The following is a 144179-nucleotide window of genomic DNA, read 5'->3' as shown; positions in this document are numbered from 1 at the left end:
TCAAAGCCAAGCTTAAAGACTATAACATTTCTATAATTATCAAAAACAACATTTGGGTCCTTTACCTGTAACATGCAACAGCACGTATATCACACACAGCAATTTTCAACCGAGTCGCCATTAACCACGTGATTGGTATACAGGTCAGGTTGCTTAATAACCCTGCCAGTCACCTACAGGCCCGACTCAGTATCGCATGCTGGTGTACACACATGCATTGATGGACTGCACAGCACATCAGGACCTTCACAAAACCAGACTTTACTCCATTGCTGCACGCGGAATAATTAAGAGAGTGGTCCATTCCTAAAGTGTCACAGTTGCATACAAGATATGAGGATATGAGGCAGTCCAGATCGATGACACCATATTTAGATTCAAAGCTTTCGTGACTGCAGGAATTAGTATTTGGTTCTGTCGGTAAAGTCACGTAAAATAAATTAAATAATAATAGAATACGACGTTTCGATTGCAACAAAATCAATCATCATCAGGTGAAGTAATTCCCCGATGTGTTATTGCTGTGCTGAAAACAATTTTAATTCCAATCCACAATCTAGAGTGCACGGCCATGTCCTACAGTAACAGTACAAACAAGACTGTAAAACCGCATGTGTTACATGCGGGATGATTTGTACTTCCCACCAAAGTAAGCTTGTCAACTATTACTCCTCGCAGACACTATAATGTAATGTTCAGAGTAAGAGCTCACCACTGTAAGTCTGGCCCCAGCGCAGAACTTGAACACTCTGAGAAAATGGTGGCTGGAAGTCTCCACTGCTACTCTATGCTTCTTCTCTTCTGCCCCGACCGACTCTGTCCAGCTCCCAGCACGACTCCCCTTCTTGCTCTGACGCTCCCCTATTTATCCCCCTCCTCATTCATTCTCAATTAATTAGTTGGCGTCCCCCCTAATTCCCGCGTCCCTGGCCCCCGCTGCCACCTGTCTCCATTCCCAGACTTGGAGGCGCCACCTTGTACTCAACAACAACAACCATCCAATCACTGCCCAGCACCATAATTGCCCAACGGGCCGTCTCCGACTCACTTTTGAGACGCTCCATTCTGGGTCCATTCAAGTGTCAACTGTAGAACATCTGAGGCAATGCAAGCAGCGTCTCCACCACCATCTTCACTACATGCCCAAAGGTATATTGAACATAGGCCATAACCTAGGGCTGGATGGAGACCAACTATCTTAACCTGGCTTAAATTGAAAGGTTTGTTTTTTTTATCTCGTGTTGGGATCAACATGGCTTTTTAGACTGTGGGAAATTTCAGACACCAAGGTCACTCATTCTGAAGAGTCATCAAACGTTGATATTGTTGAGGTAAAGGTAATCAGAGGGAAGATGATTAAAATTCCCTCCAAGATGTGTTGTATTGATTTTTTGTTTGCATCTCTGCCTCTCATTGCAAATGAGACATGGGACCACCTGGTAATAAACAAAATGTCTGTGTATCATTAAGTGGACATATCAAGCTACCTAAAATGACCTCCGTTACTGATTTAAAAAAAAAGTAGAATAGGCTGTGATATGTTGGATGAAAGTGATGACTCCGCACCTGTAATGCCATTGCACAGGGGGAGAGAAGGCTGTGACACCACCCAGTGTAAAGTTGTTTCACAGATGTCTCAGTAGTTTCACACATGTCCAGTAGATGTTAGGTCCGCACTGGTACATGTTACTCTATCCCGTTTAATACTTAATTTTTATATCACTAACAGATAGGTAAAAATACATCGACAGACGAGCTTTAAGATAAATGCCCAAGGTGAAATAGATTATCCTCACCTGGCATCATCAAGAACGCGTGACAAGTTACTCAATTGTTGCGATTCAGGGCCACGATTAGAATTAGGAATCGGTTCTTGTGTTGTCTTATTCTTGGTTCTAAATTTGGATTTCAACCGAGCAATGTGACAGTTCTTGGAGTCGTGAGAGGGGGTGAACCATTGCAGGCATCACCAGTAACATCAGCTGACGAGGCTAACGCGCCTGGATAAGGGGACTTGAGTGAAATAAAAAAATGTCTGAAAGTGCTGTTTTTAACAAAAGTTACTGTGACACATTGAACTAGAACAGTGGTTCTCAACCTTTTGCTTTGTCGTGTACATCTGACCAACTCTATCAACTGTATAGCCCTGTATACCCCTATCACTGTCTCTGTACCCCTACCAACCCTACCAGCTGTCAGTGTATGCCTACTAGCATATTGTAAACAAGCCAGATATTTTAGGATAAAACTTTGTACACTACAATTAATCACTAAAGTTGTATTACATTCAGATGTAATTAACGGCTAATTAATTAATAACAAATATGTTTACAGTTTAATATTTACATTTTAAGAATACTTTCAAAAATCGCTAACAGTACTGCAGTTTAAGCTCAGTAAACCATTACTGTGAAGCAGATGGGGAGGCCAAGACTAATATTTTTGATGGGCTTTAATCATGTGTGTACAGTATTCCCTCGTTATTCGTGACGGATACGTTCCGGAGATGCCCGCAACTGACAAGCTGACTTAATAAACGATTACACTAAACTTTTTTTTCTTTTACCAGGTACTAGACCAGGTGAGCTATCTAGGTTTTTTTTAATCAACCTGGCCACAAATGATAGCTCAACGAAGTGGTTTATCACGTAGAATGTTAAGCAGACAATTACTCTAAGCGTATGTTGATTCTAAATGTGGAGGGGAAAACCGGAGGACTTGGAGAAAAATCTACGGCACCACGGGGAGACAATGCAAGCTCCAAATAAACATGCGTCTGAGTTGGGATCGAACTCACAACCTCCTGTATAACAGGCGAGGCAGTTAACATCAGTGAAGACTTATAAATGATGCGTGAAGACTCATACATTTATTAAGACAGCAGCAAACTAAAAAAAGAGGCGGTTCGGGAAAAACGGGACAGGTGGCAACCCAAACCAGAATCACATTCGTCATCAATAAGTGGCCTTAAAAGGAAAAGAAATGCATTCGACAAACTGATCGCTTCATTTGTGAATAATAACATTTTTACTTCGCTATAAACAATGACACTGCCAATAAAAAGTATATTTTTTTACTCAAAAACGCGCTCGTTCCTGAAGGTTAAATAAATAAATAATGCGCGCGGGGCAGCTTAGTCACCGCCCCCTGACAATGACAGTGTGACGTAACACGCAGTGATTGGGTCACGTGGTGCGTTACAGACCACGGTTTCCTGGGAAACAACGGCAAACATTATGACGTCAGGTGTGCCGACTCGCCACGGGAGACGCAGCTGCTTTTTGCATCGAGACCCAATTCAATATCGGAGTTTGTTCGAAGACTTTTGAACAAAAATGGCAAAGTTTTATTGGAAGGCGTATGTGCTTTTCAGTCTCATCGCGAGATATAATATCAAAAGTGACCCGGATGGCCAGAAATATTCTGACCAACTTGGCATTTCTGTATTTTGATATGGAGGCTCTTTTCGAGTCCCACACAAAGCAGGGGCCGGAAACGATTGAGTTGGAAGAATATAAGTGGTTCATCATATGGCATGAATTAACAGAAAACATCGTAAACTTAGTGGATTTCGTGTGGACCAGTGACCCCGACATATCCTTCCAGTCCCTGTTCATCGTCGTCACCGTCTGCCAACTGTGGCGACTGATGCGCACTGAGGTAAGTGGAGCAGTACATTTGCTTTGCATTCACATACATAGATTTTGGCCTTCAAAGTAAATGTCTTCAAGATACTTATTCAAATGTGGAAGCGTAGGCTCAATGTAATCTAATGACGTTCTCTACAGCTTCCTCTAGTGCAGAGCCTTTTGCGAGTAATGGTGTGCTAGAAATTGCGATGCTGTGCATGTCAGAATACCCAACAAGAACGCAGGAAATGTTTCTTAATAATGGCAAGAAACATAGTAATGCGACTAAAGAAAACTTTTAATTAGTGCGTACTACCCGCTCTGATACATGGTTCAGAAGCACAATAATTAACTCGAAAAGGTAGAAAAAAAAGTTTGTGAAGAGACAAAAAGGGAAACACGTAGAATATAGAACAGAGAGGTTAAAGCTGTAACTCAAACCGCTAAGAAACGTTAAGTGGGGTTGGACAGAATACCTTGCTCGATACGAATAATGGCTGATGGCAAAGAAAAAGTGCAACCAAAGAATGGAGAGATGGAGCAATGAAGTCAGCTTGTGTGCAGGTGCTAGGAGGATTTGTATTTAATTTGAATATGTTCCCAAATCCACGTGTTCCTGCCTCAATGCAATTCCAAGGATGCATCTCTCCATGTCTCTCTGCGCACTTTTTATATTATTCAAAATAAATCATATTTGTTTTATGTGTAGGGGTGTCAGGGGAAGGATTCCCACCAATAGATGGGTTAGGGGGAGGGGTGATCGAGGTGATATAAGGAGAGAACGGGCGGGAAAGGGGGGCCTTTGGCGGGAACGGGATTGGGACGGCTGGCGACAGGTGTGAATGGAAGGAAAGGAATAAAGGACGAGACCCCTGCAATCTCGTGTCGGCTCCTCTCTACATTTGGTGGCAGCGGTGGGATCCTAATGGCTACAAAGAAGAATCCTCGCGGGAGGGAGCCGAGGGAGGAGGAAGCAGGGGCCGGGGATCCTTCACATCCTGGGCAACAAGGGGGCCTGCTGTCAGAAGCAGCAGAAGGGGGCCCGGATCGCCTGGAGGATCGCATGGAGGACCGCATGGCCCGCGTGGAGAGGGCGCTCCAGGAGCTCTTGCAGAGGCTCCCTATGGGGGGCCCGCCGGCGCCGGGACCCCCACCCCCACGCGTACTACGGGAGGAGAGGCCACGGGAACCGGACGCCGACCAGCCGGCCGGGCAGGAGCCGCAACCAACCTCGTCACGCCAGCCGCCGCCGCTCCCGCCAAAACCCCCAGGGCTAAACACCCAACACGGAGAGCAGGTGGCCGGACGGCCGCGTCGGCTGGGGCCCGTCGACAAGTTTGTGGCTGAGGAAGAAGATTGGGAGGAGTTTGTCCGCCGATTCGAGGCTGCCTTCCACGCTCTCGAGTGGACAGACGAAGAGGCCCTACGAGCGCTGCCATCTGTTCTGGGCAAAGAAGCACTCTCCTCTTACACCTCCCTTCCCTCGCACAGCAAGTCCACGCTACAGGCGGCCTACGAGGCTTTGGGGGAGATCTATTGCCCGGCGGAAGGAGCCTTTAAACGGTTCCAGGATCGCCAGCGAGGGGCTAAAGAATCCCCTTTAGCCTACAGGGGGGCGCTGCTCGTGTTGGCGAGGAGAGCTTTCCCTCGCCTGGCTGAAGAAGCGCTCGAGGACCTCGTGGTCGAGCACCTCATCGCCTACGCTTGCCGCGCCGGCGTTGTAATGCCCGTAGTGACGCCGGAAGAACGCACCTCGCTGTGGGCTGCCCGGACCATCCAAGCCCACGAGCAGGTCATGGGCCGGGCGCCACCCGTGGGCCCGGTGGCTGGCGCGGCGGGGGGGAACAGCCGAGCCGTTGCCGCGGCGCTACTTGGTCCAGCGACACTAACCGCCGAACCTGCACCGTCACCACAGGCTGCCGGTGGGGCATCTGGGGACGGACCGCCGACGTCTGAGACGGAGCCATCGCTGCGGGAGGTGTACGCGGCGATCCGGGGACTGGCGGAGCAGAGGGACCAGCCGCCGCGTCGCTGGCAGCCGCCTCTACAACATCGCGCCGAGCCCCCCCGACGCAACGCCCCGTGGGTCTGCCACCGTTGTGGTCGAGAGGGGCATGTGGCGAGGGGGTGCCGCACGGAGCCGGAGGCCGCCAACGTCACCTGGAACCTGCCGGGGCCGAACGCCGACAGGAGCCAGGCGAGTGACGCCGTCCCACCCGGCCTCTCGGTCGGGCCGGGTAATTACAATTCCGACGCCGCGAACTCACCGGGAGTCTCCTCGGGGTGGGCGCCGGTGGTGTCGTTTCCCGGTCCCCGCTGTTCTGGTCGGGGGAAGGGGATAGCGCCGGGGCCTGTGGTCGCATCGCGACCCGGAGTGGCGTCGCGAACGGACGTGACGTCGCGGCCGGAAGTGGTGTCGCGGATCGCGCCGGGAATTGCGCCGGGGCCGTGGACCGCGCCGGGAATCGCGCCGGGGCCAGGGACCGCGTCGGGGATCGCGCCGAGGCCGGGGACCGCGCCGGGAGTCACGCCGACGCCGGGAGGGACGTCGCGGACGGAGGTGACGTCGCGGGCGGAGGTGACGTCGCGGGCGGAAGTGACGTCGCGGCCGGCAGCGACGTCGATGCCGGGCGTGACGTCGCGGGCGGGCGGGGTTTCGCGGGCGGGCGTGACGTCGCGGGCGGGCGGGGTTTCGCGGGCGGGCGTGACGTCGCGGGCGGGCGGGGTTTCGCGGGCGGGCGTGACGTCGCGGGTGGGCGGGGTTTCGCGGGCGGGCGTGACGTCGCGGGCGGGCGTGGGTTCGCGGGCGGGCGTGACGTCACCGGCGGGCGTGACGTCGCCGGCGGGCGTGACGTCACCAGTTACCTGCAACGCCGGCGAGTTGCCAGGGGCAACGGCCCGGGGGCGGAGGCAGCCCACATGATTGACATTGCGCCCTGGAGCAATTCCACGACCCGCCTCACCACCGCTTTGCGACAGAGCGAGACGGAACCAGGGGGACCACGCCCCCGTGACAAAGGAAAGGGAGGGGCTCACGGGAAGGCCCACCCCCCAGTCCCCACCGCCCCCTACAATGGGGGGGCCCCCCCACACCACAAGGGGGGCCCATCCTACGTCACCTAGGGGGGGCAATTTGCACTACATAGAGAGCCCAGCCCGCAACCCAGGGGTAAGCCCACACTATGTAACAAGGGCGCGTTCACCCTGCTGTGACGCACTCCAAAGGGAGGAACCCCATCTTCAGTCCATCCACACCCATCCCCCATCATTTCACCATGCACCACAGGATAACGAGACGCCGCCTGGTCAGTGGCCGGACTCAGCCACACAATGGAGGAAGCTGGCAAGGCGGGTGGTAGCGGCCACGTCAGGAACCTCGGTCCTGGTCGGTGAAATCGCGGGAGTGTCGGCACGTATCTTGGTCGATACGGGGGCATCAGCCACGATCATCTCGAGCACCATGCATGAGATGCTGCCGGATAAAATCCGACCTTTAGTCCCCGTCAAGACAACGTTCATTGCAGCAAATGGAGGCAGCATGGGCTTCCTGGGCCAGGTTGAAGCCCCGATACAGATTGGGCAGCTTTCGGTAGCAGGACCCATCCTTGTCTCCGCAACGTTGCCCGTACCCTGCCTGTTGGGGACGGACTTTCTGAGGCGGATGCCAATGAAAATCGATCTGGCCAATGGGCGGGTGGAAGTCCAGGGAACGCATCTCCATTTCCTAAAGGCGGAGGGGGCCAGCCGGGGTGTACCCTACGTGCAGGCTCTGGTCAGTAAGTCTGTCTCCATTCCCCCGGCAGCCCAGATGCTGGTTCCGCTGCAATATCGGTCCCCCCTCGTGACAGCCCGACCAGACTCACCCATCCTGGTGTCTCCGGCGTCAGCGGCCATGGATCGTCATGCGCTGGTGGGGGCCGAAACTATTGTACAGAGGAACCAGCATCTGTTCATTCAGGTGCTGAACACCTCCGATAGAACAGCGACGGTGCAGGAGGGAACAGTTCTGGCCCACGTTAGTCCCTTGTCACTAGGAGCCCCAGGGACAGAGCCCGAGCTTGTAGGCAGCATCAGCCAGTCCGAGGACAGAGGGGCCAAATCGTGGATGGACCAGCTGGCGGGGCCTGAGCCGGGATTGCCGCCCGACCAGAAACAGCAGCTGCACTCGTTATTGCAGGAGTTCTCGGACGTGTTCAGCCGGGGACCGTTCGACCTAGGGCGCACAAATCTGTCACAGCACCACATCAACACGGGAGATGCCGCACCCCTGCGCCAAAACACATATAGAATGAGCCCAATGGAAAAAGGGCACATTCAACAAGCGGTGCAGGAGATGCTGCGGGCCGACATAATTTCTCCATCCTCGAGTCCCTGGGGGGCACCGGTGGTCCTAGTCAAGAAGTCAGATGGGTCACTGAGATTCTGTGTGGACTTCCGACGCCTCAATGCCGTCACGCTGGCCGACGCATATCCCCTACCACGTATCGACGACTCATTGGATGCACTGGCGGGAGCAAAATTTTTCAGTACGCTGGATTTGTTGTCCGGGTTCTGGCAGGTCCCACTAGACGCGGACTCCCGGCCTAAAACAGCATTCCGGACACCACAGGGCCTGTTCGAGTTCAACTGCCTGCCTATGGGCCTCCAGACGGCGCCGGCAACGTTCCAACGCATAATGGAGTTGGCCTTGGCAGGCCTCCAATGGGAAACGTGCCTCATCTACCTGGACGACGTCATTGTTTTCAGCCGATCATTCGAGGAACACATTGACCGATTGCGTCAGGTGTTCCTGCGGTTCCGGAACGCGAACTTGAAGCTCAAGCCGTCGAAGTGCCACCTTATGCAGTCGTCGGTACGCTACTTGGGCCACGTCGTCAGTGAGTCGGGAGTGGCTACAGACCCGGAAAAGACGGCCTGCGTGAGGGCCTGGGCTGTTCCCACAACGGTTCCGGAGGTACGCCGGTTTGTGGGTTTCGTTTCTTACTACCGCCGGTTTGTGCCCAACTTCGCAACCATTGCCAAGCCCTTGCACGTGTTGACGGCGAAGAACCAGAGGTTTTATTGGGGCCCTCTGGAGGAAGAGGCATTCCAGCAGCTGCGCTCACGTCTGACAGATGCACCACCATTGGCCTTTCCGGATTTTGGCCTCCCCTTTATCCTGGACACGGACGCCAGCGATGTGGGCATCGGCAGTGTTTTGTCGCAAGTCCAGCAGGGTCGCGAGGTGGTTATCGCCTATGGTAGTCGCGTGCTTTCATCAGCGGAGCAGCGCTACTGCGTCACACGTAGGGAACTCCTGGCAGTCGTTCACTTTGTGCAGCAATTCCGACCCTACCTGTATGGTCGCAAATTTACGGTCCGCACTGACCACGCGGCCTTGCAGTATTCGCTCCGCATCGACCAGCCTTCGGGCCAGCTGGCCAGATGGATAGAACGCCTGCAGGAGTACAGGTACCAAGTAGTGCATCGCAAAGGGACCAGACATGCCAACGCAGACGCATTGTCCCGACTGGTGCCCCAGGGCCCTTGTGCATGCACCACAGGCGGGGCACGCTGCAAGGTGGCGAGGCCGGAGGGGACGGTCATCGCTCCCGTACGCACGGCGGAGGGCGCACAGGGTGAGGTCCAGCTGACCGACCACGACCTGGGGCTGACCTTGGACGATTGGAGACGGCTACAGCTGGAGGAAGCCCCACTGCGAACACTACGCGCCTCAGCAGAGGCAGGGGGGGAGGAGTACATCGTATGGGAGGATCTCCTCATGCGATGGGACCCGACAGGGCGCCGGCGATGCCTGGTAGTTCCGGAGTCGCTGCGTCAACAATTGGTTATGGACGTACACGGCCGCCAGCTGCTGCACCTGGCAGGGCGGAAGACACTGCACACATTACAGGGTCGGTACTTTTGGCCAGGTATGACCGCTGACGTGCATCGATGGGTCGCTACCTGCGTCGAATGTGCGCGGCGAAAGCCGCCACCCCGGGTAAGCCGGGCGCCCCTACAGCCCATCACGGTGACCAGGGTCAACGAATTGGTTGCGTTGGACATCTTGGGACCGCTGCCGGTCACGCCACGGGGAAATAAATACCTGTTGGTCGGAGTCGAGTACTGCACGAGGTGGCCGATGGCGTGGGCCCTCCCGGACCAAACGGCACAGACCATCGCCGATGCCTTCGTGGGAGGCTATGTCCTTGATAAGGGGGCACCGGAGCGGTTGCTCACGGATCAGGGCAGGAAGTTCTCCTCACAGCTATTGAAGGACGTCTGCTCTATCCTGGGCACTAAAAAGGTCCGAACATCTCCATATCATCCCCAGACCGATGGGATGGTAGAGCGGCTTAACCGCACCATAGCGGCCATGCTGTCCCAAGTGGTGGACGAAAACCATTCCGACTGGGACCTCCACATTCCATCGGTCTTAGCGGCGTACAGGGTGGCCCCACACGCGGCGACGGGGTTCTCGCCGTTTTTCCTGATGTACGGACGGGATCCCGTTCCGCCTATTGAGGTGCAGCTGACGGACATTCCTGCAAGAGCCGACGCATGGCCGAAGGCACTAAAGACCTCCCTCATTTATTTGAGAGAGGCCCGCCAAGCAGCCGAGGCCGCATCGGCCGCGAGCCAAGAGAGTAATGTACGGATACGGGAGAGGACAGTGACAGCCAAGCCCTTTAAAGTCGGGGACCAGGCATGGCTACACTGTCCTCAGGTGCCGGTTGGCCTCTCACCAAAGCTGCACCGACCCTGGAAAGGGCCGGTCGAGGTCATCAAAGCACTCCGACCGCAGTGCGTCCAGGTCCAACTGGGTAAGCGACGATGGTTTGTACACCCCACCCGCCTTAAGCTATACATCTCTCCACCGTCATCTTCACCAACATCACCACCAACATCACTGCCAACATCATCATCATCCCTACCCAGGCCAAGGTCGCCGACCACCACGCGCCGACCGGCAGGGGGTTCGGTGCCCTGGGTTCCCTTGTCACCTACAGCACCCCATGTGAGGCCTGACGGAGCGGCGGCACGAGCGGGGGCCGGAGAGACAGCGGCGCCAGGCAAGGCGACACCGGCACCACCGAACCAGGGACCGCGACGAGAGGGCCTTCGAAGGAGGGGGCCGCCACGGTCATCTGCTGCCTGTGGATGTCCGGGCTGTTACGGGATGCTGGCTGGAGACCTGGGCAGGCCGCGCAATTGATTTGTTGTGTTATATTGCATTGTATGGTTGTGGGGGGGGGTAAGGGCTGTCGTCACTGTCAGTGGTGGGAGGCATGGGGAGACTTAAATGGTCCATGGGGGAGGCAGAACCGAGGACGGTTATTTTTTCTCCGGGGGGGGGGGGGTGATGTAGGGGTGTCAGGGGAAGGATTCCCACCAATAGATGGGTTAGGGGGAGGGGTGATCGAGGTAATATAAGGAGAGAACGGGCGGGAAAGGGGGGCCTTTGGCGGGAACGGGATTGGGACGGCTGGCGACAGGTGTGAATGGAAGGAAAGGAATAAAGGACGAGACCCCTGCAATCTCGTGTCGGCTCCTCTCTACATATGTATATTTGTTTGGCATCAACTATCATTGTGAGTCAAATGACTTGAAATATGTGAAACATTTTTACAGAGAGCATTGAAGAAAAAAATCATTAAAAAACGTGGCGAACATCAAAACATGGAAGAAGATAAAAAAGCATCTCACACCCCGGAAGCTCAGCCTTGCCGCACCACGAATTAATGATGCCTCCGTCCAAACCGGAGAGGCCACAACTCAGACCGCCAAGGCCGGTACCACGACCAGCGAGGCCGACGCCGCAACCTGCGACGCCGGCACCCCAACCGGCAAGGCTGACGCTGGCACCCCGACCGGCGAGGCCGACGCCGCAACCTACAACGCCGGCACCCCGACCGGCAAGGCCGACGCCGACATCACGACCTCCGACGCCGCGATTAGCGAGGCCGATGCCGCAACCTGCGACGCCGGCACCCCGACCGGCGAGGCCGACAACGACACCATGACCTGCAACGCTGACAACGCGACCTGTGATGCCGACATCACGACCTCCGACGCCGCGACCTGCGATGCCAACACCGCGACCTCCGACACCAATACCGCGACCTGTGAGGCCGTCGCCACAATCTGCGATGCCAACGCCGCAACCTGCGACGCCGACACCGCGACCTGCGATGCCGATTCCGCGACCTGCAATGACGACATCCCGACCTGCGATGCCGACACCACGACCTGCGACGCAGACACTGCGACTGGCGAGGCCGACACCTCGACCGGCAAAACCAAAACCCGGGTCGAAGAAATTGCCGCCATAAACAGGGAGGCCGACACCCTGACCATCAAGCTCGCTGACTTGAATATATTGGCCGAGACTCTTACCCGCGAGATCTCTGCCCTGGCCAGTGAGATCTCCACCCTAAACGGCGAAGATACTGACTAAACCAGCGAGGCTGTCCGTCAAAGACACGGGCCTTTTGCTGGATAACGAGAGTGGTTACCGTTCCCCAAGACTGACTCTACATAGAGACTCCATTCAGAACTTTTAAAGAGATGTGGAACCCTTGATGTTAGATAATAACCTGTGGTGGTGGATACCACAGGACAATGGTGTAAATAGTTATAAAAAAAATAATAAATTGTGTTCTAATATTTCATACTTGTTCGTTTTTTATCATAACATAATAGGTTTGACTCTCCAACATACCGGTGTGCTGTACTAGTGACGAATTGGCATGTTCTGTTTGTGTGTCAAACCCTACTAGTTGGCTGTGTCGGGTGGTGGCGGGTTTTAACGACGCATATTTACGCGATCTAACCCAAAAAACCTCTATTATGGATAATAGTCTTCTTCTGTATTTACCTCTGGCTCGCCTTAGATCAACCCATTGGTTATACAGTACATAAGGTCCAGGCATTTTTCTATTGAGAAAATGTTTAGCGGGGGTTCCCATTTGGGAATTATATGGGCTAAAACAGTGTAATGTCTATAATTGTACATGTATTATTTACCTCCTGTAGAGTCAATAGCCAGGTGGAAATTATGGTTTTTCGTGGGTACTTGAGCGTTGTGTCCAAAATAAGAGCCTTTATTTTGGACACAACGCTATTCGTAGGCCCGGGCTTCGGTTCTTGATGCTTGAACTTCGTCTTCTCTCCAACCGTCTCTTCCTCTTTTATATTCCTCCAGCCCCCTTTCTCAAAGGTTTGCTCACCCCATTTCCCTCTGCCAATCCTCGTTCTTCTTCTGTAATGGTTGTCAACCGTTACCTTGACCCTCTTTTCCCCACCTTTTACGTTTGAATCTCTCCACCAATCAGTTCAACTGTCTGGCCCTAATCAATCCTCCTTGAGGCCTCCCTGCACCAATCAGAGGCCTTTAACATACTTCCTGACTGTCCGTTTGCACACGTACCGTGTCAGGTAAGTGATATGTTGTTTGTCATCTTCACAATTTTATGTCACAAGGTTTTACAATATTAGGCGTTCAACATATTTAATAAAGAATATGTAAGCTGTTAACATTGCCACAAGGTTGTCCTGGTGGATCTAGTTTATCAGGATGTTTGTTCTATGTTTCATCTGTGAAAAAAAGATATTGTGAAAAAGAGCTTCATAGTTCATCGGATTCTTCCTCCAGTCTAAATATTTTAATTTTAAAATTTTTTACTGAAAAATATCTAAAAAGCCAATATAAGATGGCTTAAATAATGGGCTTTCTCATTAGATAAAACAATTACCTCCATATTTGCTTTCATTTCAATAATTTGCTGAAGCAGCATAAATACTATCTTCATGAAAAGCAGTTGGGCAACTCGGTGTGGTTCTCCTAGATAAATAAGCTCTGAAGTAAAATAACAAAAGCTGACAGTGTCAGACTTTAAACATTTCAGAGCCTCTGGCAATTACAATGAGATGAGTTAAAATAAAATTATTTATAATCCAGATTTCACTTCCAGACACCATATGCTGCATTAGGGTCAGAGCTCTGATGTGAAGGTTTAAGGCAAATTACACAATCAGCTGAAAAAGAATCCACTCGAATAAAATCATAACCTCTGCAAAAAATATATTTCAGCAAAAAGAGCATGCAGTAAAATGTGTTTTTTTATGATTACATTAAAATTAGGGTAATAGCTTAGAATTATTTCAAGAAATTAATGGCAATGCACTTTTGACAGCACATATTGGCACTGATACAAAAAATAGTCAGAGTAATGAAAATGCCAATTTTTTAAAATTTTACATAAGGTTATTAAAGTATTTTAAATTTGTGTTATTCTGAATAATTGCATTTTACTTCCTGGATTATTTTAAAATTAGAAATGTTGAAAGTGTTGTGCATAATGAATTTCATTACATGTCACAAAGACAGTTTCATCAATGGCAGTGAGATAAGGGTTCAATTATCCATGTTGGATCACACAAGAGGTATGTACAATATGCAAATTGGAATTAAAACCGTTTTCTGTCTGTTGTAGAACTGAAAATATGCTGAAACTGCAAGCAAGACAAACGTTACTGGTGATGGGTTAATCTAGTAAATGTATCAACACAAGGGTGTAAATACCACTTTCAAGCAATACATAAATCAAGATAACATAACTATTAACGTAATCTGAGCTTATCATTTCATCGGAAGGGGCATAATGAGTCCCCAAAATTGCACACACACACAATAACGACAATGAGGTGTGTTATCTTGGTGCTGGTGAAACCACTGCAGGAAATTACACGATCCTATGGTCGGGGCCTCCGTATGCCTCTCCTCGGCTTTCCTGGGTGGCTATTGTCCGAGATCGGAAAGCCAAGTGAGCCCTAATCGCATGGCACCCAGTGAATGACAGTCTAATGATTGCTAGCTTTAGACACACTCTAGATGATATGCTGTGGTATACGCACCAATGACAAAGTATCTGCCACAAACAAAGACCACTTCTACCAGTCTCTGGAAGTCACTAAACCTCACAAAACCATGGAACCTCATAATGTGCCTCTGAAATTTCTAAGCAGTCTGGTACTTCTAGAGATGGCCTCCAAACAAGATCGGCCCATATATTGTAGTGGTATCACCAATGACAACTCAGAAAAAATGGACACAGCATAGGTGGCTCTTGGTTATAGCGCCATGAGATTCATAGGCTTACCTAGTTTTCAAACGATGGCCACACACATAAATTATTCGACCATATACTCATGAACTCCAGATGGCAAGCTCTGAAATATTGCAGAGTTTACCAGAGCACGGAGTTCGACACAGATCATCACCTGGGTATTACAACTATCGGTATCAGACTTAAACGAATGTCCAGTAAGATATCGCCTCCAACCCCCCCGCTCAGCATGAAAAAAAAAATTCAGACCCTTCATTCAAACAGCAATTCAGTCACCATTAATAACCAATTGTTTGCCCTCTTCAATGAAGAGCTGACAGATTGAGACCGGTTTCGAGACTCTGTCAAGAAAACTACAAATACCTACCTTGGAACTCGTAGCAATATAAAAAAAAGAGTGGATCAGTGATTATTCATGGAGCCTAACTGACAATAAATGCAAAGCATGGCTAATAGGGTCTGATCAAGACTACAAGTACCTGATAATGCAATGCAAGAACTAGATCTAGAATGGCCACCAGAGGTGGGCAGATGTAAAGGCTTTTGCAGCAGAGAATGGCCAAGTCAATGATGCCTTTGCCAAATTCAGGCAGGTCTCGGGTGCCTACCACACAGTTTCCAGTCCAATCATGGAATCTAGTAGCCACCTGGTTAGCGATAGGAGGCAGAAACGAGCATGCTGGAAAGAATTCTACTCTCAGCTGCTAAATTGTTCTTTGTCACCTCCCTCTGCAGGGAAAAGTCTGATCTTATATTTCATCACCAGCTTTTTAAAACAAGAGCTTCATGCCTATTCCAACAATACCTCACTCGCTAAATCATCCTACATTGTTGGTAGCATTGCAATAGCCAAGGATATTCCCGAATCCTATTATCTACCATTAGTCGTCTTGTGAATAAGGATACAATTAAAATGTTCCCTCTTCCGCTGATTGCTGCACCACCATTCAGCTGTTTTTAGGCAAGCATTTCCACTATCCGTTTCCAATTCCTGTCCTCTGATTCCTCTTCATTTGATCTGCCCACCTCGCACTATAACAACTGCGGAACTCACCACTTTGATTGCTGATTCCCAAGCTACCTGTTGACCATTGGATCCCTTCCCCTCGATACGATTACAGGATAACTTTTCTGCATTGGGGCCCATTGTCATTGGCATCCGCAACAAGTTTCTTGAGACCAGTATGGTTTCCACCATTTTTAAGATGGCTGCAGTTCACCCCACTTTTGAAAAAGCCAGGTCTTAATCCTAAGCTTCCCAACAGCTCACATCAAATCTCCAACCTTCCTCATTTATCCATGATTTTGGAACGTACTATGGCCTCTCATTTCCACCAGCATTTGGCCTCTAATAACATATCCAACCTCTTTAAATCAGGATTCACGGCTGCACAACAGCACTTACTAGGATGATCAACAATTTATTAGATAGCGGATAAGGGGAAAACCAGTGTTCTAGTCCTGCTTGATGTCACCATTGATCATGGGGTCCTTCTTGAGGATTTTTGGTGCTCCCTTACGTGGTTTCGCTCTTATTTATAGACACACGTATTAAGTCCCAATGGATGTCTGTACATCTCCAATCAGACTGGTACAATAAGGTGTCCCACAAGGATCTGTACTTGGTCTCTCACTATTAAATGCCTGTATTGATCCTTTGGGCACTCTGCTACAACATTTGGGCGTATCTTATCACTCTTATGTTGATGTAATGCAAATTGATAGATGATTAGACTCTGACCCGACCATGCTGGCTGCTTCTGCACTGTCGGTGTCATTAAAATGATTGAACTCTTGGTCACAGCAAAATCTTATTTTATAAAATTCTGACAAAACTGATGCAATATTCATTGGCTCCCCTCTGCAGTTATCTAATATTGGTTTGCCAAGTTTGTCAATATATGGTAATTATAGTCTGCCAATCACAGGTCATAAATCTTGGTTTTGAATTTGACCAGTCCCTGTATTTTAAGGCACATGTATCTTGGGTGGTTATAACTTCATTCTTCCATCACATAATTATTACCCGGCTGCATCTATTCCTCCCACCTAATGACTTAGAGAGACTGGTCTATGCTTTTGTGTTTACCCAACTTGATTACTGCATTGCATTACTGCTCAGGATTCTGAATAAGGTGATGCGTAGATTCCAGCTTGTTCAGAATGCAACTGCTGGAGTGATTACGTGAATACCATTTCGTGAGCACATCACAACAATTTTCTTGTCTTTGCACTGGCTACCAGTCAAGTATCGAGTGGATTATAAGATCCTGCTGCTGACCTACAATGCTCTCAATGGGTTAGCCCCACAATATTTGCAGGAACTGATCCATTTTTAAACTTCAACGTTGTCCCTGAAATCCTCAAATCGCCTTCTTCAAGGTGGTTCGACTTTTGCCAGTGCAACTCCCAGATTATGGAATTCTTTGCCTTTGGTCACAAGATAATCAGAGTCGTTAGAGCTATTAAGTCTGTCTTGTAAACTGACCTCTTTAAATTGTCCTTTACCACCTGGTTCTGGCTGTTTACTCTGGCTCTGTTTATTTCCCGATTTCCATACACAGCACATTGGGATCTATGGATGAAATATGCCTTACAAATATAAATGATTATAACTCTGCCGAGACTGCACTCATCAAGATCATTGATGACATCTCAGCCTTTATCATCTTCGGTTCCATTGTCGCACTAGTTGGCCTCGACACTTTTGACACAATTTTTATTGAACACCTAGAATCTGTTTTATCCATTAGAGGCCCAGCTCTACAGTTGCTCGCGTTATACCTCTCTGACAAAAGGTCCTATGTCAAGGTATGCAAGTCCTAAATCCCGGTCGGTCATCACATCTACTGCAGGTGTCCCTCAGGAATCCCCTCCTGATCCACTACTTTTCTCAGTCTACATCTCCCCAATTGGTCATCTAAACTATAGCAACGGCATAAACTATCACACCTACGCTGATGACACTCAATAATACACCACTCTAACCTACACTCAGGGCCCCTCAATCTTGCAAATTGTATCTCAACCTTAAACCACTGATTTTGGTCAAATCACCGACTACTACATCCAGAAAAATTAAAAGCCCTTTCCCTAGACACAAGGTAACAGCTCACCTTGGCGTCGCTCCCTCAAAATCTACTCAAAAGCTGGCTCCATCATCAGTCTCTCAAATCACCTGAAAATCCTCAGTATCACCCTGTACTCGACATTCTCAATCGCCAACCATGTCCTTCACATAATAAAGACATCCAATCATCATTTCAGGGCCTCATGGCATATCTGCCCAATGTTGACCACAGCCACAGCAAACATTCTGGCTTGTAGAATTGTCAGCACTCATCTAAATTATTGGAAGCCGACATTAGAAAAACGCCTCAACAAACAATAGCAGCTACAAAACAACCCGTCTCGTGCTGCCCTTGACATTAGGTGCGGCCACATGTCTTCTGTGGCTTCGCTTAAAACCTGTCAACTGGCTCCCCATCAAATCAAAGATACAGTACAAAATTGCTATTCTGTGCCACTGAGCTCTCTTTCAATGTTTCCCACCATACCCCTCCATCGTTCTCACTCATTTGCCTATGAAAAACGACTGTGTCCTACACATCACGTCTAACTATTTGCTCATCATACCCAGTAGCGTACTGGCTGAGTGGAATTTCTCAGTAGCTGCCATCTGGAACTCTCTCCCACTGCATATTTTCTGTATCCAATCATCCATCTTCAAGCAGAAACTCAAGGCTCACCTGTTCAATCTCTCACTTGTTCAGGCTTTGACCTGTTTACTATTCAGGCTTGCTTATTAGAAACAGTGTAATTTGGCTCTATGCTAGTTCTTGATCGAACAATGTGTCTGATTCGTGAAATGTTCATGTATTATAAATTTCGTTGATTTATTTTTTTTTAAATTACTTAAGACCAATAATTTGGCAGAAAATGTACCAATCACCTGACGATTCATTCCTAAACGCCACTATTTTCTTCAGCAATTACGCATGATTTGTTGAATCGGCAAATATGAGCATGTATGTGAATTACTACAACTATTTTGAGCATCCTGCCTGAGGATCGCCACCTTATTGTGGTGGAGAGGTTTGAGTGTTCCAATGATTCCGAGAGCGAAGCTGTCGAGAGCCTCGTGCTCCTGATAGGGTAATTTAGGGGTGGCAAAGTCAAAGGGGAGCTTCTAGACCAGGGGTCGGCAACCTACGGCTCCGGAGCCGCATGCGGCTCTTTACGGGCTGCTTCTTGACGATATGTACGTATGTACATAGATGCATTGCGGCTCTTGAAATACTGAATTTTGTACCGAATTGGAAAGAAATGGCTCTTCTTGTTATTTTGGTTGCCGACCCCTGTTCTAGACTAAAAGCGATCCAATAAGTCCTCAACGGCAGAACAGGCAGAGACTGTGAGTCTCAATGGCTGTGAACGCGGACAAAGGCTGCAACGGGAAAAGTCATCGCGGCTCGCAATGCCACTGGACCCAGCCACTAACCCATCAAGATCATGTGGCTCCCACCCGCGCACCAGGGTCCCCGCGTAGATCAACTCCACGCGCAGGTTTTCATCAGGTTAGTGAAAAGTAAAGTACTGCTGTGAACCTGGAAGCCCTCAGTCAAGACTCTGCATGCAGGCGGTGGATGTGTGATGGTCATTGGACACCCGCACCGGGATAGAGGTGTCTTTCGGCAGCAACATCCACGGCTGAGCAGTCCTCTTTAGGGTGCCCTCTGCTCACCCTCAAATGGGGGAAGGGGCTAGAAAAGGTGCCCTCAACATAGGCTATCTCAAATTTCCTGGTTGGGAAGCCGTACCCAGCAGGGTCACCATACTTGCGGTCGAACAAATACAAAACTCAACTAAACGGACGAAAAGAAACAAAAATAATGATACATTTTGCCACCTGGAATGTAAGAACACTCATGGATAACAGTTTGCAGATGACTGTTGCGTGGTGGCTCACTCTGCGAAGGACCTCCAGACGACCCTCTATGTATTCAACTCTGCATATAGGAAACTTGGCTTAACCTTGAACATCACCAAAACCAAGGTACTTCACCAACCGCCATCCAAACAACCCCCCGACGATCTATGTCGATGGAGAAGCACTTGAATATGTGGAGTATTTCCCTTACCTTAGTAGTCATCTCTCCCAAGCGGCCACTGTCGACGAGGAGATCCAACAAAGAGTACAGTGCGTAAGCGCCGCCTTCTACAAACTGCAACAGCGCGTCTTCAATAACAAAGATCTGCACAGGACAACAAAACTCCTAGTTTACCGGGCCATTGTCATCCCATTGCTTCTAATTTAGCAATCTTTGGGAGAACGTTAATCAACCAGGCTATGCGTTAACTGTGTGTTAGCCGACTCTCTGCGTTGCATTACATTACACTCTCTAATTTTACTAAATTTGTTGTCAAACTTCCTAAATTTCTCCTTGCTTGTCTGTTCCACACTTAACTTCTAATTTAGCAATCTTTGGAAGAACGTTAATCAACCAGGCTATGCGTTAACTGTGTGTTAACCGACCCTCTGTGTTGCATTGCATTACACTTCTTAATTTTACGAAATTTGCTTTCTCAAACTTTCCATTTTCTTGCTCTAAACCAGTCTCTCCTCCGGCCACTGTGGTCCGGAATTCCACACTGCCTCCCTCCTTGTCCCCTCGTTTGTCTGCTGGTCCCCTCGCTTGTCCGCCTCTCCAGTCCTCTCTCTGCCCCGGCCCCTCCCCCCTCTCTCTATTTAAGGCCTCGGCACAGATTTGTTGTCCTTCTGTTTGTCTTGGTGTGTGTCTCGCTCAGTGTGTCTCTGCATGTGTGTCTGCCTATACTGTTTCAGTGTCTGTGTTTTATCATTCATTTTTATCATTACGTGCATCTAAAACGTGTATGCGAGTATTGTCTTGGGTGTAGGAGTGTGGTAAAAAAAAGTGTGTGCGTGTAAAGCATGTTAGTGCTGTTGAGCGTCTGAAAACCACGCACTTAATTGCGTTATGAGCGCGTAATATGCGTTGGAATTAATTCTATGTGCTTACTGGGTCTTTGTATTGATGAGCATGTTGGTGTGTCTTGTAGAATACTATGGGGTAAACCCTTTGTTTTGGGTCGCCAAGTGCAGCGTGGTGTACTATCCAGGTGCAGAGTATTGATACCTCAAATGTGATGGCTGGCCAGGCTACATGCCCGTCGAAACTTGCAGGTGTACTGCCAATTCAGTGTCCACTCATCACAGCTCAGTTCCAGTGGGACTAGCGATTCCGGGGTTACGTGACAGTTGCACCTGAAGTGTGTGAGAATACAGCATCATACTGAAACACCACTCCCTTTTTCAGCAGTCTACGTGTGTCGAACAAATATAAGACTTCATCCAACCTCTCAACCAAAGTGATATTAGCCACAGTTACAGCATCAAACGGCCTACCACATTTGCTGTTATCGCCATATTTTGGTTTCATTCTTTCATAACTTTCACTTATCTTTACACAATCAGGACACTCTAATGTGTCATACAAGGGTGGGGTCAACTTTAAGCACGTGATGTTTGACATCTAGTGGCACAATGTGAATAAAATGTTGCAATTGATTTCCAGGATCAAGCCGCATTCATCAGGCAATTTCCACTTAAATTACTGTGACATAGAGCATAGTCTCTTTACTTATTTAAATATACAAGTAGTATGTAAGTGACACTGCAGAGAGCTTGACTTACAATCAGAAGATTGCAAATTCAAATCCTGGTTGGAAATTGACTGAGTACACCATCCCTCCAGTGGTTGATGTGATTGATATACTTAGGCAGGCTGATCATGGGAAGCCACTGGCCTTTTATCCAATCTCGTGCATTGATTTTCTTCTGGGATTTTGTTGGTAAGGAATTCAGTGGCTGCTGCACTTCCGTTTGTATGTTTCTTCCTCCTAAGTTGTTCCAAATTGGTTGCTCTTTTTTGTCTTACCTTACCCTTTTTGCCCTTGTCAACTTGAATTTTTCTGATTGTCTGTAAAGTGTTTTGGGATTGAAGTAGTGGTTAAATGGAAATGTTTATATTTTGACCTTAATGAGCATCATGGGATGTGATTCAAGGGCACTGTACAATAGTGCTCATTAAAAGGTGATTTTCGTATAAGGCAATGGAGATAGTGGGAATACATTATTTTATAATTTTCTGCTGGCCCAAAAAAATTGTAAAAGGCTATAATGCTGTTGCAGGGTCTGCTTCTAGTATAGCTGCTTCACTCATCAAGGAAGGTCAAACAGGGCATTCCTTTTTAAAGATCCAATTTAAAATTGATGAGTCATCCACATGCATGTCAGTTGGAAATGCGAGTGTATGTAGATGTTGTACGTGAAATGAAGTGGTCATTTTGAGTATACGTAAATTCATTCTTAACTGGTAGTTACCCTTAATAAAAGAGATATAATAGAACTTGGTGTTAAATGATACCATTGTGATGTTGATAGAATATAATCTTATTTTTTGAATGCTCATTAAAATTCTGCCTTACGCAACATTGTATTCCAGGTTGTCACTATACTCTAATTCTACAAGAGAACCAAGCATGGGATTCAGCACCAATGGAATAACAACATGTGGTTGAAGCAGTGAACAGATCATTTCAAAATATAATGGGAAGCCACAGAATGTAATCCTGGATGGTGCATTTCAGTCAGTGTGAACATTTCAATCAAAACCCATGCAGTCTACTGGCGATCCAGCCCTGGTGTGCCTCATTTCCACTGTGTTATCTTGTCACGTTGTTGTCTCCTTTTGTCTCTTCTGCCACCACTTGTATTAACAGCAATCTTCTGAAGACTCGTGTTATTCCACCTGTTAACCTACATTTGCTATTCTGCTCACTTCAGCTGGCCGTGCGAATTTAGTTTCCTTGTTAACGTGTCACACAAATCACTTGTACTCCTTCCATACATGTCCTGTTGACTCATTGTCATACTCTGTATTTCCACCTTATTACAACATATATATTATACCAACATGTACAGTACCTTGTGTAATTGATATTCTGCAATTTATGAAGATTTTTTTTAATACTGCGGTTGCTATTACTGCCGAGGAGTGCGGTACAGTACTCCCACTTTCCAAGATATCTGGACAGGGTGGAAGAGTAGGCCAAAAATACCCTCTAATGCCCTTTCTCCAGAAGTGGGGTAAACAAGCAATACAAAAATTTACCTCTACTTAAATAAGTACAATTCTGATCAAACAATGCAGCCTTACATCACACTGGTGGGGGGTGAATAACATTTAAAATTCTGATACAAGCACACTTCAGATATAAACATTCTTCCCGATAGGAGTGCTTATAACCTCTTCATTTACGGGTATTTATTTTGCGAAATTCCATTATGTGTTTCGCAGTTTTAAGTTTCACGTCTTTTCCCTTCGAGTATTCGTGGATTGGCAACATCACATCATGGGGAATGGATAAGTTCACAGTACAGTCGTGGGTTGTGGCCTATATGTGCACTCCAGCCATTGTTTCAGTTGTGCCGTGATCCACATGCTGACGCTTATACAGTTCGAGTGTCATTGCCTTTCGTGTTATTTTTGCCTTGTTTTATTTGTATTCCGATCATGTTTATAAAGCGTCAAGCGAGTGGAGGACGTGAGAGCAAAAGAAAAAGGCAGAAACAATGAGTTTAGCTCAAAAAGTTACGTATTCATTTTGACTTCTCCAAAAACACCATCATCATCACCATCATCATAACACTCCCATAAGCATCCAAGGAAAATATACGTTCCAAATATTGCAGTATACTATATTTATATTTTGTTTTTTCTATGTTGTATTATTCGTCTTATTATCTATTTGCCAACGGCAAGCTCCCCTCTCATCCCCTCTCATGCTCAGCATACCCACACGCAAGAGTCCAGCCACAGGTCACCCCCATCCTAGGAACCGCACAAAGTGTTGATGTCCTCCAGGCAGTCAAAGCCCCATCAGCAGCAGCAGCACGGCTCACCAAAGGAGTCGCCTGACACGAGCGCGCCGAAGCGTCCTATGGGACGGCGAGGATGCCACGTGGTGTGTGGGCTACGATGCGGCCGAGCCACCAAAACTATTCCCAGTAGACGCGGGGGGAGGGGAGCGGCGCCTCCAAAACAAAATAAAGGTGTCGCGAAAATAATTCAAACAAGTAAAACTAAATAATAGTTGTGGGAAGAAGATAGGGAGGAGAGAAGGAGAGCGAGGTATGGGGAGGTAAGGGGCCGTCCACAAATGACGTCACGCGATTTTGGACGATTTTTGACCCCCCCCCTCGGCACACGGCGTCACAAAAAGTCAGACCCCCCCTCAAATATGACGTCACAAAGCTCTGCCCCCCCTCCAAACCATAAAACATGCTTCAAATCGCTTTAAACTATTGTCATTGCAGTGCGTATTTAATGTGGCGCTGCACTCTGATATTGTAGGAGAAAACATTTATTAAAAAGTCTATTTAATTAAGTAGAACGTTTTGTCTATATTTAAAGTTGCGCATTTTGATGTGAAGTCACATTTCTCAACCCCCCCCCTCATCACACATCGTCACAAATGTCTGACCCCCCCCCCCAGGTGCGTGACGTCATTTATGGACGTCCCCTTAAAGGGATGGCGATGGGAAAGTAGGGATTGAGCAGATGGCTGCTGCTGCCACCTTGATTACAGAGTTCCTGGAGTTCTTCTCTGACCCGCATTAGGAGTGCATCACCTCCAACCTCGTCTCTCCCACCACTGCCTTGTAGGAGTACAGTAGAATGCACTCGTGAGAACAATGAATGCGTCATATTTATTGATGGTATACACATTTTGGAAATCATATTTAACATCTGTATTATTATTAGCAGAATTACTGATACCCCTACGACGTCCTCATATATTACTCATACAAAATGAATAACTCTGTTGGGAATGCACCCCCATATATACAACGGGATAATGACCCATTTTAGCGCCGATTCGATTAGCGCTCACTTCTCCGGGAATGCATCTTGAATGCTAAGCCTGACTCGGTTTTTTTTTCCACTTCCCACCCTCATCAGAATTTGACCTGCATGTAAGGAGCATGTCTGCTTTGTGTGTGGTGTTAAGTTAATCTGTAAATGTTTCTTAGCTTTGATTTTATCCTGTCTTATGCAAGAATTCTGGAAATGCATTGGGAGTGAAATATCCCCACATTTTTTGTCACTAGATCTCGAATGCCCATATCCAATTATCTTGTTCTAACTGGGAGAAGGGCTGAGTGAGCGTGCCCGAATGAGCATGGCTGACCTTTAATTGGCGCTCAGCCTCATGCCGCAGTCATCACTGTATTTGTTTCCCAAGACACTTGTCACTTAGGCCATGCTCTATGCTTCGTCCTCCATACCAGTGCTATTTCTGCCACTATCAGGCCTGGAGAAGTAATAATACGTCTAGGAATATAACCATCCATTGTGCAAAAGCACCATTTATTTAGTTTTCCTTGTGAGTTCACGCCAGTCCTGAAGTGATGATATTTTGCACACATCGGCTTCCCATTTTACCTGCCTTGTAATCTTTGATCCTCATAGAATCTCATGCATACCCTCCATCTACAGTGGAGAAACTCGACACCTGGGCATGCACCACTACAACTATGCAATGGTTTGAGCCTGACTCAGTGAGGGACAGATGGTGTTATCTTGTCCCCCTAATTGTCAGAGCCTTCAGTATTCCATGTAGTGGTATATTACCCCCTCCAGTCTCTATCTCAAACTCATTCACAACCCATATATCCTCCACTGAGCCTAATCAACCAGCTGAGCCTACCAGCTCCAGCTCACCCCAGGTGGCGCCAAGCGAGTGCCCACCCCCTTTATCCTCATTGACCAAGCCTCCTGCTGAGAGTGCGATGCTCCCTGCCATCCCTGCTCCTGAGACTCAGCCCTGCGACATTTGCAAAGGTTCATTAATGGCCACAAACTCTGTGATCTCCGACAACTGTCAGGGCAAAATTTGCACAATCCTGGGTTCTGTCCTTTTGTCCATGTTTACCTTAGACATTTATTGTTTTTAAACATGATTAATCTCAATATTATTTATTTATCAAAATGCATTATTTGTGGTAGCATAAGTTGGTTTGTATGCATTGTTTAAAGTGATAAGTGAATTCAGCAGTTTCCCATCAGATACAGATACCACTCCTAAACTGACATCGTATGGCTTGCGCAAAAGCCTTTGTTATTTTGTATTCCTCTCCACCATTATTTTGCAATTATATTCCAATGCGCAATATCATTACCCTTTAATTCAACTGTAAATGACCAGGTAGGCACCACTTATCCAGGCAGACAACATTGAGATCACTTTTATTTCAGCACAATGTGGTTCATTCAGAACAATCTTGCTGTGAAGTGTCCTATATCATGATGAGTTTACAGAACTACTTCTAGGGTCCATATGAGGGATGGTTACAAAAAGGTCCATGCACTGACATAGGAAGGGTCTCCAGAAAACAGTAAGGGAATCTCTCATTTTGACATTGTAAAAAAACGTGGTGGCAGCTTCATTGGTGGCAAAAGAGATGCTATCACATTTATAAAACATCTGATGAAAATGAAAAATCAAGATGAAAATTATACCCTTTATATCCAGGTCAACATACATCACTTTTAAAAGATGGCATTTCACAGAAATACAGTGGAACACCTCTCATTCCCATTGAATTGAGGGGAGTGGTTCTTGATACGCGATTTCGCTGATAAGAGGAGTCGTTATCCTGTTATGCATACAAAAACACGGATAAGAGAATACATGTGGCATGGAACTCCTCTTGCATAACAAAAACGTGCACAATTGGAAGCGTTTCTTAACCTCTTGACACACATTATCCACGCACGTGAAGGGGGAGGAAGTGGAAGAGTGCAGAGATGCAGGGTAGCGTTGTGGATGGTACAGTATGTGCTTCAAGACAGCAGCAGTGTAGGCAGTAACCGCAGAAGATGGTTTGAGCAAAGACAACATCTTAACCATCGTTATCTAATATCTAAATTTTTCATCACAATCGTCATAACCAAGCATGAGTGCTGGTAAGCACGCACATGTGCGTGTAAGTACATGCACTTTGGAGATCAAGGGTTGCTATATTATGCAAATGTATAACACATCAATAGCTGCGACCTAGCAATGAAATGGAGGTAGAGCAACTGATTAAAATTCCCTCTCTGTTGACGTTTGAGTGTTATTGCCTTGCATGCGTAAACTTTCTCCCAGTTCTGTTTATTCCCATACCTAAAACAATCATAAAAGTGCAATTATTCAAAGAAGGATGCGCCTAAAAAGTATTGACACTCGGAAATGGCTTTACTGGATAAATCCCATCATATCTTCGGGGCTTTTTTGCCATTATCAAAGTATGTTTTTCCACAAGTACGTGTGGTTAATGCAGACTTGATTCCTTGTGTAATAAAAGACTCGGACGCTTCTCTCTGTCCTGTGTCCTTTATTTGGGTTCGATCTCTTTTCCCTCACGGCACTCCCCTATATACTCTCTGCTCTGCAGCCCCAGGCTGCTGTCGCTCACGTAGCCCAACTCCCTCCTAGCAGAACCGCTGCTGTCTCGTCGCGCAGACCCCCGCTGCCCAACTCCTCCCTTGCAGACCCGCTGCTCTCTGCAGCCTCCTCGCTGCTCCTGCTGCCCCGGGGTCGGTCACTGTTGGCCGACGGTGCCGATCCTCGTGGGCCGGGTGTGTGGCGATCTCGCCACACTCTCTCTCACCCTTCGCCCTGCGTGGCCTCACACTTTCCCAGTCTCCGATCACTCTCTCTTCCATCCCGCTGGCTGGCGCCGTCATGAGCCCCTCAGCCACCAGGCTGAGGCACGGCGACCACCCAACGCGGTCTCCACTCTTCACTCCCCCGACTGACCCAGATGTCTTCCTGTCTCCCCGCTATACCATCTCCCCCCACGTGACCCTGACTCCTCCCCCCATGACGTCATATTCGCCAAGCCGTTTACGCCCGCATTACACCACCCTCCCCCATAGAGAAAATTCCAGCCGTCCTCGGCTGAAACAGAACAAAATAATGCGGGCGACGGCATCACAACCAGGAGTCCCCCAGACACAACGGAGCTTATAACAACAACACAAGTAACGAAAGGGGAAGGATCAGGAACCGGAACAGAACAACAAGAATAATAATAGCACATAGCACAACAACGGCAACCGACACGCAAGAATGGCACACGCGCACAACCCAGAAATGTGGTGTCTTAGAGCGTGTCCATGTTGTTGTTCCATCCGCTCGGCTCAAGTCCAACATCAAAGAGCAAGTGGTAGAGCAGAATGACGAACGGGCGCTCAATTGCTCCTTCAAGTCCTCATCCAGCTAGCACACCAGGTAACACCCAGTGTGGCAGGCGCCGAAGATCTGTGACGAGAAGGAGAATCCAATCCCCTGAGGCACAGCACAACAACGCACATCCGCATGTCGTACACGACAGCCACCCGGCCCCAGGGTAGTGGAGATGATGTAATTCCGGCCCGCTTAAAAAAACCCCAATAATTACCCAAAATAAACGCGATGGATGCCCCAGTATTTACATTCTAACAACAATATTATTTACACGTGACAACAACAACAAAAAAAAATTTCTGCTCTTACCCACCAGCAGTCCTCCCTTGAGGACCAGCACAGACATCAGACGTACACAGCATGTACCCACGGTCACTCTCAACAAAACCCCTAATCGCACACCCTCGCGTGGAGAGAGCCACGCTCCCCAGCGGTAACGTTTAACTCGCCCTAACCCTCACCGTGGTCGTCAAACCACAGCAACATCCACTGATCGTACTCTCGGCTAGTGCAATTTCGGGGATGAGCAGCACTCGGCCATGCTCCTCCCTTACTATCCCATGAGCGATGGACACACACCAGCCTCTTATAGTCTGACGCTTTATAGCCAAGGGAAGATCAATCCCTCAACAAGGCCAGACACCAACGACCCCCCCCCACGGGGTAATGTTCTCTTATAGAGACAATAACGCCCTAACCCAAATCCCGTGAGCCCCCGGCACACCAGGTTCAGTCTGCCACCGCACAACTGAACCATGACTCCCCGAGCCATATGAGCACATGGCCCATTAGTTTGAGACATACCACGGAGGCTTCGCCTCCGGGCTGTCAGGTCAGCCATCAGCCATAGGCTGATGTGACCACAACTCGTGCATCACCCAATCAACAATGGCAAGCATAACAGATGGAATATTTGCCCCACCGAGGTTTTTCCCACGCGCTCAAAATGGCGGCCCCCTTCGCCAAGCGCGTTCGCGCAATATCTCGCGCGCACTCAAAATGGCGGCCCTTTGCGCAAAGCGCATCGTCGCCATACCCCGCGTGCGCGCAAAATGGCGGCCCAACGTGCAAACACGTGGCCAGTTTTCTCCGTGCGTGCACCCCAGCTTCCCTTTGCTGGGGGTCACAAAATGCATCCCCCGTCACGTTGTAACAACCCCACCAACGATAGACGCACAGCCCCCGCTTGCTGCGCACAGCAGTCATATCGGGGAATTTTTAACCAATATTTTACCAAAACACATTGGTTACACACACCAACTCGCAAAGCAACTCCTGGCTGCATGCAATCAACGGAATGAGCGACGCCACTTGGCGCCAATTTACGGTCCCATCACCATTAACATCTGAGCCACCCACAACGGCGTCATCGCGCACCCTCATCGCGCGCTCTCTCTCTCAAAAAGCGCAATTACCTATAATATACACGCAATATCGTGTGCATAAACATCCATACAACCAATTGTTTGGGTCCCCCTCGAATTTGTTACCACTTCCCAACAGGTACGCACAATTAATAACACTCCCAACCCCAATAGTCAACCAATGCATTGCACCCCGTAACCGTACAGAACGGTGTAAACAGCACATGCAGTAAGCATATCGCGATCACACGCGTACATTTAAGCACAATAGCAAGCCGATCTGCAGGCAACCAACACCATTAATCCAGTCGTAACATTGCAGCAACAACACAAATATTCTCTCTCTTGCAACCAACCACATCGCACGCAGCATCCTGCAGCACAATACACCACAAAAAAATATATTTTTCAATCAAGCCCATCGCACACGGTAACCCACGAGATGGCACAGCGCAGGATACCCGACACTCCCGAGTTAATAATTAACTTCGCCATCAAGATAACAACTCCACACCGCAGCGCACACACACAATTTGACACTCAGCAAGCACAGCAGACTCTCCGTCCATCCTCCACACACACACACACTAATTGACACCGAGCAACAAGCAGATAGCGCGTTCATCGTCAACACACACACATACACACAGCCCGAACCGCGCTCCGCACACTCGAGACATGAGAAAAATCGCCCCCCGGCCCTCGAAAGATGGATGAGGTGTGTGTTAAGGCCGGGTGCGTATCGTTACGACTCGCCCGGGGCTGCAGCAAGCAGAGGACAGCAGGGTGGTAACTTGAGACGCCTCACAGAACTCGAACGATGACTTGACTGCTCCGTTGTCTCGCACTCGAGCCAGGACGGGAGAGCTCCCGCCCCAGCAGCTGCAGCGTCGTCGTCCTCTCCTCGCAGCTCCTCCTCGCCAACAGCAGCTCACAGCAGGCTGCTCTCCCCGCGGCACCTCCAGATGGCAGCGCAAGGCTGCCTCACCGCCGCGATGTTGAAGATGGCGGCGTCTCCCCGCCGCGGTGAAGACAAGATGGCGGCTTCCCGCCGTTTCTCCCCTGCCACGCCCAAGATGGCGTCTTCGTGCCGCGTGGCAGATGGCGCTGGCAGCGCAGGCAAGGCGGAGTCCTGCGGCCCACCAACGTCTCCTCCCGACGCCGTCTTCGGCGTGACGAGATGGCACAACTGCGCCACCACGTTTTTCAGCGCCTCGAGTTGCTCCGCCATCTGACTCCATCTGAAATCCGCGTCCTTCGTTGCAGAAGGGTCCGCCGACGCGGCGACATCTTGGACCCCCGGACCCGCACTTGTCCCAGCACGCATCTCCTCCTCCATCGGAGTCAGGTCCACCGCTGGAGGAAGGTCGTCGTCGTCGGAAGATGAAGCAGATGCTGGAGACGGAACATTCTTTTTTTCTCAGTTGTTTTGCCATGCCGTTACACTTCCGACACCAGTGTAATAAAAGACTCGGACGCTTCTCTCTGTCCTGTGTCCTTTATTTGGGTTCGATCTCTTTTTCCTCACGGCACTCCCCTATATACTCTCTGCTCTGCAGCCCCAGGCTGCTGTCGCTCACGTAGCCCAACTCCCTCCTAGCAGACCCGCTGCTGTCTCGTCGCGCAGACCCCCGCTGCCCAACTCCTCCCTTGCAGACCCGCTGCTCTCTGCAGCCTCCTCGCTGCTCCTGCTGCCCCGGGGTCGGTCACCGTTGGCCGACGGTGCCGATCCTCGTGGGCCGGGTGTGTGGCGATCTCGCCACACTCTCTCTCACCCTGCGTGGCCTCACACTTTCCCAGTCTCCGATCACTCTCTCTTCCATCCCGCTGGCTGGCGCCGTCATGAGCCCCTCAGCCACCAGGCTGAGGCACGGCGACCACCCAACGCGGTCTCCACTCTTCACTCCCCCGACTGACCCAGATGTCTTCCTGTCTCCCCGCTATACCATCTCCCCCCACGTGACCCTGACTCCTCCCCCCATGACGTCATATCCGCCAAGCCGTTTACACCCGCATTACACTTGCAAAAGGTATATATTTGGTGTTTGAACATCTTAACACCTGTTTCCTTGCCAGAAAGGGTAAACCCCAAGGCCGTAATTATAATATATATTGGGGGGGACACATCCCCCCCAATATTCAAATATGCTCAAAATGTCCCCCCCAATGTTGCTATAAAATAGATTTCTGTTAATATGATTGTGGTTATGGTTGTATTTTATTCATTCATAATCTCTGCCATTACATACAATGAAACAAGAAAAGGTAATACATATATAAAACAGAGCAATGTAATACAATACACTATTATACATTATTGTAAAAAATAAATAAAAAGACCATCCTATGTGTAAGTGAATTTTTTTTATATTTTAGGCAGGAAATGGCAAGAAATTCGTTTTCAAATTTAGATTTATTTATTTTTTCTGGGGGGGAGACCCCCAGAGCCCCTTCAAGATTTGGTCCCCCCCAATGTTGACTCCATGGCTACGGCCTTGGTAAAACCTATTCTGAAATCCCATCACCATCGTCAACAGCAACATAATCTTCAGCAGCTACAGTTGGGTGTACTAGTGCATGCCTTTAATAAATAACTTTGGAGGAAAGAGATAATGTATCACTTAGATTTATCAAACTTCCAAACCTTCTAGACTGAGGTGATGACAGAAAGTAGGGATCCAAACATATCTCTGCAGACCTCTGTAATGGCCTGCTTTTTCCAGGTGCTCAAGTTCACCCCACATGCAACAACTGACTACAAGCAGAGAATATATCTCCTTCATCTGTCTCATGAAAATATAAGTAATCTTTACACAATCAATTTGGCCCACATCCTTGTGAGAGTGAATAATATCAGCAGAATTGATTCAGCACAAGCAAACTCTAGACCAGTTTTGACATACAGTGGTGAGCTGCCAGATGTTAAAGGAAAGATCCTTCCTTTTAAGATAAGAGTCCTCACCCAATCCAAAACCACGTGATATATATCTGAAAATAATATTGAATAATATTGTGGAGAATGTAAATAACAAGACTAAATAATTAGACAGTCTCCTTCATATGTGTCTCGCAACATACAAAATAAAAGTAGTTTTAGACAACACATCGGCCCCATTGCCTTCTAGGAGTGATAATTTAACCAGCATTGCTTCGGTAGAAAAAATGGTCCTTGCCTTTAACATCTGGCAGTTCACCAGCATTAATTCAAGCAAGCCTGACTGCTGATGAGACACATCTATATCTAAACCGGCTCAGAGTTTGATTGTACGAATTTGTGTAACTTTATATTACATCATTACAACAGTCAAGGACTTCCTAGTGCCAAGGGTTACTTGGTGAAAAGTTTTTAATATCTGGATGGTGATACGCAGACTTCGTACATTTTAAATACAGTACATGTTCTATTTTATATTTATAATGTATTATACATAAAATCTGTCGTTGATGTTACACATTTTATATTTTACATACAGTAAGAACAAAAATGTATGCATTTCGATTTAAAGCTTTCGTGACTGCAGGGATTCATCTTCTTGGTTCTTTCGGTAAAGTCACGTAGAAGGGAAATAATAAAATAATAAAAATGTAACATAATAAAAGAATATAATAAAATAATATTATAGAATTTTATAATGTTTTACTTTTTATTATTTTATTATTTCTCTTCTACGTGACTTTACCGAAAGAACCAAGAAGAAAAATATATGCAGTTTATTTTAACAAAAGTAATTTTAATAAATGTATGTGCATGCATACTTGGGTGGGCACCAGCCAGGAAGCCAAGCAGAAATACAGGCAGCAAACTTTTACCTAATATAATATGACAATTTTTTTTATCTCGGTTTAGCCAAATTAAGTACTGGAGAAAGACGTGCTGCTGGAAACCTATGCAGTAAAGTCTCAATTAGAATCGCAATTGCCAGTACTGCAGTGTGTTCACGAGTGGGAAATGTAACCAATAAAGATGCCTTAGGAGTGTATGTATATCTTCTCTCTGATATTCATTAAGATAATTATAACTGATAGATTTTTTTTCCTACTGTTCATTTATAGCTTTGAATTTATTCGGATTTTGACTCGGTGTGCAAACGTACCAGTTAAAATGATGCATGTGCAATGACCACCACGACTACATAATATATAGAATGACATAGGGCAGGTTTATTAGAACCTCAAGAATAACTTTAGCAAAATAATAAAATGTATCACGGCTATCACAGTAATCCATACATTTCAACACATAATACCATGTTCACACTTGGACACTATTTCAGAAATCTACATTGTCCCCATGTCCTCTTACGCCTTTGAATATTTCGCACCTTCTCCACTCCACATTCACCCACCACTCATCATACGTAACTGAACATTAAAACAAAAAAATAAGTGCTTATACAGTATCTTTAATTTACATTCAAAAACAAGTGCTTAAATAAGCAACTATAAGAAAATTATGTTGGTGATTTTGCTTTTATTAAAGGAAAACACACTTGTTTGGATTATTGGTATATGATGGAGCATCAGTGGTGTTATAGTGTGTCAGTGGTGTTATCACAATTTATTTTATAGATGAAATATTGTTTAAATATTTGTAAAATGTATCTATCATGATCTAGAAATGCCTTAATGTAACAATGTGATTATACATATTTTTGCATAAAAGTATATGTCTATGCTTCCTAACAACCAAGGTTGAAAGCAATAATGCAGTGGGTTTGTCTATCCCTCTCTAAAAGAGGGTCACAATCATTCTTGTAAAAGTTGTCCAATATAAAAAAAATTCGTGTAAAATGTTATTGCTATTAGGTATTTATCCTATAGAAAATCTAACAAAATTGATCAAAGGTTTGGCAAAAATTTGGCAATAAAAACCAGCATTAAAAATATTTGCCTTGCCAGTCAAGAAAATGGCAATGACATCATTTGTCACATGCACACCTTGCCTCTTTTTCTGAGTATGCCATTCCATATCGCATCAGCTCAAGCAGCTTCAAAAAAACATTATCACTAATTAAACACTTCCAAGGACAAACACATGCTGGAAAGCATTACATAATTCCTACATATGCATGCATTGTTTAAATTTTTAGGTAAATGTCAACCATTGAAAATTTACGTATTTTACATAAGGATTATTATTTTAACATGTATTTAAAATAACACTTCGACTGATTGAGTAATGGAAACTTGTATACTAATATTCATTTTTTAGTTACTGGTACATATCTGGGTTGAAACACCAATGAAAAAATGTGCCCTTTTATCTACATCAAATATAGCAACAACAAAAATATGATGAACTGTATTTTTAGTCTTGACTTAAAGCTTTCATGACAGCAGGAATTCATATTCTTGGGTTTTTCGGTAAAGTCATGTAGATAGGTTCAAAGAAAATAACAAAAAATAACAAAAAAAACGGATTCGATCGGAACACAAGCGTCGTAGTTTTTTGCTATTTTTGGTTATTTTCTTTGAACCTATCTACATGACTTTACTGAAAGACCCAAGAATATGTATTTTTAGTGTTTCTACAAAGAAGAGATAATTTTCTGAGATCCATTAAAGCAAAAGCACGTTTGCATAACTCTTTTCTCATTTCAAATATACGGCAATTATAGATTGGCCAACATTTAAAATGATATGAGTGATATTTTAAACATAGATGTAACATCACCACAAATATTGTGAGATTTGGAACATCTTTGTGTGCCAATATTTTGCACTATATCAAAAGAAGCTTCTTCGCATGAGCGCTTATGTTGACATCAGCTGTGTCGACTTTATTTTCTCCACCTCTGGAGCCTTTTCATATGGGAGTTATGTCGACACGCTTATGTCAATACAAATTGCCCTCATGTGAAAGACCCATATAAGGGAGTTCATTTCAAACATTAGGCCCGGGAGGGGAGCATGAACGATCCCCTCGATGGACAAGAGTTTGGATGTCGGTGTGATAAGAGGGATTATTGGCACACATGTCATGGAGAGGAAAGTAAACCAAGAAAATGGGGAGAAGTGGGTAGGGGCAAGACGAATATTTTAAAGACGCGTGATGGGATCTTGTAATGATTCTTATAATGAATCAGGAGCCAATGAGGGTAATGAAGCAATGTAAGCATGCGTAGAAGCGCAGAATTCTCAATAATCTGAAGCATGACAATAAAAAATTGAAAAACCATACAATAGATCCAGTAGTTGCAAATATCAAGACAAAATGAGTCAAAGGTATGGGATGTGTTTCAGCAGGAGACAGGTCAAAACGTGTCAGGTGCACAAGCTATTGTATAGATGCTCTTTGGTTCTTTCGGTAAAATCACGTAGGTATAAAATAAAATAAATTAAATCACGACGTTTCGATTGCAACACAAGCAATCATCATCAGGTGGGAAAACCACAGCAATATTTTTTTGCTGAAGTGGGAGAGAGTTGCCGTGGTAAGAGGTTATATAGGTAAGAAAGGGGGAGGAGCAAGGGGGGAGAGGGAGGGGTGGGGATGTTGGGTAGGGGGAGGGCGAGCGCTGCGTGGTGTAGTAGTACCTGGCAGATATGATAGACGATAACCACTACAAAGCAGTTAGGGTTTTACCTGGTTAATAGCATCCTTCTAATGAATTCTCTCTCCCACTTCAGCAAAATTTGCTGTGGTTTTCCCACCTGATGACGATTGCTTGCGTTGCAATCAAAACGTCGTGATTTAATGTATTTTTCTTCTTGGTTCTTTCGGTAAAGTCACGTAGAATGGAAATAATAAAATAATAAAAATAAAACATAATAAAATAATTCTCACGACGTTTCGGCCACAACGCAAGTAGCCGTCCTCAGGTGGAGAACAGGTCTGTCGAGGAGACAGAGTCTATCAGAGTCTGTCTCCTCGACAGACCTGTTCTCCACCTGTCAGAGACTGTCTCCTCGACAGACCTGTTCTCCACCTGAGGACGGCTACTTGCGTTGTGGCCGAAACGTCGTGAGAATTATTTTATTATGTTTATTTTTATTATTTTATTATTTCCATTCTACGTGACTTTACCGAAAGAACCAAGAAGACGAATCCCTGCAGTCACGAAAGCTTTAAATCGAAAATGAATGTATTTTATTTTATACTTATGTGACTTTACCGAAAGAACCAAAGAGTATGGATCCCTGCAGTCACGAAAACTTCAAATCTAGATTATTGTATAGATGGTCGGAGGTCCGACAAACTTTCAGCAGAAACAGTTTAATCTACAGAAGTCAAATCGTTGGAACATTTGATGTTCACACCATTGTTATAGCTAAAGGCTATCAAAGCAGACTTGCTATGTACCATAAATATATTCAGAAACTTCCACAGAAGGAGTGGTTTTTCTACGGTGTTTTTCAATTTTAGGAACTGGCAAGTAATGTTTCTAAATTGATAAATATTGACCATGATACCAGTACACATGGCCTACACCTTTTAATATAAAGTAACATGATCTTATCCATTGTGATATTGTGATATCCATTGTGAAGCAGACAGCACATACTTTTTGTTGAAATGACCTGCAGTATTAACCGGGGCTGCCGCAGGGCTCAAACCCTGAAACTCAGCAAAAAAGAGCAAATGCATAACTGCTACAAAAAATACTAGAAAATGTAAACAACTAAATTGTTTAAACTGGTATGCAATACAAAAATATATTGAATGTAATTTTACAAGGCAATGCCTTACAAATAATGGAAAATCAAATTTTAGATGTTTAAATAACATGAATGGTTCATTTAACAGTTATTTTGGAGAAAATCCATGAATATTAGATACACATAAAATGGATTTAGGGTTATGGAATTGCATATAACAATTTAAAACTGCTAAATTGCAGTATGGGAGACATCTAATATATTGATTGAAGTCATATTGTTTGGGGTTACCATTTGTAAGGTAGGGAATGAGAAGTGGGATCTCTTGGGGAATGTAAAGAAGCAAATATACATCGTGAACCTCATGTACTGGACGGTGCCGTGTATACAAAATTAAATAAAGCTTTTAATTTATTTAAATGTATCGGTTTAACACGTAGGCTTTCGCGACCAATATTGTTCATAATCTATTTAACAATTACATAAGCATAATATGAGTTTCAATATTTGTTTGCATCTACTTGAATTTAAACAAATTAAATGCATCTCTATTTAGAAAAGAGATTTAAAATAAATTTAAATGTCACCCCGAATTATTTGATTTGATTTTATATGCTTTTAGCATGAAAATTGTACATTCTATTTTAAAATAACTGAAAAACCGATTACTCTCATATTGACACAAATTGTTGAGTGTCACTTATGACTGTAACAATAATCACCATATCTCTACTCTCTGGTCGAGAGACATTCCACAGCAAATGCATGTCTAGGAACAAAATATCACCAAGGTCATGACAATTTTCATTTTTTTTAAAACAGCATAAGTCTTTCTGGCGCACAGTGATGAATCACTAAATTGCTTTTTTCCTCCTCAGTGTGGAGAATGCATTGTGAACCAGGGTGGCCCAAGGCCTCAGCATAAAATCCGTTATTGGCGAAAAAAATCACGAATGTCAAAGGGCTTTACATTTTTCTGAAAAGTATTTTCATGAAATAAATACATTACTGTACCAACAGAAAAATCAAACCAACACGTTTGAATCAATGGGTAACTCACATTTTAAAAAATGTATTTCATCACGTAAGAATTAATCCTTTTCCATAAAAACATATAATTGTCATGACAACGAATCCTGTGTAAAACTGATCATGTTTCCCATCAGCTAGGAAATGTGTGCGGGCCCAATCAAAATTTCAACTATGTGCATAATTATTACAGTGAATGAACGTTATTATTATTAATATCGGGATTCATTTGGTGTGCGAGTCTTATCTTACAGAATGCATTGTGTATCTTACCTCGCAGCTGTACTAGCACCAGTAGACTCAGGACAGCAGCAAATGCAAAATAATAGATTCATCATTATCAATTGTTGTTATTATTTTCATCATCATCATCATTGTCATCATCAGGCAGCAGGGTGACGCCATGAAAACACTTGTGCCTCACAGCAAGAAGGTTATAGATTTGATTCCAGACTAGGGTGCCTGTCGGTATGGAGTTTGTATGTTCTTCCCCAATTCTGCATGGGTTTCTTCTGGGTTCTCCGGTTGCCTCCAATAATAAACAGAACAATGTAACTGGTGATGGCCAAATATCCTAATTTACCTGCAAGTTACTGAAAATTCCCTGCAAAATAGTCAATTGGAATTACACATAGCAACATCGCCCCCAACTGCGAAGACTTGTCAGGACTCTCCTAAGCCTCTGATGCGTTCCTAGGTAAACAAGTATCATCACAATCATAATGAATATCTGTATCATGGGACCTCCTTTGCCAGTACCAAAATGAGAATAGGTTTTCCCCTTTTTTCTGGCAACAAAACAGGTGTTGAGATGTTAAAACACCAAACTGAAACCGTTTACAAGGAATCATGTCTGCATTAACCACAATACTTGTGCAAACAAAAAACATACTCTGATAATATATGCATTGTCTTTAAAACGGACTGGTCCACACCAGAGACAGCCTTCTTTTGAGCCTAGTCTCAAAACGGCGTTAGACCAGAGGACAACGCCTTTTGGCGTCCTCCTTTTGGCGTCCTCTGGTCTGTATGTTGAACTTATTTCGCACTGTACGTAGCCAACCTTGATAATCAGAGGTGTGGGGGACGGATAACAGATTAAACACAAAAATCAGTTTTAAAGAACTGGCTTCCTAATATCGGAAAAGCGTTCCAGACGGCCACAGAAGTGTATCTGAAAGTGCGTGATGCAGTGACCATCTTTCTTCGATGGTTAGCCAAAATCTGCTGCGAGGATGACCAGCGTTTGTATGATGGTATATCCTCCTTGACCAGATCAATAAGGTACTGTGGTTCATTTGTGGCAATCACTTTGTGTGTAATGAGTGCGACCTCAATGTTTTTGTTCAGCAACCGGAAGCCAACGCAGCTCAGTGAGCATCAGATGGACATGGTCGGATATTGCAGTACTCATCATGGATGTTGTACACACTGCAGCTTGCTAATGTTTTTAGCCAGACGTCCCATAGAGTAGTGATTTGCAATAATCAAGCCTCGTTGAAACTATTCTAAAAACGCCACCATGTTGGCTATGTCATAATTCAATTATGGCCAAACGTGTTGTCGAGCCCTGATATGAAAATTGCAGGATTTGACCATATTTTGCACGTGGTGATTTAACGACATATTCTGGTCGAGTATGGTGTCGAGGCTCTTTAGATGAGTAAAAAACGGAATCCGCAGGCTGAGACCGCCACACTTCATCCTCCCTCAAATGTGTTTTTCCCGAGTGCCAACCAGCAGAACCTATGATTTTCCTGGATTAAGCAGAATTTCGTTTCGTGCAAACCACACATGCTTGTGTGCAATCTTCGAGGTTGCAAAGGCTCTCAATATCTAACTTTGACTCTACTGCATTGTATAATTGTGCATCATCAACATATTGATGGAACTGGATGTCATACGATGAGATGCAATAGGAGAGACTTTGTTGAAAATAGTAAGCGCTCTAGGCACGACAATTGATGATTGTTCGTCACCCAGCTTGACGAACTGTGATCGACCATATAGATATGACTCAATCCAACCCAGTGCCGTACCCGATACACTGAACCTTGACATTAGTTGCCCGATGAGTATCTAATGGTCGATGGCGTCGAATGCGACTGAGAGATCAAGGTCAACGAACGCTATGGTGCACCAGTCGTCCATGATCTTGTAGAGGTCATCAGTGATTTTTAGTACACCCATCTCAGTGCTATGGAACTTCCGGTATGCCAAATGCAACGGGTTTAATCTGCCCATTGCAGTGACGTGGAGAAGTAACCACTTCGAACAAAGGTGCTGTATGACCTTTGAAATTACTCAGGTTTGAGATCGGACGATAGTTTGCAGGGTCACTATGGCTCAAGCCAACTTTTTGAGGAGTGGAGTAACCTGTGCCATTTTGAACCAGTCTGGGAAACAGCCCTCACTGAACAAAATATTTCCAGGTGGACAATCAGCAGTGCAATCACGTCTGAGCATGATTTGATAATCGACTTGTGGATGTAGTCGAGCAGCAATGTCTTATTTGACAGCCGTGTGATGAAAATCGACACTTCTGCCACCAACGTTGGTGCCAAGGTCTCGAGTTTTTAATTGGTTCCAGGTCGATCAAACTCAGATGGCAGAACAGGAGAAAACGTTGCCTTCAAGTTAGAAACTGCCAACTTGGTCATCACTATTATATTGGCGAATAACGTCGCAAGTACTGTGCAGAGACCAGTTTGACTAGTTGATGGGTGGTAGGAGTGCTGCAGACCCTTCACGGCGCATCACGTGTCAACTCATTGATGCGCAGAGCATTGAACGATCTGCGAGAATCAATAATGAGTTGGTTGGTAAAATTGAAAGTTCTGTAAGCGAGACGGACAGTCTCGAAACCAGTTTCTTCCAAGGACGTTCTTGCCTGCTCCGAGTTTGCTTCACAGTCATCGCCTCCAGTGACAGTGAGCTACTGCGCGCTTTACTCATTCTCTTTGTGCTTGTTCGGATGGGCACGAGTTCATCAAGAACAGCAGTGATGTCATTTTCTAAATGAGCTGAAAATTAATCAACCATTGATGCAGGATTTAGACATGCTGACGATGACCGGATCTTCTGATGGAAAGCAACATGGCCCAGTCATTTCCAGTCTTGCTATGATATCATTGTGACGGGTGGGCGAATAATCGGTAAGGCCACTTTGTACGTCACGAGACCGTGATCTGAAATACCCACGTTTTTTATAACATGTTATTCTTTAACCCAGCCATATCCTGTACATTTAAAACGTAGTAAAGGTGCAGCACCTGAAATGACTTGCTTCACTTGAGGAAGCTCAACAATCTAGAGCAGGGGTCGGCAACCACAATAACAAGAAGAGCCATTTCTTTCCAATTCGGTACAAAATTCAGTATTTCAAGAGCCGCAATGCATCTATGTACACGTACATATCGTCAAGAAGCAGCCCGTAAAGAGCCGCATGCGGCTCCGGAGCCGTAGGTTGCCGACCCCTGATCTAGAGGATATTTGGGCCTACTCTCTTATGCTAACCAGATGTCTTGTAAGAGGTGGGAGTGCTCACAATTTACCTTACCGCATGCAACCCGCGAATAAACTATCTGTGGTATTTGCATTTACTATACTGATGCGTGGACAAGGGTGAAAAATTTAGAAACTATTCGAAATAAATAGGCTAAATGTGTTTGCGTTCAGGGTCCAGATTTGCCAATTTAAAAGTTCCACTTCATAGATGTTTGCGGCCGCGCCATACATAGTTCTCCAACGTGTTCTCGGATTGTTCAGCATGATGTTCAACGTTTTACTCCATGCGTTAGGCAGCTTCTTCCTGGAGCTCTCTATATTTAAAGAGTTGCAACGCATGTGAATAACGTCACAAAGCAGTCCTTAAAGAGCCGCAGGTTGCCCATCCCTACGCTGGAGGAATGGCGCATTGAGCTAATGCCACTGTGGCCGCAGTATCTTTCCAATGCGCATCATAACCGGCACAGTGAAACCGAAACCAATCCCCTGGGTCCCTGTTCTGGTGAACAATCTGTCACCTATTATTCACAGAAGTTTACATGTTTTCTTGTGAACGGCAACTTACCTCGCCACCGTCTTAACTATAGATAGTATATATATATATATTTCTTATTGTATAGAATTCGCTATTTTTACGTTTGAGTATCAATTATGTTACTCTCTGCCAACCCCCTTCCTTCTGGGATCGTCCTGTCATCATCATAAAATCTTACCCAGATCTGCAAGAATGGTGGAAAACAAAGTGGACCAACACCGATGTCCAAAACAAACACCTAATTCGAGACGCAAACATTGAACCTCCTGGCTTTGACATTCCATGAACGAATAGTAAAACTACACGAACTTCCTCCATGGCTAGCACCTCGATATTAGCATTAAGCTCCTGAACTAAGTTTGTTTTTTTCGCCAAAAAGTCAAACTTGACAACTAAGTAAAAATTTACAAAGCAAATTAACGCTGCAAAAATTAAATCATTGCATGAGGATAATTCATTATTTTTAAAAATCTAAAAAAATCTGATAAGCAATAAAATGTATGTTCCAAATGTTTAATTTCAATGAACCCCTCAGTTAATGGTAAAGTTACTGAGGTAAAAAAAGGCATTAAATTGTCCTGCTGTAGAAATGGGGAAATAATTTTGCTTACAGTAGTTACAAAAGATCCTTCAGTCATTCAAGGTTTAAAACAAAGACCATTATTTGGGCAATTTAGCATGGCCTTAATTCATGTCGACATTGCCAAGTCGACACAAAAAGCAGCGAATATGTATTTTAAATGCAGGAAAGTGAGACTCTACCCACCATGGCTCTCACCACTCCACTGGCCACCCCGCAGACAACAATCATTAATACCCAACAGTGCTTTCACGTGGGGATGAAGGCTAGAAAATCCTGTGCCAACATAGGTTCATAATGCTTTATTATGTAAATTGATGTAACCATTTTTTTTCTCAATTTTGATGCATTTGTTTATTTTCGTGTTTGAGTATTGTATTGCACCCTGCTACATATGGTTGTTAGTAGTTAATGTTTTGTTGACAGAAAAAAATCTAATCTTTATCATTAAAAAAACATACATGATGTAAACCCACATTCTTAGCAATTTGTCTCACAACCCATTGGAGTTTATATTTGGGTATATACGTGAAGTTATAAATGATCTAATTTACTTATTAATTATTTATTGGAAACTATTTCTTAACACATATAGCAGACCAAAAAGTAATTTATTAGTTTATTGTCAAAGTAATGCACAACACTCTACGAGCACAAGTAACCCCCCCCCCCTGAACATCACAACTATAGCCTCTTCTATTTGTTAAAAGTAACACCCAGTGTGATTTCCTCAATGTCACGGGTGGTAGCCAAGGTGATGCTCCATTCTCACTTTTAAAATTGTATGATTTAGTACGTGTTCTTTTGTAAACATTTTAAACATTGTTTTGTGCATTGTGTTGAATATTAGAATTTGCTGTTTTGTGTACTAATTTATTCCCAGGTCTCATAAGAGAAGAGGAGAAGTTTGGGGCCTGATTCAGAGTTGTATTTTTACCGAAATTTCCCGCAGGCAAAATTTCTGGAAAAGTCATTCCTCTAGATTAATCCAGAGTCACTGGTGTCATGTCACCCAGCAGAATGGGTAGAGTACCATTCGCATAGACAATGGCAGCCAATTATCAGGTAGGAGATGAGCAAGGGCATTTAGCTACTAGATCTTGAAATTTTGGGTCCTAACTGACCAATTAGTTTTTGGTCTGGCATATGCACACACATTTAAATGTGTGTGTGATTAAATTCCCTGCAGTCATGTATAGCAGTGGCAATACGTAGAAACATTACACCAAGCCAAATGGCTTTTTGCATTAACAATATCGATGATGTTGTCATTCATGATGATGATGGTAATAATTAGCTTTAACACACAAATATGTGCATTAAATGTACAAAAGCTCTCGGCCTTATCCTGACCACCAGGCCAAGATAACTGAATGTGCAGTCATTTTATTGTTTTCTACTTCATCCTCAATTTGACTTGTCATTACAATAGAGTCATACATTTTTGCTGCTGCTATTGGCCTCTGGGGACAAGTGACCATGATAAAAATCAACATGTTAATAACATGGTAATTATGACGATGCACCAGGTGCTGCATCTACAGTTGCTGATCATGATTTTTTATATTCTCCGTATGGCAATATGTTTAGGAGGTAAATGCCAATGTCGAGGTCTGCTAGACACGATACAACTTCAGAAGAGAGTTTATGTAATTTTGCTATTCCTCCATTGAAGGAGCACGGACCACAGTGGTTGACTATATGACCCATAGTTTGGGTTGCATGGGCTCAGTCACACTGTGGCTTGTCATTAATGTTCCATTCATGAAGGATATTTGTGCATTAGCCTGTTGATGTTCTGATGCAGTTGATGGTACACCAGTGTCTTCGATTAATGTCAATGCCAAAGGTGTGATGTTTGGTTCTCGAATGAAATGTTTATTATGGACATCTGCACTGTTCAACTCTATTCACCAGCGTTCTTCTGAATCTGGGTGGGATTCTAGGATGTCAAATTAATTTTAGTTTTGCTTACACATGTGACGTCTTTTATGGCATAAATCTGCCACTCAAAGTGCCATCACATTAATACTCAAAAGTAAAAATAGAGCATTCTATACAATGAGAATACTATCTATAGTTAGGTCAGTAGAGAGGTACATTGTTGAGGTCTTGGTTGATGGGTAGGTTGTTGTTGGCAAGAAAACGTGACAACAATTTGGTGACTAAATGTTCGTTTGAACAGTGAGTCAGATTATTAGTGTTAGTTTCAGTGTTGAGAAAGAGAATAGAAGGCCGGCATGGAATTAATTTTCAAGATGGTTCTGGACATTGAGAAGGGCTGTTTTGGTGGAATGAAGATGGCAAAAACCAGATTGGAATTGGGATAGAGGGAATCTTAAGATATGTGGAGTGAGAGCCAGTTATGAACAAGGAATTCCAGAATTTTCTAACAGACCATTTTAGAAATGGGCGATAGTTGCCAGGAATGGTGGGGTCAAGGGAATATTTTCTGAGAAGAGGAAAATGTATGGCAGATTTGAAGGTGGAGAGGAAGACACCATTGTAAAGGGAGGAGTTCAACGAGGACACAAGGTAGGGAACGATAAGGGGGAAGGAGGCAAGGTAGAAGGGAGATCGGAAAGGTGTTAAGGGGGGAAGAGGTAGGGTGAGTTTTGTAAATGACCATGGAGAGTCCAGATGAAGATGCCAGGATGAAGGCAGGATGAGAAGGGGCAATGGTGCAGGGATGAAAGGAAATGGCAGGAGATGGAGAGAGAGAGCAGTAGCGGAAGGGGTAGACAGAAGGGACAACTGAATGAGCTCCACCTTAGAGGAGAAATGGTGAGAGAAGACCAGAGCTGAAGAGGCATCGGGAGGAGAGGAAAGGTAGAAGCGGAGGGATGGAGCACGTTGTCGATTGTCAAAAAGAATAGAGGGATAGGAAATTACTATTTTGCAGATTCGTGATCTGCAAGAAATATAGCAAGAAAACAAGGGTAAGGTCCGTGGGTCTGGGCTGTGGGGAGGCGTTCCAGTGGTGCTCGGATTTGTGAACCAAGTGGTAGAAAGTCAAGGTTGAGGGGGTCGAGGGGATGGGGAAAACATTCTGAGGAGGAAGGGGATAGTCGAGGATAGGAGGAAGATCAGAAAAGGTATCAGTGTTAATGGGGGAAGTTTTGGTGAAGACCAGAGCATCAAGGTGAAGGGAAAAGAAGGCATCCAGAGTGGCAGCTCTGCAGCCCCCATTGAACTCGTTTTTCTTGTCATCTGGTGTATCTGTGAATCCTTGGGAATCCATATATAATTAAAATACTAATATTCTTTGCCCCCAATGCCCCCCATTTGTATTAGTGTAGTGACATACTAGGCGTCACTAGAGGGCAGCCACAGTACCCAGTGAAAGTGGGTGCTGTAGGGGCATGGCCCTGGCAACGGTGAGAGAGAGAGTGCGTGATGACGTGGCCTTTGGGTGAACCCGCGAGGTCACGTGACCGAACGAAGTGGAAGGGGCTACCCCCCCAAGGGGGGGCGAGAGGGACACGTGATGGGGAACCAGAGCCCTCGAGAAGAATCTGGAATGGGGCATGGCCATGGGGCAGAGCACGGCATTTGCCGATGCGGCGACAGGCGGGACGGGCGCCGGTCCGGGCACACGGGATGCGTTCCTCGGTCTGGATTACGTGGAATGGGGACGCCTTCAGGCGGAAGACGCTTCACTACTCAACTTGCGGCATCGTGTGAGGGAAGCTGATGGGGGCAATGATCGACAGGGCGTCGCCTCGGTGGTTCTGTGGGGCGGCTTACTCATGCATTGGCATGGGGGGCTGCGCCGTTATACCATAGTTGTCCCCACTGCCCTGCGAGGCGAGGTTGTTTGGACGGTGCATGTGCGTCTCTTGCACCTAGGCATGCAGAAGACACTAGCTATGCTCAAACGGGATTTCTATTGGCCGGCCATGTCCGTGAATGTGGACAATTTGCTTAAAGGGTGCGTGCAGTGCGCTTGGCGGAAGCCACCGTCGAAACCCTGCCAACCCCCCTGGCAATCATAAGACTCTAACCTCCATGTTGAGCCACCAGATCAATGAGTCACAACTCGATTGGGATTTATACATCCCTGCGGTCCTCGCCGCTTACAGAATAGCCCCGCATGCGTCCACCGGCTACTCACCGTTTTTTTATGTATGGAAAGGAATACGACCCCCCCCCCCATCGATGTACAGTTACAGGCCACGCCGACAAAGTATAAATCCAAGATTTTTGACTCCATTCGCTTAACTCTTCAGAAGCTTCCCGATGCACGGGTTAATTCTGAGTCACGACAATTGGCCAACGAACGGCTTAAGGGAATGCGTGCTTCTCTGTACGAATGGACACCTGGGGACAAGGCCTGGTTGCACTGTCCGCAGGTGTCGGTGGGTACATCGCCTAGGTTACTCCAACCTTGGTGGAGGCCGGTCGATGTTGTTCGGGTTGTTCGACCACAGTGTGTCCAGATAAACTTGGGTCGGCGAAGTTGGTTCGTGTATCCCTCTCGCCTGAAACCGTTTATCATGCCCTGCGAATTCGTTTCATCTCCACATCGCAGGGGCCGAGTGTCGAGTGCATCCTACGAGCCGGGGTGTATGCCCCCTGAGGTTGGTCCTCAGCGGAGCGATTCTGTTCCGCCCCCAGGTGCCGCACGACTGACGTCCCCTTCACAGCCGCACATGCTGGCTTCACAGGCTTCAAGCACGGAGGATCCGTCAACCCGGCCTACTGCTCTCCATGAGGACCCGAGATCGGCGGAACATTTACACATTCCCCCCGGGACCTCCAGGGTGAGCGAGCCCACCTCCCCTGGGGGCCCGGCATTATGTACTCGCTCAAAGACTCGTTTTTCGTGATCCCCTTGCACACATGCTCCCACGCTGTCAGTTGCTTATCGCGCTCGCTGAGTCGTGGCGGTTATTGGCTGATCCTGGCCGCCATTGAGCTCACGAGCGTTGTTACACAGTGAAGGTGGGAGGTGTGATGGTAGGGGGGATCCCGAGGGTTTACACGTTTTTATATATTGCTTGTTGATGTGGTGTTGTTATTATGGGTTCGTTGGTTTACACCCTTCTCCCTGTTGATTTGTACATTTGTGGATAGTGTAATTTTTGTATAGGTTGGTGAGGGTATTTATTTCTGTTGTTATTGTTGAGGTACACTATGTTTTTCTTGCATTTCAGTAATTTGTTCGTTTGAGGGGGAAGTTGACAGCCGGGATGGCTGAATGTTATGAAGGGGGGGGGTGATGTAGTGACATCGGGGATGTCACTGTGCGATGTTCCTACGTCGCGGACATCACTGGGTGGGTTGCTGTGTGAGACCGGCTTTAGCACAGCACGGCGTGCGATGCACCATCATTGCGTACACCTCGTAGGCGGGTGTAGTACCAGCCCTAGTGGGGCTTGGTGAGCGCTGAGATAGCGCGGGCACCACACATAGCGTGTAGTGCGGGCTCCCACCAGGGGGAGTGGGAGAGTGTCAGCCCAGGGGCAGGGTTGCCCCGAGCCATGGCACTCTAGTTGACCCCGTAGACACATGATCCGGAGTGTCCACAGAGAGGGCCCCAGGTGAGGGGGCTAGAGGGTGATCACATGTCCGGGGAGAGTTCTCGAGAGGGATCGAGAGGGAGTTAGAACGCTCGAGAAGGTGGGCGGGGCCAAGGGTAAAGCAGCCCTGACCCGGGGGGATATAAGGTGGATCCCTGGGAGGGACCGGGGTTCTTCCTTCTACAAGCTGGAAGCTCCACGTCTGGAAGCTCTACGAGGCATCAACACGTGGTCGGGGACCCGAGTGAGGATCTGACCCTTCCTAGCTGTAACTCCTCCGTATAGGGTAAGTTATCTGAGTGGTCACCACAATAGGCTGTATCTGGTAATGGGGCAGTTACCCCTTTGTGTTAACGTGTTGATGTTATAATAAATGTGTTGCCTCTAAAGAGAAACGTCTGTGACTCAGTTGGACTCACTACATATGTATTTACATTTGTACCATACATTTATTGTCTACAGTGTTGTGAAAACCACTCAAGGCTAGTCTCAAGGATATGTTCTAAAACATTACTTGGAAATTTTAACAGCACATTGGCGTGATTGTGCACACATTCCTGAAACGACAGGAAAATCAGGTGAATAAAATTATCCTGAACAGCACATCATGTTAATATTTGTATGAGACTCGATTCAATCAGATGTTAAAATATTGATGGAATACTAAAAAAGCAGTTGAAAGAGGCAATACATGTGTAATATTCTTAAAGCAGTGTCTACAGAACATTACATTAACAGTGACTTCATTGCAAATGTCCACCTAAGTGTATTTATCACCAATTAATGCTTCTCTACAAATGTATAATTTATTTGAATAACAGAATATTAGGTGTGTCAGTAATGGATGATATACGCCTAACTTTTCCATCTAAGGTTCACAAATGTCATGGTTCAATTATCCTCGAACAAAAAACGGAATATCTGGGCAGGATCGAAGAGCTTGTCACGTGATATACCTTGTGGAATAACATTACCATACTGCGATTGGAAAACTTCCATATGGTATTGTTCCATCAAAATCTTGGTGCAATGGAACTGAGGGCAGTGTTGGTTAAATTTATGGCGGTAATTGCGTTAGTGGGGGAATGTCTAGGTTTTCTTAGCCCCCTAAATCCATCAATGATACGTGAAGATGTGCCAATATCATTAACAAAATTTGATACTACACTGACAGTAGTGCATACTGTACGTACGTATAATAAAAACTCACATTCGTCAATAACACTACACTGAAAGGAAAACAATATATAATAGGTGACTTCGGGTGATTTTTTTTTTTTACCAAAAGGCATGATGAAAATGTTACTATTAATATATCATCTTTTAATGCAAGTTTATTTGAAGTCTTTTGTAAGACCATAAACAGTTACCTGTGGTAATTATACTAATTTATGGTATGACAGTAATTTTGTATGCAAATCATATCACGTTAATACCAGAAAATGTCTTCGAAAACATTATTTGTAAACATTAAACTACATAACATTTCTGTGAAGTGGTCTTTCCATGTCCATTACTGTACCAATTGTTATCTCATTTAAATGTATTTATTTTTCATGAGTGATTCACAATGCAGCAGAATGTTTTATTACAGTACCATAATTGTAGTGGTGCTCAAGTCATGATTAAGTTATGCCTATGTTTATTACGTTTAAAAATAAAATCTGAAAAAATATTTTACAGAACTATTAAAGGCTGTGGCACAGTCCCTATAGCCCGAGCATCACATTATTCTGTGACCAATGAGGATAATTATATCCATTTTGAATAACAATTTGTATTTTTTTTATTTTACCAAATCCTTCCAAACCCCATAGGGTTATTAAACGTTGGGAATAAAAATTCACGAACATCAGGGCTAAGTCGAAACTTGGCCAATGTTGTGGGTTCCTGCAATAAGGGCCCTAAGCTATACCAATTTTTTTAAGTTTATCAAATTATAGCAGTCTGAACTGAACCAAGTCTGCAGCCTCACATGTGCCTGCCAGATTATCAATGAAATACCCATTGGGGTTTTGCTCTGCTCACACATTCCCAATGGTGTGCTGATCTGTGAAAGTGTTGCCAAATTACACCCTTATTTGTACTGTAATTGGCAATTTATGTCTGAGCACATCCAAAGTACAGGACCCTTCAGCCACCTGCTAAGAGTTATCAGATTATTACGTATGTGGGTCAGACCATAGTCACGCTCAATGTGAGCCTATCTATGATTACTGGGTTCCAACTCTGTAATTCCGTTTGCCTGTGCCAGTGAGTTGTTTTATTATAAGTATCTTCCATTGCAGTTTAGCCCACCCATCACCTTCATGAATTGAACGTCCAATCACCCGTATACCTACTCTCAGAATCTCCCAACACTTGACCTTTCACTCCTGTATACCATGAGTCATGGGGAAGATCATTCCCACTACTCATTCTACTCAATGGCTCAAGAGCATAGAGTGACAGCAGTACACATCTGCCTTAATCCAAGAGGTTCCATCTCATTACACATACAATAGCAGCTCCACCCACTTGACTTGACATACCGAAACAATAACACATTAAAAAAAACACAAGAGGAACCTGAGATGTCATCTTTAAGAAATGTTACGTCGAAGAATAATCAAATTGAACCAATGAAAAACATGCTTCAGCTATAACAAGCAAATTATTTCCCAAAGAGAAGAAAAAACATGGTATTGTGACCTGATTGTCACAACCTGTGTAGGAAAAAAGCAACCAAAACTTCAATTGATATACACCAGTTGGTTGAATTTCAGCGTCAGATGAATAACATCATATAATCTATACAGTATATCGCTTTACCTCTGCAATTACGTTTGTATGTAAAAAATCATTTGCACCCTATGTAAACAAACCATGCTAATCGGAGGTACTAACACTAGTAATGCGTGGGGCCAAGGTGGGTAGGATGATCATTGATGTTGCTTATGGTGATAGGCTGGAAGATGTCAAGGGTAGGTGGTGGGGAGACAAAAGAGACAATCGGGAGGAACCGAATCAGACACTAGAATGCTATTCCTGATTTTCTCGACCTTTCTATAAAAATAATAGGATATTTTTAAAAACTTTGCAACTATCAGAGTAGTAGATCAATCAATGATCAATCTACAAAGTAATCTGCCCTAGCCAATATGCACTCCAGGTAATTTAATATTTAGCTTTTATTTAACGTTGATTTATGGTTGCAGTATTTTAGATTCCTGGTTTTTTATTTTGTTCCGATTGCTTTATATCATGAGCTGTAATTGGTTTTGCTTGTGTTTTCTATTGTCATTTTGGTGACCCAAATCACTATTGTAAATTGGACTATTCTGATCTCCTGGGTTTTCAGTTGGTTAATCAGAAAGAACTTGACCTTATAGAGATTAGATGTTGGGGACATAGGAGGGAATTTACAGCATTAAAAGTGGATTTTGATTTCCAACACCATTTGCAATAAGGCCAGAGTACAAGTCTGATTTATATCTTGCCAGAGTTTAGTGATTAGATCTGATCTGAGTCTTCTAGATCTGGTGGTGGAGTACACGTCTTTATTTATTCCAAATTAACAACCAAATATGTTTTTAGTAATGAAGGTGGCTTGATACCAAAGGGCTGAGGAAAATCTAGTCGAGGTACAATTCTCCTGATTGGTGAGATCACTTACAATATTAATCAATGTGATATTGTACTGCTTAGCAGAAATATTTTTGGAGTCCATGAAGCAAAAATTAATAGAAAGAATTTGGAAGTAGAGAAGACAGATGTCTGGTGATGTGTAAGGAGATTTGGACCTGAAAGTAAGTGGCCTAGGGAAGGAAATAGAGAACTAAAAGTGACAGGGAAAATCTGACGGATAATGGCCATTTTTACAGAAAGATTTGAGACCACAGTTAACAAATACGTGGGTTGCAAATGTTGTGCGTTTCAACATATTTGTAATTTAACTTTTTTGCATCACCTTCCTTGTCTTGGGGATGTCCATATGCTAATTTACAATCATGATGCATACATTTGGATTTTTTTTTGCAATGTCTTACTCGAATAATGATAGAGATTCTCAATATCTTCAAGAGTGACAGAATGCCATCTGGACCAGCTGGATTAGAGGGATTTATACTAGCTAAGACCTCATCTACTTCCTGGGAACTGCATAATTGAAAGTTTAAAGGCCCATGCATGGTTCAGTATTTCACAGAGGTTGATTAAGGCTAAGCAAATATTATGCTCATGAGAATAAGGAATCATTTGCAAACGCATTCCCTGCTGTTGCAAGATAAAAGTTTAAGGCATGCAAAATGTTCTTTTCACCCAATATTTCCAGAAGAGCTAATCGAAAGTGAATCTTGTGAAATCTTAAGTTAAATAAACCTAATGGTTAAATATATATTTGAATCCTAAATTACCATACGAACATAATTAGATTTTGCAGCACTGATTTGTTTTGTTAACATACAATACATTATTTCTGATACATTTGATTGCAAAGTTTTTTTTTTCTGGCTGAGACCCAAGTAAATCTAATTCTGCTCTCAAATGTTGAGTAAACCAAGGGTTTTTGCCTATCCTTTAACCTGCATTGTTTAGGTTTGCATGGATGTTATTCTTGCATGTAAGTGTTTAAACAATAAAATGCAAATCCAAGCTGTTAAAAACCATTGACAAATTCATGTTTCCAACATCTACAATTCAATCTAAACAAACTTCCAACGATCTTGTTATAATCCTCTGAGATACATAGTCAATGTATTTGGTAGCTCCAATAGACGACACCAAAAATACTCATATTGTTACCCAGAATACCCATACATGAGACTGTGTAGAGAGGTTATAAGTTCTTGACCACAATGAGGAAATGCCTTTAATTTCATTACATTAGGACAAGTTGGTTCAGTTATTAGTTGGGTAAATGGTAATGAGGTTATCAGAAGGAATGCATTTGCCATCGGATTGTGGAGTCAATTCCAGTTCGTGTACCCAGCAACAATTCACAATTCGTTAAAGGTGCCAATATGCTGTGTTACCAATTGGCCTCTCAATGAAATGGTGTATATTCCAATCCTTTCTAAGAACACAATGTAGAAGTTTGTCTTCAATTCCAACTGCCCTCTGTTCACTGAAGCAGAGCCATTGCCTGAAACATTGTGTTATTATATATTTTAAGGCATTAATGATGACACTGGTAAGTTGCTTTTCAGCCTCTAATTAAATGATGTGTGCGGCTGTATGGGTGCAAACACCCCTGTCATAAACAGCATAGCAGGAGGGTGAGACGAGGTTAACAGCGGAAGGCAGGGTTATAGAGGGCCAAAGAGGATAGCATACTCATGCTGCGTACGTTGCAGAAATAACACAAGTGTGTCTTTATTGCCCACGTGTTTGGTGTTTGTATGTACACGTGAATATTATGTAAATGTACGTCTGCATTTATTATGTATTAAATGTGTGCACGTTATATGTACGTATATGGAGGGTACACATCTACAAGTGAAATGTGTATACTCTATTGTATTTGATGATACTGTTTATGTATGTATATTCTGTATGTTACATTCCAATATATGCATTGTGTGTAGAATGTTTGAATACAAAAATGTGAACAGTATGTATTACATCTTAATCAATGCCCCGTATATATGGAGTTGGAGTGGTGGTGTGCTGCACTATGAACAGGCGGCCTGAGTTCAATTCTCAGCCAAGCTAACATCCTTGTTGAGTGATATCTGAACCAGTCCTGCACACATAACGCTGCACCAAGCCACACTGACCAGCATGGTAAGTATGATTATATAACCCCCCATGACTGAAAGGCAAGAGGGGGCCTTCATCCACCAGTTAATTGACAAGGGATGTAATTCTTTGAATGTTTCTTTATGTATTGAAACTGGTTTATATTCAATGATAACATGATATACGCCAATAGTATCTGGTTATTAAAATTGTTACTTTGTCAAAATATATCTCATGTTTTAGAGATATGTACTCAGTGGATCAAGTAAGAATTATAACCGAATTAGATCTGGCTTTGATGAACATCTCGTTTGTAAATTTAAAAAAGATATTTGCATAGTTCAACTAAAATAATTACAATATCATGATACATGTTATTCAGATGCATGCCAGATTCACATTTATTCAATGCTAGCAAAAAGGCCAAAGAATAACGTTCAAAGAAACCAAAAATTGCATCAGCCAGCTCTGTGCAAGAAGATTAAGATGCCCACAGCCACAATGTGTTGCAATTCAAAAAAAATCGATCTGCTTTGTGACAAATTGGAATTTAGCAAAGGTGGGACTTCTGACCTTGGAAACCTATCTCTTTCATCCTCCCTCCTTTAACCGGCCTCTAGTTATAAAATACAAATGCACCGTGTAAGAGTCTTTAATCTTAATCTCAAGACATCTGACCTCATCCATAGTTTTTGATGTACCATAAAAAGCACTTAAACACACAAGAGCACCTCCATGTCTGTATTTGGTGTAATATGCTGAACACTTTTTCAGTCTTCAATTTTGGCAAAATAACAATCCAAAAACAAAAAGATTCCCCATCAGCTTGAAAAATGTGGCCAGATCAGAACAGAATTGCGATGGTATAGTGAAATGGTTCTCAATTGTTTTGAAATGGAAAATAACCACAAATGTCCAATTTCCTTTAGCTAGTGACTAGAATCACACATCTGTGTTTATGTAATTCTGCTGAAACAACCAGGGTGTGTATGCTTCCACTCAACCATCTCCTTTCATACAGCTTAGACTGCCTTCCTGCTTTTTTGCCCACGAAGCCATCCTTTTTTAGATATAAATGTTCAACTAAATATCAAAAACAAAGTATCTTCCTGCTCCCACGAGATGACACTCATGTCCATCTGCTTCTATAACAATCTGTGTGACATATGGGAATTTGTGTTTTAACTGTTAGCATATGCTACCCTTGACTAGACATACACTAGGTCAAAACATTTTAAATGTTCATATTTATAAGAGCCCACGGCTAAAAATATATATTAAAGTATTTAACTGTTTGCCCTTGCTATTGATTGGATATTTTTATTAAATCCATCTAAGCTATAATTATAACAGATACAGTTGAGGTGTTGCTTTTGTCTACATCTCAATTCTATTTTCCATGAAGGGTACAGACACTCATGACAGAATGTGGATATGAGCAATTCCCTTCAGATAATATACATTTACTAGCAGTAGTACCCGGCGTTACCCGGGTGAAAAATATATTTCTTAATAACCTTACATATATACACACCCTCACCACTCACCACTCTCCCTCACCACTCTCCCTCACCACTCTCCCTCACCACTCTCCCTCACCACTCTCCCTCACCACTCTCCCTCACCACTCTCCCTCACCACTCTCCCTCACCACTCTCCCTCACCACTCTCCCTCACCACTCTCCCTCACCACTCTCCCTCACCACTCTCCCTCACCACTCTCCCTCACCACTCATCCTCACCAATCACACCCTCACCAATCACCACTCACCACTCACCCTCAACACTCACCCTCACCACTCACCACTCACCCTCACCATTCACCCTCACCACTCTCCCTCACCACTCTCCCTCACCACTCTCCCTCACCACTCTCCCTCACCACTCTCCCTCACCACTCTCCCTCACCACTCTCCCTCACCACTCTCCCTCACCACTCTCCCTCACCACTCTCCCTCACCACTCTCCCTCACCACTCTCCCTCACCACTCTCCCTCACCACTCTCCCTCACCACTCTCCCTCACCACTCTCCCTCACCACTCATCCTCACCAATCACACCCTCACCAATCACCACTCACCACTCACCCTCACCACTCACCCTCACCACTCACCCTCACCCTCACCACTCAACCTCCCCTCACCACTCACTAATCACCACTCACAATCGCCACTCACAACCGCCCTCACCATGATATTTTTGCCCCAGTCAACGCCGGATATTTCCCATTCGTAGCAGTTTATATCAACTCTATAAGCAACTTATATTAAACAGGAAGCGCAATCCTAAAGTAATTTACAACCTACGATTAGTCCTTTGTGCGATTCAAAGAATCGATTCCTGGCATGTTGGGAGTTTCATTTTCATTGTTCTTTTTTAATTTTTTCAGGAGTTTTTAATTACATTTTTGCCCCGGTCAACGCCGGATATTTCCCGTTCGTAGCAGTTTATATCGACTTTAACGAACTTATAGTAAACGGGAATCGTCCGAATCTAAAGGAATCTACAACCTTCGATTCCTTTGCGCGATTCAGAGAATCGATTCTTGGCGCGTCGGGTTTAAAAGTAATTACACAGTTAGTTTTTTCATTGGTATGTAATGTTTGAAAGTTTTCATGATATTTTAAATGTATTTTCCCCCCGGGCAACGCTGGGTATATCGAGTTTATACCACAAAGTCGTCGCTTGATACGGGTGGGGTGTCGAGGCCTAGTACCGTGCAGAGCCTCCGGCCTCGCCTAGATTGCCCACTCGGCTGAGGCTGGGTACCAGGGCCGTTACCCCCCCCCCCCCCCGCGCTACAATAATACTGTGTAATCGCTATAATTTTATTATCTACCGACCCTATAATAGTAATTGCACACATTGTGGTGGGGGGGGGAGTGAAGAGGACGTGAAACTTTGATGAATTTACCTTAGAGTCGCGTGGTGGGTGTCGAGGCCTAGTACCGTGCAGAGCCTCCGGCCTCGCCTAAATTGCCCAGTCGGCTGAGGCTGGGTACGGGTCCCCCCCCCCCCCGCGCTACAATAATAGTGTGTAATCGCTATAATTTTATTATCTACCGACCCTATAATAGTAATTGCACACATTGGGGTGGGAGGGGAGTGAAGAGGACGTGAAACTTTGATGAATTTACCTCAGAGTCGCGTGTTAATGCATGCGCATATTTTTAACGGGAATTAAAAATGGCGTCCACCCGGCAGCGAATGCGTCGCTACCCGTTGCCAGGGGCAACCGCCGTCCAATGAAACTGCGTATGGTCCGGCGACACACAGACACACACAGACAGACAGACAGATTTGCGATTTAATATATATATAGATTTATTTGTAAAAGCCATATTCATCACTGGTGGATTTAAGGGAGGATGCAATTAGTGGGATCATACCCCCACCCTTGAAATTATTAAAGAAAAAATTAATTGACACTAAATTTTAATGACATGGAATTCCCTACATATTTTGCAGCCACCTATGTTTGCTTCAAGTGTACGCACATTAAAACAAATCTCACCTGCTTTGTCATTAACACAGCCCAAAAACTGAAATTAATAATATTTAGTTTAACCAGGAATGAACTCAAGAGATCAGGATAATCCCATTTGCAAGAGTGACCAGGGGAACTATTCTACCATTAGGGGGCAATGATTGCTACGTATAATCTCAATTGAATAGTTTGTTGGTAATTTTGGAATTTTCCAAATCAGGACCATGATGCCAGCAAACAATGGTTTACTGTTGCAAATTATGTCAGAAAATCTTTAATGTCCAGACTGCGCATCATATTATGATGGCTATTACACCCACAGTAATAATGCACTCCTGCTGGGTCATGTCATTGCCCAATATGTATGTATACAGATGGCGTATATCCAGGAAACACACCATGATAATAAATCTGCTCGAGGGCGATCAGAGTGGCTGTCACCAAGAACTAAAGAATACCGAGGCAGATGAGGTTCATGAAGACCTGGAGGTAGAATTTCTAATGAATAATACCAGTGGTGTCAGGATTGGCCTCTGGAGAGGGGACTTGTGATAGATGCTACTGGACAGCAGGTGGTAGCCAACCAAAGGATGTAGAACTCTCAAAATAACAAGCAATGTCGTGTAGCTAACACACAGCAAGTTGGCTCTGTAAGGAGCTCAGATGATGTTTCTGCCTATTGCTTTGGTATGTTAATCCATAACATCAGCATGTCTCTCATGACCCGATTTCCAGCCAACCTTCACTCCACATTGTCTAAAAGCGGACATAGCTTGGCATAAGCATCATGACATTAGCATTGCAAATTGAAAATTATCAATTGTTGATGTGTGATGGAGCAGTACCACACTTTGGTTGAGCTCCCCCACTCCCCCGACTACTGGTGCTAAAAGCAGGGGCACTATGGAGGAGACATTTTGGGTTGCTGCAACCATAACTGCCTACAAAGCATTGTCTTGTATCCATGGCCTTGTCTTCCTATCACCAGTGTGTATGTTGGGTTCGTACCCCACTTGTGCCTGGCTGGTGAGAAATGTATGGAAGGATGATGCGTGTTATAGGCTGCTGTCGTATATAGTGTATATATATATCTCTGAATTGGATGGTTTGCAGCAGCCATTAAGTACAGCCATGACATTTCTGTTTGCAGGATCTACTGGCAGAGGTGTGATGGCCCACTTTGTCATACTTGCCATGGTTTAGCACAACGCAAGAATGTCCTGAAAGTATTGTAGTCAAACTTCTACATCTCTACATGACAATTATAATAAGATTAAAATTGCTAATGTCGCGACTGGAAGTTTAAATTAAAACACTTTTATACAGTAAATGTAATAAATGATATCACAGCAACAGAGATTATTATAATCTCTATAGACAATATATTCAACAAGATGTAACCAATCTGCCAGCATTAAAGCCTATGGAAATGCTGTACATCCCTAATCTCACTGCCAAAGATATCGTCTGCGTGTTCACCAGAGTTCTTATAACATGCAGGGGATGTGTTAAGCAACAAGCAAAGTCAACATCAGCTGTCCACAATCCATCACAGTGAGGAAGGTCAAGATGTAATGCCCGAGTTCATATACAGCTTGCAACCATTGCATTAAAGCCTGTGAACCAAGCTCCATCAGGGGTTTTCACGCTCTTCAATAATGATGACCCCACAGCAATATTACAGCAGTATTGCCGACATGCTGAAAGGTATTGTCTTGTAACTTATCTGAGGATATGTAGGCGTACACAGATAACAGGTTGATCATTTCATTAAAGGTAAGAGGGGCATTGACTTGAATGGATGGTAAATAATAGCTCAATTAAAATGCAATGTCAACTGATCACTGTACTTGCATATTATTAAAGTGCAGTAGCTGTTGTGTTTATATACAGTACTGCAGAGCATTGATATTATCAACAAAAAGGTAATTAAGGAAAAAACACCGACTCCATTAATCAGTCAGTCTTCAGAATCAATGGACAGTAAATAGTATTGGAATGTATGGTCAACATCTTTCCCAAACCTACCGATTTAAGTGGTAGAATGCACATGTTTAAACCATTTTTACCACAGTGATTTTCAAAGCGAATCATACCACTTTATAAATAAGTATTTATTTAATTATTTTTGAAAATTTGCATGCGGTAAATGCATTGAAAATTTGGAAACTTACTGGTTAAATTGGTAGGGTTGGCAAGTACGAGTCAAGAGTCAATGTTGTATTTCATTTTTGTGATTAAACAAACAAATCCTTATACCCATTAATTTACTTTACTAAAAATGTCACTGGACTACAATGACCCATAAACATGCTTGGAAATGGATGATTATACATTGTTTAATTTAGGAAATAAAACAAGCCTCTCACCAGTGTATTTGTATAGGCTTAGGCAGCATATAATATTAATCATATTTATTGAGCCAAGAACTAAAAATGGACGAACTAATTTCACTGTGTTGTGGACAAAATATAATTGATATTTATGGCTGTTTAATTACAGCATCCCCCAATACAGTCAGCCCTCGACTTACGAGCACCCGACTTGCGAACCAGCTTCCAAAAGATATTTTTTATTTTAACATCGACTTGCGAACGCGAACTCGCACTTGCAAACCGAACTGCGGAACTATTTTGTTCAGCAGCGCGATCCTCCGTCAGATATAACGAGTCACAGAATCCTGCAGGGTGTGAGTGTTTGTGTGTGTGAAAGTGAGTATACCTGTGGGTGAAAGTGAGTGTGCATGTGTAGTGTCCTCCTTTCCCGAGGCGTGTGTGCGTGTGGCATGCAGCGCACACACTCTGAGTTGCGGCCGTTACATCCGCAAATTTGCGCGCGTTATAAATTGCATTATGAATATTACTTAGTCGGAGATGAGGTAGTTGCAGGAGGCACCATCTCTCTGTATTTATCTCGTTCAACTCCACCTACTCCGGCCTCCTCGCTCACAACCACGCTGCCGTACAGCCAGGCCCAGACACGACCCTGTCTGCGTTGCACCGACGGCATCGACCGAGACAGCCAACTACTGGCCGGCCGCGCAATGATTGGGTGGGAGCCTCTGTCGGAGCGGGAGCTCTGACAGAGGCTCCCGCTGGGTTTTCCCCACTCCTCTCCGCGCCGTCGCCCGGGATACACTCCCCATGCCGTCCTAGACCCCTTTCCACATGGCGGTCCTCCTCCATGCTGCTTGGTCGGCGCGTGACCGTGGGAAAACTCAGCTGCTCTCACCGTTGACATGCAGTTCCCGCTCTCCGAGTCGACGCGCAAACACTCTCTCCATCGATGCGCAGCCACTGTTTCCGTCGATGCACAGCCGCTCTTTCCGTCGATGCGCAGCCGCTCCTGCTGTCGTGTGTAGCCGCTCTCCCTGAAATTGCGTAGCCGCTGTTCTGCAGATGCGTAGCCGCTCTCTCCGCAATTGCGTAGCGGCTGTCCGGCCGATCCACGGCAGCTCTTCTGCTGCCTCGCTGCCAACGGGCTTCGTAACCGAGGACCCAGGTCCCGGGGCTGTCAGAGGTATGACCGTCTTGCCGTCCTCGTCCAGACGACACTACAGGTGGGTTTTTTAACACCCCACTTCTGACACTAAATGTAGTGTCCTCCTTTCCCGAGGTGTGTGTGTGTGTGCTGTGCGGCGCACACACTCAGTCGGAGGTTGCAGGAGGCACTGTCTCTCTATTTATCTCGTTCAACTCCACCAACTCCAGCCTCCTCTCTCACGACCACGCTGCCGTACAGCGCAGTCCAGACACGACCCTGTCTGCGTTGCACCGACGGTGTCGACCAAGACAGACAACTACTTACCGGCCACGCAATGGTTGGATGAAGGCGGCGACGATGACAGCAATGATGAGACAAGTCCACTCCCAGAACCGACAGCCATGGAGCTCTCGCTCTCCGCTGCTTATATTCCCCGCGACGTGGCTTGGCTCTGCCCTAGCCGCCCCTCCCTTCTTGAACCCACCGGAGGGTTCCAAGGGCCTCTCTATAAGGTCTTCCATGATCCTTGCCCCAGTTCCTCCGCCCTGCTGGCACACCCTTGTATATGCTCAATGGCGTGTGCGCTTTAGTTGCTGCTGCTGTACAGCAGTTGGTGCTGTGTCACTACACATGTATGTGCGCGTGTGTGTGTGTGGTAAGCAGTAGTGTGGCGGTTTGTGCACTGCGATTCAATTCCCGCTCACGGCCAACACCAGTGACGATTATCTGAACCGGTCCTAGGCCTCCCCTAGGTCCACTCAACCTCAAATGAGTACCCAGTGCAGTGTGTAAAAAATAAAAAGGTGGTCAGGAGTGGTACTAGCCACCCACCCCCTCGTGTACCATTCCGGTCTTCATGGTTGCTCGCTAATAGCACTTGCCTCAACAGTCTGTTTAGGCTATGAAATTAAAGCCCTGAGAGAGTTACGGGCAATGCTCATCAAAGCGCTCTCACCTACATTCAGGACCACCTACCCGAAACTCTAAGAAACTAGGAAGTTCCTCACATACAGCCTGTTAAGTCGAAGGGGATAATACAGGCTTTCCGGTGGGGAGGAGAGGTGGGAGGAACCTGAGGGAGATTAATAACGTGGGATCTCATCCCCTGCTAATCCTGTTTGCAACCCACCATGGCACCTTTGAAGCTAGGACAGCAAAAGGGAAGGGCACTCTTGTTTTCATCACCCCGGACCTCACCCCAGCGGATGCCAAGAAGAGTAATCTTCTCCTGCCCCTGCATAGGGACCTGGTGGGGAGAGCCAGGGTCTGTTCCCAACTGCTCTACCTGGCCAAGCTTCGAGTCCACATTGGGGGAAGAAAACTGGGCTTTGACCCTTGGTGAGGTAATGGGGTGTAAGGAGATCCAGGAGATGCATCAGGGACCAAAGGTGGACATGAAACGACAGTGATGGAATGTGCCAGGATTGTATGGTCTTCGGGCAGTGCGACTGGTGCAGGCTGGGACTACATCGTTGATACCTTGATGCCACAAATCCTTTACCAGTCAGCGGTCCCCAACCTTTTTGGCACCAGGGACCGGTTTCGCGGAAGACAATTTTTTCACGGACCGGGGGGGGGGTTATCATTGGTTCTTTCCCCATTTTCAAAGAAGCTCTTCAGTGACATTTGTTTTTTTACTCATTTTGGATAGGGTTAGCGTGTGGGCTTACCAAAACTGTGACTGAGACAAGTGCACAGTGCGGGAAAGAGGCGCGGACGTAAGTGGTAAAGAAAATAATAGGCGGACCACGCGCGGACTAAAATAAGTGGCAGATTTTGACTTCTCATAAGGAGCACGCAACCTAGATCCCTCGCATGCGCAGTTTACAGAATTGTTCGCGCTCCTATGAGAATAAAATGTCGCCGCTGATCTGACAGGAGGCGGAGCTCAGACGGTAATGCGAATGATGGGGAGTGGCTGTAAATACAGATGATGAAGCTTTGCTCACTCGCCCACCGCTCACCTCCTGCTGTGCGGCCCGGTTCCTAACAGGCTACGGACTGGTACCGGTCCGTGGCCCGGGGGTTGGGGACCCCTGCTTTACCTGACCGAACGATCGCAACACATTTCTGCCTTGCACCACTCGATTACCTTCGCTCCACCTTTTCCCCTGCACCTGGTGCTTTTTTTTCCTCTATTCCCCCGCCCGCCCTCCCTTGACTTTAGACCGATTCGGCATAACACTTTTCCCCCTTCACCTGGTCATTTCCACCCGGATATGCAAAGTCGCGCAGTCAGGGCACATCTGCAGGAGCAGTATATGGCGGCATGATCACATTAACTGACCAGGTCCGGCAAAGATGTTCATGGTACAGGGTTAATTCGTTATGTTACTTACATACATACATAATAATGAATATAATAACAGCACTGGTACAATTAATTCTACAAATATAGTAAACTTGTGCATGTTTCGGGACAGTGAGGTGCGGTGGGCCCGCTGGACGACATATAACGGGCTGGGTACCACATGGCTAGGCGTGGGAAGATAAAAATATGGAATGTTCGTGACTCTTCTGTACTCTTTTACGACCCCTCTCCTTCCATGGGAAGAATCCTTGCAAGACTCATTAAAACACGCTGATACCGTGCACATATTGCCTCTATCCGCAGTGAAACCCCCCCCCCCCTTGCATGTGGTTCCTTGCACCTCTGAGTAGTTCTCTCTCATCTAGTGTTTGCAAATTATATGACTAAAATTTATTATAATAATTATTGACACCATACCACTTGAGACAGTGTCTAACCTCTATCTAGAACTTTACAATGCTTTCATTTCTTTCCTTTTGCTCCCAAAGTCATCAAATATAATTCTCTCATGTTCTGGCCAAATATATGAACGTGTACGTGTCCAAATACACAGCAAACATATCTGCGACTACAGGGGACATAACACATGCTTTGAAGCAAATGGAGGCCAGACAGATATATTCCCGTAACCATTTTGAATGGCTATGACAAATAAATGAGAGATGTACAAGTTAAACTTTAAAAATTTAAACGAAAAAAATATGGACGTCTGTCATGTACCAAACATTGTGGAAAATATGTGGAAATTGGGTCCTTGTCATGTAAACAGAGCTGACGTCAGTGTGGCTTTGGGTTATTGTTGAGGCTGTACAGATCAGATACATTCTGTGAGTCCAGTTTAAAGGAGAAATAAGTTCCACCTCAGCTTTTACAGAAGATACGTAGCCTGCCATGAGAACAGGTAAACCAAGAGCCCATCAACCCCACTGGGTAATGAAACGTTTCCTCCATATTTCTATTCTCTAATTAATCACCTTCTCATGTCACCTGCAATTACGAACCCTCAGGTGGAGCTCACTACCTGCTTCAACTGGAGCAATTGCACATCCCTAGTACAGATGTTTCACTGTGCAGCTGTGTAGTTCAATAATGGATTGTAAATGAGTCTAGAGGAGTGTGGTACTGTAAGCTGGTAATCAAATATTTCCACCAGTAAAATGACTTATGAGATATTCACACACTGTAGAGTCACGATAAGGTTGCTGAAAAAGTGAATGCCTGTGTGGGAGGACCAAGCCAGAGATTAAATCTGGGCAGCCAAAGGTGATACAAATCTGATTCTTAAATGCAGTGAGTTCAGAATCACAATATTTATTTATACTGGAGGAATCCGATTAGTTCTAAAGCTCTTTTTTCACATATGTCCAGTTGATGGCCTTCACCAAGTCACCAAAGCCAATAATTAGAATTCGTGTTCTCATTTAATTTGACATAATTCAACTTTTAGATTCTAAAATGTTAGCTCATTATTGAATTAACACTTTACAGGCAATACAAGTGAGGCATGCAATACATTAACTCTCACACCACCCGAGATATTATTTGAATTATTATGATTCAGGGTCGTGATTCAATACATGAGTTGATTCTTTGATAGTCTCATTTATTGTTACATTTGAAAAAATACCTTCGAATGACAAAATTTGAATATACAAAGCAAGAATCACCCCCTGCTACACAAATTTGGCAAGGACCCCCTGAAAAAGTCATGAGGCTCTGTGGGGCTTTACTGGGTAAAAAAGGCGTTTCAATAAATTATAATATTCACAATATTGTCTTGTTTTCGTCTTATTTGTAATTATTTTTAGCTCCATTTGCCCAAATATTACTATAAAATGTACATACATACATAGACAAACATTGATTATTCCACACCTAATTCAGTGCATGTATCCCAAAGTTCAGAACATATGTAATTGTTTTAATAAATAGTTACATAGTTACATACCTACTCTCTCGTATTGAGTATCATTCTCTTGATGAAACGAAATATTTGTCAGATTTTTTTTTATGAATATTGACAATTTTTGTGGGAACTTATTCAATTTAGTAGTAGGTTTCTACCCTTTTAAACTGGTACAAAACTGACACCTTTATTCAAGGCATCATGTTTGCAATAACCACAACACAAGTAGTCAAAAAAGCAAACAAAAAGAAGCAACTCTGATAATGATAATAATATGCACTGTCCTTGAAGTTGATTGGTCCACACCCGAGTCGGCTTTTATTCAATTTATTTGGCTGATTTTTTTATGGCTAAATGTCATCACCCAATGCATATCATGGTGAAAGTCGACCTTCCGCCAATTCTACACCTGTCCCGCTATCGGAAAGTTAAAGCGACGGGAGTACAGGCAGTCCCCAAGATAGGAACGCCCGACTTACAAACATCCACACTTATGAATGAACCGCCATAATATATTATTATTATTGTAACCATATGACTTGCTAACGTTCGGTTGTACTTCCCAACTGAACCAAGGAACTATTTTGTTCCGCAGAGTGATCCCTCACGAGATTTAATGAGTACCAGCATCCTGCTGAGACTCAGTGTCTGGCATCAAGACTGAGGTAAGTGAAGATAAACAGATGTTTTTTCTTTACTTTATGTTTTATTTACAATAGAATATGAATTACAGTATTACATGCAAATGTACAATATTTCTTCTTATTTATGAGTAAATTTTTTGTTGAACTAAAACACTTTTTTATAAATAATAACCTCGATGCGATAGGCCTATTTACTTGACCACGTCAGGGCCATTCCCCCACATGAAATGATGCTCTGCTGGTCGTAACCATTCTGGATTGATTATGCTTAGTGACATACAATTACATGTAATTCCAGTGTCTGAGTGTTGGAATGTGATTTTTGCTTGAGTAAATAAGTCTGGCTAATCAGTGATGTCCAAGAGGTCATTGTACTGCAACTCACTGATAACTGATTGGCAGCTGTCAAGATAAAAAGGGAAAAACTTTGACCACTGCCATTAGCTATTAGTGAGCCAATGATAATGAATCGTAAAGACCTCTTACTTGCAGTATAAATTGTTAACCCTGGTTCTGGAAATGGGACCATAATGGCATGTTTGCAAGTATGTTGTAGCAGCAACAATTTAACATTTCAATGATGCTGTTTACTTTACTTTCAACTCACGCTGCCACGTAATTATTGGTATAACTGCAATCCTGATTACCTGTTACAGAATGTTAAAATATTTTTTATGCCACTTCATCTCACAAAAAATGCGGAAATATTACTCAATCCATCCTAATTTGTTTCATATTCTCTATTTACAATACGCAACATTATTTACAACATCATATAACAGTCATATAATATGCTGTTTTATCCTCATCACGAAACCAGTTTCCTTTTGGCTCGGCAACATTTTGATTCCGACTTCATTTATCCTAAAAAGCATGTTACATTTTACATTCCAGAAATAGCCTGAGGATTCTGTCAAACACATATGGTTAAATGTAGCAATCTATATTCATTAAATCTGGAAAGTGTATGATAGGTGCTTTAAGCAGTTGAAAGGGTTGAAGTGTCATGTGATTACATAATCTACTTCAACGAACATTACATGTTTGGCATGCCACTCACTTCGTTGCAACGTTCCAATGTCCTCCATTATCACACATGAATTTGTAATGATTTAGGCATATTGTGGCGTTAATCTCAGAACATTAGGTCAGTATTCCTGGTTATAGTAACTCCTTTTAAAGCTCCAATTCTGACGTCTACTTCCTATTATCTTGTTAATTGCAGTCAGATGGATACATATGTAGATATTTTCCATCCCACAGTTGAAACCTTAATTAAAGTTTCTGAACCAAGATACAACAATAAGATTATTTTTATTTTTCGATTTAAAGCTTTCGTGACTGCAGGGATTCATCTTCTTGGTTCTTTCGGTAAAGTCACGTAGAAGGGAAATAAAATATTAAAGATAAAACATAATAAAATAAAATTCTCACAACACAAGCACCCGTCCTCAGGTGAAGACAGCGCTGTCTTTCAGACAGCTCTGCCTGGCTTTCAGACAGCTCTGTCTTTCAGACAGCTCTATTTCTTTACCTGAGGACGGCTGCTTGTGTTGTGGCCGAAACGTCGTGAGAATTGTATTTTATTATGTACATTTTTATTATTTTATTATTTCCCGTCTACGTGAATTAACCGAAAGAACCAAGAAGATGAATAAGATTCTTATTTGATGTTGTGGAGATGTCTGAGGGTCTACCCCGAAGGTCCAGGGCTCATTGAATTAAAGCCAGGTGTTTTGACTGAAAATTCCTACTGAGTTCCCGTATCGTGCAGACGACAAATCACACATGAGGTCGCTCAGACATTGACGAGGTTGAGCTCGCAGAATTCCAGGTGCAGGGTCACTCAGGCAGGTGACAAAGTTAAACTCTCGGGTGGTTCCCATATAAATTCACCCCAGGCATATATAAGCTAGGATGAGGCAAGTACGCCACAATTATCTTGTAAGTTGACACGAGTGCACCTAGAATTTCCTTTTGAAGGCTGTAAACTTTTTGTTGACGATAACAGCACTCAGACCTTCTTTAAATAATTGTATTCACTGAGGAAGATGGCAACTGCATTACACTATAAATGTAGACCACCATATTAATCAAGAAAGCACACTTTTATTTTTCCTGTGCGTGATGCCATTGAAATGTCACATGATGTGCCTCATATTAAACATATAATACTTGACTCTGTAGTTGATTTCCTTATTCGGTACCTAACTAACATGTGTAGTCAAAGATTCAGGACGGTCTGTTAACAATCAAATTATTTAATAATAATAAAGCAAATTAGATGCTCACACTTTTATTTGCACTCTAAAGTGCAAAATACATTATTTTGACCCCAGAATTAATCACATTTGATGTGCTGAATAAAAGTGGGTGGCGTCCTTTCGATGTTTAATTTTCTTTATGCAAGCCACCCACTTTTATTCAGAACGTCAAATATGATCAAATCTAGGGTGAACAGAATGTATTTTGCACTTTAGAGTGCAAATAAAAGGCTGTGCATTGAAAAAATAGTTTTTTACCAAATAATGATCATGACCCTGTAGAGATAACAATGATGGCTTGCCGATGTCAATCGTTGTCCATATGTAGTGTGGGGTTTTACGAGGGTGGAGACGGACGGTTAGAGGCAACACGTTTATTAACAATTGCTACGTTACAGCACGTAGCAGACCCTAACACTTGAAGGGGTAATGGCTCCTTCACGTGCTGCCTAAGGAGGTACTGCCTCCGGACTGACGTGCCCTACTATTGGGGCTACGGTCTCTGGGTCCTCCAGCTAAGGGTGACCTAGGGGAGGCTATTCTGACCTGACCCGGTACAGGTCCCGACCACTGGGCCGCTCGTCCCGGCCCTTACAAGGACGTCGGGCCCCGAGGATTTCAGGGTCGCACCACTGGCCCACTCAGACCCGGCCCTTACAAGGACGGCGGGTCAGGGGAGTCCCAGGGTCCTGGCTAGCTGGTCTTCAGTCTTCAACTGGCTGCCCGACCCGTCCAGAGGTCCGGTTTTTATACACCCCCGGCCACGCCTCCCTTCCAGAGAGTTCCAAGGGGGGTCCCCTATCCCGGTCCAAGGTATTGCCCCTGGTGGACCCCGTCTGCAACTGCAAGTAAGTAGCGCGACCCATTTAGTATATACATAGCCCTATTTACAGCGCTACACATACAATAAATGAAAGCATGCGCATTGCTACACAACGGTCTACATAATGAAAGTTTGATAGCAGGCATCACCACGGCTATTACAATTAGAATAACGGTCATGCCGATTGCAAAGTCGTGAAATGACATTTAGAACAACACAATACGTTTAACGCGTTTAATTGTCGTATTTGCGATCGTACTGTACTATATGGAAGACGGCAAGACACATAGACTGCAATGCTATAACAATGCACGCATATGAACAGTGCATATCGCGAGACTGTATTCAATGTGCACAGATTCAGAACTTTCATTAAAAGCATTTATATCAACAATCATCATTAGAATGTTTTGTTAAACAAAAAAGGGATAACATAAAATTAATTGTAAAACATGATCACGGTTCTCACCTGCTCGCTCAATTTCCACATAACCATTCTGCACTCAGCGCGTCGGAACGGGCGTGGCAAAGTAAACGTTAATACTATTTATTAATAGTATAATGATATAATTATTTTAGCAATAGCAGTCATTATTATTGTAATTGTTGGTCTCGCGCTGAGAGAACTACAGCGGCCGCTCCGGCGCCATGACGAGCGGCGATGTAAATGCTCCTTTCATTGGTCAGAGGCTCCCCAACAACAGCCGCTCTGATTGGCGCGACCATTCGACATTTCAAAAAGGGGGGTAAAATGTGTGAGTGTTAATTATTATAATTAAGTTAAAAAAAGATGAAAAGGCTCAGGATCGGCGGGACCTGGACCGGTTTTTATTTCTTTATGAAATCTTGAATTGTCACGCGAGGCGAGTATGTGTACAACATTTAGCTTGTTAGGCTTCGTAGATCCGAAGATATTAAACGTCAAAGATTTGAAATAATATAAACAGACAACACGGCAAGTTCAATAAAAGTGTGTAACTAAAAGTGTGTAATAAAAATAATAAGTGTAAATACAGGAACAACAACGAAATGGCTTACTCCAAATCACACCATAGCTCCGCCCTCACCATGACAACAGATGTTAGTTATCTACACTCAGCCTTTTCTGACAGTTATATAGGCATCGATTTCAAATTAAACTAGAACTAACATTCATATTAATAGCAAAACAAATATTTCAATGCTATACACCGGCAACGTAGACCACATTATGGTGCAAAAGCACTTCTGCTTTTATTTGAACACATAGTGCTCAAGTTTTGCCAGTGGGTGGTGTTGACACTGGTATGTATGTCCAATGGTGCGGAGGGTGAAGTCTCCAACGTAATGTCTGTAGAAATCTCCATCTCATCAACACAGCTCGTCTCCGACTGATGCTGTTGCAATGGTGTTTCAGGTGACACCTCCTCACTAGAGCTGTCGCTTTTGTCTTCTCGTCAAACTCAGTCAGGACATGCCATGTGATGTATCTGCGGTTGGCTTCTTCATTTAACTTCTCAAGGTGATATGTGTCGGCAGGCAGTGGTGACTACTTTGGTGACTATTAACGGACCTTTGTACTTGAGCTGCACGTGCATCGGCTCCCATCACATGAAAACAATATCACCCATGGCAAACTTTGTATTGCTGTGGTGACACATCATATACTGCTGTTTCTGTTCGATCTGTTGGTGCAACCACTTGAAGCTCAGCTGGTGGTTGCCAAGGCTCGACATCGTCCACGTCTGTCAAAACTTACAGGGCTCAATCGTCAAACTGCAGTATCTAGCCATGGACCAGTTGGAATGGTTCTTCCCTATTGTCTGGTTCAGAGCACAGTATAGATTGTGTTCAATGATTTTAATATTGTTGTCCCAATCATGATCATCTTCCATTTGGATCAGGTTCGCGATGAGAGGTGCAGCCATTGTATTAACACACTCCACTTGTCAATTTCCTTGTGGGTGTTTTGTCGAATTGAGCATATTCTTAATTCCATTTGTTTCGCAGAACTTGGTAAACTCCCTTCAGGTGAAACAGACAGCTCGGTCTCTGATGATGCAAGCAGGTAGTCCGTGCTCATTAATGAAATATGTCAGCGCTTTGAATACATCTTGTGATGAGGTGTCGCGGGTAAGATATAGCTGCAACACTGGTTCTTGGATAAGCACGGCTCAGAGGTCCTCGAAGGCTGCCTGTTGCTCATATGTTCAGTTAAAGTCGACATTTTCCTGCATGAATCTGCTCATATTGCTCTACAAAGTGATGAAATAAGCTTGTAAGTCCAAGGAAACAACTGACTTCATGCACATTCGTAGGCTTGAAATACGCGGTGATTGCTTGGACTGTACGTGGTCCTTGCTTCAATTTTCAGGCATTTAGAATTAATCCCAACTATTGAATAGTTGTCTGGCCAAATTGGCACTTGCTGCTTTTGTAGGTTAACTTGGCATCTTGCAGCACTTACAGAAGAGATTCTCGGTTTTCTAGCTTGTGCCGAAAATCCTTAGCTGCGATCAGAACATAATTTAAGTAGCACATAGCCACCCAGTTGCGTAATTGACCAAAGACTCAGTTCATGACCCACTGAAACTCCGCGGGACCATTGGTCAAGCTGAAAATGAGACGCTCAAATTGTCCAGTTTCATCTGGTGTAACAAAAAGTGTTTTCGCCTTTGCCTCTTCGGTTCGTGGTATCTGTAAGTAGACGTGTGCCAGATCCAGTACAGTGTACAACGTGGAGCCTGACAGTTGTTCAAGTTTATCTATATTATGGAGAAGGTATTTATCTTCTTGAGTTTGCTGGTTTAATTCCTGGTCGTCAATTTCAAGATGGGACTCCCCAGTCTTTTTACGGATCAATAGGACAGAACTTGAATAAGGGGATCTCGTGATAATTGGTTTTTTACCCTTCTATCTGGCAACAAAACTGACACCTTTTTTACAAGGAGTCATGTTTACATAGTCAGTTTTGTTGCCAGATAGAAGGGTAAAAAACCAATTATCATATTTTTTACTGGCAAATGAGGTTCCAATGGTGTAAGGGAATCTCGTTTCTGTTATGATGACATGATCCTTCCATTCCTGGATGATGCGTGATATCGCTTGCCTTTCCCCCCCATGGTTGTGTAAAATACAGGTCCTCACATCTGTGCAACGGTGTGTGTTCACATGTGTGTGTGTGCATGGGTGTGTGCACTGGTGTGTATACACGGGTATGTGTGCGCTATTGTGTGGCAATTGTGCTGGGTGCGAGCATGCGCGTTAATTTCTAAGGCCTTGCGTGTCGTGCATGCTTAGGCCATTTTGAAGAAGGGCTTTATAAACAGTGGCAATGTCTAGTTTCCCTATTGTGATGGTGGTGGTGTAGGTGGCCTCTTCTTTAGTTGGGGGAAAGATGTTGAAATCCGTGATGGTGTTCTTCAAATATCTGGCCAGGCCATATTTCGGGTGGTAGTGGCTAGTCGTGAGGTTGTATCCAGGCTTGCAGCATTAGTGTTTAAAACTGCATCTTCAGGATCCAGGTCTAATGACCAATAATCCATCTACCTATATGCTTCACGAGAGCCTAATCAAATATTTTTACAGGCAAGGGCATACTTACATTCCATGCTTACTAACTCCCCAAAGTGTGCCTTTTATTTTCCCTCATGTATATCAGTATTTTACACAACATCGCGACAGTCAATCCTCTGCCAGACTTGCGTAAGATGCAAATTGCAGTAAGACAGTTTAACACGCAGACTTTCGCGACCAATATCATCCATAATACAGAGGCGGAGCAGGTGGGGTTAAATAATGCATATAAATTACAATTGGTATCCATTACCAGTTGGGTTATTCATATGGTAATGAATATGAATAACCCAACCGGTAATGCACATAGATGCATTCATTTATGTGGATTAATTAACCCCCCCTCCCCCTCTGGCCTTCGCACGTGAGAGGCTCACAAGTGACGCCATCACATCTATTCCTCACAAGTGACGCCATCACATCTATCCATTTAAGGAATGACACAGGAGGATTTTTCCACAAATCAGCATGTCACCTGATGATGCTAGTTGTAATTACTGGAGAAACGTCGTAATCAGATTGTAAATGTTGTGGATTTACTCTCCAACACACCAGTAACGAATTGGCGTGTTCTGATTACGTGACAAGCCTTACTAATTGGCTGTGTCGGGTGGTGAAGGGTTTAACGACACATTTAGATTTACACGATCTAACCCAAAAAAAACCTGTATTATGAACTCGAGTGCTAGAACGGGAGGGAAGTTCTATTTGCATAAGGTGGTGCCGTACGCAAATTCTCAAGGAACGGTGGCTTGTAAATTGGCAGGATGCTCCATATTGTGCCCCTAGGCCTGATGACGCTGCTTTGCTCTTCCGCACGTATGCGTATGTACAGTTTAGCTCGACAGTCTGCAGCTGCGCCAAGAACGTACGCATCATCTCTTTTGCAATGCTCTTCGCTTATTTTTGGGATCAGAATTTGCAGTCAATGGAAGCGTTTTCTATCTGCCGCGGTGTGTGGTGTATTATGGGAGCGGTTGCAAAGTGCCAATAATCCATGAATTGCAGGATTCACGAATTATTGGATCGCAAATTATTTGATGTCTGCTGTAATTGCAGCGTTGCTGACATTCCACATAACTGGAAAGGATTTCTTCCCAATTATACAGCAAAAACGTTGTTATCCGGCATTCTACCGTCTGGAATGCTCTATTAACCGGTATCTGTCATAGACGGCAATACAAATCTTATTCTTGGATGTCTCGGTAAAGTCACGTAGATAGGTTCAAAGAAAATAAAGTATTTTTTTTTATTTTAGTTTAAAATCAAACAACAAAGTAGTTTTTGTTATTTTCTTTTAACCTATCTACGTGATTTTACCGAAAGACCCAAGAATATTAATTCCTGCAGTCACGAAAGCTTTAAGTCAAGATTTAATACAAATCTTCCTTCACATATCCGTAAAAACTCCAACAGATATGTGAGAGGTGACACTCGTGGAAATCTGCACAAAGGGTACTGTACTTCTCTATAGTGTACTGTAAACGGCCCACTGCTTCTCTACAATTAACGTAGAATGTTCCACAACTGACTGGTGAGTACCTCTGTAAAGCAATACATTATTACTTTTATCGGAGTAAAAATGTAGGCTTGGTTTATTTCTTGAAAAGTGTTATGTTGCAAAAGTTGGTGAATCGTAAGTATAACTCTCCCATCACCGGCAAATTTGATTAACGGGAACCCTCCATTCCCCATGGATGCTGGATAACAAAGGTTTTGCTGTACTGTAGTTGTCAACAGTTGATTGATTTATTTTTTCTACCTGGTGGATTTTTAGTTTATTATGATTTGTGCTTTCATGGCAGTGTTTCAGAAATAAACGTTGTTTATCAATGCTTCTTTACCCAGCAATTTCAGATATAAGCTAAAGTGAATGACAAACGATCTGTGCCTGCATCCAAATAGTCGCAAACATGGCACATTTCTCGGCAATTGAAAACAGGCAACCTCATTAAAATACCTTTCAAAGCTCAAAAATGTTTGCATCACTGTTATGTTTTTTGTATGTGCATGATGACTACGTATTTCAAACCCTCATTCAGCAAGTATCTCCAAAATATGAAACTATTTCATGTTGAGGTGGAAATAAATATAATAGCCAGAACATATATATGGCCAGTTCACCAGGCTAATTACGAGAATTATGAGCCCATCTTCAAGTAAGATATCGCCACCTAATGGTGCCTTCACAATATATACTTTTGGTTTTGCTGAAAAAGAAAAGCAGTGCCTTGCAGTCTCATTTGACATGCCATGCTCAAAAAATAAATGACAAGTTTACATTAGAATGTGGCTTTCAAATACAATGAATATGACATGAAAAATAGTGAGATCATAATGGAATCTTGGGCATTGAACCAAACACATGCACAAACGACTGTTGCCCTCTCAAGGTGAATTGTGCCTCCCACTGCTTTAAAACGAGTACCATGCTTGATACGTAACCCACTGTGCCATACTTTCTGACTGTCACAATGCAATATCCCTTACAAACAATTCTAATGCCTCATCCAGCAAAATATTCTTACGATCAATAACATCTCATGAAGGACATGGTCGGGAGTTAATGTACCTGGTCATGGCTACATGAACAAAGCATCCAATGGGTCGAAAGAATATAGCAAATGAAAATAGATATTTCCAAGGTAAACAGCCCACAACATGTGGTCCCTCTTCACAAACTGTACCATCTACAACATCTCGATTAAATGTCATTTCACAGGTGAAATCAATCATAAATGGCATGAATGTTTTAGAGATGTAATGTTGGCAATAATCTTATTCTTGGTTATTTCGGTAAAGTCATGTAAATAGAAAACCAAAAATTAAAATAATAAAATAAAAAATTTTGGAAAATAATAAAAGCAAACAACCACAATTAAAATGGTAAAATTAAGTTATTTTTTTTTATAAAAAATAAAAATGTATTGAAAATACATCCACACTGCTGACGGTAGAGGTTGACAAGAAAACACAAATCAAGTCATGACCCAAAGTGGTTGATGACATCTTTCCAATGATTGCTGAGTTTAAAACCGTAGTCTCAGTTGAAATTGTGTCTGTATATATGGATAGCTTTGTGAACGAATCTTTGTTGATAGCCAGTCGGCATGCAAAGTACCATCGTCTTAGAGAAATCAATTTATTGTGAGCCAGCCGCATTAAAGTAATGATCAGCCACGGCAGAAGTATTGGTCCTGCTGTGTTTTAGATCTGCCTTATGTTCACAAACACGGTCCGAGACATGTCGTTTAGTTTTCCCACTGTAACTGCTGCCGCAGATACAGCTTAGTTTGTAGACACCGGGATATTGCATGTCAGGAATCTTGTCCTTCACAGATGGGATCAGGTCACGAATTTTATGCACTGTGTTAAATCGGACCTGGATCTTGTGTTTGTTAACACATTTTTTTTTATCTTTTTGGTTATCCCTGCTATGTAAGGGAAGGTGATGGTTCAGCAGTTCCACTGCTGGATTCTTCTTCCGCTTGAGGACGACCGCTTGTGTTGCGACCGAAACGTCGTGATATATTGTTTTTTGTTTTATTAAATTTTTCTACCTACGTGACTTTACCGAAAGAACCAAAGAGTAATTGATAAAACCAGGTGAAATGAGTTAAGAACAGAAGGTGGTCTTACCAGTGAATGGCTGCAAGGTCTCCAACAGATATCGGGCCAGTTTGTAGGTGGGTGAGCCAATGGTGGTGACGATGGAACGAAGGGGTGTACTTTCTTTATGGATTTTTGGTAAGCCATATAGTCTGACATGCGTTTTTCTGGATTTTTGTTGTTGTTATTCTGTCTCTCACTGTTCAAATAAACCTACTATTAAAATTATAGACTGATCATTTCTTTGTCAGTGGGCAAACGTACAAAATCAGCAGGGGATCAAATACTTTCTTCCCTCACTGTATATGTTCTGTGACCTCTTGTCAGTGAGCCTTCGAAACTTTACGTGGCCTCGAAGTGCACCTGGCCTCGCACAAGTGCAGTGGTGATGTCACCGCCACTTAGTGGCGAATGGCAGTTGTTGTGTGTGGACGTGAGTAATGATGGTTTAAAGGGTGGTTCGGACCAATTTATATAATTGCCTAAGTTCAGTACTCAGTTCCAGACCTGTGTGGTGATGTCAGCATGCTCACGTCACCAACAGACCAATCAGGTTACTTTTGTCTCACACACATGCTACAGTAAAGAGTAAAAATAAGTGCAGTTAAGAGTACTTTTGGAAAGCTGAACTTTATTATAAAAACTGACCTGCGAATGTGCCTAAAAAAATTAGTTTTTAAATGAATGCATATGACCCGCAATGTTCAAGTTTATGTTTATTTTGTTTAACCAGGTGAAAACACAATTGATCAGGATATCCTCATTTGGAAGGGTTACCTGGGTGAAAAGAATGAAAAATGCAAAACAAATCAAATAAAGTGCAGCAATAATTTTATCACATAAGGAATCAAATATATTTCAGACATGATTCTATGTAAAATAAAAGTTAAATATGATATCCCATGCAGTGCAAATTGTCTTTGGCAGATTACCTCCAGATTGATCATAGCACAACATCCAAAACTAGACACAGATATAGGTCAACTACAGTACTAATACATAAACAAACACGAATATGTGGCAATGACTTTGCGATTTAAATTATCGTACAGAATCAACAAGATAGTATCATATTGTAACTTAGATGGTAGAGTAACAAAGCAATTAATACAGAATTAGTGAGAGCCATATGAGGTTTTTTTTTCACTTCGGTGAAATGTAGCTTCGTGATGTGGAACATTTCAGATTTTGAAAATTTTTGTCCTAAATGATTTGGATAGGTAAGGGAGTGAGTTATGTGTGTATGCATTAAAGATCAACTTGGCCCAATGAATCTCTCTCTGCGTTCAAAGAGGATGATCACTGGTCTTAGAGTACATATCACATTGATGAGTGCAATAACTTGTAAGATAAAGCAGTTGATTTGTATATGTCAGCATAGTCTAGGAGAGGTATAAAGGTAGTAGTTATACAATGTGTATTTGTAGCAGATGAGAAACAGGATTGGGTTATATAAAAAGTTCCTAGGGTTTATTCTAAACATTTTATTCAAACATTTCATGCGAGTTTAGAAATTGAGATGATAATTGAGCTGGATGCCAAGATACTTCTTTGAAGAAACATTTTCAATTGCTGTATTGCAGGGAGTCGCTATTGACAAAGTGCAGTGGCTCCGATCTGTAGTAATTGGCGCTCATGTATGATCATCTTCTAAATTTAGTTGTACATTATCAAACGAAAATCCTGGGGTATTTAAATCATGTCATTGACATAAAGTTTTATTTTATAATCAGATAGATGTGATGCTATATTGTTTATATCGATTGAATAGAATAGCATTAGACTGAACACAAGACCCTGCGGAGCACCTTTCCTTAGTGGAATGAAGTCAGAGAAAATATTTCTCAGTCTTACGCACTGTTTTCTGCCATTTGAATAATTTAAAAAACAATCTGTTGCTTTTTCACAGGCCAGAATCGAAGGCTGCTGAGCAGATGTTCCTTTTGTGAAAGTGTGTATATATGTTGTCTAAAACTGTAAGGTTTGAAGCGGGATTGATGTTCTGTGAATTTTTGTTAATGCTCCAAATTAGCGGTTCTCGGCATATAGTTCATGGACCCCTGGTGGTCCACAAGCCTATTACAGGGGGTCCGCGGAAAAAAAGAATAACATCCTCACCAAGGAAATATACAATTTCGAACAGCTAGGAGCATGTGGTGGTCTGCGAAATGTTTGGAGGTTGAAAAGGGGTCCACAAACTCAAAAAGGTTGGCTCTAAGTAGTTGGTCAACTATTTATAAACTGTTTTTTTAAGTTTTAGACAATATACAGAGATTAGAGATGAGCCGGTAACTAGACGGGTTATTTTAATCCACAGTCAATGGAATATACAGTTGGAACATATTGACAAATTAAACAGATAATGTATTGAGGGTGCGAGGGCATTGGCACCTAGATTGTATTTTATTGGAGCAATGCCGTCTTGTCCAGTAATATTTTAGGGGTTATGATTTGTAATGATTGTTTCTACTTCTCTGAATCCGAATGTTCTGAAATAGACTAGAGGGGGTAACTAATTGGGGTTGGGAGTAAAAAGATGAGTGGCATGAAATGATCTCTTGTTTTAAAAGTATTCGTTGTTCGTACAGTGCCCTTGTTAAAAGTGTCAAGGATTCTAGATTTGAAGTTTTCGTGACTGCAAGGGTCCATACTCTTTGGTTTTTTCGGCAAGTAATTTTGCTGTGATGGTGCCACCTGAAGACGGAAGCTTGTGTTGCCTCCGAAACGTCGTGATTTAATTTATTTTTATTAAATTTTTTACCTACGTAACTTTACCAAAAAAACCAAAGAGTAGTGTCAAGGATGTTATTTTGACCAGAAAATTCACTTCCATCTATAAATAGACTACGAATAGTGGGGCATTTAGTTCTTAAATTCTGAAGAAATGTTAAGGAAAACCAACATTTTTTAGGATTGTCTTTGGAACCATATATTAATTGTTTAGAGTGTTCATATTTGTCTTTTTTTATTTCAGCAGTACACAAATACATGCTTTTTTACATTTATTAGTAGCTTCCGAACTTTTTGGTTTCCTTGCTATGGAAAATGCCTTGTTTCTTTTCGGAAGAGGTCACTTAGTTCAAAAGTGAGCGAGGGGTTATTTTGATTCTTTACTCTATCGTGGATATACCCTTATATTTAAATATATATAGTGTGAAGAAAGATTCCATTCTCATTGTCTCAATTATATTGTCTTTTCATATGAATCAAAATGATCGTGGAAAATTATAATTGAATAGTTAATGGTTGTTTGAGTATATATGTTCTTTTGTTAAGGAAACTTGGCACAACAGATATGAGTGTAATTGACTTAAGAGGTCTGGAAATCGAAACAAACATATATTAACTATACTCTTTGGTTCTTTCGGTAAAGTCACATAGGTATCAAATAAGATAAATCACGACGTTATGGGCGCAATACAAGCGTCCGTCATCAGGTGGGAAAGCATGGTCTGCTGCTGAGGCAGACTGTTTTAAAAGGTTTGAAATGGGTGTAGCCCAAGGGTCATATAAAGAAGTGGCCGGGGCTAGTGATGTTAATGTGAAAAATTTGCATGTAACTGTAAGATAGGAGAGCGGCCTCCTAGACGAGGGCACGGAAGTGGCTATGTTAAGGTGAGAGATTAACATGATGTTAATGTGAAAATTTTGCATGTTAATGTTAAAATTCTTGCTGTAGTTTTCCCACCTGATGATGATTGCTTGTGTTGCAATCGAAACGTCGTGATTTATTTTATTTTATTTCTAACTACGTGACTTTACCTAAAGAACCAAAGAGTATGGATTCCTGCAGTCACGAAAGCTTCAAATCAAGATTGCAATTGTACTGTAGCTGCAAGGTGCTTAAGTCATTTCAGACCATGTTTATGATTCTTACGTAAATTTCAAGGCTCCAATAGCCAACAAAAGTAACTTATGAAAGATCCTAAGGTGGGAGATACATCCTAAACTGTGCTGTAAGGCTGTATTTTTATATTGATCTATTTTTACACTTTGTTAAAAGTATTTTTAGATGCTTTTATGCAATGTCTAAAAGTTACGTCCTTATATAATGTGGAAAAGTCATTTTTAAATATATATATATATATAACTTGCATATTGTTGTATTTTTAAGAGTTGAAAAGAAATAGCAGGGCTCCAAATAAACATTTAATATCTTGAACTGATATACAGTATTGTCTAAATATTAATATGCAAAACGACAAATTATCTGAAAAACCCCACACACTATGCTATTGAGGGACATTAGTGCTCATTGCTAAAGAAACAGATGTTAATATGTATACCACAGAAAAGATTAGAGTTTTACAGAAATAATTTTTCATATGTTTTTTTAAGTTAACAATATTTCTTAATATAATCTTTCATTCTTTGGTTCTTTCGGTTAAGTCACGTCTAAAGATAAAATAATCAATTAAATAATAGCATATTACGACGTTTCGATTGCAACACAAGCAATCATCATCAGGCATAAAAGAAATAGCAACAAAAATCTAACTAGAAAACTATAGACAGACATACAAGCAGACAGACATCACAAGTGCCGATATGTGTCCTCTCTCTGTGTGTCCTTGTGATGTCTGTCTGCTTGTATGTCTGTCTATAGTTTTCTAGTTAGATTTCTGTTGCTATTTCTTTTATGCCTGATGATGATTGCTTGTGTTGCAATCGAAACGTCGTAATATGCAATTATTTAATTGATTATTTTATCTTTAGACGTGACTTAACCGAAAGAACCAAAGAATAATTCCTGCAGTCACGAAAGCTCCAAAATTAAGATATAATCTTTCATATTTACATTTAGTATTTACAATTAAACATGCAGTGCTGATTTGATAAGCAAGCACTGCACAAAAACACCACTGTGTTTTTTGTTGTTCATATAAATTAACTTTATCGAAATGTGAAGGCTAATAAGTATTTGATTACTCAATATGGGGGGGTGTAATGAAAAGGTTAATCATCACATCATCACGGGTCATTGTGATTAATTGCAGTTACCTTCAGAAGAACTAGGTTAATGGCAGGCTTTGCTCAACACGGATGGGATCAATAACCCTTTTAGCATTTCTACCATCGACTAAGACAGTGCAGTCAATTGCTGAAATGTGGATTTTGTCCCAAAACAATCTTTAAGCAATAATTGAAAAGGAATGCATGCTACGTTTAAGTGTTTATAGAAATCATTACTGACACAAAGAGAGCTAAGACCCCTTGTGACTAGCTATTCATCTGTTGGAAAGGATCAATTTCCATCAGCCCTCAGGTTGCCTTGAACCCCAATGCAAAGTCAGACTTCCTAATCAGCTTTATACAGGAGCATTTTAATATGATGTTTGGTCATAATATATGTATGTCAAATGTAGAATTACCATTGATTTACATAAATACATAAAAATGTATGATTGGAAAGCTACTACGTAAATAACAAGGAACACTTGCGATGTTTCATTGTACAATTCCATGTTGCTCACAGATGTCTACTTCCCAGAACATCAGGGAATCCAGTGGCATTGGTTTAACAGACTACACCTTGCTGATGATTTATTGATGTAGACGCTGATTACTTTGTTTTAAAACATACTGATTAAAATGTACTTCATTGTTTTCATATTATTTCCTTTAAACAAATTAACTAACCGTTTAATGTATATATTGATTTAAGATTTAGCTTTAAATAAATCTAGGACGATTGTGATGCTTTGTTCATCTTCAGGGGTGGCCAGTGACGGATATTGGACATTACTGTGGTAGGCAATAGTCTTTGCATAGGAAAATTACTGTCGACTTAGATGTGACTAAATAACTTAAGTAGGCAAGCACAATACATATTTATGAGTGTTGGGAAAAATCGGGCAAGTTAAACTTTAGGACCTCAAAGGGTAAATGTGAGGAAAGCGTAAGGGGCTCGGCCTATCCATTTACATATTTAACTGTTAATAATGTGTATGACTGCTTATTAAGATGGTTGGCGATGTACAGGGCGAAATATTTTTTTACATAATTACGACGATTATGTTATTATTCATAAATATATTTTTACAAGGACAATCACAGAATACACATTCCCAGAGTGATATATATATCCACTCGTCCACCAACTACCATAGTTCCAATTACAAGCTCTCAAATTTGTATGTCGCTGATGCAGATACTGGTTACACTTAGAAAAAAAACACATTAAATTCAGAAGCTATCACATATGTCTCGTGCCATTTTCTATCTTATGCATTTGTGTAGCCTTTTTTGGAAATGCACATGAAATCATATCTGAATGTCAGTGCATATCTAGATAAGCAACAATATGGTTTATTTCAGAGGATTAACAAAAGTCTACGAGGCTAAAGACTGTCAGAATATGAATTATTTGAACAAAATCATGCTGACGAAAATCAGTTTTAATTAACTAAAAAATATTTGTGGGTATTGTGGGCTATTTCTTTTTACGTGCAAATCATATATGGCAGGCGTCAATGTATTCACATTTTGAATAATAGTTAAACAAAATACAATGCAAATCTAGAAAAAGAAAGTTTAACAATGTTGCACTTTGCGTGCAGTAGTAGCTGCAAGCCTTCCATGTGTCAAAATAGGTATCGTTTCACGTCACAAATGGGTGATACAAAGAGCGGAGGAAAATTACCTACAACGTCAAACAAGTCTGTTAATGCTCATACAAGTATTGGGGCAGCAAGCATTTCTGGTGGCGGCCCTGAGCCCACTCATGGGAATTCCACATTCTCATGGTGGATGCCCCGATCTGTTGAATTTCCATAAAATGCTATTTACTTCATCCACCCCAGGGGCATAATGAGCGAAGTCAATACCTCACTGGAAATTGATCTGGCAACCTATCTACTGGCAGCCCAGTGCTCTATAAACAGCACCACACAACTAGATGTTAAATTTCGATTTAAAGCTTTCGTGACTGCAGGGATTCATCTTCTTGGTTCTTTCGGTAAAGTCACGTAGAAGGGAAATAATAAAATATTAAAAATAAAACATAATAAAATACAATTCTCACGACGTTTCGGCCACAACGCAAGCAGCCGTCCTCAGGTGAAGAACAGGTCTGTCGGAAAGACAGCGTCTGAATGAGCACCACCAAGCTTTGCAGCGTATATTTAAGCTGGGTTAGGGGAGGAAGGGCGCCTTGACAAAGTAATTTGCATATCAACAGATGAATTTTGCATATTTATGGCAAATGCACCGATCTACCCCGTACTATATACTGCCATAGACAAACCCAACATTAAATTATATACTGCATTACTATACACCACCCTATACCTTAGACTATACATTGTAATATTACACTATATATTATTCTACCCACTCTACTGTATACCACACTGCTGTATATTCACTATACAATTACGATACTATATATTACCTTATACATTATATTAAACATTACACTTTTATACTATTTATTATTATACAATCTGCTATACACTATACCAACTGATTCAACCGCATTAATTGATCAAACCAAACAGTTCTCGTTGAAACCTTCTGCAGCCAGACCACCAAGATTATATGGTTTGCCAAAGATACATAAAGAAGATACACCCCTTCGTCCCATTGTCTCTACTATCAACTCCCCCAGCTACAAACTGGCTCGTTTTTTGTCTGAAATCCTGCGGCCTTTCACTGGAAAAACCACCTCTGCGGTACTAAACTCTACTCACCCCCTGAGGGGTACTTCTAAAAGTGTATCTTTAACTGGCCAGCAAGATTGAGGCAAATAGCTTGCCAGGGCAGGAGAGTAGTGTGCTGCCATAGTTATTGCACTCATGTCTGCTCTGCTTGCCCTTGTAGAAGGGAAGGAAGCCTTTCTTCCACTCTGCTGGTATTGAGCCTGTCCTCCACGTGTGCTGGAAGATACTGGTTAACGATTTGATTACAGCTGGGCATCAGGACTTCAGCATTTCAGCCAATATATTGCTATATGTGGATGCCCTGCTATTTTTTTTTAAGCAGCCCTCACTTCATCCTCAGATGGCTTGGAGCAGGAGATGTTGGGGGTTTCAGTTGTTGTTGCTGCAGCCTGCAAGAGTTCTTCAGAGGAGGATAAAAGAGGGCGAATCAGCAGCTGAGAGTAGAATTATTTCCAGCGTCATAGTTTCTGCCTCCTATCGCTGACCAGGAGGCCACTAGAGTCCATGATTGGGCTGGAAACTGTGCCTGAAGTTAGCAAATACATCCTTAACTTGGCCATTTAGCGCACTCTCGCTCGCTCTGCTGCTGCAGCGCTCTCATTTTCCCACCTCTGGCAGTCGCCCCAGATGTGGTTCTTGCATTGATTTTTCAGGTCCTTGTAGTCTTGATCAGATCCTGCTAGCCATGCTTTACGGTTTTTGCTAATTGAGTTCCATGTCTCGTTGCTGATCCGCTATTTTTTTAACATTTCTATGGTTCCAATGCAGATTTTGGCAGCGTTATTGGCTGAGTCTCGAAACCAGTCCCAATCTGCCAGCTCTTATTGGAGAGGGCGGAAAATTGGTTGTTAATGGTGACTGAATTGCTGTTCAAAAGATGGGTTTGAAAGTGTTTTGATGTTGTAGCAGGTAGATGGAGACAAAATCCTACTGGACAATCATTCAAGGTTGCAATAACCAGTCGATAATCTGTGTCGAACTCCATGCTTCGGTAAACTCTGCAATTTTGCAGATCTTTCCATCTGGAGTTAATTCGGATGTGGTCGATTTTTTTCTTCGTGTGTCCCTCATTTGAAAACATGTGAATGTCGCGGTACTGGAACCAACAGCCACCTATTCTAAGCTAATTTCCTACACAAATATGCAGGAGCCTTTCTGAGTTATCATTAAGTATGCCACTGCCATGTGGGCCGATCATAGTTTGCAGGTCATCTCTAGAAGTGCCAGAGCCTGTATTGAAATTTCCGAGGTTTAGTGACTGTTCCAGATACTGGTCGAAGTGATATTTGATGTGGTCGCAGCAATGGATAGATCACCTAGAGTGTGCCTGAATCTAGAAACCAGTAGCGTGTCATTCACTGGGTGCCATGCTATTAGGGCTAATTTTGGTGTCCGATCAAGGGAAATAGCCACCCGAGCAAGCCGGGGAGAGCCATCTGGAGGTCCCAACCACAGAACTGTGTAGTTTCCTGCAGCGGTTTCATCAGTCCCAAGCCAACGCACCCATGATGTTGATTCTTCCTCTCACGAGTTATTTTGAATGTGCATCGCACCTGGTTGGCAGGCGGTTCTGATGTTCCAGGTGCCAACGCAAATGGTTTGTGCATGTTTAGGCAATTCCGCATCAGAGGTCCACAATCCAATGGATATCTGAGCCAGTCCCAAGCCTTGATAAAAAGGAGGGTAGGGCGAAAAGGTGCTGATACTCTGACCATGAAGAAAATGTCATTGAATGCACAACGACTACAAAAGGCTTGAATGTCACCCAGTTCAACAAGGTCCACGTCTCCAATGAAGTATCCAGGATTGGGTAAAAAAGAGCTACCAGAAAGCAGCAGCAGCTACACCATCAGGAATGAAAAAATTGGGAAGGATAACATCATATGGGAACGCATCATCGACATGGAGAAAGAAATGAAAGAGGCGAGAAACTGCTAGAATTTGCTCCAAATTACATGCTAATATGTAATACTAAGTTTAAATTAAAATACTTCAGAAAATGGACAGAGAACACTGGATGGAAAACAAACATATGACAGATCTGGTAATGGTCGACAGAAGCTGGAAAAATATAAGTTTGACTATACAGAACATTCCAAGGAGCCGATGTCATCAGACCACAACTTAGTAGCATGCAACCTACAACTAAAACGTATATCCAAAACGCAATATGAGAAGAGGAACATAGATGCACTCGAGAACGAGAAGATAAGGAGGAAATATAAGGAGGAAATAGAGTAGAATCAGAGGGACAAAAATTGAACACCTTAGCATAGACAGCAAGGCATTGGCACTAAAGAAGATAGTGAGGCAAGCAGTAGAAGCAGCAATAGCCTAAGCTGTAAAACCTAAAAGAAAATTATTAACTGAGATAACATTGGAACTAGCACAGGAAAATAAAAAAAATTAAGCTTAAAGGAATCGCATGAGATGGAGTACAAAAAGCTATGCAATGAGTTAAGGACATCGGCAAGAAAAGATAAACAGAAATAGCTGGAAAATCAATGAAGCGACATTGAATACTACGCTGGAGAATACAAGACCAGGGAGGTGGACAAACTAGTCAAGAACACAAATAGGAAGTGGCAACCATGGCAAACAGCAATAAAAGGCAAGGACGGTAAGATCTTGATAAAGAATAGACAAAAAAAGAGATGGACCGAGTATTGCAGAGATTTGTATAGGGATACGGATCAATAGAATAAAGAGCTGCTGGATGAACTAGAAATAATATCCCCACCACCGAGGAATGATGAATATGATATATTGTACGAAGAGGTAGAAACGTCAATAAAACATTTGAAGAAAAACAAAAGTCCAGGAGTGGACAGCATTAGGAGAGAATTTATAAAGGCTGGAGGGAAGAAACTTATCAAACAAATCCATGAGCTATGCAAGAAAGTATGGAGAGAAAGAAAAATACCAGCGAAGTCGACAAAATCCATACTTGGGACGATACCCAAGAAAGATCTGACCGATTGTAAAAATTACAGAACCATCGCACTGAGCCACATGGGAAAGATACCAATGATAGTACTATTTAATTGATTGAAAGTGCAGACTGATTATTTGGCGGATGAACAGGCAAGCTGGAGGAAAGGAACACAGTACAGCAAATCTTGAAGTTAAGGCTTAAAGTGTACATAACTGGCACCCCACCACGACACCTCGGGGAGCAGGGCTTTCGTTTGCAGTTTTTAAATTGGTTTTCTGGCGCTGGCGCGGATATTCAAGTTCAAGTTTCATTTATTAGGTATAGCCCTGTGAGCCATGCGGCTCTTGAGTCGGGTACAACCGCAACAAACAAAATATGAACAGAAAACATCTTAAAGCGACGACGCGCAACAGAAACATCCTGGATAAACCAGCAAATCTTCCAGAAAAAAAAAACCGTATTACAACGCTGTGTGCAAAAATCCCAGTGTGATGCAAGTCAAACAATAACAACCATAAGATAATTTAGATTAAAGATATCAGGCCAACTCCGCACTTCCGCAAGAAACATGGCTTAACCATGTTTTCGAAATCACCAAAATAAAGCTACAAAAACAATGTAACAACAGTAATCATAGGAACTGTGATTCAAATTTAATAATAAACTATATACATAACATGTACAACCAAACTTGCAGCCATAGTTGGCAGCATGACACTCCCAGTGTATGATGTGTGAGTGAGTCAGTGGTAGTGTGAGTCAGTGTATGTGTGAGTCAACGTATGATGAGTGAGTCAGTGTATGATGTGTGAGTGAGTCAATGGTAGTGTGAGTGTATGATGTGAGTCAGCGTATGATGAGTGAGTGTATGATGAGTGAATCAGTGTATGATGATTGAATGGGTCAGTGGTTGTGTGATTGAGAGTATGATGTGTGAGTCAGCGTATGAGTGAGTCCGTGTATGATGTGTGAGTGAGTCAGTGTAAGATGAGTGAGTGTATCACGGCATCCACCGCGCCATCACGGCCTCCTCCACGCCATGACGGATATGGCATATTCATCTCTTCATAATAGTGAAGTCTGGCGGTGGCCACCGGTTGAGCAAAACACCATATTCATCACAAACATGATTGCTCATTTATGTCTTTTCATATTATTTTACATCGAGTAATACTTGTGTAATAAAATACTCGACCACGGTATCTGGCTTGGTGTCCTTTATTCGGGTTCGTCTACTTTTCCCACACGGCTCTCTCTCTGAGACCCTCCGCTCGGCGGCCGACGCTGCCGTCGCTCCCGTAGCCTTCCTCCGTCCCCTAGCAGCCTCGCTGCTGATCTCCTCGTGCAGCCTCTCCGGCTGCTCTCGCTGCAGCCCCACCGCTGCTCTCTCTCCTCCGAACAGTCCCACTGCTGCCTCTTCGTGCAGCCTCCCCGGCTGCCCTCGCTGCAGCCTCACCGCTGCTCCTTGGGTTGGTCACCGCTGGCCGACGGTGCCGATCCGCTCTCTGTGTGTGTGTGGCGATCTCGCCACTCCTCCCAGCCTTCGCCCTGCGTGGCCTTACTCTAGCCCAGTCTCCAACAACCTCCCCTCCTCTTCCGGTTTCTCCCCTTAAAGACCCGAACCCTTCTCCCACGTGACGTAACTCCTCCCCCCCGTGACGTCACATCCGGAAGGTCGTTTACACCCGCATTACACCACCCTCCCCCGTAGAGAAAACCCAGCCGACCTCGGCTGAACAAGAACTCCAACAAGTAATGCGAGCGAAACCGACCCAGACACACTAAAGGACACGAAGCATGCAAAAAATATAACAGTAAGAACAATAACACAACATAAACAATCAACGAAACGTAAGAGATTTAGAACGTGTGCGGGTCGCCGCACACGTTCTAAATCTCTTACGTCCTTATCTTCTCGTTCTCGAGTGCATCTATGTTCCTCTTCTCATATTGCGTTTTGGATATACGTTTTAGTTGTAGGTTGCATGCTACTAAGTTGTGGTCTGATGACATCGGCTCCTTGGAATGTTCTGTATAGTCAAACTTATATTTTTCCAGCTTCTGTCGACCATTACCAGATCTGTCATATGTTTGTTTTCCATCCAGTGTTCTCTGTCCATTTTCTGAAGTATTTTAATTTAAACTTAGTATTACATATTAGCATGTAATTTGGAGCAAATTCTAGCAGTTTCTCGCCTCTTTCATTTCTGTCCTTTTTCTTGACCAAAACAACAGGCGCGCCCCATGGGCTGTTAGATGGAGATATCATGTCCGCAGCCAACATGTCATCCACTGCCCCCCGAACGTGTTCTCGCTCGGCCGGACTCATCCGGAGCGAGTTCAACCGAATAGGGGCAGCGTCCCCTGTGTCAATATGATGGTAAAGCAACGAGGTGCGTCCCAAATCCAAATCGTCGGAGCTAAACACATCCGAATAAGTCAATAACAATTTACGAATCGCACAACGTTGTTCCTCGGACAAGGAAGAATTTTCCTTACATAAGTCGGCAATCCAGCGATTATCCGAAGCTACCGGCTCCGAAACACCAGCAACCACGCCCTGGCTGTGCAGGCAATTCTGTGCCGTAAATGCCGTAGTGGCATGTGCCACAACCGTACCAGCCGGGACACACACGTTCTCGGTACTCGCATTGAGCACCTGCAAAAACGGTAATTGGTCCGGCCGGACGATGGTCTGCGCCCCAACCAGCGCCAATCCGGCCGTTATGGTGGCGGACGGTGACAACAAGACCCCAACCGCACCTTGCCGATCAGGCAGGGGCTTCCGATACCGCAAAGGGATAAGCATCTGTGAGCCAGGTGGAATGTCAACAGATACTACGGATAACGCCTTCACCTGGGCGGCAGGAGCAGGTCGCCCCCAGGGCGACGGCAGAAACGAGATTTGACGGCCACCCGGCAATTCAATACAATTCTCATTAATTTTGATCAAAATGGGCATCTTAGCCAGAAAATCAATTCCCAATAAACAAGGAACTGCCAGAGATCTTGAAATTAACACAATTCCCGAGGCCGACACTTCCCCGATAGATATTTTAGCGTCCACCTGGCCCACAATGCCCATGCTACCCCCGTTCGCAGCGATGCACGACCCGTAAACCGGACGCACGGCCCCCGGTGGGATGCCCAAAAGATGGAAAATGACATCCGATATAATAGTCGCGGACGCTCCGGAATCAACCAAAATACGCACGTCCACCCCTTGTATAGACCCCGGTACAGTGGACGAACCCGTAGCGGCCGCGACGACCCTCCGTGCCAATTTACGCCACTGCGTCACCGAGCGACAAGGCCCCGTCGATGGCCTCCCATTAATAACAACACCCGGATCGCACGACAACGGTGATGGGTGAGGTGCAAAGCCTTGCCGGGTGTCTGGTGCGCACCGACTTGCCTGTCTTGGAGGTTCCTTCTTTGGCGCGTCCGTTGACGATGCCTCCTGCTGGGGCGGACCCGGGGCGCGGGCCCAGCAGTCCCTGGCGTAATGGCCCTTACGCCCGCAGCGGAAGCAGTCAACGTCGTTGCGCCGCAGCGCAGGCCCCCCGTCCCGCCGGGCCCGTGCCGGTGGTGCAGCGCGCGGGACCGGCCCACCGCGGCCCGACCATGGACCAGAGGCGGCCGTCAGCTCCTGCGGGCACCCCCCATCCGGCACGTACACCGTCTTCTTAGGGTCCCAACCCACGGCACCTCCCTCGACGATGGGCCCCCCCGTCCACGCCGCGACTTGCTTCCACCGGCGGAGGTTAAACTGTGCATCCAGACATTTTGCTGCCGCCCGGGACGTCAGCTTCTCGTGGCCACACACAGGCATGGGAATCCCCAGATCCCGGGACAGCTCGAGCATCTTACCTAAGATGAGAGGCTCGAGCAGGTCAGGCTTCGTCTCCGGATATGCGGCCATAGCCAACTCCAGTACCGCACCCCTATATGCCACCGGCGACTCCTCAGGCGCTCGCTGTCGTTGAGCAAATCGGCGATGAGCATCATCAGGTGGCTCGTAAGCATCCGCCATTTCGTCAAAAACTCCACGTAATGTTTTCTTCTTTTCGGCCGTTATAGAACGAAAGAATCTGACCGACTCGTCATCAAGAAGAGTCGGCAAAACTTCCAAAGCCTCAGCGTCAGTCCACCTAGCAGAGCGTACCGCCGCCAAAAATCTGCAGGCGAAAGCGCTCCAATCGCCCCCGATGGAGAATTCTTTGACCGTAGTAAGATGACGACTGCGACTCCTTAGAACGCCGTCCTCAAGCGATGGTTCATCCGGTGGTAGGTTCAAAATGGCGTCGAATCGCGGCGTGGTCAAGATGGCGGCTTCCCGTCGCGGAGCGCGCAAGATGGCGGCTTCGTGCCGCGTGGCTGATGGCGTCGACAGCGAAGGCAAGGCGGCGGCCTGTGGACCACCCTCGGCTCTCCCCATCGCCGTCCTCGGCGTGACGAGGTGACATAACTGCGCCAGTACGTTCTTGAGAGTCTCAAGCTGCTCCGCTATCTGTTCCCATCGGAAATCCGCGTCCGTTGGTGCCGACGGGCCCGCCGACGCGGCGACATCTTCAACTCCCGGACCCGTACTCGCTCCAGCATGGGTCTCCTCCACCAACGCAGCTGGGTCCATCGTTGGAGGAAGGTCGTCGTCGTCGGACGAATAAGCAGATGATGGCGTCAGAATATTATTTTTCTTAGTTGCTTTGACATGCCGTTACACTTCCAACACCAGTGTAATAAAAGACTCGACCACGGTATCTGGCTTGGTGTCCTTTATTCGGGTTCGTCTACTTTTCCCACACGGCTCTCTCTCTGAGACCCTCCGCTCGGCGGCCGACGCTGCCGTCGCTCCCGTAGCCTTCCTCCGTCCCCTAGCAGCCTCGCTGCTGATCTCCTCGTGCAGCCTCTCCGGCTGCTCTCGCTGCAGCCCCACCGCTGCTCTCTCTCCTCCGAACAGTCCCACTGCTGCCTCTTCGTGCAGCCTCCCCGGCTGCCCTCGCTGCAGCCTCACCGCTGCTCCTTGGGTTGGTCACCGCTGGCCGACGGTGCCGATCCGCTCTCTGTGTGTGTGTGGCGATCTCGCCACTCCTCCCAGCCTTCGCCCTGCGTGGCCTTACTCTAGCCCAGTCTCCAACAACCTCCCCTCCTCTTCCGGTTTCTCCCCTTAAAGACCCGAACCCTTCTCCCACGTGACGTAACTCCTCCCCCCCGTGACGTCACATCCGGAAGGTCGTTTACACCCGCATTACACCACCCTCCCCCGTAGAGAAAACCCAGCCGACCTCTGCTGAACAAGAACTCCGACAAGTAATGCGAGCGAAACCGACCCAGACACACTAAAGGACACGAAGCATGCAAAAAATATAACAGTAAGAACAATAACACAACATAAACAATCAACGAAACGTAAGAGATTTAGAACGTGTGCGGGTCGCCGCACACGTTCTAAATCTCTTACGTCCTTATCTTCTCGTTCTCGAGTGCATCTATGTTCCTCTTCTCATATTGCGTTTTGGATATACGTTTTAGTTGTAGGTTGCATGCTACTAAGTTGTGGTCTGATGACATCGGCTCCTTGGAATGTTCTGTATAGTCAAACTTATATTTTTCCAGCTTCTGTCGACCATTACCAGATCTGTCATATGTTTGTTTTCCATCCAGTGTTCTCTGTCCATTTTCTGAAGTATTTTAATTTAAACTTAGTATTACATATTAGCATGTAATTTGGAGCAAATTCTAGCAGTTTCTCGCCTCTTTCATTTCTGTCCTTTTTCTTGACCAAAACAACAGGCGCGCCCCATGGGCTGTTAGATGGAGATATCATGTCCGCAGCCAACATGTCATCCACTGCCCCCCCGAACGTGTTCTCGCTCGGCCGGACTCATCCGGAGCGAGTTCAACCGAATAGGGGCAGCGTCCCCTGTGTCAATATGATGGTAAAGCAACGAGGTGCGTCCCAAATCCAAATCGTCGGAGCTAAACACATCCGAATAAGTCAATAACAATTTACGAATCGCACAACGTTGTTCCTCGGACAAGGAAGAATTTTCCTTACATAAGTCGGCAATCCAGCGATTATCCGAAGCTACCGGCTCCGAAACACCAGCAACCACGCCCTGGCTGTGCAGGCAATTCTGTGCCGTAAATGCCGTAGTGGCATGTGCCACAACCGTACCAGCCGGGACACACACGTTCTCGGTACTCGCATTGAGCACCTGCAAAAACGGTAATTGGTCCGGCCGGACGATGGTCTGCGCCCCAACCAGCGCCAATCCGGCCGTTATGGTGGCGGACGGTGACAACAAGACCCCAACCGCACCTTGCCGATCAGGCAGGGGCTTCCGATACCGCAAAGGGATAAGCATCTGTGAGCCAGGTGGAATGTCAACAGATACTACGGATAACGCCTGCACCTGGGCGGCAGGAGCAGGTCGCCCCCAGGGCGACGGCAGAAACGAGATTTGACGGCCACCCGGCAATTCAATACAATTCTCATTAATTTTGATCAAAATGGGCATCTTAGCCAGAAAATCAGTTCCCAATAAACAAGGAACTGCCAGAGATCTTGAAATTAACACAATTCCCGAGGCCGACACTTCCCCGATAGATATTTTAGCGTCCACCTGGCCCACAATGCCCATGCTACCCCCATTCGCAGCGACGCACGACCCGTAAACCGGACGCACGGCCCCCGGTGGGATGCCCAAAAGATGGAAAATGACATCCGATATAATAGTCGCGGACGCTCCGGAATCAACCAAAATACGCACGTCCACCCCTTGTATAGACTCTCTCTCCTCCGAACAGTCCCACTGCTGCCTCTTCGTGCAGCCTCCCCGGCTGCCCTCGCTGCAGCCTCACCGCTGCTCCTTGGGTTGGTCACCGCTGGCCGACGGTGCCGATCCGCTCTCTGTGTGTGTGTGGCGATCTCGCCACTCCTCCCAGCCTTCGCCCTGCGTGGCCTTACTCTAGCCCAGTCTCCAACAACCTCCCCTCCTCTTCCGGTTTCTCCCCTTAAAGACCCGAACCCTTCTCCCACGTGACGTAACTCCTCCCCCCCGTGACATCACATCCGGAAGGTCGTTTACGCCCGCATTACACTTGTGTAAAACCTAATTCGGTTTCAAATCCTAAGCTAAAGTTTGGAATTGATTCGGCTCCCAATGGATTAGTCCCGTTTCTAATACCTTTAGCCTTTATCATTCAAGTTCATTATGTACAGCATACAGTGTCACCCGTAGCTAGAGGCACTTCAGTTGTTGAAAGCAAGATGATTAAATTGGACATGTCATTCAAGCATAAAGTTGTGATCAAATACCTCGTAAAATAAAGTGAAGGCACTTGAGATGCAGATTGCGTGGTCTTTAGAAGGATAGCTGTATGTGTAAAAAATGTCAGCTAGTTGACCAAGTGATTGCGAGTGAAATACATAAGACTTTATCTCCAAAAATATAAAAGGTAAAGTTGTGAATGTGTCTGTTCAAAAGGTTTAGCTACTTCTCGACATGCAACAAACTGGAAATTTGCCATGTGAATACTTTCCAGACTGTACACCATGCAAAAATTATTTAAAAAATACACTTTTGATTTTATTTTAGGGGGGGAAGCTCAATAATATATATATTTTGCACGGCAAGTGAGCTGACGTCAAATCTGTCATGTGACCCACACATGTGGAAGCGTAACGCATTGTAGTGTAGTGGTTAGCGCGCTGCGCTACGAACCTGGTGACCCGAGTTCGATTCCCGCTCACGGCCACCACCAGTGACGATTATTTTAACTGGTCCTGGGCCTCGCCGAGGTCGAATCAGCCTCCAACGAGTAACTGCTGTGGTGTGTGAACATCGCCACTGGGGGGACAAAGGCGGCCGGGCGTGCTGCTGTCACCTACCCCCTCGTAACTGTATATAGAGGAAATTATTTTGATCAGTGAGCGAGGAACATGGTGGGTGCAGATTGGCCCCGAGCAGTGCAAGATGTCCGAATACCACGGATGTGTGCACAATTGGTACAAATTGTATGCTAAATTGGTACTAAATAGGAAGTGCGACAATGTAATTTTTAAGTTGGAGTTTAAATGGCACCAGTGTCATTGTGGTGATTAGGTGGAGAAATTACCATGGCCTAATGGATTGCATTGACAGATCCAGGCCCTGTCATTGTAAATAAAGAGACGTAAAATACTTTTGGTACTCTCAATTCTTGTATTTACTGATCAATCAACAAAGTCATAGTTATCCAACAGTTGTACTTGTATGAGACACTCTCCAGTTGCAAAAGTCATATGCCTGGGGTATAAAATCCCCCAAAAGTTACACATCAAAAAGCAAAGACAAAAACAAGAAATGGTAGATACATTTAAATTAGTATTTTTTTCCATTTAGATTGACAAAAAATGGTTTGACTTTAGATGCAGTAAATAACTACCTTGCACTTTTACAAAGAATATAAAAATACTAAATTCTTGATATTTTTCAAAAAGTAAAATACAGGTGATGCACATCAGAGCACAGATTTGATCCTTTTCTTTTTTCACTGCTGGATCTTGTTGTAACTTGCACCTCATATTCTCCTCTTCTGGGTGCTAATGTAAAGGACTGTTAACACACAACATGCAATACATAACAAAATGATCGTTAAAAAACATTTTTGTTTAACCAGATGAAAACTGATTTGCAAAAATGACCTGGAGAATTCTGCTGCCAGCAGAGATGATGATTGCTGTTGACACTGTAATAAGTAATTAAAAAATTTGGACCCTGACACCTGCAACTAACGGCCTACTCTTGCGAATGATGTGAGATCTTTTAACGTCCACTGTGAAATAGATGGCGCATATTGTGCTCATTACACCCACAGTAATAATCAGTGTAGTCGCTGGATTAAAACCTGAGCCTCTGCAAAAAAAGCAGCGAACATACTACCGCTTGACCATATATCACCGCCAAAAATTTAAATAGCATAGACAATGTATTGTTAATTGTCCTTTACATGAATTGGTAATTAATTAGACCAACGAATGCAATAACAAAATAGATAAGCAGAGAAAATGTATATATATATGTCAAAAAATATATAATTATTTCTTACACAACCAATCGGCCTTATGGCAGTGCATCATTTCAGCAACAAAAGAAAACTCTTAACTGGTTTCGACAGTGTCTCATCAGCAGTCAAGCTTGTTTGCATCAACACTTATGAACTGCCAGATGTTATAGGCAAGGACTGTCTTTTTAAGATGGGTCCTAGTTCAAAATGTGTATATAATCACACAAAATAGTAATGAGTGTCATTGTGGAGAATATAAATAACATTAATAAGCAGACAATCTCCTTCATATCTGTCTCTCCACGTAACATGTCAGTATTTCTTCCAATCCATTGGTAATTTCTGGAATAGTTCATTAGGATATACAAATTTAAACTATATGTATATGACAATATCTTAATGTGAATCATTGTTTTAAAAGAAGTGCTGCCATGACTCACATCAGCAGCGAGTGATATCTATAATCTGTTTCGGTCCAGGGTCCTCACCAACAGACACTGACCAGAATTGGTAAAGTATGACTTAAAAAAACTCCCATGATTAAATTACCCATGCAAAGGTCTTCATCGAGCAGTGGATTGACATAAGGGTGATGAAAAGTGTGAATTTATTATTTATATCACCAATTCCCACTAGATCTTGACCACTTTTATTGCAATCGAAACGTCATAGTTTTTTGCTATTTTTTGTTATTTTCTTTGAACCTATCTACGTGACTTTACCAAAAAACCCAAGAATATCAATTCCTACTACTTTGGCCAATTTACAATTTAAGTTAATAAAACTGCTTCCAACAGCATGTATAGCAGGTCAACGTCTCCTTTCTAATAATACACATGAGGTATAAAATAATGTGATCACATCGGCTAAACAAAAAACAATTAAGTAAACTGACCATTGTTTCCTCTGATGAAGGCATCACCATATTTGTTCTTTAGTTGTCCATTCACATACTCTTCCGTTTGCTCCAGGGCGATGTTCATGTAGCCATCAAGGCAGGCCAGAACCCCTAGAAACGACAGTTTCACCACATGCACCTCAGGCCAAATATACTTCTTACAAACACATGCAGTACATTTCAAACAAGTATGCACTTATAATTGATGAGTATTTAGTTGTATAATGTGCATCTAATCACGGAGATAACTTAGTAATTAGTATTTCAGTGTTCATGGTAATTTGACATAAAACCGACATATATAAAAGATACATATACAGTATGAAGTGAATCTTTGATCTATTATTCAGGGGACAGGAAACACTCAACATTAGCTCTGGGAAAATGTTGGCATTTTAGATCAAATGTTGTTGAAATATGTATTATAAACAAAATTATAGAAATAAGCGAGTAATGCCAGGAGTAAGTCTATTCATGTTATGAAATAAAAGAACGTTTTCGTCCATTAGCTGATGGGTCTCCTAGATAAATGTTAACCCACAATATTTGCTAAGCAGGCAAACTGTCCTATTTACAACATTCTGATTCTCATCAGCAGTCACGTGCTCGTCACGCCTTTGCTTACTATTGTACTTTTAATATATAACGAGCAATATAGAGCACCTGAGAAGGCAATACAAAAAATAATTAACAAACAAAACACATTGAGTGTATTCAACTGTGAAAGTTAATAAAATACCTTAACAGTTTGCTTAATGAGGAAAAAAGATTAGGCTTTAAAATGTCTGCCAATAACACAGGTGTTAAGATGTTCAAACACTAAATAGACAACTATTGCAAGTCATTACGTCTATTAATGCTCTGATATTTTCACTGCCTTATGCTGTTCACCTTTTGGTGTTCCCTGGTCTAACAAAGGCGAGACAATGCCATAAAGAAGGCTGTCTCTGGCATAGGCCAATCAGTTTCAAAGACAATGATATATTATCAGAACATGTTTGTGTGGATCGTGTCCCCTTGTTGCCTTAGAATAGGTGTCTATTTGGTGTTTGAACACCTTAACACATGTTTTATTGTCAGACAGGGTAAAGTCTATTCTCTTTTCATTATTTTGCTACTAGAAAAAAAGTTCCCAAATGTAAATCATCAAATGCCTAGTTTGCAATACTCCATGTTAAATGTAATCGTTTTAATCTGAGTTCAATGCATTTATGCCAATTTCTATAACATAGGTATGTTTAAAATGTAAGGGCATTAAGTGAAGTGTTACCTCTGTAATCCACCCCTGAGTTGAGTTTCACCACCACAGGGCGACCGATGATCTGCTTCAGAAAATCGCTTGGGGTTTGTTTCCGCAAACTCATTGTGGTCAGAAGTCTTGGTAGGTTCTGAAATGAATGGTAAACAAAAAGAAAACATAGAAAATATGTATTTATCAAAGCAGTGTACTTGTTAATATGAATATATATGCATTCTGTGAAGAATCTTTGCATAAGCAAAGTTAACTTTCTGCACACTGACCAGATTAGAAAGCTAAACAGAGTTAACAGCCAACTAAGAGCCCACATGAGTAGTAGGAAGGCTCAGCTGTGAAGATGGAAGGTTGAGAGTCCTGACAGACATTGAGTGGCCTAATAGCAAGATAACTTACTGGGATCATTTGGTGGTCCATTTCGGAAAGATCAAAGAGGAAGCGGAGTGATGCATGGGAACAATGTTTTTCTATCGGTAAAGTCACGTAATAATACAAATAAAACAGAATGAAATCTGTCGGGGAGACACACCTGGTCTTCACCTGAGGACGGCTGCTTGCGTTGTGGCCGAAACGTCGTGAGAATTGTTTTATTATGTTTTATTTTTATTATTTCCCTTCACGAAAGCTTTAAATCGAAATTTAATGTTTTTCTACTCTGCAAAAACTAAATATTCACCAGCTCATGCGGAGTACAAATTGGTGAATCAAACAAGAATGCAATGTCACTTTCATTTTTATACATATATATATAAAATAACTGTGAAACCAAACAAGAGTTGTTTTACAAGATATGGTAACAGAATACCGATTTGTGTTCATGCAAAAATAGACGTGTCTAATTTATTTTTTCAGAAATCACCAAGTAAAATTGTTGTGTAACTCATTTGTTCTTAATGTCATGCAGGGAGATGGTGGAGGTTATGGGCGATAATGGTGTTGTCAAACAGCCATTGGCACTCCTCAAAGTGCAATTAACCTGGCACAAGCGCAGTGATGAATACACCACCACCTCGTGGCAAATGGTAGCAGCTGTGCATGTATTTATGCTTGCAATTGCCAACAACCACAGTTCACCACGAAGTGGCGGTGGCGTCACTACGGCGCTTGTACTTTGAGGCCACGTGAAGTATCGAATACCCGCTGACAGGTCACGGAATAGACCCAAGTGCCATGGGTTGACTGACTGAGATGACTGGCGAAGCACTAATTGTGCTCCCCACTTTGCTAAATCTTTGCGTTTTAGCCGGCCAGCGCTGTTGTGAGCATCGCTCCTCTATACTCCGTTGTGAATGTACATTATGGTAGTTTATCTACATGCGATTTATTGTACATTTACCAAACATGTGTATTTTTCCTGTTTATGTGCGTGCAAACGTATGCTTTTACAATATACAATATATTGTTAATATGTAGGAACATAAAATACAGGTCTTTGTCTATGTTTCAAGGTCAATTTAGTTTTGTGAAAGTGTAATATATATGTGCATGTTAAATGAATAATATTTTACACGCATGAATATATCTCCGTATAGTGTGTATAAGTATATCGGCAGTGTGAGGTAAATAGTGAGTTTGGCGAGTGGTGAGTGTAGTGTTTACGGAGTAATGCAGACGATTCCTGTAGGAATTTGATTCCATTTGTTCTCTCCGGGTAATTCCATTTCAAAATCTTCATTCGGGTGTGATTATAGCAAGGTTCGTATGCCACCTAGTGGAAATAGTTGGAAGCGCCACTATACTATTCATTTAGAGTAGTAACAACAATTGAATAGCGATTATTTTACAGCCTACGATTCGTCCGTGAAAAAAAAAAGTATGCATCGCCATTAAATTCCTGCACCTTCATTCAAATGAATGTAATTATATTGAAAATAGCAGTGCTCCGTTGCCACGAAAAAGACAAGCTTTGACAATTTCACATAGTACATACTGTATATTGAATGTAATGACGCATCCAGTCATCGATTCAAAATGATTACAGGCATGAAATCGTTCACGTGGGTAAGAATATTTACATTTAGACAAATTTAGTTAAAACCGTGCAAAATAACAATCGAGAAGTAACACGAAATTGATTCTTGAATAATATTGTGACCGCAAATTGTGATTCCACAATTCAAAGATCCCAATATCATGGTAATTACAATGATCACATTTCAATGCTGAATTGGAAATCGTGAGAATCTCCCAGCACTATAAGTGGAGCGTATTGAGTGTATTGTTAGTATAGTGTGTGTATTGTGATTAGACCGAGTGTATAGTGAATGTGTGTTGTATATAATAAGTGTATTTAGTTTCGTGTGTGGTGGTCATGTGTCGAGTATCGTGAGTATGTTTTACTGTATTGCTAGTATTTGTGAGTGTACTGTATTGCGAGTATAGTGTATTGAGTACTGTACACGATTTAGTTAGCACGTGTTGAGTAGTGAGTGTGTTGTGATTACAGTGTGTCGTGAATTGAACACAGTAAGTGTATAGTGAGTACGATGTGCAGTGAGCTTGTGTTGAGTATTGTGAGTATCGCAAGTGTATTGTGAATAGCGAGTATATTGCATGTGTGTTGAACTTCTTTCACACCGCACGTAGCCAACCGTGCTAATCGGAGGTGCGGAGTGTAGTGATTGCATTGTGAGTATAGTAAGTGCGTAGTGAGCGTGTTGAGTATATTTAGTATATTGCGAGTGGAGTGAGTGCATTGTGAGTGTATTGTAAGTATACTGAGTATGGTGGGTGTATTATGAGTATTGAGCACGTGTTGAATATAATGAGTGTTGAATATAGTGAGTGTATTGAATAGTGAGTGCAGTAAGCGTGTGTTGAGTAGTGAGTATACTGTGTGCATTGTGAATATCGTGAGTACAATAGACTGTGGAGAGAGCGTGTTTGGCATAGTGTGCATTGCGAGTACGAATAATGAGTGTATTTAATGTATTCTGAGTATAGTCAGTATACTGTCAGTAGAGTGGGTTATTGTCAGTAAAGTGTGGATGAGCAATGAGCATGTGTTGAGTACAGTGAGTGCATTGAGTACAGTGCGTGTATTGCGAGTACAGTGCGTGTATTGTGAGCACAGTGCGTGTATTGTGAGCGTGTGTTGAGTAAAGCGACATTAGTGCGAGTATATATCGAGTGCATTGTGATTATAGAGTACGACTGAGTGTGTTGCGAGCACAGCTGAGTGTATTGTGAGTACAGCGAGTGGCAAAGCCTCACTTCGTCGCGATGTCGGGGCCTGCGGATGGCGGGGATGGCGGGGACGGTGCGCGACGAGGCTCACGGGGGGCGACGGGGGGGAGGGCGGAGCGCGATTTTTAAATCGTCCACCCAACGGTAAGCCCAGGGGGAGGGGCTTCGCGCTCTGTGCTGTGACTCCTCCCCCCCCTGTGACAACGCGAGCGTCATCACTGGCGAGGTGAACAAAACTTGATTTGAAGCTTTCGTGACTGCAGGAATCACGTAGAAAGAAAATACATTAAGTAGAATACGACGTTTCGATTGCAACACAAGCAATCGTCATCAGGTAGAACTACATTTGAGAGAGAGACAAAACACAGACACGGAGACACACAGACAGACACACAAGCAGAGAGAGACAACAGAGAGACAGAGAGAGACACACAGAGACCCAATGCCTCTGTGTCGTGGCATTAAATAGAGAGAGAGGGGGGGGGCAAAGGGAGAGGCATTGGGTCTCTGTGTGTCTATGTTGTGTGTCTCTCTCTGTGTTGTCTGTGCTGTCTCTCTCTGTGTTGTCTCTCTCTACTTGTGAATCTGTCTGTGTGTCTCCGTGTCTGTATTTTGTCTCTCTCAAATTTAGTTATACCTGATGACGGTTGCTTGTGTTGCAATCGAAACGTCGTATTCTATTATTTAATTTATTTTATTCTACGTGACTTTGCCGAAAGAACCGGAGAGTGACCAAACCTCTCAACCCCTTATCAGTGCCCCATCTTATTACACACCAATTCAGACCTTATTGGTCAACCCGAGCTCCTTTATAAATCTCAACGTTCATCCTATACACTACACTATACACTATACTATAAACCTGCCAACCCCTTATCAGTGTCTACCATATTACAGACTAATTCAGACCTTGTTGGTCACCCCGTTCCCATTTATAGGGAGAAACACAAACAAATAGACAAAAAACATGTTTTTGTCCATATTGAAACGGCTGTACGCTGTATGGACCTGAAAACTCAACATCCCTGCACAAGAATACGGGTTAAACCGTGTATGGGTTGACAGCTATGGGTGACGAATGGTCAAACAAACAGAGGGGGAGGCATCAGCGAAACGACGCGGGGAGACATGGATTTAAAAAAAAGAGGAAATATGAAAAGAAGTCTGCTTCACCGTCGGAATAACTAAGTTGGACTGTCCTGAAATTAGAGGGTTTGTAAATGAGGGAAACAGTCATTCAAGCGCGCCATCATAGCGCTCCAGTGATCTCACCTAATTTGGGGAGTATATATTGCTGTACAAATGTTTTTGTTAGTTATCGTAAGGATTTTGTTATATTATATCCGACGTAGCACTGCAAGGCAGAGAGCAGTGACTATTTTTGCCCCTTTCCACGTGACAAACCGCTGGGGACCACTCCAGCATCAATGGTAACAAAACTCATCCGCCTGCATAGACATACATAGGCCAGTGACCACAGCTAGCGAGTGACGACTCTTTCCAGACTATTTTTGTGGCAGAATTTCAATCAAAATTCTCCACTATCATGGAACCCCCAGAAAGTCCCCACTGCTGGTTGAAGGCCTCCTGCGATGCAACAATCAATTTCCTACGATGCAAGCATCCAACTGACCTGATTGCTCCATCTTGACAGTCAGCATTCTCACGGGCCTATTCTCTACTTTGGCTGCTATTCATTCACGAGTGTTCTTCATCAGTGATCATCCCTTCAACCAATATGTTACATGTTTTATAATGTCTATTTGCATATTTTCCCTGATCCATGCGTTCCTTATTCTGTTTTAGTGTAATTCCAGACATGCATTTCTGCATGCATTTTGTGTATTAAACTGACTAGACTCATTATTCTGAGTATCCACTGGTAGAATGTCAATTGGCATGAAGAGCATGTTGATATAACGTCCAAAACTGAATTGGAGAAAAATATAAACATAAATGCAGAATGTCAATCATCTCAGATTTGCTCATTATTATAATAACAAATGACAATGAATTAGAGGAAATAATTTAATAACTTGATTTTTAAAAGTCTGCAAACAGTGCCATAGCAAGGGTTGGCATGGGCCATGCTGCAAGGAATTAAATGAGAGAAAGAGAACAAATGCAAATTAGAGGTGGCCTCTTGATTCGTTAATAAAGTAAGTGGGCTTGGGAAGGCCGTGTCACTATAATATAGATGATGGGTGATGGATGATATCACAGCCCTGCATAAAATAAATGCATGAACGTTAAGGTTCCATCTCTGTGTGAGCCAACCTTGCCTCCAAATAATTGTATTTGTGGTATGCAACACTATATTGTACATGAATTTGACCATTTTAAGCCACCCTATTGAGATTCTACTTGATTTTAATGACAGTATATTTTGGCCTATGCCACCGCACAACCTGACCGTTCTAATTGCACCACCAGGGCAAATCTTTTCTAATGAGACAGGCTCAAAAGCGAACGAATACATTTTGCGGATTTTACAAAATGAAGGTCAAAATTATAATTTGTTCATATAAAGAGATGTATTTCCCCCCCCCCCCCCCGAGCATTAAAAGGTTATTCTAACTCTAAAGAGTGCAGATAGCAGATGCATATTCATCTAGAAATAGGCATAATCGTCAAGTCATGGTGTATCCACTGCTCCTGACAATGTACATATACATTTGATAAGAAGCTCATGGGTTTTTAATTATTCAAGCCAGTTTTGTCTCCCTTTTGAATAGATGAATAATTTAGGTGTCAATCACAAACAAGATACTCATTTTCTGTGGATACATTATTAAATATGTATCACTGGGTTTGTTCCAACTGCTGGTCCCACTTCTTTAATGATGGTGCAAGAATAGATTTCCCCTTGTCATACTTCTACTTCTTCTAGTACGACATGTGGAATTTCCTTGTCTTCATTTGGAACATTGTTGATTCCTAGGATACGGTATATGGATTTGTTTTGCTATAGATATCTGTATAAGTCTTCCGCAAACCATAAGATTATGTTTTTGTCATGTTATGTTTCCATCTTTTTCCCCTGAGGGTTAAGAATTACCCATCATAAACCAAAACTTTTCTGAATGTTCAGATGCTGTCTTTCCGACAGACCTGGTCCGACAGACCTATTCTTCACCTGCGTTGTGGCCGAAACGTCGTGAGAATTATTTTATTATGTTTTATTTTTATTATTTTATTATTTCCCTTTTACGTGACTTTACCGAAAGAACCAAGAAGATGAATCCCTGCAGTCACGAAAGCTTTAAATCGAAAAAAATCATGTATTTTGTCATGTCAGATAACTTATTTGTTTGCTTTTTAGCTTGCTTTACATATTTACTTTGCTCTCCACTTTAAGCAGTCCTTTACTATGAAGGTTATTGTGTAGTGCACATCGATTGTGTTTAGCCTCAAAAATAACTCCTGTCATGTGCGTTGCCATGGAGGGTGCTATGGGCAGACTAAAGTCTGGTTTCATAATCAACGTTTTTGGGTTTAGATCGCGTTATTTATAAATGTGTCGTAACCCTCCACCACCCGACACGGCCAATCAGTAAAAAAGTGTCACGTTGACAAAAGACAAATAGTTCACTGCATTAGCCCACCGGTGTGTTGAAGCATGAAACCACAACATTTACAATTTGAGTACGTTTCACGCTTCAACACACCGGTGGGCTAAAGCAGTGAACTATTTGTCTTTTGTCAACGTGACACTTTTTTACTGATTGGCCGTGTCGGGTGCTGGAGGGTTACGCCACATTTATAAATAACGCGATCTAAACCCAAAAACGTTGATTATGAATAATATTGGTCGCGAAAGCCTACGTGTTAAACTAAAGTCTGGTTTATCCTCAAAATAACTTTTTCACAGGTACATGCAGATAATTTTATACATTTGCCAGAATTTACGGGTAATACCTCTTATTTGAAAATATTATTGTATTATTGATCTCATTTATCACTCGTTTATCCTGGGTGTGCGTCTTGTCTGGAAATAAACACAGGCGATAGGATGAATTTGCTTTGTAATTCCACGTATCCAAAAAACCGCAGAATTAGCCAACTACAGTGAATATAAAATATATTCTTAAAACTGAAGTGACAATTCCTGGACAAAACAAACATCACAATCTGGTCATCAGCAGAATTATCATCATTATCCACATCGCATCATCTTCCAACAATAATTCGTCAATCATTAACATCAGCTGCAAGGTCATAAACAGCATGATTATGATGGACATCCATCCATCATCATCAGCAGCATTATTAACCGTGTACACACTACAGAAATTTGGTGAATTGTCATGATTAAATGTCTTGTTTGATCTAGCGTGTTCTTGGTATTTTTAATCGGATGTGCGAATCTCACATTTACATCGTACCGTATTTACATAAAATGTGCGCACATCGAAAATAATTCTCACACGCACAATTCAACAATGCTTGTTTTTGGTTAGCATAATAATAATAAAGGTGGTACCCAACATGCCTCGACACGCAACAACGTAAACTACTCGAGAGAAAAGCCACGCGCCTCGCTGACCAGCAGCAACATTGCTGTGACGAACAACACAGACCAGAATGGGAGTATACACTTTCAAGTGAGACAAACGGTGGAAAAAAACCAAACAAACGGAACAAAGTTTGTTTTAAAATCTGGTTTTGTTTTCCAATCCTCTTCCAGAATCGCGACAATCCCATCCCATCTTCTTGGTTCTTTCAGTAAAGTCACGTAGAATGAAAAAAATAAAATAATAAAAATAAAACATAATAAAATAATTTTCACGACGTTTCGGCCACAACGCAAGCAGCCGTCCTCAGGTGGAGAACAGGTCTGTCGAGAATACAGACTCTGTCTTCTCGACAGACCTGTTCTACGTGACTTTACCGAAAGATCCAAGAAGATGAATCCCTGCAGTCACGAAAGCTTTAAATCGAAATCCCATCCCAGTGATGGCGATGGGCGTGGTCAATACTCGCGGTGGCTCCTCCCCCCCCGCCCCCAGGCACCGCCCCCCGCCCCCAGGCACCGCCCCCCACCACCCCCTCGTGGCGGCAGCGAGGCAGAGGAACGATCCCCCCGTGTGGCGGCGTCTCTTCGCCCAGCGTCCGTCCTCCGGGGATCCTTTTGGCGCTTTTTACTCCGGCAACCGCAGTCTCTCTCCGCCTTCGTCTCTCCTTCGCCGACGTCTCTTGACGAGGGCTCGTCGGCGAGACGTCTCGGCTGGCGCCCGGCGCCGCCGATGGAGCGGGCCTAGGCCGCCGCATGGAGTGGAAACTTCGGCCGAGAATAAGAATCTTTCACCCACAACTTTACTCCAGCATCGGAGGCACAGGCAGGACGCACAGATTACACGGGCACAGGCAAGCAGGGGGGTTGTTGGTGCTGGCTACACACACACAGACAACACACACACAGACTGCCCGGTCTCGCAGGGAGGCGCGGGCACTCGAGGAGGGGGTCTCCATCACGGCGCCACAACTTTCAACAGAAGGACCACGTTGCTCTCTCACTCTGTTGTTGTTTTTGTTGTTGGTCCTGTACGTGTTGCTTTAGTTGTTAGCCCTGTAATTTGTACTTTTTCTTGACGTTTTGGGGTCTTATCGTGCCCGCGCGCCGCTCTTGTTTCGTTATTGTTTCTGTGCGTGTCACTGGGGAGACAAAGACGGCCGGGCGTGGTGTTGCCCCCCCTCACCACACCACCACCCTCGTGTGCCACAGTGCCGGCCTTGATAGGTGCTCGCTAACCCCACTTGCCCCCCACAGTCTGTTACGGGGGGGGGGGTCTTTGTTGTTTTCTGTGGCGGCTTTGGTGGTGGTGGTGGGTCCCGTTGCGTTCTCGTCCGTCTCTTGATGCTTATTTTGGTTCTTCCCTTTGTCGCTATTTTAGTTTCTTCTGCTTTTGCTGACGTTGCTTTCTTCATCTTCTTCTTCTGTGGTCACCGCTGCTGTTGCCTCTACGACGCTTCGGTGTTTATTGTTGCTCTGTAAACTTTGTTGCTTTGCAAGCCCCCGTGCGCGGTCTTTGTTCTGGTGTTATTGTTGTTGTGGCTTTACAGACACTTTTTTTTAAATTAAAATTTAATTAATAGCAAATGTTATTGCTTCCGTTGTAATCACAGTTTTGTTTGTCGGAGTTTGTGTTCTTATAGTTAAGTCGTTTTGTGTCGCCTGCTGGAGGCGTCTGGGCCTGGCTTCTTGGGCAGCTGGTTTTTTCGGCTTAATTACAGCTCCTAGAATACGAGCCGACGTTAAGATTTTATTGTTTAGAGCAGTGGCCACCACGATAACATTCCAGATCTCACGCGTCGATTGTGTGGATCGTGTCGGCGTGTTTCTGCTGATGTCCTCTGGTGAGTGACGACGACTTTATCTCCAGGTGATATGAGACTTGTCAACAAGTGAAGCGAATGTGTTCAAGTACCCAAGTACAAAACGTACAATGAGCAAGTCGTTCGTAACTTGTCACAACGGTACAGCAATATCTTCTTGGTTCTTTCGGTAAAGTCACGTAGAAGGGAAATAATAAAACATACAATAATCATATAATAACATTCTCACGACGTTTCGGCCACAACACAAGCAGCCGTCCTCAGGTAAAAACAGAGCTGTCTGAAAGACAGCGCTCCAATGTGACTTTACCGAAAGAACCAAGAAGATGAATCCCTGCAGGTACAGCAATATTTTAAAGTTCTTTGTCACTCCACTGTTGGATTAAAGCCTCTTCACGGCATTTCGATCATGAGGTTTCATGACCCCAAATTCACTGCTGGTTGTTAAAGGATGTTAGCTCTGGCCCGGAATCGAACTCGGAACGCCAGGTTAAAGAGTGCAAATCGCTGACCACAATCGATTATCCACGGCGTGTTTGTCTTGATTATGTTATGGTAATTCAGACTTGAACATAAAGGTTTATATCTCTTCATATGTTTTTGCTTTACCCAAAAATACAGCACTTATATAAAGTACCTTTCCAGAAGGTGCCTGTGACTATAAACTATCATCTCTGGCTTGGTGTAGTCAGCACAATATATTCAACAACATACTAAATATTGACTTAAAGCTGTCGTGACTGCAGTCATTCATATTCTTTGTGGTTCTTTCGGTAAAGTCACGTTTCGATCACAACACAAGCAATCGTCATCAGGACGTCCTGATGACGATCGCTTGTGTTGTGATCGAAACGTCTAAGTTATTTGTTTATTTTATAATTTGTATTAATTTGTAGCTATCTTACGTGACTTTACCAAAAGACACAAACAATATCAACAACATACTGTTGAACGATGTCCCTGTGGTGCATATAATGCATTGTTTATATACGGATTGGTCATGCATAGAAAAGTCATGTGAGCCAGAATAAATACTATCACTGAACCGTGATTTTGGTTGTTGCCAATAGTGATGTCTACGAAGTTTCGTAGGACAAGCTACAGACAAGCCAAATTCCCAAATGAATTGCCTCATCTCTCCAACATGCACGCGAGGGAGATTAGGCGAAGTGTTCTGCTGTCTTCGGTACCATAGTCCACTTTCTTTGAATTGTAAACGCTTTCTTTAATGCCCAGTTATGGTACAATTATACTGTCATCATATCGTGAGACGCTCAGTGAAGAAGCATATAACATCACGCCAGGGAACGGCCTCGGAAGTTAATGCCACAGCACTGCTTTTGAATTCCCTTTTAAAAAAAGCCCCTCTTGTAGCAAACAATACAAAAGCCATCTTTATGACGATGAAACGTATTGAATGACAAACGCAGAATAGTAGTCTGAAGGACTTGAACATTTAAAAATGAACTTTCCACTTTACTTTTTGTTGTCATTAATCACTTGGTTGAGACCAGCAAGTCACTGCTTAAAAACGCAGTTGCCAAGATTCCAACCCACGATTGGAGTGGTTGCTGGCTCAGTGTCCTGTCGAGAGGATGTTTGTTAACCCCTAATCCGTCTGGCCACTGCTGTGTAACAGTATTCGTCTGTTTACTGCGACTGGTAGGCACAATACACATCCACACTTAAGTGGCCGGGATACCCAACACTGCAAGACGACACAACTGTTAATGAATCTGGAGTCTCGTCTGAGAGTGATCATGTTCTTTTAACGAAAAGGTTGACATTGTGGACAAACGTATTCTTTTTTAAAACTTTCGAACGAAAGCTAAACGTCTGTAATGCTCTGTCCATATGTAACAGGGGTATGGTAACTTGTAAAAATGTTGCAGTATGAGACAACTTTCATATAAAGTTGTGTTGATATTACTGAAGCACAAATGCTTCATTTTTCCGGTAATGGTTTGTGAGTCAGATAGAGTCATCGTCCATGTTGTGCAGTGTCTGTCGTGTTTGGTTATTTTAATGTATGGACGCCACTCATCGTGCTACGTGTGGCATGTGACACAGTGTATAGGGCACTCCAGAAAGCACAGGGACGAAGCACTCAAGGTGAATAGACCTTGGGTAATTTTAGTTGCCCAGAGGGAACTACTAAATACTTAAAATAATTGACAGCCCTTGCCAATCCGATGTTGAAGGCATCCCAACACTATCGGCCATGGGGATTGTTTGTACCATGCTTCACCATGGCTGGTCTGTGCAAGTTGGTAAAGTGGGAGAATCAGGAACGGTTCGGACACGATTCTTCAGTAATGTTTGCCATGGCTTGTATGAGCTCAGGTTACAGGAGTTTATGAATTCGTTCCATGACCCTGCTTCCCTGTCATGGATAACAACAGCTTAACTGTACTGTATTTTTCTTTTTATTCTAATTTATAGGGTGCTTTTTTATATTGCCTCAATGTTTAACTCTTGTCAGAGCGATATAGCATCCATAAATATATTTTTGGCTTTAATCCAGTTGTACTAGGTGGTTTTGCTAACTCCTATAAATATTGTACTGATTCTGCTCTTGGAACGTAACGTTTTAATAGTGATAAAAAGATACACACTGCAAATGCTTAAAAAAAGTTAGATTTGACCTGGTTATTTTTTTTATCCTAAGCTTTTTACAAATGATGTAGTGTGTAGGAGACATCTGCCTGTGCTTGTTATCAAATAGGTCTGCTGTAGAACACTTTCACATTTCAATTCAAAACTTTTTATTTGTAAACTTTCTTAGAATGGCCCAGTTTTCGCAGGGTCTAAAATGGAAGGTGGAATTTCCAAATACAGTGAGCCGGATTTCGAATAGCTGCCATAGGTCGGCTAAATAACATCGAGTGGAAGCAGTTCTTGCCTCCCCCCACTTCCACTATGCTCGCCATGTGTTGCCAGTGTCTTGTATCTCCCTTCAAAGCAGCTATGTTTGTGATATCGTGTCGACTTTCAAGCTTCGATTTTAGTTGGAATTTATTATTTTATTGAAGTCGGGTGGTCGTGTGTATTGTTTGCTTCAGGATACTATTTGGTTTACGACGTGGATGGCAACACAATACAACGAGTTGGCCTGTGGCCGAAATTGCAGCACTAAAGGAATGCTGCCTGCTGCACTTACTTATTGTATCCTATTACCTTAAATCAAAAGGGAATTTTGTAGGCCCCGCCTTTTCCTCTTTCGGCCCAATGTCCTCTTTTGGTTCCGTGCCTTTTCTTTTTAGGCCCTGCCCCTTATTCTTTAGGCCCCTGGCCCCTCCTCTTTCTGTTTACCTCCCCCCCCCCCTGTCAAGGGGTTGGGCCTGTTTGGAGAGGGGGGGACTGCAGGTATGGCTGGAGAAACTTTACAAGTGCTCTATATAGCCACACCATATTGCCCAAATAAATAAACTATAAACTAAACTTTTTTTATTTTACTAGGTAAGGCCTACTGGTCTATATAGCTCTTTTTCATAAGCGTCCTGGCTACAAATGATAGCTAAACAAAATGCTTATTACCTGGAAATGCATAGCAGCCAAATACTCAAAATGCATATTGATTCTAAATGTGGAGGGAAAAACTGGAGGACCCGGAGAAAAATCCAAGCGACCACGGGGAGAGACACATGCACATCCAAATATACAAGCGTCGGGGTCGGGATCGGGATCGAACCCAAAACTTGTACACCAGGCGAGGAGTTAACATCTCACCACAATTGTTTTACCACATTTTTGAAAATTTTAATTACAATAAATAGATGTTTCTAATAATAGGTATCATGCAGAGTGTTGTTCGTATTGGTTTCATTATTGTAGCAGCTAGCCAGACCAGTGCTGCCTAAGTCTGGCTTGCCAATGTTTTACTGTGCAAGTCAGTCAATCTCTCTGCCCTGAAGAAGACATATTGCCCAAAAATTACGTATTTTAGTTGCAAGGCAGTACTGTTGAAATATAGGTTTATGCTTGTGCATTACTGCCAAAACAGTCCCTTTGTATCTTGTAATGAGTGGTTTGTTAGGAATGTTTCTTCGGACATCTTACGTACGATAGTTACTGTTTTAGAATCGAGGGAAGCTATTTTTTTATCATCCTCATATCCATGAATACTGTTATCCACTGCAACCAAGGGGTCTACATTTTCACGGTATCTATACATCCTTTAGGATTTGCTAAAAAAACTGCCAATGCCTAACATTCCATGACAACCGCAGCATTGTAGATGTATTGGAGTTTGTGTTATTTAAGGGCCGCTGGTGACGTGTATCCCCTCTTATGCAGCAGTCCCACAGTCACTGAACAAACCGTGCAAATGGGCAGAACCCGGTTTTTCTCGGCAGCCTTAACCATGCCAATTGCGCTGTAGCCAAACCATGCGGTCTGGTTTTACTCGGCCACGTACCATTGCTTGTCCAATGATGTTACTCATTTTCGCTGGGATTTTCTTAAACTTTTGACTTCACAAGGTCAGTGCTCGAGGCACGTGCCATCAATAGTGTCTTACATAAGTCAACTGCAGAGCCATGTAAAAAAAGAAATATATTAGCTTGGGATAGTGTAGGCTAATCCAAACATGCATTAAACCTTGTTAAAATCGTTTAAAATTTATGATTACTTCCTTCCGGCCTCAGGATAGGAATGGGGAGGGGGCCTGGGGGACAGGGATGGGGGCCGAGCACATGAAGCTGTGCTTCGGGTCAGATTGTTTTCATGCTTTTGGAATTCAGTATGAGACTTAAATGCTTTTAATGTGGGGAAATCATTAAAATAATTACAATCAAAGCAGCTGTTCCCTAGGCACAACGGCTCACTTCCATTAACACTCCTGTGTGTATAAGAGGAGGTGGAGCCGTGAACGTTGTGCTCCGCAGTAAGATTTGTGATGGTCACTTGAGTGTTGTGTTTATGGTGCTTACTTGTCATAATAAACAAGGAATGGGGGCTCTCTCTCATACCTGAACAATGTCCCTACTATGTTACACTCCCTCAACTAATATTCTTCATGTGTGAAAGATATAAGTTGATATCTATATCAAGTTAAGGATAAATACTTACAAAATTCAAGATAGCTCAGGCTGAATAAAAATCCTGGTTTCCTGGTGTGATGTATCAGTTTGTCAATATTAAGTTTTAATTTTCAACATAAATGTCAACCTTTTCAGGTTAATCCACCTTTTGGCAGGTGTGTGTCGCATACGGGGTGAACTAAGGATTGCTGGTGGTAAAGGTGACAACAGCCTTCATATTAGCCCTTCGAACAAGAAGGAAAATACTGATTAGAAATGTAGGTCCATTGATTTCTCAAATCTTTTCATGTTTAATGAGATTAACACGTTTATTTTAAAACATTACAAACTCCAACTCTCCTCAAAGATATGTATATTTAAATTAAAAAACACATGTTTAAAACATTTGCTTTAATCATATTTATTATCATACATCTCATATAACGCATCATCCACAAATTAACTTATCGTGACACAATTTTGAAGATTATTGTGGAAAATAATAATGTAATTAATAAGCTTGCTGTGTTTTATCATTTTGTGAGGATCCAATTATTTAATGACCCATAGGCATCCCAACTTTAGGAATAGTATTTGACTTTTAAACGATTTGCATTTTTATGCTGATAGTGTCACATGCCCCAGTTCTGCAGGCTTTGTTTATGGTCCAAAGAATAAGTGCTATTACTGGGCATGCCTGGGCATGTACCACAGTCCCAAGCATATGGAAAATACAATTGGGTTTAGGAATGAGATCTGTATTGGGATACATTCAAAATAACACAATGATTAGATTTAAACGATATCAACTGTATATAAATATTGGTTTGGAAGACATTTTACATATTTTAAGAATACAAATTAATCTCGATAAAATAGACGAATACCAAATCACTTGGAATTTGCCTGATCCCATCAGAAATCACTAACCAAGTAGACCTAAGCCTTGATCATGCTTGGGTGGGTGACCTCCAATCATAAAACAGGTGTTTTAGGCATATAGGACAGTGCAGAAAAATATAGGCGATGTAGGTCAAGACCGATTAATTATATTACCCCAGATAAACAATGGTTAATAGGTTACATTCCTGACCAAGGGTCCGATATGCAACTTTTTATAGATATAGCAATCCCTCACCAACCACGGGGGTTACATTCCTGGAGTTGGTAAAGTACAGGGAATTACTAAGATCATGGAGGTCTGGGAGTTCTTCTCTAATAATGACCCAGATTGGCAGCGCAGCAGCTCCTCCATCGCTGCCATGTAGGAGGAGTACATAATACTCATATAATACCTTATTTTTATTTATGAAATAATCTTTACCATCTGTATTATTATTAACGCTGTTTTTGATATCCCAATGAAGCTCTTGTATTGCTCATGCGAAATTAATAATGCTGTCGGGAACACATTCCCATATAATGACCGCTTTTAGCGCTAGTTCAATTCACGCTCACTTCTCCAGGAACGCATCTTGAGCACTAAATAAGGTTTGCCTGTATAGTGGCTTTGCAAGAGTGACAGTCTGCCAGAAGGGGGCGATAATTGATATGTATAATCCCAATTAATTACTTTTCAAATTTGCCAAATGTCCTTTTTACAATGTCGGGGAATCTTTAATGTCCATTGTGAAGCAGACGGTGAATATCATTGTCTATTACACCTATGGGTAATAATCAGGGCGACAACTGCATTCGAACTGTGAACTGCTGCAATGAGCAGAAAACGCGCTACTGCTGGGCTCATATCACCACCCGTTAGTGTTAAAACACTACTTTTTATATCGCTTACTGTGGAATGCTCCATATTGGGCTTTTTATAATACTTTTAAACTATATAAGGATTGCGATTTAACTGCTGTAGATATCTTTGTGTACTGCTGTTTTGTTATACTGTTGTGGCTCAATGGATAAGAATACATTATATTTAATTTTGACCGTGGTAGGAACATTTTAACATTTTTGAAAGAGGCAAATATATGGCTTTTGTAATGTTGTTTTGTACTAACTGTAATAGAAAATATTTCCTTCACACCAACTATTTCCAGATGTGTGAATTTAAATTATTGCAAACATTTCATTACAATACAAAAACATTGCGTTATATTTTTTTGGCGAACAAAAAGCATTTTTTTTCGGAATGTTGGATAGGGCATCCTGTCCAGACATTTTTTGTGCTGAGAATGATCATGAAGTGGGAAAAAAATGCGACCCTGAAATGAAATATCAGTTCATATTATAGGAAAGATCATTAGGGAACACTATTATCCTCATTAAAAAATATATGTCTATGCAAGGCCATCAAAATACGTGCATCATATGTTCTTTTAAAATATGAAAGTATAAAAACAATGTACCAACCGATATTTCAAATGAAAATATCTGAATCAGAATATTTATTTATACTGGAGAAATCTGATGAGCGAAAAGCTCGTTCACAGATGTAGGATATCTGGGAAAACAGTAGGACATCTTTGTTCATTCAATATATGATTTAATGAACAAAGTGAGTAAGCTTTAAATGCTTTGCTAAATGTGTTGTTATTTTGGACTTACCCTATTCAAAAGCAGCCAAATTAAGTCACGAGTTTCCAATGTGTTACTGCGTGTGACATAATTTCCCATGTGTCATTGCAAGTGACATAACTTCACAACATGGCGTGTCAAGCCTTTTTATTTTCTATCTCATAGCATTCCGTAGCCTTGCAGACTACTGCTATCCATATGCCTGATGTGAGCACTACCATTATTATTGGAATTATGAAATGCTTACGAGGACAAACATGTTGGAAATCATGTATAACATTTTCATTCTGGCTCATACTTTTGTCAAGTTCTGATGAATTTTTGTTAGCGTTTTGAAGGATATTTGAAAAAACAACAGGGTCATACTGAGATATGCAAAATAACGGCTTATTTGACCTCCTTAATTAGATCAGTGGAGCAGCAGGTACACTAGTCAGTTGCTACATAATGCACTGTTCTAGTTGCAGTCTAAAGTAAGGTTGTTAGAATCGTTTTTTGCATAGTATGTCTATTAAACATCTTTCACACCTTACGTAGTCAACCGTGCTAATCGTAGGTGCGTTATTTATAACATAAAGAAATGTCTTGCAAAAAACATAGTATTTCAACTTCTAACCGATAAATGATAAGAGCTGCTATGGTGTAATGTTCTGGCTCACTGTATTTGGAATCCAGATATCTCTGGTTTGATTATATCTCCCGGCTCAACAGTGGAAACAATGGAGTAAGGTTATTAAATTCCCCTGCCTGTCCACCCATTGAGCATAAATGGGTACACTATAGTTAAGTCGATTGGCGGGTCGTGTGTGTTGGGGTAAATTATGGGTGCGCCCACCGCTTCCAATACGCCTAGTTAGCATTGAAGAGTAGACCAAATACCGATAATTGTTTTTTTACCCTTTTAACTGGCAACAAAACTGACACCTTTTTTTACATGGAGTCGTGTTTGCATTGACCACAATACCTGCGGTCGGAATGCAAACAAAAAACACAACTCTGATAATGTATGCACTGTCCTTGAAATTGATTGGTCCTCACCCGAGACAGCTTTTCTTGGAGCCTAGTCTCGGGTGTGGACCAATCAATTTCAAGGACAGTGCATACATTATCAGAGTTGTGTTTTTTGTTTGCATTCCGACCGCAGGTATTGTGGTCAATGCAAACATGACTCCTTGTAAAAAAGGTGTCAGTTTTGTTGCCAGATAAAAGGGTGAAACAACAATTATCATATTTTGCTACTGGCAAAGGAGGTTCCAATGGTAGACCAAATACCCTCTAGAGCTCCCTCTGCTGGAAGCCTTTCTGCAAAACAGCATTATCAACAAATTTTGGCAATTGATGTATTCACTATTAAAATTCCACTGGAATCGATTACATATTCCTGACTTTTGGAATCAGTCGATTTAAAAAACGGTTATGGGTTTACCGATTATCTTTTCACAACCATAAAAACAACACAATACATTTTTGAAATACAAAAATCCCTAGCCAACCGCGGGGGGTTAGGTTCCGGGAAAATGCCGCGGTAGGCAAATCTTTATGCCAAACATAATTTTTATACTAATTCTGTGCTTTGGGCCATGGTTTATGTAAATATTAATATTTGATACATTTAACATTTTATCTAGGTTTCACAGCCTTAAACTAAAAGTAATTCGTGAAATACAGCTGTGCATTATAAAAGCAAAAAAATCAAAGTGCATCCTCCATACATTTCAAAATCAATTGTCGCGTTATGAAACACTATATTTGTACATCAAAAGATGCAATGAAGTCACATTTTATGCTCCTACCCAGAAAATGAAAATGTTTTCCTCTCATGTAGAATATAAAATGGTTCTGTGCAGGAATCCTGCATACAGCGCTTTGTAACAGTGTTTTGCTACCATGTGCCGCTGCACACCAGTGTGCCACGGCAAAGTCGCAGGTGTACCGTGGTATTTTTGGACTTAACGGAAAAGCGAGAACCTCACTTCACAAGCCAGGACAGACAAACTCGCTGTGCCATTCAGTGGCTGATTCGGCCCCCCAGCTTCCACCCTCCCCTCTTCACTGGTCGCAGCGCAGTACGGCAGACAGCCATTAGCCTCTCAACTCACTTTGTCGGGCATGCACAGTTGCGATTTCTTGGTTCGGCATGCCACTAACATTTAGCAAACTCATATACGAGTTTAAAGGTTGGCTGTTATAACGCTATTTTGTTATCACGCTTTTTATCCTAGAGGAATATTCCCGCACGGATCAGCCCATATTATATGGAAGAAAGCAGAGATGGCGTTACCCGTAAGGGCATGTCTTTGCCAATATATGGTCTATTGTATTAATTCTGCTCATAGTCGATCCGACAGCCACGTTAAAGTATCGATTTAGCGATGGTTAATTACTGCATCGATTCATTGGCGACCCATGGATTGAGCAATCCCATTGGTTAGTATAGCTTCCCGTGGAACGTGCGTTTATGGCAGATGGTGGTTAATCTTACATAAGCACAGACTGAATGCACTAGTGGGGTACATAATTGATTGTATTTTTTATATCATTAAAAGTTATTTTTATTTCTAAAATTATTTAAATACATTTATCTTGTGTACCAATAACATTATTAAGATTATGACCGATACCTCAATAGAGCCTTAATATTTTGCTCTGGTTAAACATTGCGCTGTCAGAATGCAATTTCATTGCAATCATGTTATAGTGACCTCCTATAGCGCTGTTTCATATAGCCCTCCATTTACCAAGAACACATCCTGAGTGCCATAAGCGGTATGCCTGTATATCAGTGCCCGGGGAGGGGTCCAGGGCTCGGGAAGGATGTGTGAAGGGAGTGGAACCTTGAGGAGCTGTAGGTGAGGGGGCGGGGGTGCAGGGCAAATATTGCGATGAGTTCCCGTGCACGTGAGAGGGGGGGGGAAGCACCTGGAGGTGACATGTTGGTGGGGGTGAACCATCGTTCGATGATGACAACTTTCACTAGCTTTACCATAAATGTTTTAATGTGCTGCGCAATGCACAATGCAAACTCTGTGAAGTTTTTAATGAGTGCATCTGCAGATATAATTGTGGAGTTGCAATTATAATTGCAGAGCTGCAAAGGTATGTGAAATGCATATTTTCTATTTTCCATCTGCACAGATCAGCTGTGCTGATGTTATTTATTTACAAGAGAATTCATAATTTTTCTTTTAGACTTCAATATTAAGTGAAAATAAATCCTTGACTTTAGACCCATATTGCAGATTTGTACCATTTGGTTTCTCATAAAAAGAACTTGTAGCTAGATAGATTGAGCTGCTAGTCACATGCTGCTGTTCCCCTGTAATCGCATGTTTTTACGTGAATGAATAGAATTGCGCAGCTCATTGCTCCAGTAATATTTGCCACACTGCGACTGAACATTTTTTTGTGGATGTTAGGGCTAACATCAACAGTGCACTGCGATATGGTGCTCCCATATCACCACAATATATTGGAGTTATGCTATATATTAAATTATAAACTTTTTTTCTTTTGATGTATGCAATTCTTGATTATATATAAAAAAAAAAATTACAATATTCAAAAATGCATAAAAAATCTATATATTTAGAAAATACAATGTCTGAAAATAATTCCATATTACAGTTAACTGGAATATTGGGGTTTAAAACTGTTTTATATTGACAAATAGTTACATAAACATGCCGTCAAATATTTAAAAACATTTGATTGTGAATAGTAATATTATTCCCTAAATACAACTTTTGTTTTACAGGTTTAACGCAGGCTGCAAAGAAAAGAAGTACAGTGCTGGATGGAACTTTAACCAAAGATGTCTGCCTGTCACTCATTTACCGAGCACGCATGGAAGCCAGGCGCATGCAAGAACTGTTTTAAATCAAAGACCCTCCATACGGCTGTGACGGATTCAGAACGAATTGCATTTTCCCGTTCTAACAGATCTGACGTGACCAAAGCTGGAAGTAACAGATTTGCGGTAGTTTTTGAAAGTGGGAGGCAGCCTCCTTCAATTTCTAGTGTAGCTGCAGAAGGCATCAAAATGCATTCTTCAGGTCAGGGTAATATTGGGCTGGAGTCATTAAAAACAGCTTCTGTAAATAAACCTACCATTGCTGTAAGGCCTACTCGTATGTCTTCTGAAGGGAAAGACCTGGGGATGGGTGAAGAACGAGAACAGTCACATTCTGATCAAAGAAGGCCGCTATTTGTATCACCGGTAATTGCAGTTCAGGAAGATGAATTACACCCAGAAAGCAGAGGCGGTACTGGTGGTGTAGGTTCAAGAGCTACTGAATTGCAAGCAGGTGCTCTAGCTTCTGAGCAACGTGGAGCTGGTTCACAAAGTAAGCATAGACAGACACAAGATTTACAAGGACCTTGTTTATGCCATAGTGGACAAGAACAGCAGGGCTGGAGACAAGCGAGAATGTATAAAGAGACAGGATTTTTGGCCCCGGTGTTGTCAACACATGGCATTGAGAACACTAGGACTACTGAACTAATGTATTCAAACCCAGATGGCTTAAGAGGTTCGCATTTTCAGCATGTGAGTCCAACGCACAGCTCCGAGAGTTCAAAAACGTCACAGTCTACAAGATGTAACCTTCAGGTTGCCAATCAAGAGAAAGACAATCTTAAGGGCCAAGGGATAGTGCAACATATTCATGTGGCGGAGGGTTGGGAAGACAGCTATTGTAAATCCATTTCACGAATGCCTGTGACAAGTTCTCAGCTTCAGCTGCCTGATTTCCAAGAAGGAGATTTACCAGAGGGTGAACAAGGCAGTGGATTCAGCAAAAAATGGAATACTGTGCCTATGGGCAGAAAGTCAATGGAGCGAGTTTGTGTTTTGGAATACGATGACAGCTATGATGAAATTCTAGAATGTGACCCTCGGAATCCTGCATTAGCTATGTTGTATCCAGAGTTTGGACACAGCCAGGGGACCTTTGAGGCCTCAGACACATCCTCTGATTCTGAGTCCTCTTCATCAGATTTTGCAGAACTGTACCCATACAGCCAGCCAAAAGACTCTTTACAAGCAAATCCAAGCAAACAACCTCCAACTGTTGAAACTGAAAAAGTATGTGAAAAGATAGAAAATAGTCGTGACTTTGAGCCAGATTATGCCACAATTAGTGATGAAGAGAATGCAGAAATACAATTCCACGAGGGTATGAAAGACAATTTAATAACAAAAAAGGCAGAAAAACAGAAGGTTGTCCTTACAATTCATTTGGAAGGCAGGAGTCGCCAGTTGAGTATGGAAGATGATAAAACACAAACTGATAATGCTGTCCAGTCACCAAGAGATCAGTTATTGAAGCCATATAGAGTTGTTAGATCTGAGCCTGTTACAGTTTGCAAGCCTTACACGGTTGTTGATGTGTCATCTGTAGTGAACGAAAAAGATTCAGAAAATTCAGAAACCAACCAAATGCCAAATTCAGATCCAAAATCAACTACTACATTGCAACCGACTACTGTGTATGCCACACCGCAAGTTATGCCATCCTCGCAGACTGAGAATAAACATGGGGGTAAATTCTATCATGAAATGTGGACTGCCTGCTCTCACAATCCACTAGTTTTGAAAGATAATGGTTCATGTGAAGGATTTCATAGCATAGTCAAGGACACTGCATCAGATGTAGAAAATGCACCCATTCCTCCAGAAGATAATGCAGAATTGCAGAATTCTGGCAGTGAAAAGTCAACTGGCTCAAAAGTGACTACGAAAATTATGGATATCTCATCACCAAAAACATGCGAGATCAAATTTAATAGCTACAACAATGCAGGGATGCCCCCATTTCCTATAATCATTCATGACGAGCCATATTACTCACAAAGCTGCAAGAGGAAAGCAGTGAAGGTTCCCATAGTAATAAATCCAGGCGCATATGACAACCTTTCCTGTTATGAAAGTTTTGTTGGACCAGGAAATGTTCTGAAAAGGGGTAAGGCTAAACTGCCCAAAAATCATCCTTATGAAGAAATTAAAACACCAGCTCTTAGTAGCTTTGAAATCATGAGCAAAGGTAGCTTTAATAATTCGAATAAAAATGTTTCAGAATTAAAACATACACATGATTACAAACGTCCTGAAGATACTGTGAAGAGTCTTCTTTCTGAGAGACCACATGTTGTTGAAGATTCCAAAAAGTCTTGCACAAGTCAAAGAACAGACTTACAAAAATGTATGTATGATGAACCAGAAGTTATCCAAGCCAAACTACCGATGGAACCAAAACTGATTCACAATCAACAACCAGATAGCCCATCTGCAGAATCGCCCTCCCATGCTATGCAAGTTGTACGTTCAAAATCATTTAACTTTCAGGTAGCCAGGCCACAAAACTTGTCCTTTTCCAAAATGGATAATGGTAAAACTAATGCTCATACCGCAAAGGGGGCAACCATAAGGGAAAGGATTGAAGCCCTTTCGAGCGCATTCACTACCCAGCCATCACATGGATGCTCCCGTAAAAAGTCTCGTGAGGACAGTTCTTCATATTCACCCCCACCTTACAGTACACCTAAGGCACAGGTGAGCAGCAAGAGGAAAGTGATATCTCCACCTCAATCACCAGAGAAAGATGTGCCCACTTTGATACTGGAACCACAGCCACATGTCGCAAGACAGAAGCCCAAGCGAAAGATATCTCTGAAAAGCCTCTTTAAGTGGCGTAAAGCAGATGATGATGAGGATGACAAGGATAATAAGAGCATTGAGCAGCAGGTTGCTGTAACTCAGTACTTGGAAATTGAAGTAAATCCAGCAAATGAGCATGTTAAAAGTTCAGATGCTGGAGCAGATCGTAAAGAGGACGGTGATGTTTTATGGAAATCACAGCATCTACCTCACAGCAGCAATAAGCAAGCCATCAAAATTGCCACGGTGGATGTTGATTTGTTGAATGAAGCTAGAAGTGGTGTAAAAGTTCACCGAGCTGAAGTTGACGTTAAAAAAACTGAGAGTGGAAACGTTATCAGTGCTGCAGTGGAAAAATCGGAAGACGGCATCAACATTTCAAAACATTTCACTTTGTAAGTTATTTTTCTTCTTCCATTCACTTTGCCATTTACTGTCTGTAGTTCAAAGACAATTTAATGTTTTACAGGCAACTGTACCACTACCACATACTGTCCAATACTCTTAGCCATAGAGATGTTTTTTTTTTAAATCATGTCCTTCATTAAATATTTCATCTTATACAATTTGTATTAAAATATTACAAACATACTTTTTGGGTCTTTCGGTAAAGTCACGTCGATAAAAAAATAATAATAAAATCACGTTTCCATCGCAACACAAGCAATTGGAAATATGCACATAATCTAGTGTGGTTTATTAGAAAGCAGTGGTTCCCAACCTGTGCTCCGCAGACCACTGATAGTGTGCAAGGCTGTGTTAAGTCATCTGCAGAATTTTCAAGATGTGATTTGTTTTTTCACAAAACACCATATTTTTTTACTGCATGGTGGTGGTCTGTGAAAAGGATGTTGAGGTTCAACAGTAGGTCAGTGGTCCAGAAAGTCAGGGGACCACTGTTGTAGAGCATAATCAATTAGATAAAATACCATCTGGTCTTGACACATGCTAGAGCTGTTGGAACTATGACACTGGATTTTATTCAAGCAGTTTTGCATATTCTTGGGTCTTTCGGTAAAAGTCACGTAGATATGATCAAGAAAATAATAAAATATAACAGAAAACTACGACGTTTCGATCGCAACGCAAGCGGTCGTCAGGAAAAAAAGGCTTTTTTTTCGTAGTTTTCTGTTATTTTTTATTATTTTATTTGAACCTATCTACGTGACTTTACCGAAAGACCAAAGAATATAAATTCCCGCAGTCATGAAAGCTTTAAGTCAATATTCAGTTTTGTATACCTGCTCAATGAAAGACGCAACCCGAAAAAAACGAATCGTTTAATGCTTGCAAGTTTACACCGAGGCAATTTGTCCCAAGCTATCGTACTTGGGATTTAGGATTCGTAAATGATAAAAAAGGACTTTACAATCTTAGTTCAGTCCATCATAGCACTCTCGTGACATAATTGCACTGATGTATTAAAATGCATGGAAGTGATTACAGTGACACCACTGGAACACATAATGGAGCACCTTATCGTAAATTTAATGTATTTTTGTTTATCATTAAACACATACCCTTGTTTGATGTACAGGCCAAGAAAAATAGCCTATTTAATTACTACAAAGTAAGAGTTACATGTTTGTTACGTTGTATTTTTAAGATAAGTTGTATGCCTGCAATGGCTGATGGCTGTTCTGGTGTTGGTGGTTTTCACAGCTAGATTTCACATTGCTTGTCTTATTCTTTGGGTCTTTCGGTCAAGTCACGTCGATAGGTTAAAAGAAAATAACAAAAACTACGATGTTTCGATTGCAACACAAGCAGTCACGAAAGCTTTAAGTCAAGATTTTATGCTTGTCTTCTTTAGAAAATATAATCAGGCCTCATGTGGGCACAGAAAATCCGTTTTTGACCTAACAATTATTTAGTTTGTTGGGTGATACTGAAACGGTGTTAGACCAGAGGACGACAAAAGGCGTTGTCCTTTTGGCGTCCTCTGGTCTAAGGTGTTGTCCTCTGGTCTAACACCGTTTTGAGACGAGGCTCAAAAGAAAGCTGTCTCTGGTGTGGACCAATCAGTTTCAAAGACAATGCACATATTATCAGAGTATGTTTTTTGTTTGCATTCTGACCACAAGTATTGTGGTTAATGCAGACATGATTCCTTGTAAAAGGTTTCAGTTTGGTGTTTTAACATCTCAACACCTGTTTTGTTGCCAGAAAAAAGGGGAAAACCTATTTTCACGAGAAGTTACAATGTTTCAAAATATTGTGCAAAAATGGCACAAGACAGTTTTGTGCCCACCTAAATCAAACACTCAAGCATAATTACAACACGACATGTAAGGTGGCATTACCCATAACTAAAATGAATGGAACTGAAATATAAACATAAAATAAAAGCTCTTTGTGGTCATGTTTAGTGACCCAGAGAACTCAAATATAGTCATTTTAAGGCATACAGCGTTTAGGTGCACAGAAATGCTGCGTGAATGATGGCATTCAAGTGAAGAATACAAATAGGGAGTTCCATCAACAGGAAGTGTGCTTAGAAAACGTCATCAGTCTAGCGAAGCAGTGGATGACACTGTTTTTAGTGCACCCATACAATCCTCGCAGGTGAGATGGGACCACGTTCCTGCTCGGGACACGGTTGAGCAAGCTTTTGCTATCCTCTAAACCAGCATTTTGAGTTTGAGAGTAAACCATCAGTGTGATCTTGTAGGTGGTATGTGCTTATGACGAAAACTTTAGGTGTACAAGATGGACAGTAAATAGTGCATTTATTTACCATCTGAGCGATTGAGTGTTATCTCCCAACATTGTTGTTTTCTGGATAGCCCAGTTTCCTTCCACGTGCTAAGGAGTTTACTAACCGTTCAACACAAACCTCTTGGGGAAATAAAGAGCTTTGAAACATGTTTCCTTCTAGAGAACTACAACTGCAACTTTCCTCTCACGTGGATATCTCTTTTTACACAAACTTGTGCATAACATGAAAGAAAGATGCATGGCTGACAGAAAATATCGAAGATTGTTTGAGTTAATTGGGTAGCCTACTGATGTTACCTGTATGGTCTGTCCAGTCATCTGAGTCAACCCATGGCAGTTAGGGTCTGTCGCTCGACCTGCCAGCGAGCCTTCGACATTTTACATGGCTTCAGTACACGTCACCCGGCACAGCGTCGTGGTGACAGCACCGCCACTTAGTGGCAAATGGTGGTTGTTGTTGGTTTGTCCATGATATGAAATCCAACAAATCAATCCCATACTCTTTGGTTCTTTATTTTTCTACCTACGTGACTTTACTGATAGAACCAAAGAGTATGGATTCCTGCAGTCACGAAAGCTTCAAATCAAAATCAATCCCAGTTTAATGTGCTTTGGAAACGGGAATTGAATTCCCAATTTTGAGCAAAGAGAAATTATGTATGCACACATCTGCTATACAGTGCTTTGTGTATCCCTGATGGTAGGGATGTTGATGATAATTAATGTGTTTATAATGTAACGTAGGGAAAACAAACATTAACCTTACCATTTGCCACGTTTGATGTAGTAATGTTTAATACCCGTGAAAGCTCCCATTGAAAGTGGATACTTACTGAAATAGAGATTTTTAAAAAATGCCTTTTTGTAGTGTTTTTACATGTATACACAGTACAGTGTATGTATGGGGTGAGTTGCAGGAAGTCGCAAGCCTCATGGGTATTGTGTTAGTGTTTTTTACCTCAGCACAATGGGGAGACAGTAGTGAGAAAACAAATCAAATGCACCTTCCTGTATATGCGCTTGGCCGTTTCATATCCTGTCTGAACGTTAGTGCACGCACGTAACTTTATTATGCATTGCTTTAGTGCCTGGCTAGGATTCTCTCTGATGTATTACATACATTTGTTTCATATGTGTATCAGTGCTACGTTACTCTTGGAAGAAAATAAGGTATGGGAATAATTCTGTCCAGAGGCATCTCAGGATTAATATTGTGGTGTTGTAACCCACTTACTTTGTGCAGTACATCTACAAAGGAGGCATATGGTGAAGAGTCGCTCGATCCTGCCAGTACAGTGTCAAGCATATCATCGAAAGGGTCTGCACGCACTCCGGAGCCTAAGGACATCGTGTGCCATCAGGACACGGGGATGGCTCAGGCTGTCGGCCATGCAGCCACTTACAGCAACTTGGGTAAGTATCATGACTCTTCACCGAACTGCGACATCACAGTGAATGAAGGTGTTGCAATGTTTATCTAATAGCTAACAACACATTATTAACTGTATTTAATATTTTTCTGAACTAAAATTAAACCTGTTATTATTTTGAATAATCAACTAGATGCAAATAATACCTCTTCTACGGTGCGGATTGAAGTTTGTTAAATTGTGATAAAATAATCTGATAAAAATTTAAAACACCTAACATGGTCACGCCACTTAAACGTGTGTTCACAATAACATGCATCTGTTTCTTTCAGGCTCTTCAAGGGCCAACGTAATCCCAGTCAAGCAGGGGCGCCAGCATAAAGGGGCCATAACTGACGCCATTGCTTTTGTTGCTGTGGCGAAGGAGAAGTCGGAAGTGCATGACACCCCTCCGCCCCTGCCCAAGAAACAGCGTGCCAAAGCTGTCTTGACTGCAGACCCAGCAGGAGCATCGATTTCTGCAGATAATGCAGACCTCAAATCTATTTTTAACCCCCTCTATATTGTTGAGGAAGAACGAAAAGCTTGCAGCACACAGTCTTTTGTTTCTAATGGCGCAGATGAAAATGCATCAAAGGGAAAATGTATGACAATCTTAGAGGGTCCAGTTTCTGAAACCACTCGCATAAAAGATCATGTTCCCTGTACAGATCAGAAGAAAGGTATAGTTTACACAGTATCAGAAAGAGATACACTACTAAAGGTTGATGATGACCCGTCATGCATATATACCAAAGTTCGTGACAAATCGAAATCCATTAAAGGGAATGTATACTCTAAGCCACAAAATAAATCCCTTCTTGGCAGTGCTAGTGCTGTTCAGCTTGCGATTGCTGAAGATATATTGGAAAAGACAGCCCAGAGCTTGGAGAGTGGAAGCAAACCTGCAAACTTCCTATTGACCACTAAAGGACAGGAGCAGAAAGATACAGGAGTGGGTACAACAGTGCCAGCTATGTTGTATGAAGGACTGGAAAGCTCTGAAGAGGTGTTTGCCCGGATTGGTAGCCTGCATGCAGAGACTCTGCATGTGTTGTGTGCAAAGTGTGAAGACAACTTCATGCGTGGCCAGAAGGAACATCTTCGCTTTGGCGTAGAGAGCTGGTCCAATTTCAAGCTAACCAGTGACAAGCCCTGCTGTGATGCCGGCGATGCTGTTTATTATACAGCTTCCTATGCCAAAGATCATGGGCATTTGTACGCAGTTAAGGTAAGTTCATTCTTAACTTGTGATGTTTTTAAAAAGTCTTGCAGTAATAATGTATGTCCCTTTGCCAATCTATTGCTAGATTAATGTGTTGCTATGCCGTATTGCTTATATAAATGTTGTTTGGCAGCAAGTAGCCACGCTGGTCAATGCAGATTGATGAAGGGTAGGCCCAGCACAGATATCGCTCGGCAATTAAGCTAGCCATGGCTGAGAATGAAATTCAGATTACTGGGTTTATAAAGCACAACTGCACAACCTCTACACCCCTTGCAGTAATATACCCATCATAATAAATACTAATTAAAGAGGAATTTGGTTAATTGTTGTGATCTTCAATTAATCCAAACAGTAAAACCTATTAAGACTCGACAGTAGTCAGCCAGAATTTGTGCAAGCTCAAAAGGTGACCTGAAAATAGTTAAATATATTTTTTATATATAAACCAAACTCTGACGCGCCATGCTAATGATGGTGAGGAGATTCGAGAGATGCGTTTCTTACATGAGGAAGTGTAAGTCGATTTTTCCCCAGCTACAGAGAACTGCATTTTGCACCGGAATTTATAAATGTTTTACACATTTCTGTTTGTAAGGAGTTTGATGAACCCATTTCCTTTGGATGATATGTGCTCTGAGTGCTCTCATCATTTCATTCATTTAGCAAGTATACATTACATACGTGCCCAAAGAGAAATTTTTCAGCCTTCCACATCAAATGAACCTCAGCCTGCCATCTGCTTCATTGTGATAGTGACTTGGATATGGTTAAGGTGTTAACTTTTTAATCTTGCTAGTTGAGAACGTATTTGCTTTGCAACAGAAATGAGAGACGAACGTCATGTTCATACTCTTCTCACAATCCTGGACTCGGAGCCCTAAGAGTAATTTACCTTTTAAAATAATAAAATGTTACATGGTGAGTTTTTTTTTTATATAATCCAGGATTTAAAGAATATTTTGGTGGAACAATTACATTTATAGGACGATAGATTGGAACACAGCAATGTAAAATTAACCGTGTCTTCCAATCTTCTTCTGCCAATTCAACTGATTGATTATTTGTTCCACAGAAAATCCCATTTAGTCCATAATCCTGCTAGTTTCGATGGCAACGGCCTGCAGTCACTCACAATACAGTTGTTGTTGAGTTGCAGAGGAGTCCAGCCAGCCAAGGAAACCCGTGACATAGATAATAGTACAATTATATTGACTCCTCTTTTCAGGTTGTATGCCCTGAGCAGGTTGAAATTTGACCAGCCTTGGTTTTGGTTACTAATGATATTTTTTTAAAGTTTTGAAGCTATTGTGTAATTATAATGGTATATATATATTGTTGTTTTCAGATTTGTAAGATCGAGGGGAAAGACTCTCAACAGCAATACTATCACAGCCTGGCTGTGCGGCAGAGCCTCCCCGTGCACTTCAATGTGCAGCAGGACTGCGGGCACTTTGTGGCCGATGTCCCGGAAAGGCTGCTGCCATGTGACTGTGCTGCTGCCAGTCTTCGAGATGGGAACCCAGTGTGTACTCAGACGGCGGATCAAGCGAACTCTCAGCCACCGGACCTATCCTCGGTAGACTCGTCTGGTCAGAGCAGGGTGGTGGTGATCACAAGAGAGGTACCTTGCAGCAATGTGGCTGATCTGATCCGAGGCTCGGTGAACCTGCACCGCTCCCAGCCAGAGCTCTACGAAAGGCAGGTCAGTGTCATCTGCTGGTACTTTGTAAGGTTGAAAAAAGGTTAATATGTTAAATGTTTACATTCCTACTTAATTTGTCTCCTAATTTATTTCAATGTCAGGCCCTTTATGTCCACCTGAGCCATAGGTGGACATGTGACAATGCTATAGAGCCTGCCATTTTGTGTGATCGCTTCGCAGGTACGAGGTAGAAATAGTGTAAGGTGATAGATAAACAAATGTACAGAGGGCTCAGAAAGTGCACCATGCACAGTAAATGATGTTGGTGCCTCTGGCAAGAAAAGTCAAAGGGAAGAGTATTGATCTAGAGCTTAAATTATAAGTCTTAAAGCATTTTGAAGCAGTTAAGGCAGTTAATATTGCCAGAATGCTTGTCCTAGCCACGACCTCGGTGACAATTTTTCGAGTTAATGCAGGAACAATTCTAGAACATCTTCAAAAGATGGCACCTTTAACTGCTACTAAAATAACTCGTATAGCAGATGTAGCATTCTAGAAAATATGGAAGGACTTTTAATTGTCTGGATTGAAGATTTAAATGAGTGTATTTCTTATGAGTTAAAATGTAAGCCAACTTATAATTATATCCATTTTTGTAGCCTTCGTGACATTTTTTCACACGTTTATTTTTACAGAAATGTCAGCTAGGAATGCAACCCCTGATTTGAACATTGTCTGAGAAATTAGAGTTTGCTTTAAGAAATTTCGAGTGAAGTAGCATTTCCCATTAACGCATCCCTTACCTACAATGGGTTATTACGATATTTTCTTCTTTTTGAAGTGATGTTCTCGGCTGCATAACATGATTTTTATTTATATTATTGCCTCTCTTATCCAATATACAGGGTGCTTCAAAATGTTAACACATATACGGGGCTATCGTTTCTAATGGAAAAAGAACGGATAATACACTCACATGATAACAAATGTATGTTAATAGCTTCAAAAAGTCAGTCTTCACTTGTTTGCCATCATTGTCAACACATGCCTGGAATCTTCTCCAGGTGGTCTCCAGAGCCTAGAGGCACATTTCTCGTGGTATTGTTGCAAATTCTCCTAAGTGTTAACATTTTTTTGAAGCATCCTGTAAATCTCCCAGTATGACTATGTATGAATGCATTGCATGAATTCCCTGGTAAGGTGTACATTTTCATCAACATCTGAATGAGTCTAAGCACTAGCTTGTCTCTCCTACAGGTATGTCTTCTACTGCTTCAGCTGTGCTATGCACTTGAGCACTTAAAACGGCATCATGTGAGCCATAGTGACCTACGAATGGAAAATCTATTGCTGGTGAGCGGACACAGTGCTGGGCCACCAGGACACAAGGGCATCGAGTCTCTTGGTGCAGAGCTGCCCCGACTCATCGTCAGCAATTTCTCCCAGGCTAAGCAGCAGTTGCGCGTGGGGGCACTGGCACCAGAAATGCTACGAGCAGAGTCGCGCCTCGCGCCCGAGCTCACTACCGCAAGCCAGTACCGAAAATGTGACGAGTTCCAGACTGGCATCCTGGTCTACGAAATGCTGCACCTTCAAAATCCATTTGCTGAGCGGCCTGAGCTGCGTGAGAGAGACTACAACCCGAAGGTTAGTCATGGCTTGACATGGAACAATGGATCACGTGATTTTGTTTAACTTTACATGTTACACCATATACCAGAGCTGCACCCAGCAACAAGGACTTCAGTGTTTTTCAGTCCACAACCAATTTTTTTTGCTTTTTATTGTATAATTAAAGGTTTAAAATGTCTTAAAGTAAAAAATATCTTAAGATCCAGAAAAAAAACATTCCTTTTTTGTATCCGCAATATTGGCAGAGCCGAGGTACAAAATCACCACCACCTCTCTTTCCCTGTCAGCTTTTCAGGGGGTAAAATGCTAAATTAGTCTTAAGTTATGAGTCATTTTCATAACTATTGTACACTTTATAATGGTAACATATGGAGTATACATTAACTAGCACCTTACATATTAAGGGCAGTGCTACCTTGAATTACTGTACAAGAATAGTTTTTGTAATAAAAAACGGCTAAAAAGGAAGACAGTGTTTGAGTTTCTCATTGAGAACTTCTCATAAACCTTTCATTCTAACAGATACAAAAACTACAAATACTACTTTAGTTTAGCCGTGCATATTACTGGACAACCCATCACTGGCTCCAAGGATCATGTGACCGCTCCTTCACCATGTCAACTCAAACTGTGCAGTAGATTATTGTACATTGTCTTGCATCTCAGATTATCACGGTTGGCTGTGCGGTGCGAATGAAGTTCATCATACATACATGCATAATTAATATAAATGCCTAGTACACAGCTTATCTGCAATGAGGATTTCGTGTCAGTTTCCATTATAAGGGTGGTTCAAGGTTAACCTGCTGTTATTCTACAAAATTGGAGTGTGAAGTGAATAAAACATACCCTTTTTTCCCAACGTACAATCAAACTCAGTTTATCCGTGATCCGATTATCTGATTTTGTTTTTTATTCTACAAAAAAGCCAGTTCTCGCTTCCAAATATCTGGGGTTATCCAGGGTTATCCGTGGTAAAGTGGGTGAACAGACTAGGACAATTCAGGTACAGATGCTATTGTCGATGCAGCGATTTCTACACCGCATTGTTGAGGTGTGCTAGCTCCCTTCCCATACCCATCACTCAGAAGCAATTGCTCAATTGTAGCAGCACTTGCAATGCCTGCAAGTCAGTGTTGCATTCACTGTTAGCCACCAGTGAATGGGAAGGGAGCCTGCTTGCCATCATGTTAGAGACCCTTTTTAAGACTGGTGCATGAGAGGTAAGCACCTAATGATTGTGACATTGATCTATGATGTAAATTTTGTCACAAAGTTCCTTGAGTCCCCACGTCCTTGCCTGCTGGCCACACTCCATTTCGTGACATTTTTGTCACGTGTCAAAGGTGATTGGGGCTTTTCCAAATATCTTTGGTCGGGACCATGGATAAATGGAGTTATTTGGAAAATTCTTTCAATTATCCGGGGTTGTCCGTGGTCATGCACCCCAGATAAACGAGTTAATCTCCAGTTGGAGCCTCTGGAAATGTGGAACCAGTGTACCCATCCCATTTATCCTGGATAAGCTAAGTTTGACTGTGTGCCCCTGTTACATGTATACATTAGTCTCAGCGGTGTTTTACTGCCTTCATGCTAGAAACATGTAATTCTTAAGGACATAGACTTCAGCCATTTCAAGACATCTGCTTTCACGTTAATTTTTGTTGAGCCTTTTGTATCTCTCAAACACTTAATTGTGAGAAATGTGTGTCACTTAACTTACAACTAACCTCTAACTTTCGGCTGATATCAAAGTTTCCATTCGATGACGCTGTCTCACGGCATGTAACACACTACCTGTTGCCTTTTGGAAAAACCCAAACTGCTTTGGGCAGCAGTGACATAACTTCACACGCGAGTTTCTAGATCGTTCCACTTCCTCTCCATAAAACTTTCAGTGATGTAAATCTTTTAGGGTTGCACATTAACCTTAAATCGCCTGATTTTTTGAACTAGCACCTGTGGTAATTGCCTTTGACACCACTAAAGGTGTTTTTGTTGTATTATAGAAGCAGTTGTGAACAAGGCACTTAATTTTGATTTAAAGCTTTCGTGACTGCAGGCATTCATATTCTTGGTTCTTTCAGTAAAGTCACGTGGAAGGGAAATAATAAAATAATAAAAATATAAAACAATAACATTCTCACGACGTTTCGACTACGTGACTTTACCGAAAGAACCAAAACTATAAGGCACTTAATATCAAGGGACATTGTAACACATACTACGATCTTGGGCTGTTACCGCCTGGTCTATTAGACCAAGTAAACATCTGTGTTAGGGTTCAGTTGCATCATGTGTCATGAGGCAGAGGTCAGGCATGGCTTGAGTGTTCCCAGGCTCGACTTGGGATTTTGCTTCAAGGCTTCAGGGTTTGTGTCATCAGCAAAATGAGCCCACTCACTGTCTGTTGGCCGAGCAACGCTGAGCGTGGCTCCATGCCTCAAGAGTCATGGTCATTTATGTCTGCAAAACGTTGCGCGCATTACACATTCCATTATAATTACTGCCCCTGAAGAGCACTTCTTGGAGGATGCAAAACATCTTATTTGCAAATTAAAGATAATGGGTTTCCAGCAATGAAGGCTCACAGCCTGAAGAGGTTGAAAGGGAGTGTGTTAACTTCTGTAGTGTGTTGTTTTTTTTGAAGCTCTGGAATTTTGAAAGGCGCATTCCATACCTTAGGTACCTACTCCATAGGAAGTTGTAGCAGCCGTTCCTTGTACAAGTGGATATGAGTGGCACATGGATCAATCCCAGTGTTTTTAAAGCCCGTTGCAGGCTTCACAAAGCTGCTGTATGTACGTAGCCAACTGTGCTAATCAGAGGTACGGGGGAAGAACAAACTAAAAACAAAACCGTTCAAAATAAATTAGTTTTCAATCTTGATTTAAAAATGGATAGTTCCAGTGGCTTCCTTCTTGTGGGCTTCACTTTGGTAGAAATATCCTCAGTGCATTCATTAGCCTGCCAATTGTTAATTTGATGATCACCACTTAAAGATTAGTTAGCTCTTGTAGTTTATGAAACATTTTGGTAAAAATGTTGGTGTTGACGGTTGTGATGTAAAGTGTTACAAAATTAACGTTATGTAGTGTATTTCCATAATACTAGTATTATCTTATCTCAAACGGTGTTAGACCAGAGGACGCCTTGGTAATCTAATTTGTATATTGGTGACAATGCCATTATTTTATATTAAGACGGAATAACCGTAGCTGAACATATGTGTTGATAAAAATCCAACTGACATTGACATGTATTTCGAATATATGGCTGTATTAAGAAGTGTTTTTGTTTTGTGTCATGTGTCTGTCAGGACCTGCCTGCGATGCCCACACTGTCAGTGTATTCCTATGGTCTGGAGCAGCTAGCTCACTTGCTACTCCTTCCCAACCCCATGGAGCGCATCCACATCTCACAAGGCCGCGGCTTGTTGCAGTGTCTGCTGTGGGGGCCCCGGTACCAACTCCTCAACAAAATAATGTTGAGCACAAGCGACCCATGCACACTGGAAGAACCCAGTGAGCAGCATAGCCTAGCAGAAGGCAGTGGCACGGGTAGACCAGCCCGGCAAGTGCATTTGGTGGGAAGCAAAGCGGCGCACGAGCAGCAGTCCACAGGGCTCGTGAACAGAGAGGTTGTTCTGCAAAACTGGCTGGAGTTGAAACGTACACTTCTCACCATCTGTTTTGCTGAGAAATATCTAGAACATGAGCATATCATCCGGCTTGAAGACTGGTTGTGTTGCCAGTACTTTGCATTTGCCACCCCAGCCTCAGTCTACCAAGCCCTCAGGCTAATGCAAGCAGAATGAGCATTCATAAACATTGACATTTAGTGTTTTTAATGGACTGTATTGGTTTCTTTAACTTAGCCCATGATCTGTGTTAAAAGGGGTGGAATACAGTTTTGTTTCTCATTGATGAATACACTCCATTTGCCTCAATTTCCTGATCAACCTAAAAAACAGAACTGCTCTTATCCACAACAGCTGTAGAATCTGCAAAAAACTCATTATCCATGGCCCTCCTCTTCCTGTTATCATAAACTTTTCTCATAAGTATTTGCAAAACGGCATCTTATTATCCTCGATTATTTTTTTCATGGATAAGAGAAATTGCATGGCAAACATACCATATTGTCCATGGGTTATCCGTGATTTTTCATTTCATAAAATATGCTATGATCAAAGCAAGTTCATTGGTGGCATTTGCAATGATGACGCATTGCACGACACAACCCAGACACACACAGGCAAATAAACTCAGACACGGAGACATGCAGACCGAGGCATACAGACACAGACCCTCGCAGACATGAACAGCATTTATATGCTGCTCTGCTTTAACAAAAGGTCCTTGGCTGCATTTTTTTCAATCCTCTGCTCTCTGCTCTCTTCATTTCTACAAACAACCCTCCCTTCAGCTCTTCCATCTAAATCCTTAGCCTTCTCTTCTTTTTAGTTCCATTCTTCCTTCTATAATGTCCTTCCTCAAACCATCCCTTCATGGAATGTCTAATTCAGATAATTCTCCTTCCGATGACTTCCATTACAATTATTTTTGATGATGCCATTCAATATTTCTTCATTGGTATTATTTTATATACAGCTGACTTTCACTAAATCCTTCTCCACACCCACACCTCAAAAGCTTCCAACCGTCTCAATCCTTTCTCAGTGTCCTCATTTCCATGCCATGCAAAGCTATGCTCCACATCATCGTATTAACTATCTTGTTAAGTAAACAATCTTCCGTCTTGCCGAATGGTTCTGCCACCAAGCCTTGATCATATTTCCGCTGCACACTGTTCATCTTCTGTGATTAATGCACCGAAGTTCCTGAATATGTTCACATGTTCTCGCAGTTGCCCTTCAATTATAATATACGTTGTTCCTACACCTTCCCATTATATTCTCATTACTTGTTTTGTTTATGTTAATATTTATACTGTTTTCCTTTGCATGTTGTTTAACCCATCCATCAACCTTTAAAGTCTTTGTTTGCCACCATCCCTTGATCATTCGCAAACCGTACATCCTTTCAGGTTTGACCTTGATTTGTTTGTATTCTGTTGCCTCAATTATAATTTTTGCATTAACAGCAAGGCCGGTGATAATGAGCACTCCTGCTCGATTACTGTACTAATAATGCCTGGTTTCATGTCTGCTACCATGATAACTGATTCCTGTTCCTTACACGATCGACATATTAATCTCCAATCTGCCTAGTCCGCCCCTATCTTCTTAAGTATCTCCATCAATTTGACCCTTTTTCCATAATAGAGGATTTTGGGTGAGATCGCGTAAATATATAAACGTGTCGTTAATACCCGCCACCACCCGACACAGCCAACTAGTAAGGGTTGTCACGTAAACAGAACGTGCCAATTCGTCACTAGTACAGCACACCCGGTGTGTTGGAGAGCCAAGCCACAACATTTGCAAACTAAGTATGACGTTTCGCCAGTAATTACAAATAGCTTCAAACCTCTTATGGATGATATTGGTCACGAAAGCCTCCTGTCAAAGGCCTACTCGAAATCCACAAAGCACACATACAACTAATATCCGAGTTCTATGCCCCTTTCATACAGCATTCTCATTAACACTATCACTTCGCATGTCCCGCATATTTTCCTGAAACCGAATTGGTTTCTTACAATAACATTTTTGTCTTTGTATTTATTCTTCTGATGAGCAGTCTTAGCATGATCTCGGATGCATGTGAAACAAGGATATTTGTTCTATGGTCTCCGCACTCCATTGCATTTCTGCTTTTTTTCTAAAGTACCACGGCTATTTTTGTAAACGCTTCTGGACGTTTACCTTGCTAGTACTTGCTTTTAAAGAGGAAATGTAGTTCCTTGGTCATGTTATTTCCAAGGTATTTCAGAAACTTCTGGCAACCCATCTATACCTGCAACTTTCCTCTTCTTGGGCTTAATGGCTGTTTTTATTCTCTTTATGTTGGGCCCTTTTTATCCATGTCTACTTCTGCTTTCTCTAAACTAATGTCATCCAGCTTTGGCTTTCCTTCCTCATAAAGTTTATATATGTACCTCTTTAATCTACTTGAAATGCATTCTGGCTCTTGTCAATATTTCCTCATTCTTCTTTATTTTACTGCTCCCGTCTTAGATATTTCTGACATCTATAACTTTTGCGTACATCAGCTCTGTTCATTCTTTCCTGTCAAGCTCTTCAAGTTTTTTAAGAGACACGCACAAACACACAAACACACAGACATTGAAAGACACACAGAGACGGACATGGAGGCGCACACGTGGACAAAGGCAGACACCCACAGAGACATGGATAAACATACAGACATTGATACAAAAAGAGAGACGTGGAGACATGGAGACATTCACAGAAACAAGAGACACGCAAAACAAAGAGAGATGCACAAAGACCGACCTCCCCCACAGCTACTGGTAGTATCTGTGCTATTTCGTGGATAAGAGTCACCAGTGTAGCAAATTCATCCTATTATCTGAATTTAACCCAAGGATAAGCAGAGTAAATTTACGGATAATAGAATCCATGATTCGAGTCTCCTACATTACCACGGATAAGAGGTGTTATCTCATATTTAATTGCAGTTATTTCACATCCAGAGAGTTATAATTTAAGATGATTACATTTTAGTTATTTTTATTTGCTTATTATAGAGTGGGTTGTGGGAAAGGGCCTCTTAGTCTATCTGGTCTAGCACTGATAGTGGTCTGCATTAGCAACTATAACTTGAATTAGCCTCTAGCTGCACTCTTCCCTCAGCCCCTCAATGTGAACCAGTTAAAGTATTAGTCATAAATATTTCTCAAGTCCTAAGTAAAAATGTTTGCAGTACTATATAAGAAGGATTTTAGGAATAAAATGTATTGGACAATCTTTATTATAGAAACTAAGATGTGGGGACATTGTTGGTTTATATTTATACTATGAAGTAGGTTGTGATAGGGTTGTAACAAGAAATGTGATAACAGTATTTTGCATTTTAGTGATTTTTTTTTACAATTTTCAACATTATCTCATAATGTTGATATATTTTCAACATGAACCAAATCAATGAAAATCAATTCGGCAGTTTTAAATGTTTTATTGTGCCACACGTTTTACTTTGGCTGTGGCAAGTGTGCCAATTAAAAAAATAAACAATGACTAAATCTCAAGGTTGGTTTCCTGGAGTGCTAAAATCAGTAGAAATGCAATTAGAAAGTTTGAGTTGCAATATGATTTAAAGCACATGTGTGCTTTACCAAACAAAAATGTGCCTTGGGCTAATGCATTTGATTGCACATTTAAGAGGTAGGATTTTTGTGTAGGATGTGTGACCTGCAGTTCTACCAGATGGTTAATGTTGCCTTTATGCATTGGTTTTACACCCATATGTACTTTTGCTTTTATACATAAACAGAGCTTGTGCCTTTGAGAACATATACTGTGTTAACCAAAAATATAACCTTCCTTGAAGCAATAACTGATTTTTTTTAATATATCAATTAGGATATGCTGCTGTTTCATTGTTTAATAGCAATATTTCAGTTAAGTAGTGTAATTTTAGATACTACAGTCCTCTGGTAGTTATCCTTTTTGGTGCTATAAATAAGCCACATATGAAGTGTCTTATGTACATTGTTTTACTGCATTGTTACTTGATATTTCCAAAAGCTTTTTGTATTAAACTTGCACCTTATATGGATTGCGTGAGAGTCTTTTGAAGTGTAATGTTTGCTGGTAATATTTGAATTTATATATTCATATCGGTCTTGTTCTTTATGATTTGTGAAGTTAAGTTTCACATTTGCTTCCCTTGTGTAGTGCGATGTTTGGAAACAATACATTAATTACATAGTTTGAGTCAAACAATAAGTCAAAATGTTATAACTATGTAATTTGTATGGTTCCACCATTTAACACATCACGCGTTTTTGCAAACCTAATTTCAACTGTTCAGAATGTTTTTAAATCCTCATTTATATTTAATTGGGTGAACTGTTTAGAGTGCTAAAAATGTATTACCCTTTTTATGGACTGCTCACAGTTCATTCATTTTAGTTATAACTAGTCACTTAATTTGGCCACTTGCATTCAACACTAACATGCAAGTCTTTAGCATATAGAGAGTGCTACATGATATCTTCGACAACATTTTATTGTTCATGTACAGCAGGTGTTTTGCCCAAGACATTGGATAGGCAATGATTTGGCAGTTTTAAATATGGAAGCTTGACAGTGGGCCATTCAGCTAAGCATTTCAAAAAGTTGATATCCATGTGCAGGGATGGGCCTTGTGTACCCAAATCACAGATGTCAGTAGAAAATATTGAGGTAGATCTATGTTTAGGTAACGTGCTCTATAATGCTTAATGTATCACTGGAGTTAACACACTCCATATATGCTGGCAAGGTAATGCCATGGGGGAGTATTACCTTTTTCAAGCTCTGCAACAACTGTTCCCGGCAGCTTTACGCAAAAAGAGGGACACATTATTGTCTTCAGTTAACAGGACGTATGGTAAGAGGAGGGTTCGATAAACAGCATTAAAATAATTTTATTTTTAACAGTGGTTTCTACTATTTAGAGAAGATATGAAGTATTGTGCAGTAACCAATTTATGTTAGATATAGGAACTGCAAGACTCAAAAGGCAGAAAATACTTAAGAGTTGCGTAAACAAGTAACGCTCTAAAAAGATAGATTAAAGTTACTGGCTGAAACATGATATAATGGCAGGGAGTTTTCTATTGAAAGATGCTGAACAAATATTTAAAGTCCATGGGCCACAGCAAAAATCGGTACCACCTATGGTTGAAAAGCTGCTTAACCCAAGATCTTAATGCTTTGGTGTTTGCATCGTCCTTGTGAAGTATTGGAAAATGACGGCAGGAAACTCCTTGACGGGAACACACTTCTTTTATTAAATCTTGACTTGTAACAATACAACGCGTGGCCTCTCTTCTTCACAATGCGCTTCTCTTGACTCTGGATTCCGTGCTGCCGGCTCTCTGTGCCTCGTGTAGACTCCGCGCCTCGGCTACACTCCTCTCTCGCCTCGTGTAGACTCTGCGCCTCTGCTACACTCTCCACTCGCCTCGTGTAGACTTTGCATCTCTCTCTCTGGCTACACCGTATGCATACTCGGCTCGTGTAGACCTTCCTCTCTCGCTGGCTACACCGTATGCATACTCGGCTCGTGTAGACCGTTCTCTCTCGCTGGCTACACACTATACATTACTCAGCTCGTGTAGACCGTTCTCTCTCGCTGGCTACACACTATACATTACTCAGCTCGTGTAGACCGTTCTCTCTCGCTGGCTACACACTATACATTACTCAGCTCGCGTAGACCGTTCTCTCTCGCTGGCTACACACTATACATTACTCAGCTCGTGTAGACCGTTCTCTCTCGCTGGCTACACACTTATACCTTACTCTCCTCTACTCTCCATTACTCTCCTCTCCGGGCTCTATCTCTGCACCTTCGTCTTCATTCTTAGATGGTTCCACTTCTGCCCCCTGCTCCTCTGTGCATCACCTTATATACCCCTTCTTCCCGGGAGACGGAGCGGATGCGGACCTCAACGTCGGCACCGCTCCTCAGTTACCCAATCCCCACGCGCTATCCCTACGATCCGGTTCCGCTCAGCGCGTGTTTCCACTCCCCGACCAATCACACCGCGCTGCTACCCGATCACTCCCTCTGGGCGCGTCACCGGCACACAGCCAATCAGCAGCACTACCCCCCACCCGCGCACTGACGCCTGCTCCTCCCCGTCAGCGCGCGTCACCACACACACACCCGTACATACGCGCTGGCACACGACATATACACCCAGCGCGTATCACCACTACATCACCCCCTCCCACATAGCTCGCAGCCGGCCCGGCTGCTAACAACAACCAACCGCGATGATAAAACGACAACCAACAAAAAAAAACCCCGTAACCCCCCGAGTGTGCCCCGTAACATAACACAACAACAACAACAACAAGAATAACTATGTACAGATTGACAATGAACACGAAAAGTCAACAATAACACGATACGAGCAAATTCGAAACGAACGCGCCCCACGTCCCTGCGACTACACGCAGTGACGAGGCGCTCCAACTGCCCCGACTCCTCACGAGGCAGGTCATGCAAAGTAGCACGACCTGGCGCGAGTCCGTCTGGCTGGTCCATCATATGGGGCGGGACACTGACGACCGTCCGGCGGTTCCGGTTGCTCCAGACGGCGCGGAACGGGCCTGAAGGGGCCGGCCCCGCCGCGGAGATCCGGCCGCCGGTGATCGGCAGCTGTCAGTTCCGAGACACCTGGGAGCAGATCAGGCGAAAATACGTGTGGATCAGGCAGAGACATTTCCCCCTCTGGGTCGCCGGTCACGTCACACGCCCGGCCATCACGACACACGGGGAGGCCATATGGAGGCGAGAACGGTTTCAGTCGGGAGGGGTGAACGTACCAACGGCGCTTTCCCCACTTTATCTGAACGCACTGGGGCCGTGCAACGCGCACGACCTCCACGGGTCCCCTCCACGGTCTCAACAATTTAGGCGACGTAGCCAAGGGTGCCTGAGGGCAATGCAGCCAGGCCCTGTCACCTGGTTTCCATTCGTGCATGGACACCTTCCGTGCCCGCAACCGTTCATTAGCAATTTGGCGAGCCCGCGAATTAAGCCGTGCGGCCTCCCTCGCCTCTGTCAGCTTATGAATATTAAACTTAATATGTTCTGCCAAATTAGAATTAGTTCGTGGAGCGGACAGGCCAAGTTGCGTTTCTATTGGCGGGTCAGCTTCCCGACCGTACATCAAATAGAATGGGGAAAACCCCGTAGCTGCATGGGGGGCCATTCTATACGCGGCAAGGACTCCCGGGACCTGCAGGTCCCAATCTACATGTGCCTCGCACACCTGCTGGCACAGCATGGAAGTCAAGGTTTTGTGGAGTCTCTCCACCATCCCGTCAGTCTGCGGGTGGTACGGGGAGGTACGCACCTTCTTGGTACCCAACAGATCGCACACCTCTTGCAACAATTTACTCGAAAAATTTTTACCTTGGTCGGTCAGCAGGCGTTCGGGAGCCCCCTTGTCCAGGACATAGCCCTGGACGAAGGCATCCGTCACAGCCGCTGCCGACTGGTTAGCGAGAGGCCACGCCATAGGCCATCGGGTAAAGTATTCGACCCCCACTAACAAATATTTATTCCCTCTCGGCGTGACTGGGAAGGGCCCCAAAATATCGAGTGCAACGAGCTCGTTGGTACGCGAGACCTGAATAGATTGCAGCGGTGGATTAGCTGCCACGGCCGGTGGTTTACGCCTGGCGCACTCAACGCACCCCTTCAGAATATGCACCACATCACTTCCCATTCCCGGCCAGTAATAGTCACGCTGAAGCAGGGCAAGCGTCTTGTTAACTCCCAAGTGCAAGAGGCGTTCGTGTGCCGCCAAGACAACCCTCCCCCTCACAGCGGAAGGCACCACGAGTGCGTTCCGCCGGGACAAACTGTCCCATTTCAATAACACTCCCTGCTCAAGTACATAGGAGCCGGTACGCTCCTGGTCCCCCTCGGGACCCCCAACCTTGCGGCGCAATGCTAGCAGCGAGCTGTCCGCCATCTGGAGGCGGCCCCATTCGCTGAGCGACAGCGAGAGCAGCGAGTCCCGACCCTGAGAGGCAGTGGAATCATCCCTGATCGGTGCGCCCGCTGTCGCAGCCAGTGCCCCCATCTCCCCCGCAAGCGTCGGTTTACAGCGCGCCGATCCCGACAAACACGCGCATTCATCACAAGGCAACAACCGCGACAAGCAATCGGCATTCGTGTGTCGCAACCCCTTACGGTACGTAGTCGTAAACTGATAGTCCTGGAGGACTTCCAACCAACGCGACAACTGGCCCGAGGGCTGGGCGACCCTCAATGAATACTGTAGCGCCGCGTGGTCCGTTCGGACTGTAAAGTGACGACCATAAAGATATGGCCTAAACTGCTGCACAAAAAAAACAATGGCAAGCAGCTCGCGACGGGTGACACAGTAGCGCTGCTCCGCCGGAGACAACACCCTACTACCGTAGGCGACAACTCTTTCGACACCCCCAACGACTTGGGATAGCACCCCCCCAATGCCCGTGTTGCTAGCATCCGTGTCCAGCAAAAAGGGACTGGCAAAATCGGGATAACACAAGGGTGGGGCACCCACCAAGGCGTCCCGGAGGGAGCAAAACGCGGCCTCCTCCTCCGGTCCCCATTTGAACTTCACTCCCTTCGCCGTTAGAGCGTGCAAGGGTTTTGCAATAGTGGCGAAGTGCTCAACGAACCGCCGATAATAAGAAGCAAACCCGATGAAACTACGCACGTCGGAAACGGACGTAGGTGTCGGCCACGAACCGACACAATCCGTCTTCGCGGGATCGGTGGAGATCCCCGAAGAATCGACAATGTGACCCAAGTATCTAACCGACTTCCGAAGGAGGTGACATTTGGCCGGTTTAAATTTCAGCTTAGCCGATCGCATTCGCAAGAACACCCCTCTCAATCGCTGGAGGTGTTCTTCAAACGTTTTACTGAAAACAATGACATCGTCCATATAAATCAAGCATGTATCCCACTGCAAGCCCGACAAAACCAACTCCATAAGTCGCTGAAACGTCGCTGGAGAGGAGTGAAGTCCCATGGGTAACCGGTTAAACTGGAACAGCCCCCCTGGAGTCCGAAATGCTGTCTTAGGTTTCGACTCTTCGTCGAGCGGCAACTGCCAAAACCCCGATAACAAATCAAGAGTCGAAAAATATCGCGCACCAGACAATGCATCGAGGGACTCATCCATCCTGGGGAGCGGATACGCGTCAGCCACAGAGATCTTATTCAGGCGACGGAAATCAACGCAGAATCGCAGGGACCCGTCCTGCTTCTTAACCAGCACAATAGGCGCTCCCCACGGGCTAGAGGAGGGCGAAATAATATCGGCTTCTAGCATTTCGTTAACAGCCGACTGAACATGTTCCTTCTCCACGGGACTCAGTCGGAAGGGATTTAGCTTGACCGGCGCCCCATCGCCCGTTTCAATGTGGTGGTGCAACAAATCTGTGCACCCAATGTCATACTCATGTTTACTGAACACATCAGAGAATTCTATGAGCAACTCGCGCAGCGCACCCAACTGCACCGCCGACAAATCGTCCGAGGCGGCGCATAGCGAATGGACCCACTCAAGGTCTTCCCTTGGCTCAACGTTCCGCGCGGGGCTCGAGCCCACCTGCGCAACCAACCCATCATCCACAGGGACCCGCGCCGCGTGAGCCAGCACGGTGCCCTGTGGAATGACAGCTGGCCGCGACCCCGCGTTCAAAACCATCACAAACGGATCCCTGTCAGCCCGCACCAAAGTGTGAGCCACCGATAAATCAAGACCCCCGACAGCCTTGTTAGAAGGACCCAAAAGCATACTTTGTTCCGAAGCCTCCCTCACCCATGGTTTCCGCAACCGGAGGGGAATCAACATCTGTGAACCCGGGGGCACATGCACGGTCTGTGTCGCCACCGCTTGTATCGTAGCGCACGCCGTCCGAATGTCAGTAGGGCTCGTCAAAAATGCAATCCGGCGACCCGATGGCAGTTCAATGCATCGTTGATCGATAAGAATTTTAATGGGCATTTTAGCCAAAAAATCAGTGCCCAAAAGACACGGAACCGCCAAAGAAGACGAAACGAAAACGGGTCCCGACAATTTGATATTTCCAATGCAAATGGACGCCCTAATCTGACCGATAATGCCCAACGATCCCCCATTAGCGGCGTAAAATGGCACATCCACTGGAAGCAGCGGACGACATTGGACTGGGAGAATATCATAAATGAGGTCCGATATAATAGTTGCCGATGCCCCCGTGTCCACTAACACCCTAATCTCGACCCCATCAATAGATCCCGTAACAACGGACGAACCCGCCGAAGCAGCCACAATTCTATGCCCCAATTCCGCCCATTCGATGTCTCCCTGGTCCCGGCCGAACCCCCCTCGCC

General features: G+C 43.3%; 3 protein-coding genes across 4 annotated transcripts; 2 read left to right on the top strand and 1 right to left on the bottom strand.

Annotated features, from left to right (window-relative positions):
* The first annotated feature begins 4369 nt into the window (after positions 1-4369).
* LOC144738066 (uncharacterized) lies at positions 4370-10954 on the top strand. The gene is made up of 2 exons (XM_078620978.1): positions 4370-5826; positions 10622-10954. The coding sequence occupies exons 1-2, from the start codon at positions 4555-4557 to the stop codon at positions 10631-10633; spliced, it is 1284 nt and encodes a 427-aa protein (XP_078477104.1). The 5' UTR covers positions 4370-4554; the 3' UTR covers positions 10634-10954.
* An 83831-nt stretch (positions 10955-94785) lies between these two features.
* LSM6 (LSM6 homolog, U6 small nuclear RNA and mRNA degradation associated) lies at positions 94786-101096 on the bottom strand. The gene is made up of 4 exons (XM_078620966.1): positions 101010-101096; positions 97812-97929; positions 96539-96652; positions 94786-95192 (listed from the first exon to the last, which is right to left on the bottom strand). Exons 2-4 carry the CDS (start codon positions 97903-97905, stop codon positions 95158-95160), a joined length of 243 nt encoding a protein of 80 aa, XP_078477092.1. The 5' UTR covers positions 97906-97929; positions 101010-101096; the 3' UTR covers positions 94786-95157.
* Positions 101097-106211: 5115 nt separating this feature from the next.
* On the top strand, positions 106212-134343 carry LOC144738022 (inactive tyrosine-protein kinase PEAK1-like). Of its 2 annotated transcripts, none has more exons than XM_078620936.1 (7): positions 106212-106349; positions 118620-121915; positions 125482-125651; positions 125941-126878; positions 128221-128577; positions 129775-130164; positions 133469-134343. In XM_078620936.1, exons 2-7 carry the CDS (start codon positions 118677-118679, stop codon positions 133964-133966), a joined length of 5592 nt encoding a protein of 1863 aa, XP_078477062.1. In that variant the 5' UTR covers positions 106212-106349; positions 118620-118676; the 3' UTR covers positions 133967-134343. The 2 variants fall into 2 exon arrangements, with proteins under 2 accessions (XP_078477062.1, XP_078477063.1); XM_078620937.1 differs by having other exon boundaries at positions 106233-106321.
* The last annotated feature ends 9836 nt before the right edge of the window (positions 134344-144179 follow it).

This window comes from Lampetra planeri, chromosome 3 (assembly GCF_965212315.1).
Source record: "Lampetra planeri chromosome 3, kcLamPlan1.2.h2, whole genome shotgun sequence".
In the NCBI taxonomy this organism is placed as follows: domain Eukaryota; kingdom Metazoa; phylum Chordata; class Hyperoartia; order Petromyzontiformes; family Petromyzontidae; genus Lampetra; species Lampetra planeri.
The sequence above is the reverse complement of the archived record's forward strand: the minus strand, read 5'-3'. Positions and strand labels throughout refer to the sequence as shown.

Excerpts from the sequence above, each read along its gene's own strand:
- LOC144738066 (XM_078620978.1), top strand. The coding sequence starts at position 4,555 with ATGGCTACAAAGAAGAATCCTCGCGGGAGGGAGCCGAGGGAGGAGGAA.
- LSM6 (XM_078620966.1), bottom strand. The coding sequence starts at position 97,905 with ATGAGTTTGCGGAAACAAACCCCAAGCGATTTTCTGAAGCAGATCATC. Across the intron at positions 96,653-97,811 it reads CTCAGGGGTGGATTACAGAG|GGGTTCTGGCCTGCCTTGAT; the intron begins GTAACACTTCAC and ends TGTCGTTTCTAG. Across the intron at positions 95,193-96,538 it reads CTTCATCAGAGGAAACAATG|TCCTTTACATTAGCACCCAG; the intron begins GTCAGTTTACTT and ends GTGTGTTAACAG.
- LOC144738022 (XM_078620936.1), top strand. The coding sequence starts at position 118,677 with ATGTCTGCCTGTCACTCATTTACCGAGCACGCATGGAAGCCAGGCGCA. Across the intron at positions 128,578-129,774 it reads CAGAGCTCTACGAAAGGCAG|GTATGTCTTCTACTGCTTCA; the intron begins GTCAGTGTCATC and ends TCTCTCCTACAG. Across the intron at positions 130,165-133,468 it reads AGAGAGACTACAACCCGAAG|GACCTGCCTGCGATGCCCAC; the intron begins GTTAGTCATGGC and ends TGTGTCTGTCAG.